General features: G+C 43.7%; 1 protein-coding gene across 2 annotated transcripts; it reads left to right on the top strand.

The window, feature by feature from the left end:
• Positions 1 to 59953: 59953 nt before the first annotated feature.
• MTF2 (metal response element binding transcription factor 2) lies at positions 59954 to 127204 on the top strand. 2 transcript variants are annotated; one of them, XM_073593129.1, is made up of 15 exons: positions 59954 to 60205; positions 79528 to 79726; positions 85394 to 85475; positions 88783 to 88878; positions 89017 to 89117; positions 91250 to 91398; positions 91957 to 92052; positions 92313 to 92381; positions 103151 to 103274; positions 106541 to 106608; positions 110505 to 110672; positions 111657 to 111759; positions 114734 to 114792; positions 114877 to 114969; positions 117445 to 127204. In XM_073593129.1, the coding sequence occupies exons 1-15, from the start codon at positions 60201 to 60203 to the stop codon at positions 117797 to 117799; spliced, it is 1767 nt and encodes a 588-aa protein (XP_073449230.1). In that variant the 5' UTR covers positions 59954 to 60200; the 3' UTR covers positions 117800 to 127204. The 2 variants fall into 2 exon arrangements, with proteins under 2 accessions (XP_073449230.1, XP_073449231.1); XM_073593130.1 differs by lacking the exon at positions 92313 to 92381.
• The last annotated feature ends 16975 nt before the right edge of the window (positions 127205 to 144179 follow it).

Raw genomic sequence — 144179 nt, 5'->3', positions numbered from 1 at the left:
AACGCTACCATACACTAGTGGAGTATTAGCGTAGGGTTCAGCACGGCACAGACTAGGCACACTAACACAGGGTCTCCCAAGATGCCATCGCATTTTGAGAGACCCAAACCTGTTACAGTTAAAAGTTAAAGTTACTAAAAAAAGTGTTAAAAAAAATAAAAAAATAAAAAAAAAATAAAAAAATAAAAATACAAAAAAAAAATAAAATAAAAAAAACAAAAATAGTTGTCGTTTTATTGTTCTCTCTCTCTATTCTCTCTCTATTGTTCTGCATTCTATACTGCAATGTTTTATTGTTATGTTTTTATCATGTTTGCTTTATAGGTATGCAATTGTTTTATACTTTGTTTTTTTATTGTTAACCACTTTGTTTTCAGTTACGCCATTCAGCTGCAGAGCGGATTTATTTATCTTGACAGCAACAGCGTTTGCTCCCACGATATATAAAGCCGTGACTCCAGCGCTGTCGGAGGTGATTTCACCACCACAGTTACATACTTCAGCATATATGCCGAAGCGTGGGGGCAGCAGTGGGTGGAGGAGCAATTTGCTCCTGCCTTTTGCGGGAGGATGCCCCCATGCTTCGGCATATATATATTTTAGGTAGGCACAGGTTGCGTTAAATGTTTTATTTTTTACTATGTTTTTTTTTGTATTTGCTTTGCAGGTATGGTAAGTATTACTGTTATACTGTAATGTTACTTTGTTTTTTTGTTAACCATCATTTGCTTAGCAGGTACGCCATTCAGTTGCAGCGCGGATTTATTTATCTTGACAGCAACAGCGTTTGCTCCCACGATATATAAAGCCGTGACTCCAGCGCTGTCGGAGGTGATTTCACCACCACAGTTACATACTTCAGCATATATGCCGAAGCGTGGGGGCAGCAGTGGGTGGAGGAGCAATTTGCTCCTGCCTTTTGCGGGAGGATGCCCCCATGCTTCGGCATATATATATTTTAGGTAGGCACAGGTTGCGTTAAATGTTTTATTTTTTACTATGTTTTTTTTTGTATTTGCTTTGCAGGTATGGTAAGTATTACTGTTATACTGTAATGTTACTTTGTTTTTTTGTTAACCATCATTTGCTTAGCAGGTACGCCATTCAGTTGCAGCGCGGATTTATTTATCTTGACAGCAACAGCGTTTGCTCCCATGATATATAAAGCCGTGACTCCAGCGCTGTCGGAGGTGATTTCACCACCACAGTTACATACTTCAGCATATATGCCGAAGCGTGGGGGCAGCAGTGGGTGGAGGAGCAATTTGCTCCTGCCTTTTGCGGGAGGATGCCCCCATGCTTCGGCATATATATATTTTAGGTAGGCACAGGTTGCGTTAAATGTTTTATTTTTTACTATGTTTTTTTTTGTATTTGCTTTGCAGGTATGGTAAGTATTACTGTTATACTGTAATGTTACTTTGTTTTTTTGTTAACCATCATTTGCTTAGCAGGTACGCCATTCAGTTGCCATTTTAGGTAGGCACAGGTTGCGTTAAATGTTTTATTTTTTACTATGTTTTTTTTTGTATTTGCTTTGCAGGTATGGTAAGTATTACTGTTATACTGTAATGTTACTTTGTTTTTTTGTTAACCATCATTTGCTTAGCAGGTACGCCATTCAGTTGCAGCGCGGATTTATTTATCTTGACAGCAACAGCGTTTGCTCCCACGATATATAAAGCCGTGACTCCAGCGCTGTCGGAGGTGATTTCACCACCACAGTTACATACTTCAGCATATATGCCGAAGCGTGGGGGCAGCAGTGGGTGGTGGAGCAATTTGCTCCTGCCTTTTGCGGGAGGATGCCCCCATGCTTCGGCATATATAAATGGTGCATGTATGCCCATCATTAGAAGTGGGCGGATGAAGGGAGGTATTCTAATGGTGGGCATACCCACCGATCAATATCTTTTTTTCGTTCAGCCCACAGGCTGCATGAAAAAAAAGTTTACAATACAAGGACCAGCAACGTACTGGTATGTTGCTGGACTTTGAGTGGTTATACCAGAATGATGCCTGCAGGTTTAGGTATCATCTTGGTATCATTCTTTTCAGCCAGCGGTCGGCTTTCATGTAAAAGCAATCCTAGCGGCTAATTAGCCTCTAGACTGCTTTTACAAACAGTGGGAGGGATTCCCCCCCCCCCACCGTCTTCCATGTTTTTCTCTGGCTCTCCTGGCCCAACAGGGAACCTGAGAATGCAGCCGGTGATTCGGCCAGCTGACCATAGAGCTGATCAGAGACCAGAATGGCTCCAATCATCTCTATGGCCTAAGAAACCGGAAGCTACGAGCATTTCATGGCTTAGATTTCGCCGGATGTAAACAGCGCCATTGGGAAATTGGGAAAGCATTTTATCACACCGATCTTGGTGTGGTCAGATGCTTTGAGGGCAGAGGAGAGATCTAGGGTCTAATAGACCCCAATTTTTTCAAAAAAGAGTACCTGTCACTACCTATTGCTATCATAGGGGATATTTACATTCCCTGAGGTAACAATAAAAATGATAAAAAAAAATAAAAATGAAAGGAACAGTTTAAAAATAAGAAAAAAAATTAAAAAATTAATAAAGAAAAAAAACAAAAAAAAAAAAAGCACCCCTGTCCCCCCCTGCTCTCGCGCAAAGGCGAACGCAAGTGTCGGTCTGGCGTCAAATGTAAACAGCAATTGCCCCATGCATGTGAGGTATCACCGCGAAGGTCAGATCAAGGGCAGTAATTTTAGCAGTAGACCTCCTCTGTAAATCTAAAGTGGTAACCTGTAAAGGCTTTTAAAGGCTTTTAAAAATGTATTTAGTTTGTCGCCACTGCACGTTTGTGCGCAATTTTAAAGCATGTCATGTTTGGTATCCATGTACTCGGCCTACGATCATCTTTTTTATTTCATCAAACATTTGGGCAATATATTTTTTTTTAGTGCATTAAAATTTTAAAAAGTGTGTTTTTTCCCCAAAAAATGCATTTGAAAAATCGCTGCGCAAATACTGTGTGAAAAAAAATTTTAATCTGTAGGGCATTTGCTTTAAAAAAATATATAATGTTTGGGGGTTCAAAGTAATTTTCTTGCAAAAAAAAATAATTTTTTCATGTAAACAAAAAGTGTCAGAAAGGGCTTTGTCTTCAAGTGGTTAGAAGAGTGGGTGATGTGTGACATAAGCTTCTAAATGTTGTGCATAAAATGCCAGGACAGTTCAAAACCCCCCCAAATGACCCCATTTTGGAAAGTAGACACCCCAAGCTATTTGCTGAGAGGCATGTCGAGTCCATGGAGTATTTTATATTGTGACACAAGTTACTGGAAAAAGACAATATTTTTTTTTTTTTTTGCACAAAGTTGTCACTAAATGATATATTGCTCAAACATGCCATGGGAATATGTGAAATTACACCCCAAAATGCATTCTGTTGCTTCTCCTGAGTACGGGGATACCACATGTGTGAGACTTTTTGGGAGCCTAGCCGCGTACGGGACCCCGAAAACCAAGCACCGCCTTCAGGCTTTCTAAGGGCGTAAATTTTTGATTTCACTCTTCACTGCCTATCACAGTTTCGGAGGCCATGGAATGCCCAGATGGCACAAACCCCCCCCCAAATGACCCCATTTTGGAAAATAGACACCTAAAGCTATTTGCTGAGAGGTATAGTGAGTATTTTGCAGACCTCACTTTTTGTCACAAACTTTTGAAATTTGAAAAAAGAAAAAAAAAATATGTTTTTCTTGTCTTTCTTCATTTTCAAAAACAAATGAGAGCTGCAAAATACTCACCATGCCTCTCAGCAAATAGCTTGGGGTGTCTACTTTCCAAAATGGGGTCATTTTGGGGGGTTTTGTGCTATCTTGGCATTTTATGGCCTTCAAAACTGTGATGGGTAGTGAGGAGTGAAATCAAAAATTAACGCTCCTAGAAATCCTGAAGGCGGTGATTGGATTTTGGGGCCCCGTATGAAGCTAGGCACCCAAAAAGTGCCACTCATGTGGTATCCCCATACTCAGGAGAAGCAGCAGAATGTATTTTGGGGTGTAATTCCACATATGCCCATGGCATGTTTGAGCAATATATCATTTAGTGACAACTTTGTGCAAAAAAAAAAAAAAAAAAAAATTGTCACTTTCCCGCAACTTGTGTCAAAAAATACAATATTCCATGGACTCAACATGCCTCTCAGCAAATAGCTTGGGGTGCCTACTTTCCAAAATGGGGTCATTTGGGGGGGTTTTGTGCCATCTGGGCATTTTATGGCCTTCAAAAATGTGATAGGTAGTGAGGAGTGAAATCACAACTTTACGCCCTTAGAAATCCTGAAGGCGGTGCTGGGTTTTCGGGGCCCCGTACGCGGCTAGGCTACCAAAAAGTCCCACACATGTGGTATCCCCGTACTCAGGAGAATCAGCAGAATGTATTTTGGGGTGTAATTCCACATATGCCCATGGCCTGTGTGAGCAATATATCATTTAGTGACAACTTTGTGCAAAAAAAAAAAAAAATTGTCACTTTCCTGCAACTTGTGTCAAAAAATAAAATATTCCATGGACTCAACATGCCTCTCAGCAAATAGCTTGGGGTGTCTACTTTCCAAAATGGGGTCATTTGGGGGGTTTTGTGCCATCTTGGCATTTTATGGCCTTCAAAACTGTGATAGGTAGTGAGGAGTGAAATAAAAAATTTATGCCCTTAGAAATCCTGAAGGCGGTGCTTGGTTTTCGGGGCCCCGTACGCGGCTAGGCTCCGAAAAAGTCCCACACATGTGGTATCCCCGTACTCAGGAGAAGCAGCAGAATGTATTTTGGGGTGTAATTCCACATATGCCCATGGCATGTTTGAGCAATATATCATTTTGTGACAACTTTGTGCAAAAAAAAAAAAAAAAAAAATTGTCACTTTCCCGCAACTTGTGTCAAAAAATACAATATTCCATGGACTCAACATGCCTCTCAGCAAATAGCTTGGGGTGCCTACTTTCCAAAATGGGGTCATTTGGGGGGGTTTTGTGCCATCTGGGCATTTTATGGCCTTCAAAAATGTGATAGGTAGTGAGGAGTGAAATCAAAAATTTATGCCCTTTGAAATCCTGAAGGCGGTGCTTGGTTTTCGGGGCCCCGTACGCGGCTAGGCTCCCAAAAAGTCCCACACATGTGGTATCCCCGTACTCAGGAGAAGCAGCTAAATGTATTTTGGGGTGCAATTCCACATATGCGCATGGCCTGTGTGAGCAATATATCATTTAGTGACAACTTTTTGTAATTTTTTTTTTTTTTTTTTTGTCATTATTCAATCACTTGGGACAAAAAAAATAAATATTCAATGGGTTCAACATGCCTCTCAGCAATTTCCTTGGGGTGTCTACTTTCCAAAATGGGGTCATTTGGGGGGGTTTTGTACTGCCCTGCCATTTTAGCACCTCATGAAATGACATAGGCAGTCATAAAATAAAAGCTGTGTAAATTCCAGAAAATGTACCCTAGTTTGTGGACGCTATAACTTTTGCGCAAACCAATAAATATACGCTTATTGACATTTTTTTTTACCAAAGACATGTGGCCGAATACATTTTGGCCTAAATGTATGACTAAAATTGAGTTTATTGGATTTTTTTTATAACAAAAAGTAGAAAATATCATTTTTTTTCAAAATTTTCGGTCTTTTTCCGTTTATAGCGCAAAAAATAAAAACGGCAGAGGTGATCAAATACCATCAAAAGAAAGCTCTATTTGTGGGAAGAAAAGGACGCAAATTTCGTTTGGGTACAGCATTGCATGACCGCGCAATTAGCAGTTAAAGCGACACAGTGCCGAATTGTAAAAAGTGCTCTGGTCAGGAAGGGGGTAAAACCTTCCGGGGCTGAAGTGGTTAATGCATCCTATGCATTAACCACTTGCCGACCGCCTCACGCATATATACGTGAGCAGAGCGGCACGGGCAGGCAAAATCACGTACCTGGTACGTGATTGCCTTCCCGCGGGCGGGGGGTCCGATCGGACCCCCCCCCGGTGCCATCGGCGGTCGGCGTTTGGCTGGGAGAGTTGAGAGACGAGGGGGAGACCATCCGATCGTGGCCCCCCCCTCGCGATCGCTCCCAGCCAATGAGAAACATCCCCTGCCTCTGTATAGTACACAGAGGCAGAGGATGTGATGTCATCTCTCCTCGGCTGGCCAGTTTCCGTTCCAGCACCGAGGAGAGAAGACATGTAAGTGCACAACACACACACACAACACAGTAGAACATGCCAGGCACACTAAACACCCCCGATCGCCCCCCGATCCCCCCCCAATCACCCCCCCCCCTGTCACAAACTGACACCAAGCAGGTTTTTTTGTTTTGTTTTGTTTTTTTCCTGATTACTGCATAGTGTCAGTTTGTGACAGTTAGCAGTGGTAGGACAGTTAGTATTACCCCCCTTTAGGTCTAGGGTACCCCCCTAACCCCCCCTAATAAAGTTTTAACCCCTTGATCACCCCCTGTCACCAGTGTCGCTAAGCGATCATTTTTCTGATCGCTGTATTAGTGTCGCTGGTGACGCTAGTTAGGAACGTAAATATTGAGGTTCGCTGTCAGCGTTTTATAGCGACAGGGACCCCCATATACTATCTAATAAATGTTTTAACCCCTTGATTGCCCCCTAGTTAACCCTTTCACCACTGATCACCGTATAACTGTTATGGGTGACGCTGGTTAGTTCGTTTATTTTTTTTAGTGTCAGGGCACCCGCCGTTTATTACCGAATAAAGGTTTAGCCCCCTGATCGCCCGGCGGTGATATGCGTCGCCCCAGGCAGCGTCAGATTAGCGCCAGTACCGCGAACACCCACGCACGCACCGTACACGCACCGTACACCTCCCTTAGTGGTATAGTATCTGAACACATCAATATCTGATCCGATCAGATCTATACTAGCGTCCCCAGCAGTTTAGGGTTCCCAAAAACGCAGTGTTAGCGGGATCAGCCCAGATACCTGCTAGCACCTGCGTTTTGCCCCTCCGCCCAGCCCACCCAAGTGCAGTATCGATCGATCACTGTCACTTACAAAACACTAAACGCATAACTGCAGCGTTCGCAGAGTCAGGCCTGATCCCTGCGATCGCTAACAGTTTTTTTGGTAGCATTTTGGTGAACTGGCAAGCACCAGCCCCAAGCAGCGTCAGATTAGCGCCAGTACCACTAACACCCACGCACGCACCGTACACCTCCCTTAGTGGTATAGTATCTGATCGGATCAATATCTGATCCGATCAGATCTATACTAGCGTCCCCAGCAGTTTAGGGTTCCCAAAAACGCAGTGTTAGTGGGATAAGCCCAGATACCTGCTAGCACCTGTGTTTTGCCCCTCCGCCCGGCCCAGCCCACCCAAATGCAGTATCGATCGATCACTGTCACTTTTTTTTGTAGCGTTTTGGTGAACTGGCAAGCGCCAGCGGCCTAGTACACCCCGGTCGTAGTCATACCAGCACTGCAGTAACACTTGGTGACGTGGCGAGTCCCATAAGTGCAGTTCAAGCTGGTGAGGTGGCAAGCACAAGTAGTGTCCCGCTGCCACCAAAAAGACAAACACAGGCCCGTCGTGCCCATAATGCCCTTCCTGCTGCATTCGCCAATCCTAATTGGGAACCCACCACTTCTGCAGCGCCCGTATTTCCCCCATTCACATCCCCAACCAAATGCAGTCGGCTGCATGAGAGGCATTTATATGTCCTCCCGAGTACCCCTACCCAACGAACCCCCCCAAAAAAGATGTGTCTGCAGCAAGCGCGTATATAGACGTGACACCCGCTATTATTGTCCCTCCTGTCCTGATAATCCTGGTCTTTGCATTGGTGAATGTTTTGAACGCTACCATTCACTAGTTGAGTATTAGCGTAGGGTACAGCATTGCACAGACTAGGCACACTTTCACAGGGTCTCCCAAGATGCCATCACATTTTGAGAGACCCGAACCTGGAACCGGTTACAGTTATAAAAGTTACAGTTACAAAAAAAAAGTGTAAAAAAAAAAAAAAAAAACACAAACAAAAATAAAAAAAAATAGTTGTCGTTTTATTGTTCTCTCTCTCTCTATTCTCTCTCTGGTGTTCTGCTCTTTTTTACTGTATTCTATTCTGCAATGTTTTATTGTTATTATGTTTTATCATGTTTGCTTTTCAGGTATGCAATTTTTTATACTTTACCGTTTACTGTGCTTTATTGTTAACCATTTTTTTGTCTTCAGGTACGCCATTCACGACTTTGAGTGGTTATACCAGAATGATGCCTGCAGGTTTAGGTATCATCTTGGTATCATTCTTTTCAGCCAGCGGTCGGCTTTCATGTAAAAGCAATCCTAGTGGCTAATTAGCCTCTAGACTGCTTTTACAAGCAGTGGGAGGGAATGCCCCCCCCCCCCCACCGTCTTCCGTGTTTTTCTCTGGCTCTCCTGTCTCAACAGGGAACCTGAGAATGCAGCCGGTGATTCAGCCAGCTGACCATAGAGCTGATCAGAGACCAGAGTGGCTCCAAACATCTCTATGGCCTAAGAAACCGGAAGCTACGAGCATTTTAGGACTTAGATTTCGCCGGATGTAAACAGCGCCATTGGGAAATTGGGAAAGCATTTTATCACGCCGATCTTGGTGTGGTCAGATGCTTTGAGGGCAGAGGAGAAATCTAGGGTCTAATAGACCCCAATTTTTTCAAAAAAGAGTACCTGTCACTACCTATTGCTATCATAGGGGATATTTACATTCCCTGAGATAACAATAAAAATGATTTAAAAAAAAATATGAAAGGAACAGTTTAAAAATAAGATAAAAAAGCAAAAAAATAATAAAGAAAAAAAAAAAAAAAAAAAAAAAAAAAAAAAAAGCACCCCTGTCCCCCCTGCTCTCGCGCTAAGGCGAACGCAAGCGTCGGTCTGGCGTCAAATGTAAACAGCAATTGCACCATGCATGTGAGGTATCACCGCGAAGGTCAGATCGAGGGCAGTAATTTTAGCAGTAGACCTCCTCTGTAAATCTAAAGTGGTAACCTGTAAAGGCTTTTAAAGGCTTTTAAAAATGTATTAATTTTGTTGCCACTGCACGTTTGTGCGCAATTGTAAAGCATGTCATGTTTGGTATCCATGTACTCGGCCTAAGATCATCTTTTTTATTTCATCAAACATTTGGGCAATATAGTGTGTTTTAGTGCATTAAAATTTAAAAAAGTGTGTTTTTTCCACAAAAAATGCGTTTGAAAAATCGCTGCGCAATTACTGTGTGAAAAAAAAAAATGAAACACCCACCATTTTAATCTGTAGGGCATTTGCTTTAAAATAATATATAATGTTTGGGGGTTCAAAGTAATTTTCTTGCAAAAAAAAATAATTTTTTCATGTAATCAAAAAGTGTCAGAAAGGGCTTTGTCTTCAAGTGGTTAGAAGAGTGGGTGATGTGTGACATAAGCTTCTAAATGTTGTGCATAAAATGCCAGGACAGTTCAAACCCCCCCAAATGACCCCATTTTGGAAAGTAGACACCCCAAGCTATTTGCTGAGAGGCATGTCGAGTCCATGGAATATTTTATATTGTGACACAAGTTGCGGGAAAGAGACAAATTTTTTTTTTTTTTTTGCACAAAGTTGTCACTAAATGTTATATTGCTCAAACATGCCATGGGGATTTGTGAAATTACACCCCAAAATAAATTCTGTTGCTTCTCCTGAGTACGGGGATACCACATGTGTGGGACTTTTTGGGAGCCTAGCCGCGTACGGGACCCCGAAAACCAAGAACCGCCTTCAGGCTTTCTAAGGCCGTAAATTTTTGATTTCACTCTTCACTGCCTATCACAGTTTCGGAGGCCATGGAAAGCCCAGGTGGCACAAACCCCCCACAAATGACCCCATTTTGGAAAGTAGACACCCCAAGCTATTTGCTGAGAGGTATAGTGAGTATTTTGCAGACCTCACTTTTTGTCACAAGGTTTTGAAAATTGAAAAAAGAAAAAAAAAAATTTTTTTTTCTGGTCTTTCTTCATTTTCAAAAACAAATGAGAGCTGCAAAATACTCACCATGCCTCTCAGCAAATAGCTTGGGGTGTCTACTTTCCAAAATGGGGTCATTTGGGGGGGGGTTGTGCCATCTTGGCATTTTATGGCCTTCAAAACTGTGATAGGTAGTGAGGAGTGAAATCAAAAATGTATGCCCTTAGAAATCCTGAAGGTGGTGCTGGGTTTTCGGGGCCCCGTACGCGGCTAGGCTCCCAAAAAGTGCCACACATGTGGTATCCCCGTACTCAGGAGAAGCAGCTGAATGTATTTTGGGGTGCAATTCCACATATGCCCATGGCCTATGTGAGCAATATATCATTTAGTGACAACTTTTTGTAAATTTTTTTTTTTTTTTTTGTCATTATTCAATCACTTGGGACAAAAAAAATAAATATTCAATGGGCTCAACATGCCTCTCAGCAATTTCCTTGGGGTGTCTACTTTCCAAAATGGGGTCATTTGGGGGGGGTTTGTACTGCCCTGCCATTTTAGCACCTCAAGAAATGACATAGGCAGTCATAAACTAAAAGCTGTGTAAATTCCAGAAAATGTACCCTAGTTTGTAGACGCTATAACTTTTGCGCAAACCAATAAATATACACTTATTGACATTTTTTTTACCAAAGACATGTGGCCGAATACATTTTGGCCTAAATGTATGACTAAAATTTAGTTTATTGGATTTTTTTTATAACAAAAAGTAGAAAATATCATTTTTTTTCAAAATTTTCAGTCTTTTTCCGTTTATAGCGCAAAAAATAAAAACGGCAGAGGTGATCAAATACCATCAAAAGAAAGCTCTATTTGTGGGAAGAAAAGGACGCAAATTTCGTTTGGGTAGAGCATTGCATGACCGCGCAATTAGCAGTTAAAGCGACGCAGTGCCGAATTGTAAAAAGTGCTCTGGTCAGGAAGGGGGTAAATCCTTCCGGGGCTGAAGTGGTTAAGGAGAAAAAAAAACCTGTCAGTGACTGGCCCTCCAGCCCCCCGTCTTACTTACCTGACCCCTCAAACTTCTTGACCCACTGGGACGCGCTATCTCTCTGCCCGGGGTTCTTGGCTGTTGATTGGGTAGATTGATAGCAGCGCAGCCATTGGCTCTCGCTGCTGTCAATCAAATCCAATGACGTGAGCGCCAGGGGGTGGGGCCGAGTCCTGCATTCGGCCTCTATGGAGGCCGAATGCTGGACTCGGGAGCGTGCCCCAAGGTAACCCCCCGGGAGAGCGCTTCTCCCAGGGGGTTATCTGATGTGGGGAGGAGCCGCGAGAGCTGCCGAGGGACCCCAGAAGAGGATATTTGGGGCCACTCTGTGCAAGACGAGCTGCACAGTGGAGGTAAGTATGATATGTTTGTTATTTAAATAAAAAAACTAACCTTTAGTGTCACTTTAAGGATTTTAATGGCTATAGAACTTCATGAAGTTGTGTTGTTTTTTTTGTCTGATATTGCTTAGTTGCTTGGTTGTGATGCTGAAAACAGAAAAATCTGAAGTCCTTATTTGCATATCTGTGACATAAAAAGTGTCAAAGCAGAAGCCTTTTGCATGACAACCAGGCAACTAGCATTTTCAGAAGTATTAGGCCCCTTTCACACTGGGGCGGTTTGCAGGCGTTATTGCGCTAAAAATAGCGCCTGCAAACCGCCCCTAAACAGCCTCCGCTGTTTTTTCAGTGTGAAAGCCCGAGGGCTTTCACACTGAAGCGGTGCGCTGGCAGGAGAAGAAAAAATCTCCTGTCAGCCGCATCTTTGGAGCAGTGAAGGAGCGGTGTATTCACCGCTCCTAAACCGCTCCTGCCCATTGAAATCAATGGGACAGCGCGGCTATACCGCGGTAATACCGCGGCTATAGCCGCGCTATACGAGGGGTTTTAACCCTTTTTCGGCTGCCAGCGGGGGGTTAAAACCGCACCGCTAGCGGCCGAATACCGCTGTAAAACAGCGCTAAAAATAGCGCTGTTTTACCGCCGACGCCCCCTACCGCCCCAGTGTGAAAGGGGCCTAAGTCCTGGTTCACACAGGTTTGCATGCTATAGTGTACGTAGGGTTGCCACCTTTTCTTCAGGTCAAACCTGAACACTTATGGACCTGGGATGCCTTTGGGTGCCCCCAAACGAGAGTAGTAATGCGGTGTGCATTGTATGTCGCAGCGAACAGTGAGTGCGGCTCTTGCTGACATCATTGCCCTGCCCCCCCCCCCCCCCCCCCCCGTGATGCCTAACCTGCCCTCAGACAGCTGCCCACAGCTCCTGGACGGCAATAGATTTGTGTGTGACTATCTTGGTTACTTGGGGAGCCACAGCCCGGTCTGAATAATATGTGCAGGTTTCAGTCCTCCTGTAACCCGAACACATGATTCAAAACCCGGACTGTCCGGGTGAATCCCGGACAGGTGGCAACCCTAAGCGTACGCCCGTGTTTGCCAGCAATGGGGATGTAGAGGTGTTCCATGCATCCCTGTGCAGGCAGTCCTGTTTATTTCAATTGACAACCATGTGGGTGTGCCACCTCAAACAAAGTGTGCCTTCAGGGATCGTGCACCACACAACTATGAAATTGTGAGCAGTGGCAATGTCCCAATTGAAAGTAGATTTAAATCATATAAGCTTTCACATGTGAATGTAAGTTCAACTTACATTCATATGTAAGCAACAAGCGTTCATACCCAACAAGTATGTTTTGTTGTCTCGATCAGGAAGCTGGTCCAGAGCAATGATCTGTAACCATCACTAGTGTGTATGTGTAGACGAGAAGTGACTGTAAAGAGGCTGGAGGAGATCACCAGCCCTGAGATGCAAACCAGATAAAGAAGGGTGAAAACAATATCTATGAAGAGAAAGTGGGGGTTAATAAAACACAGAACTTTTAGCAAAATAAATCCGGATACATTTTAGATCTACTTTTTCTCATGTCAGGTTGTAATACAAAATAAAAAAAAATAACACATTCAAAAGGCAGCAGGATCGCCTCCAGGACAACTGGCAATCCACCACGGATCGCTTTTTAGAGGGTTGTAAGCACTGCTGCCTATGTGAAAGAGCCCTTGTTGTTTTTATATTTTTTAGAACTTTTATTCTAAAAACAGAGATCATTTAAAAAAAAACAATCTAGATTATATTAGTGATTAAAAGCCAGTCAGTGACTACTGCCACCTGCTTGTGTAGTTTGTAAATACATTTGGAAATCAAGACAAAATTTGCAGTTTTCTGACTGTAATAAAGTAGTTTTAAAGGACATTCATTTGTTTTAATTGCCATAACGTTATTAATAAAAATAAATCCTCATGGAGTTTTTAATTTATAATAAGCGAAACTCTAGATATAGATGTTGCTTGCATAATTTCATTGGTCCAGCTTGAACCACCTTTGTAAAATAAATAAATGCACATATTTTTGCTCATCTTTTTTTTTACTAAGGCCGGCCATACATGGTGAAAATTTACTATTTCCTGCAACACTGACCATGCTGACAGGGGAATCCCTCCTGCTGAGCAATTGTCTGCTCCTGCTAGAAGACAGTGATTTTTTCTAGCAGCCACTAGCGATAATCGTAAGAGAATCCAGCAGACAGGTTGTACCCAAGTTGATCGATCAGGTGTATGGCTGGCCTAAATGCCTGCAAAACATTGCAACCAGGAATCCTGCGGACTGTCAGTGTCAGCCCTCTGTCTGTACATCGTACGGACAGGCAGTTACATACTGACAGGAAGAAACAATGAACTACCTAGAGCAGGGGTCTCCAAACTTTCTAAGCAAAGGGCCTGTTTACTGTTCTTCAGGCTTTAGGGGGTCACCGGACTGTGGCCACTGGGAGTAAGCAATGCATATTTGGTATTAGGGGGAGGAATAGAGTCCTGTCGTTGGTGTCTGTGAGAGAAATAGTGTCCCATCTTTGGTGTCAGTGGGAGGAATAGTACCCCATATTTGGTGTCAGTGGGAGGAATAGTGCCCCATCTTTGGTGTCAGTGGGAGGAATAGTGCCCCTTATTTGGTGTCAGTGGGAGGAATAGTGCCCGATCATTGGTGTCAGTGGGAGGAATAGTGCCCCATCATTGGTGTCAGTGGGAGGAATAGTGTGCCATCATTGGTGTCAGTGGGGGGGATTAGTGCCCCATCATTGGTGTCAGTGGGGGGGAATAGTGCCCCATCATTGGTGTCAGTGGGGGGGAATAGTGGCCCATCATTGGTATCAGTGGGTGGAATAGTACCCCATCATTGGTATCAGTGAGTGTAATAGTGCCCCATCATTGGTGTCAGTGGGAGGAATAGTGCCCCATCATTGGTGTCAGTGGGTGGAATAGTGCCCCCTCCTTGGTGTCAGTGGGTGGAATAGTGTCCCATCATTGGTGTCAGTGGGTGGAATAGTGCCCCATCATTGGTGTTAGTGGGAAGAATAGTACCCCATCATTAATGTCAGTGAGAATAGTTCCCCATAATTGGTGTCAGTGAGAAGAATAGTGCCCTAACATTGGTATCAGTGAGGGGATTAGTGCCCCATCATTGGTATCAGTTTGAGGAATAATGCCCCGTTGTTGGTGCCAATGGGAGAAATAGTGTCTCATTGCTGATGTCACCACCATCAGTGGAAAGAATAGTGTTTTGTATCAGTGGAAGGAAAAGTACTCCAAGGGCCAGATAAAGGCGAGCAAAGGGCCACATCTTGCCCCCGGGCCGCAGTTTGGAGACCACTGACCTAGAGTGCTCAACAGCACCGAGGTAGTTCATTGAGAACTACAAACTGACAGCCACAAAGGCAGTCGGTACTTGTAGTTCATTCATTCAATTGTGACAGCGAGTTCGGGGAGAAGATCTCCGGCTTGCTGTCCCTAGAGGCGGCAGGTCAGGGAACGGCTTCAGCAGCGGGAACAGGTTACATGTTACACCCTAAAAATGAGTGGAATATGTTACATGTTCCCAAAGGTGAACTTTAAGTATGCATATTCCATATCTGTGGGACGCTGTGGAAGTGGAGAATCACTTTAGTAGGCAGCAATGCAACAATGATCACTGCTGTGTTCCAGTTCCCGTACCAAGTGGCTATCCTTCTGCATAGTGGACCCAGGGGGTCCTTCCTTGTCCTGTATAATGTTGTAGCAGCATGCTCCCTATTTACCATGCTCAGTGGTGGGCGTAGGCTCTTTTAACCACTTAACAAACCGCCCTAAAGCAGATTTACTGCTACAGGGCAGCTGTTCTGAGCAAAATCATATATATATGTGATTCTGTATTTCCCAGTAGGGGGCACACGCGCCCCCGCCTCTGCTGTGATTAGTCACAGCAGAAGCCGATCAGCGGGTGTCAGACAATGGATGTCCACCAGCATGCACTGATCAGCTCTGCATATGTAAATTAGAGCTCTGTCCTGACAGAGCGTGTCCTGACCGTGTATATGCAGCATTCGTTTCGCTCAGCCAAGTACATTTCAAATACATCAGAACAAAAGGTGTGCAAAGTCTTATGCTGCGTACACACAGTCGGACTTTCCGACGGGAAACGTTCGATGTAAGCTTGTTGTCGGAATGTCCGATCGAGTGTATGCTCCATCGAACATTTGCTGTCGGAATTTCCGCCAACAAATGTTTGATAGCAGGTTCTCAAATTTTCCACCAACAAAACTTGTCGGAAAGTCCAATTGTGTGTACGCAAGTCTGTCACACAAAAGTTCATGCATGCTCTGAATCAAGCAGAAGGAGCCGCACTGGCTATTGATCTTCCTTTTTCTCGGTTTGTCATACGTGTTGTACTTCACCGCGTTCTCACATTCAGAATTTTGGGCCAACCTTTGTGTGACAACCTTTGTGTGACCGTGTGTATGCAAGACAAGTTTGAGCCAACATGCTTCGGAAATCCACGGTTTTGTTGTCGGAAAGTCCGATCGTATGTATGCGGCATAAGGCTATGTTCATACTAGTGTAGCTGTAGTGCGATTTGAGTAGTGCGACACTGCACATTGTTTTTTAGGTTTTTTTGTGGGGGAAGGAGACTGGGGCTCAGGGATGCTGGTTGTTAAAGTAGAGGTATGGGAATAAAAAACAAATAAAACCCCCAAAAAAACCAAAACATACATATATACTCATCGCTATGGCTGCAGCATTGATCTGATGCTGCAGCTGTCCCCTGCTGGATTTAAGCCCAACAACTAAGCAATCACATGACCACTGATCGGTTAGCTCTTAGAAGAGAGCAGTATGACCAAAAAACCTTTGACTCACCCCTTTATGACACCATTGACCAAACATGGACCATATATGGTCAAAGACATCACCGGGTGACCCTGTTCCTTTGTTTACTTCAGCAGCGGGGCATCTGAGATAAATGAACAAAAGTAAGACAGTGTAAAAAAAAACCTTAATTACTGGGAAAATAATAAATGAAAAATTACCATAAAATAAAAATGAAAAACAAAGAAAGAGTAAAAAAAATGAAAAATGCTAATTAGAAATAACCATAAAACTAAAAACCAATGAAAAATCTGTAAACACAAAAGTCTGTTGCAGTTCCCGGATTCCTGTATAGAAAAGAGCACTTGAGCTGGCCATACATTATACAATTTTCTTGTTCAACTGTCTTTAAATTTACCTTCAACTATGCAGTGCAAGGGCCTGCTTGATTGCATACAAATTGAAAGTGTTTAGGTTTGACCTCATATTATATGAGTTTGGTAAATCTAAAGAAAAATTGTACAAGAAAATTGTATAATGTATGGCTAGCCTGCCTTAACCACTTGACGACCGCCTCACGCCGATTTACGTCGGCAAGGTGGCACGGACAGGCAAAATCACGTATATATACGTGATTTGCCTTCCGCGGGTGGGGGGTCCGATCGGTCCCCCCCCCCCGGTGCCCGAGGCGGTCGCCATTTGTTCCCGGGCGTTGAGAGGTCAGGGGGAGGCCATCCATTGTTGGCCACCCCCTCCCGATCGCTCCCGGCGAATGAGAATGCTTCCTTTCCCTCTGTAAGGTAAACAGAGGGAAAGGAAGTGATGTCATCCCTCCTCGAGTCGGTCTTTTTGATCCGGCGCCGAGGAGAGAAGACATCAAGTAAGTCTGCACAACACTACACTAACAGTAGAACACGCCAGGCACACTTGTCACCCCCCATCACCCCCCGATCACCCCCCGATCACCCCCCTGTACCCCCTGTCACTCTGACACCAATAGCATTTTTTTTTTTTTTTGCATTGGTGTCAGTTTGTGTCAGTTACAAGTGTTAGGGCAGTTAGGTTAGCCCCCTTTAGGTCTAGGGTACCCCCCCTTAGGTCCAGGGTACCCCCCTAACCCCCCCTAATAAAAGTTAACCCCTTGATTACCCCCCGTCACCAGTGTCGCTAAGCGATCGTTTTTCTGATCGCTGTATTAGTGACACAGGTGACGCTAGTTAGGGAGGTAAGTACATAGGTTCGCTGTCAGTGTTTTATAGCGACAGGGACCCCCATATACTACCTGCTAAAGGTTTTAACCCCCTGATTGCCCCCTAGTTAACCCTTTCACCAGCGATCACCGTATAAGTGTTACGGGTGACGCTGGTTAGCTAGTTTGTTTTTTGTAGTTTATTATAGTTTATTACAGTTTATTACAGTTTATTATAGTTTTAGGGCACCCGCCGTTTATTACCCTATAAAGGTTTAACCCCCTAATTGCCCGGCGGTGATATAAATTACATTTTTAGGGTCAGCTTAGGTCTGCGTCGCCCCAGGCAGCGTCAGGTTAGCGCCAGTACCGCTAAAACCCACGCACGCAGCATACACCTCCCTTAGTGCTATAGTATCTGAGCGGATCGATATCTGATCCGATCAGATCTATACTCCCCAGCAGTTTAGGGTTCCCTGAAACGCAGTGTTAGCGGGATCAGCCCAGATACCTGCTAGCACCTGCGTTTTGCTCCTCGGCCCAGCCCTGCCCAGCCCACCCAAGTACAGTATCGATCGATAACTGACACTTACAAAACACTAAGCACACATAACTGCAGCGTTCGCAGAGTCAGGCCTGATCCCTGCGATCGCTAACAGTTTTTTGGTAGCGTTTTTATACAGTCGCTGACAGTCAGGAGCTTTTTTGCCTGTGAGTCTCACTAGTGTACCCCTAAATTTAGAGCCCAAAATGGCAAATCGAAGGTACACTAGTGAAGAGGCCTACACGTTTCTGAGTATGACAGATAGTGAAGAGGAAGTCACTCATCTGTCAAGTTCAGGCTCAGAATACGAACCTGTAGAGGACAGCGGCTCCATGACAGATAGCTCTGACGACAGAGTTGTGGTCCCTGCTAAGGTCAGGCGTACCAGACCCCAATCTTCTTCTGTCCTTGAAGTGCAAGAACCGCAGGGCTCTCGTATGGAGCAGAGAAGTACTAGCGCCGCTATTCCTTCTGGTGAACTGGCAAGCACCAGCGGCCTAGTACACCCTGGTCGTACATCCAGCACTGCAGTATCACGTGGTGACGTGGCGAGTCCCATAAGTGCAGTTCAAGCTGGCGAGGTGGCAAGCACTAGTAGTGTCCCGCTGCCACCAAGAAGACAAAGACAGGCCCGTCGTGCCCATAGTGCCCTTCCTGCTGCATTGGCCAATCCGAATTGGGAACCCTCCACTTCTGCAGCACCCGTACTTCCCCCTTTCACTGGCCAACCCGGAATTCAGGTGGAAACAGTTGACTTTACGCCACTGGATTTTTATTCACTGTTTTTCACCGAAGATCTCTATAGATCTATTGTGGACCAAAGCAATTTATACGCTGGTCAACACATCGCCGCTAATCCCCAGTCCTCCCTTGCCAGAGATTGGAGACCAATTACGGTCTCCGAATTTAAGACCTTTCTGGGCCTTTCCCTCCTCATGGGGTTGAATAAAAAGAGTAAGTTGCGGTCATATTGGTCCACTGACCCAATTTACCATTCACCCTTGTTCTCTGCTTCCATGGCCAGGGCACGATACGAGCAGATTTTGCGGTTCATGCACTTCAACGACAATGAACTCTGTCGTCCTCGTGGAGACCCTGCATACGATCGGCTCTACAAAATTCAGCCCCTCGTAAACCACTTCAACCAACGTTTTGCAGACTTGTTTACCCCCCATCAAGTTGTCTGCATTGATGAGTCCCTGATTAAATTTTCTGGCCGCTTGTCATTAAAACAGTACCTTCCCAGCAAGCGTGCCAGATACGGGGTCAAGATGTATAAGCTCTGTGACAGGGCCACAGGCTATACATATAGTTTTATGGTTTACGAGGGCAAAGATAGTCACGTAGAGCCGACAAACTGCCTTGACTACATAGGAAGCGCTGGCAAGATAGTGTGGGACTTGGTGTCACCCTTATTCGGAAAGGGGTACCACTTGTACGTGGACAATTATTATACGAGCGTGCCACTTTTTAGTCACTTGTTTGATCAGCAGATTGGAGCATGTGGCACCGTGCGACCTAATCGCCGGGGCTTTCCCCAGCGGCTTGTAGATTCCCGTCTTAGGCTGGGGGAGAGAGCCTGCTTGAAGTATAATAATTTGCTCGCTATGAAGTGGAGGGATAAGAAGAATGTTTTCGTTCTCACCTCCCTTCATGCAGACACGACGACCCAAATTCCTACGGCGACTGGTGTTGTGGAGAAACCCCTCTGTGTCCACGAATACAACCTTAATATGGGAGGGGTGGACCTCAACGACCAGTTGTTGGCGCCGTACCTAGTTGCCCGTAAGGCCAGACGCTGGTACAAAAAAGTGTCTGTTTATTTATTTCAATTGGCTTTGCTGAACGCTCATGTGCTATACAGAGCTTCAGGACAGACTGGATCCTTCCTTAAATTCCAGGAAGAGATCGTCAGAGCCCTTCTGTTTCCAGACGGTGCTCTACCTCACCTTCCCCAACCAAATGCAGTAAGCCGGCTGCATGAGCGGCATTTTCTTTATGCCATCCCGAGTACCCCTACCCAAAAAGCCCCCCAAAAAAGATGTCGTGTCTGCAGCAAGCGCGGATTTAGGCGTGACACCCGGTCTTATTGTCCCTCCTGTCCTGGCAATCCTGGTCTTTGCATGGGTGAATGCTTTGAACGCTACCATACATTAGTTGAGTATTAGCGTAGGGTTCAGCACTGCACAGACTAGGCACACTAACACAGGGTCTCCCAAGATGCCATTGCATTTTGAGAGACCCAAACCTGGAACGAGTTACAAAAGTTAAAAGTTACTAAAAAAAAGTGTAAAAAAAAAAAATTTTAAAAAAATTTAAAAAAATAAAAACACAAAAAAAAATATAAAATAAAAAAACCAAAAATAGTTGTTGTTTTATTGTTCTCTCTCTCTCTATTCTCTCTCTATTGTTCTGCTCTTTTTTACTCTATTCTATTCTGCAATGTTTTATTGTTATTATGTTTTACCATGTTTGCTTTTCAGATTTTTTATACTTTACCGTTTACTGTGTTGGTAACCATTTTATTGTTTTCAGGTACGCCATTCAGTTGCAGCGCGGATTTATTTATCTTGACAGCAACAGCGTTTGCTCCCACGATATATAAAGCCGTGACTCCAGCGCTGTCGGAGGTGATTTCACCACCACAGTTACATACTTCAGCATATATGCCGAAGCGTGGGGGCAGCAGTGGGTGGAGGAGCAATTTGCTCCTGCCTTTTGCGGGAGGATGCCCCCATGCTTCGGCATATATATATTTTAGACACAGGTGGCGTTAAATGTTTTATTTTTTACTATGTTTTTTTTTTTTGTATTTGCTTTGCAGGTATGGTAAGTCTTACTGTTATACTGTAATGTTACTTTGTTTTATTGTTAACCATCATTTGCTTAGCAGGTACGCCATTCAGTTGCAGCGCGGATTTATTTATCTTGACAGCAACAGCGTTTGCTCCCACGATATATAAAGCCGTGACTCCAGCGCTGTCGGAGGTGATTTCACCACCACAGTTACATACTTCAGCATATATGCCGAAGCGTGGGGGCAGCAGTGGGTGGAGGAGCAATTTGCTCCTGCCTTTTGCGGGAGGATGCCCCCATGCTTCGGCATATATAAATGGTGCATGTATGCCCATCATTAGAAGTGGGTGGATGAAGGGAGGTATTCTAATGGTGGGCATACCCACCGATCAATATCTTTTTTTCGTTCAGCCCACAGGCTGCATGAAAAAAAAGTTTACAATATATGCCTAACAAGGACCAGCAACGTACTGGTATGTTTATGGACTTTGAGTGGTTATACCAGAATGATGCCTGCAGGTTTAGGTATAATCTTGGTATCATTCTTTTCAGCCAGCGGTCGGCTTTCATGTAAAAGCAATCCTAGCGGCTAATTAGCCTCTAGACTGCTTTTGCAAGCAGTGGGAGGGAATGCCCCCCCCACCACCGTCTTCCATGTTTTTCTCTGGCTTTCCTGTCCCAACAGGGAACCTGAAAATGCAGCCGGTGATTCAGCCAGCTGACCATAGAGCTGATCAGAGACCAGAATGGCTCCAAACATCTCTATGGCCTAAGAAACCGGAAGCTACGAGCATTTCATGACTTAGATTTCGCCGAATGTAAACAGCGCCATTGGGAAATTGGGAAAGCATTTTATCACACCGATCTTGGTGTGGTCAGATGCTTTGAGGGCAGAGGAGAGATCTAGGGTCTAATAGAGCCCAATTTTTTAAAAAAAGAGTACCTGTCACTACCTATTGCTATCATAGGGGATATTTACATTCCCTGAGATAACAATAAAATTAATTAAAAAAAAATAAAAATGAAAGGAACAGTTTAAAAATAAGATAAAAAAGCAAAAAAAAATAAAGAAAAAAAAAAAAAAAAAAAAAGCACCCCTGTCCCCCCCTGCTCTCGTGCAAAGGCGAACGCAAGCGTCGGTCTGGCGTCAAATGTAAACAGCAATTGCACCATGCATGTGAGGTATCACCGCGAAGGACAAAACGAGGGCAGTAATTTTAGCAGTAGACCTCCTCTGTAAATCTAAAGTGGTAACCTGTAAAGGCTTTTAAAGGCTTTTAAAAATGTATTTATTTTGTCGCCGCTGCGTGTTTGTGCGCAATTTTAAAGCATGTCATGTTTGGTATCCATGTACTCGGCCTAAGATCATCTTTTTTATTTCATCAAACATTTGGGCAATATAGTGTGTTTTAGTGCATTAAAATTTAAAAAAGTGTGTTTTTTCCCCAAAAAATGCGTTTGAAAAATCGCTGCGCAAATATTGTTTGAAAAAAAAATATGAAACACCCACCATTTCAATCTGTAGGGCATTTGCTTTAAAAAAATATATAATGTTTGGGGGTTTAAAGTAATTTTCTTGCAAAAAAAAAATATTTTTTCATGTAATCAAAAAGTGTCAGAAAGGGCTTTGTCTTCAAGTGGTTAGAAGAGTGGGTGATGTGTGACATAAGCTTCTAAATGTTGTGCATAAAATGCCAGGACAGTTCAAAACCCCCCCAAATGACCCCATTTTGGAAAGTAGACACCCCAAGCTATTTGCTGAGAGGCATGTCGAGTCCATGGAATATTTTATATTGTGACACAAGTTGCGGGAAAGAGACAAATCTTTTTTTTTTTTTTTTGCACAAAGTTGTCACTAAATGATATATTGCTCAAACATGCCATGGGAATATGTGAAATTACACCCCAAAATACATTCTGTTGCTTCTCCTAAGTATGGGGATACCACATGTGTGGGACTTTTTGGGAGCCTAGCCGCACACAGGACCCCGAAAACCAAGCACCGCCTTCAGGCTTTCTAAGGGCGTAAATTTTTGATTTCACTCTTCACTGCCTAGCACAGTTTCGGAGGCCATGGAATGCCCAGATGGCACAACCCCCCCCCCAAATGACCCCATTTTGGAAAATAGACACCCCAAGCTATTTGCTGAGAGGTATAGTGAGTATTTTGCAGACCTCACTTTTTGTCACAAACTTTCGAAAATTGAAAAAAGAAAAAAAAAATACATTTTTCTTGTCTTTCTTCATTTTCAAAAACAAATGAGAGCTGCAAAATACTCACCATGCCTCTCAGCAAATAGCTTGGGGTGTCTACTTTCCAAAATGGGGTCATTTGGGGGGGTTTTGTGCCATCTGGGCTTTTTATGGCCTTCAAAACTGTGATAGGCAGTGAGGAGTGAAATCACAACTTTACGCCCTTAGAAATCCTGAAGGCGGTGCTTGGTTTTCGGGGCCCCGTATGCAGCTAGGCTCCCAAAAAGTCCCACACATGTGGTATCCCCATACTCAGGAGAAGCAGCTGAATGTATTTTGGGGTGCAATTCCACATATGCCCATGGCCTGTGTGAGAAATATATCATTTAGTGACAACTTTGTGCAAAAAAAAAAAAAATTGTCACTTTCCCGCAACTTGTGTCAAAAAATAAAATATTCCATGGACTCAACATGCCTCTCAGCAAATAGCTTGGGGTGTCTACTTTCCAAAATGGGGTCATTTGGGGGGGTTTTGTGCCATCTTGGCATTTTATGGCCTTCAAAACTGTGATAGGAAGTGAGGAGTGAAATCAAAAATTTATGCCCTTAGAAATCCTGAAGGCGGTGCTTGGTTTTCAGGGCCCCGTACGCGGCTAGGCTCCCAAAAAGTCCTAAACATGTGGTATCCCCGTACTCAGGAGAAGCAGCAGAATGTATTTTGGGGTGTAATTCCACATATGCCCATGGCATGTTTGAGCAATATATCATTTAGTGACAACTTTGTGCAAAAAAAAAAAAAAAGTGTTACTTTCCCGCAACTTGTGTCAAAATATAAAATATTCCATGGACTCAACATGCCTCTCAGTAAATAGCTTGGGGTGTCTACTTTCCAAAATGGGGTCATTTGGGGGGGTTTTGTGCCATCTTGGCATTTTATGGCCTTCAAAACTGTGATAGGTAGTGAGGAGTGAAATCACAACATTACGCCCTTAGAAATCCTGAACGCGGTGCTTGGTTTTCGGGGCCCCGTATGCGGCTAGGCTCCCAAAAAGTCCCACACATGTGGTATCCCCATACTCAGGAGAAGCAGCTAAATGTATTTTGGGGTGCAATTCCACATATGCCCATGGCCTGTGTGAGAAATATATCATTTAGTGACAACTTTGTGCAAAAAAAAAAAAAAATTGTCACTTTCCCGCAACTTGTGTCAAAAAAGAAAGTATTCCATGGACTCAACATGCCTCTCAGCAAATAGCTTGGGGTGTCTACTTTCCAAAATGGGGTCATTTGGGGGGGTTTTGTGCCATCTGGGCATTTTATGGGCTTCAAAACTGTGATAGGTAGTGAGGAGTGAAATCAAAAATTTATGCCCTTAGAAATCCTGAAGGCGGTGATTGGTTTTCGGGGCCCCGTACGTGGCTAGGCTCCCAAAAAGTCCCACACATGTGGTATCCCCATACTCAGGAGAAGCAGCTGAATGTATTTTGGGGTGCAATTCCACATAGGCCCATGGCCTGTGTGAGCAATATATCATTTAGTGACAACTTTTTGTAAATATTTTTTTTTTTTTTTTTTTTTTGTCATTATTCAATCACTTGGGACAAAAAAAATAAATATTCAATGGGTTCAACATGCCTCTCAGCAATTTCCTTGGGGTGTCTACTTTCCAAAATGGGGTCATTTGGGGGGGTTTTGTACTGCCCTGCCATTTTAGCACCTCAAGAAATGACATAGGCAGTCATAAACTAAAAGCTGTGTAAATTCCAGAAAATGTACCCTAGTTTGTAGACGCTATAACTTTTGCGCAAACCAATAAATATACGCTTATTGACATTTTTTTTACCAAAGACATGTGGCCGAATAAATTTTGGCCTAAATGTATGACTAAAATTGAGTTTATTGGATTTTTTTTATAACAAAAAGTAGAAAATATCATTTTTTTTCAAAATTTTCGGTCTTTTTCCGTTTATAGCGCAAAAAATAAAAACCGCAGAGGTGATCAAATGCCATCAAAAGAAAGCTCTATTTGTGGGAAGAAAAGGACGCAAATTTCATTTGGGTACAGCATTGCATGACCGCGCAATTAAAAGTTAAAGCGACGCAGTGCCAAATTGGAAAAAGACCTCTGGACCTTAGGCAGCATAATGGTCCGGGGCTCAAGTGGTTAAGCAGGCCCTACATGGTTCAAATCTTCCTGCTGAATTGGCCAAGATTCGAAATGTGTATGGGCAGGCCGAATGTACCGAGTTGATCGATCGATCAACTTGGGTACAACCAGCATGCCGGGTTTTACCTGCGAATATCACTAGCGACTGCCGGGAGAAGACAATGGCCCGGCAGGAAGGATTCCCACATCAACATTGTCTGCGTCGATAGGGGAATCAAGCAAATTTCTTTTCTGCAACCTGTGATTGTAGAAAATAAATTTGCTCCTTTGTATGGCCAGCCTTAGTCACTAGAAGTCACTAAAAGCCCATCACAGAAGCCCTTTACCATGTGATCACTATGTCCAATCACAGCAGATCACAAAATGTAAACACTGGCCGGTACTTGCTGTTACCGGTTCTCCTTCCTCACACACAGCCCACGTGTGAGAGGTAGGAGAGAGTTCTGTACCGAAATCTGTGAGTTAAACAATTCCCCTGTGATCTTTACTGTGACAACACGCTGCTACACACACAGAGAAACCTGTCAGTGCCCTGATTACAGCCATTGTAACTGTCACAACAGAGCAGCCATCATCAGTACCCTGATTGCACCCAGTGTACCTGTCACACCAGTGCAGCTGCCATAAGTGACCTAATCAGACTACACCAGTGCAGTCGTCATCAGGGCCCTGATCAGCTATACTAGTACAGCCATCATCAGTGCCCTGATTAGCCACACCAGTGCAGTCATTATCGATGCCCTCTTGAATCAGTGTACCTGTCACACCAGTGCAGCCATCATCAATGCCCTGATCAGCCAGTGTACCTGTCATATCAGTGCAGCCACCATAAGTGCCCTGATTAACTACACCAGTACCGCTATCATCAGTTCCCTATTTAGCCAGACCAGTGCAGCCATCATCAGTGCCCAATCAGTCACACCAATGCAGCCATCATCAGTGCCCTGATCAGCCAGTGTACCTGCTACACCAGTGCAGTCTTCCTGTGCAGCCTTCATCAGTGCCATGATCAGACGCACCAGTGCAGCATCTGTCAGTGCCCTGATTCACCCACAATACTGCAGCCATCCATTTTGTCCCTGATTGCAGCCACATCTGTCCCAGTGTCACCAGAGCCAGCATATGACATGTCCAAAAAAAATGTACACCAACGAGGAGGCCTTCCAGATTCTGACAATGACAGATGAGAGCAGCGAGGAGCTCTCACTGTCAGATTCGGATTTTGAGCATGAACCCATGGAGAGCAGTGAATCAGTAACCGAATCAGAGGAGGAAAGGATGCCAACAAAAAGGATGAGGTGTTCTCAAGAGCAGGCAACCACCGGCAGTGCTGTACATCATCCTGGTGAAGTGGTGAGCACAAGCAGCACTGTAAATCATCCTGATGAAGTGGCGACCACCAGCAATGCAGTACTTCTGGATAAATGGCCCAATACTAAGTAGTAGGGTGTCAAGTCAGCCACCAAAAATTAGGGCCCAAAGTCTACCAGAGGCACTAATTATTAGCCAGTTATGGCTTCCCCCTAACTCAACATCAATTAGTATCTCCCCTTTTACTGCAAATCCAGGCCAACACCAAAAAGTTTACACCAACTGAATGTTTAATTTATTTTTCACCGATGATTTGTTCTATTTAATTGTGGACCAGAGCAATCTTTTTGCTTAGCAATACATCACAAATCACCCAAATTCATACGATGCCTATCCATTTGAATAGAGATCTGTCACAGTGGAACAATTCAAAATATTTTTGGGCCTCACATTTAACATAAAACTTACACAAAAAAAATTAAGTATATGGTTAGCGGTCCACAAACCCTATTCATCAAATGTCACTGTATTAATTTGTTATGTCAAAGACACCCTATGATATGATCATGCACTTCCTCCAGCAACAATACACTAAGCCCTCCTCAAAATCACCCTGGATTTGATAAGCTTTACAGAATATGCCCACTTATTTTTTCCCAGAAATTAGCTCAGTATACTCCTTAGAAGCATATTTGCAATGATGAGTCCATCCATTTTACCGGCAGGCTTGGTATCACACAGTAAATTCCCAGCAAAAGGGTCAGCTATGGGATGAAACTATACAGACTCTGTGAGGGGGCAACAGGGTAAATGTATTCCTTACACATTTATGAAGGGAAAGATAGCCAGCTGGAGCCCCCTGACTGCCCAGACTATATCGGGTGCAGTGTGAAATTTGTGTGGGACCTTGCATTGCCACTATTCCAAAAGGGGTACCATCTCTGGTGGACAACTTTTCTGCCACTGTTACCTCCATAAAACTTTATCCTGCAGTACAGCGCAAACAAATTAGAAGGGCTTCCCACAAAGGCTGGTGACCACAAAGCTACAATGGGGGGAGTCCGTGAGTTTGTGGAATTAGTACGTTTTGGCCCTGAAATGGAGGGATATAAGGGATAAGCGAGATGCATATCCTGTACTCCATTCACAATGACACTTCAGTGGAAATCCATGAAAGGCACGGTTCAGTCCAAAGGCCTGAATGCATGCACTATTACAATTAGTTCATGGGGGGTATGGATTATAATGACCACATTTTACAGCCCTATCTAGCAACCAGAAGGTCCCACCATGGGTACAAAAAAAGTTTATTTTTACCTCTTCCAATTTGCAATTTATAATTCCTATGTCTTCTATCACAAGTCCAGAGAAAGACCCGCTTCCTTTCTCAAATTTCAAGAGGATACAACCATTAACTACCAGGAAGGCCCTCCACCTGAAAACGTTTGCTCTAAAGCAGTGAGCAGGCTGCATGAGAGACATTTCCCAGATAATACACTACCCACAGAAACAGGCTGAGAATGCCAAAAAGAATGTCAGGTATGGAGTAATGCTGTGTACACACGACCGGACTTTAGATGGACTGAATCGCGTCAGACTTTTCGACGGACTTTGACGGACTTCCGTCGAATCGGACTTGTCTACACACAATCACACCAAAGCCCGACGGATTGGACTGTGATGACGTAAGACCGGACTAGAATAAGGAAGTTCATAGCCAGTAGCCAAAAGCTGCCCTAGCGTCGGACTAGCATACAGACGAACGGATTTTTCGTCTGGACTCGAGTCCGTCGGAAAGATTTGAAACATGTTCTAAATCTAAAGTCCGTCACATTTTCGACAGAAAAGGTCCGCTGCAGGTCCGTTGAAGCCCACACACGGTCGAATTGTCCAATGGATTTGTTCCGTCGGACAAGTTTGGTCGAAAAGTCCGGTCGTGTGTACACAGCATAAGGCATGACACCCGTTTTCTTTTTTTTTAATAAATTCTTTATTTAAGAAGGATGAGCATGTGAAAATACAGAGACAACCACAAGGGTATGCATAAAAGTAACAATGAACACTCCCAAAACATAATCAATAATACAGACTTCACAATATAATAAAAGATGGTCTCCTATCTGTATGGAGTAGCCCCTATCCTCAGGGGACTAAGAAGGCTCTGTATCCCACACAACCAATTTTTCCACAGTAAAGACTATTTTTGTGTATTAAAAGAAAGAACCAAACTGAACTGACCCTTAGGTCCTAGCAACCTTAGAGATGTAATAAAAGAATAGCAAGGGAAAGAGAAAAAAGGAAGAGGAGAGAGGGGAAGAAGGGGAGGGGGGGAGGAAAGAGATATACCACCGACCTGTCACATCAACTCCGTCCGGGGAGCCTCCAGGTTCATCACACCTCGGGGGAACTAAGCCACCAGCCCTCCATATTCCTCAGAGTAGGTGAATTTGTGCCAATAAAACCATTTTTTGGAGAATTGCTCGCTGAGGCCTTTCTCTGTGGCCATCAAGTCCTCCATTGCGTTGATCTCTGCTACTTTTTTCAGACAGACAGCCACCGACTGGGGCTGTGTCTGCTTCCAGAGTAAGGGGTTGCAGAAATATGGATTTCCTATAGACCTTACTAGGAATTCCGTGGGAATGCAGAAGGAAGAACCCGATTAGTGAACTTTTGAACTATGCTATACACCTCTGTCCAAAAGGGCTGAAAGATGCGACAAGACCAGAAGATGTGAAGGAGCATTCCAACCGCCTCCCCACATCTCCAGAGAAGGTCCGTACTCTAAGTGTAGTACCACCAGGACAGTACTTTAAATCCCACCTCCTGGTGTCTGGCACAGATAGAAGTTTTGTGAGAAAAAAGGAGGAGCCGATCTATTTGTTTCTCTCTACATTGCACTCCCAGCTCACGCTCCCATTTGCCAATATAGGAAGGTCTAAAGTCCGGGGGTTGAGCTATCAGTAGTTGATAGGTCAGGGAAATAGCGTGTCTCAATGGAGACTGCTCCAGGCTTAACAATTCAAAGGAGGTTAGCTGTCTGCTGAAAGCCGTCAGGGAGGGCAAAGAGCCAATAAAATTAAATTGTTGTATTTTTTGCCAAAAAGAGAGCCCTGCTAGGGCCGGGTCGTCCATAATTTGTTGCCTATTCTTCCACTGACCATTAATGAGAAAGTGACGGGCCTGAGACCTTTCAACCATTTTCAACTCTAGAAATCTAGGTTCTTTGAGTCCCGGACTGAAAGCCGGATTGCCAACAATGGGAATGAGCAGAGAAGGGAGTGATGCAAGCAGAAGGCCTTCTGGGTAGTTTGCCATGTTTCCCCCACCGTGGGATGATTCAATATCCGATTTGGCAAGGGCTTCTAACACCAGGGCAGCGACACCAAGGGAACCCCTGTTAGGGTTTGCTCTACTTGTACCCATTATTTCAGAGCTGCGTGCCGACACCAGTCCAAAACACGGGTTAGGTGGCACGCCATATGATAAAGGTTGGCATCCAGCAGGGATGCCGCCCCCCAAATTAGGAAGTCGAAGGACGGTTTGCGCCAACCGGGGGAGTTTCTGGGCCAAGACAAAGTTGACAAACGTTCTATTCACCACCCTGAGGAAAGAGGCAGGGACCCGTATAGGGAGTTACTGAAAATGATACAGCAGCAGAGGCATGATGTTCATTTTCACTATGCCACAGCGCCCAAACCAGGAGGAGAACAGACCATGCTGCCAATCCTGAAGGTCTTTCTTTATGGCTGTAAAGAGGGGGGAGAAGTTGAGGGGAAAAATCTCCTCCACCCTACTGGGCAAAAGGATGCTAAATACTTAATGTAGGACGAGGCCCATTTAAAGGGTAAGTCCACCCGGAGCAGTGCAGCTAAGGAGGGCGGCAGGGCGGCCTCCAGTGCCTCTGATTTCTGATAATTGATAGGGAAAAACGACAACTCCTCATATGTCTTCTGTTCTGCGAGCAGATTAGGGATAGACACCAGGGGGTTGGTCAAAAAAAATAGTAAGTCGTCTGCGAACGCCGCAATTTTCGCAGGCCCGAGATGTTCGGGTTATCCCCAATGAGTCTCAGAAAGGGTTCAGGGGTCAGGATAAATATCAGAGGTGACAAGGGGCACCCCTGTCTCGTCCCATTCTTTATCTGAAATGATGATGAAAGGTGGCCGTTGACTTTGACCTGTGCCGATGGGCAGGAATAGATGGCTTGGACCCAATTCATCATTCGTTCCCTCAGACCCATGCACCTAAGGGTCTCAAAGAGAAAGGGCCAACTCACCCTGCCGAACACCTTTTCGGCATCGGTTGGAAGGAGCAACATTGGGGTCTTCCGTGTCCACAGCTCGTGAATCAGATTGATTGCCTTGGTTGTGTTGTCGCGCTCCTCCCTCGTGGGGACAAACCTCACTTGATCGGAGTGGATCAGTTGTGGAATCAGTTACATGGATATGGAAAGAATTTTGGTGAATATTTTTAGATCCACATTTAAAAGGAAAATCGGCCAGTAGTTTTGGCAATATAGGGGATCCTTACCCACCTTTGGAACCACTGCAATGTACGTACGCAGTGCATCTCCTGGGAGGGCCACCCCCTCCACCGCAGCATTGTATGCAAAAAGTGTGGGGTCAGAAGCTCCCCAAAGGTCCTGTAGTATAGAAGGGAATAGCCATCCGGGCCTGGGGCCTTTCCCAGTTGCATTTGTGCCATCGCCAGGACCACCTCGTCTGCAGGATGGGCTTTTCTAGATCGGTTAATTCCTTATCTGAGAGAGGAGGGAGTCCCGATCTTTGTAAGTAATCCTGTATGGTTCTTTGTTCAGAGGATTTCTCCGATTCGGATGTTGGGCGCGGAAGATTATATGAAGAAGTATAATATGTCCGAAACAGGTCAGCTATGTCCTCTGTAGCATGGACCTTATTATGGGTATCATTGAGATCGGGGATAACCATTTGAGATTGCTGGGCTCTCAGAGCCTGCGCCAGCAGTTTTCCACATTTGTTGCTATGCTCATAGAACGTTCATCTACACTTAGCAGTCACAGCTTTAGCCCTGAACATGGCCAGGGATCGCAGTTGGTTCCGCAAGGCTATCAAATCTGCAAGAGCCCGGGCAGCTAGTGATTTTTTATGAACAGCCTCTAGGGATCTGATTTTATCCAACAGACTGACAATCTGTTGCTCTCTAACTTTCTTGAGTCGGGATCCTATCTTAATCAAGAGACCCTTGATGTATCCATTATACGCCTCCCAAAACATTGTTGGGGCGACCTCTGGGTTTACGGTATTAGAAAAAAATGGACTCCCTTGACACCTCCTCGGTGACCTCAGGCATTTGGATCAAGGAATCATTGATCTTCAACATCCACTGTTTGGGAGTGGGTTGCAACACGTCAATGTCTACAAAAACCAGGGAGTGGTCTGAAAACGTGATTGAACCAATCGAGGACGAGGTAACCCTGGACAGAAGTGACTGAAGCATCATAAAAAGATCAATTCTGGTGTAGGAATCATGTGGATGTGAGTAAAACGTGTAGTCTCTATGGCTCGGGTAAAGGACCTGCCACAAGGTGGAAAGCATAAAAGTTTTGCTTTAGGCATTTCAACGCTACGTAAGAGAGCTGAGGGGCATTCCTGGAGGAATCCAGGGCCAGATCCATGAAGAAGTTCATGTCGCCCCCCAGGATCACCGCACCTTCAGCAAACTCTCCCAATTTGGTCAAAATCGGATCCAAGAAAGCGATCTGATTTGAATTGGGGAGGTATAGGTTCACCAGAGTGACCAAGGAGCCTCCCAGCGTTCCCTTTACAAAGAGAGCTCTGCCCTCCGTATTACTCCATTGATCCTTCTTCAACCACTGGGTTGTACCACGGACCAAGATACTCACCCTTTTTGACTTAGAATAAGAAGAGCACCAGTGGTATGCCGTCGGAGTCTTGGTATTTTATCAGCACGAAAATGCGTCTCCTGGAGAAAACAGACGTGAGCTTTCATATGTTTCAAGTTAACCAGCACCATGGATCATTTCTCCGGGGTGTTTAGTCTCTTCACATTAATAGAGACAAGTCAAACAGGCTCTGTTTTACCTGTGGTTATGGCATGAGCTGGTGGAGGCATAAGATAAAAAAAAAAGGGGGGGGGGAGGAAAGAGCAGAAAATAGAGGTGAGGTGAGAAAGAGACTAATGCTACGTACACACGGTCGGACTTTCCGGCGGACTTGGTCCGGCACACTTTCTGATGGACTTTGTCCGCCAGGTGCGCCGGACTTTAAAACGGACGGACTTGCCCACACACGACCGGACTTTTCCGGCGGGCTAAGTCCGCCCGTCTTTCCGACGGACTTTCGCCGGAGGTACGGCGGACTTTCAGAATGAACGGACTTGCCCACACACGGACAAGTCCGTTCATTTTGAACGTGACTCATGTGCGACGGGACTAGAAAAGGAAATCAATCTTGCCGCTTTTATCGGCAAGATTGACACCTTGCGAGCCCCGTCGCGGGGCATACCAGGCCCTTAGGTCTGGTATAGATTATAAAGGGGAACCCCCTACGCCGGAAAAAACGGCGTGGGGTTCCCCCAAAGATCCATACCAGACCCCGATCCGAGCATGCAGCCCGGCCGGTCAGGAAAGGGGGTGGGGACGAGCGAGTGCCCCCCCCCCTCCTAAACCGTACCAGGCCGCATGCCCTCAACATGGGGGGGTGCTTTGAGGGAGGGGGGCACCCTGCGGGGCCCCCCACCCCAAAGCACCTTGTCCCCATGTTGATGAGGACAAGGGCCTCTTCCCGACAACCCTGGCCGTTGGTTGTCGGGGTCTGCGGGCGGGGGGCTTATCGGAATCCGGGAGCCCCCTTTAATAAGAGGGCCCCCAGATCCCGCCCCCCCACCCTATGTGAATGAGTATGGGGTACATGGTACCCCTACCCATTCACCTAGGGAAAAAGTGTCAATAATAAAACACACTACAGGTTTTTAAAATAATTTATTAAACAGCTCCGGGGGGGTCTTCCTCCGGCTTCGGGGGTTCCTCAGGTTCCTCTTCTCCCGGCGTCTGGTTGGTTCTTCTCCGCTCTCTTCTCCCGGTGTTCCAGTTCTTCGGCCGGCTCCTCTGCTGTCTTCAGGTAGCTCTCTTGCCAGCAGAGGTCCGGGCTTCTGGGCTTCTTGGCTTCTTCCCTCTTCTTTTCTCCAGATGTTGACACGACGCTCTCTCCGGCTGGACTGCTCTCTGAGGGCTCCGTTGTGACTTATATAGGCGGAGACCCCGCCCCCTAATGATGTCACAGTCCCTGGGCATGCTGGGACTGTGACGTTTTAGGGGGCGTGGTCAATATCACCGGTGACCACGCCCCCTAAAACGTCACAGTCCCAGCATGCACAGGGACTGTGACATCATTAGGGGGCGGGGTCTCCGCCTATATAAGTCACAACGGAGCCCTCAGAGAGCAGTCCAGCCGGAGAGAGCGTCGTGTCAACATCTGGAGAAGAGAAGAGGGAAGAAGCCCAGAAGCCCAGAAGCCCAGAAGCCCGGACCTCTGCTGGCAAGAGAGCTACCTGAAGACAGCAGAGGAGCCGGCCGAAGAACCGGAACACCGGGAGAAGAGAGCAGAGAAGAACCAACCGGACGCCGGGAGAAGAGGAACCCTCGAAGCCGGAGGAAGACCCCCCCCCGGAGCTGTTTAATAAATTATTTTAAAAACCTGTGTAGTGTGTTTTATTATTGACACTTTTTCCCTAGGTGAATGGGTAGGGGTACCATGTACCCCATACTCATTCACATAGGGTGGGGGGGCGGGATCTGGGGGCCCTCTTATTAAAGGGGGCTCCCGAATTCCGATAAGCCCCCCACCCGCAGACCCCGACAACCAACGGCCAGGGTTGTCGGGAAGAGGCCCTTGTCCTCATCAACATGGGGACAAGGTGCTTTGGGGTGGGGGGCCCCCGCAGGGCGCCCCCCTCCCCCAAAGCATCCCCCCATGTTGAGGGCATGCGGCCTGGTACGGTTTAGGAGGGGGGGCGCTCGCTCGTCCCCACCCCCTTTCCTGACCGGCCGGGCTGCGTGCTCGGATTGGGATCTGGTATGGATTTTAGGGGGGACCCCACGCCGTTTTTTCGGCGTAGGGGGTTCCCCTTTATAATCCATACCAGACCTAAGGGCCTGGTATGCCCCGCGCTCACCGCAATAGGAAAATCTGTTTTTCCTATTGCAGCGAGCGCGAGATGCAATACCCTGCCCTCGCGTCGTATCTGGTCCGTCGGACCAGCATACACATGAGCGGACTTTCCGTCGGACCAGCACACAGATGAGCGGACTTTCCGCCCGAAACTGAGTCTGGCGGATAAATTTAAAACAGGTTTCAAATCTTGGTCCGGCGGACTTTGGGGAAAAAGTCTGCCGGAAAAGTCCGCTGGCGCCTACACACGGGCGGATTGTCCGGCACACTCTGGTCCGCCGGACCAAGTCCGCCGGAAAGTCCGACCGTGTGTACGCGGCATAAGAAGAAACAGAAAGAAGGAGGAAACGAAGACAAATAATACTCCATAGGCGTTAGAGAGACCTAGTCTCAGTGCACCCCAGTTACCCCAACTACGGAGCTGCTGAGCGGGTGCAACCCTATGTGGGGGAAGCGGTTGTTCACAGCAGGGGTCAGAAGCTCCCTATTCCCAGCCACACTGTCCATATAAAGAAAAGAAAGATACTTGAGTATCTGAAATGCCAAGAGATGTCAATACCGATGCCCTTCTCGTAGATGTCTAGGCACCCATGTCCCGCAAGCTAAATCCTGATGAGCAGGAAGAGGCAGCAGGAGACAATTTTACATAGTATTTTCACACATAAATACCAGTGTAACAATTAAATAACAGTAAAATAAGCAAGAAAACACAAAAAAAAAAAGGGGGGGGGGGCATGATGCAATGCGAAACTGCCGAACATGGTCCTGGGAGGAAGGCCCCAGGGAAGAGGGGGAGGGAAGAGAAAAGGGGGAAAGAAGGGTAGGTTGAATAGGGGTGGTGGGGGGGTGGGGGAGGGAGGGGAAGGAGGGGGGGAATGGGGGGGAGGTAAGGAGAAGGAGGATGGAAGGAGGGGAACAGAAGGGAGGGGGAGGCAATAAGGACAGAAAGGAGGGGATTCAGGAGAACCTAGTGGGAGGGAGGGGCTAGGGAGGAACCATGGTAACAGCATAGGCAGACCCGGTTCCCTGCACAAGATGAATAAGTCCACGCTGGCATTCGTCTCCCAGAGAGCAGTAAAAGTAGTGCACGGAGAGTCCCGTATCAACCATACCCACTGATTAGGCTCATAAAGTATCCAAAGCAGGGCAAAACCCCATGGGTCATCCCACAAACCCACCCCTCTCCCCCCGCCATGAGCAGAATATCCCAGCCGGAACTTAAACAACACCCCACACCTGGAATGGGATATGGCCAGTACTGGAGAGGCTTGCGGATAGTTCAAGGCACTACCTCTTGTTCTGTGCTGGGACAAATGGACTTTTGAGTCTCTCCAGGGGACCATGGAGTCCAGGGAGGGGGGATGGGAGTGATCACACAATGGGAGGGGGTGGATCAAAGGTTCACTGAATGCAAGGCCAACAGACCTCTCCCTGCAGCACAGTCAACCATGGAGAAGCCCAGGTAGGGATAGAAGCACCTGAGCTGCGGGCCAGGCAGGCCGTGTGCAGCCCAAAACAGACATCACTTACGGTTGTAGCTCCCTGGACTTACATTTCGGGCTCATGCACCCGCGCTGGCATCTGGTCTCCTCTCCTTCATCTGGTAGAGCGGCGGGGTACACCCGGTCTAGGGGCCTGCGGTGCAGATTGAGAGTCCCTGGTAAGCAGTGGGCTCAGCCTGTCTGGAAGGGGTATTGGCTCCATGTCCATGAATGCGAACAGGTCCGGGAGATCCGAGTGGCGTCGCAGGGTGAAATAAGAATTATCCTTACGGGCGGTCAGTTGGAGTGGGAATCCCCAGCGCTAAGGCAGTGCAGCTCGTCGTAGTGGCTCCAGCAGGGATTTCAACATAGCTCGCCTTTGCAGGGTGGTCCTAGAAACGTCCGGGAAGATGGATATTTGAGTGCCATCTAAATCAATCTGGCCCTTAGACCATGCAGCACGGAGGATTAGGTCCTTCTGGGTGTAGAGATGGAGATGACAGATCACGTCCCAGGGACGGTCGTGTTCCGACAGCTTAGGTCCCAGCGCCCGGTGCACCCGATCGAACTCCAGGCTGGCGGGGGGGTCTGTGTCCAAGACCCTATGATGGATTGCCAGAACAGTGGCTTGTAAGTTCTCAGGGCCAGTCGTCTCTGGTAACCCCCGGGTACTTAAATTGTTGCGGCGGCTCCGGTTGTCCAAATCCTCTGCATGGAGATGCTGCGAGGCAGCAATGGATGGGGAAGATGATTATGCGAATCCCCTCCCGCCACGTGTCACCTCCAGGGAGGCCATAGAGCGGGCTGTACCCTGGAAAAACCGACTGCTTATCGACCGCTGGGATAGCTTTTGATGATCCCCTGGTATTCCTGCGCTTGCGGTATGTCATGGCAGGATGTAAGGGAGTGTTAGGTGGGCATTTCAGCCATTTTTGGTGGGTTGGGAGCTCTAGCAGTGAGCCTCTTCACTCCGCCATGACCAAGCCATGCCCCCGTGACACCCATTTTCATTGCCCCCAATGTCCCTCCCAACCGAGCCTATGCTTAGAAGACTGCTTCCAATGTTACCACACTTCACTAAGATATTAGTGAAGGTACGGTGAAGGTATGGTGAAGATATTTCTGACTGACTGCCATTTCCCTGTATGTAATGTCCTCTGTGTTAACTATTTCTTGCTGCCTGGACTGACCATTTGCCTTCATACTGACCATGCCTCTGCCTGCTGCCTGAACTGACCTTGATCTGTTTATAGACCACATTTCTGTCTTGCCTGAACTGACCCGGGCCTTGTAATTGACCATGCATCTGCTTGTCGCCTGAACTGACCCTGGACTGTTTATAGACTACATTTCTGCCTTCTGCCTGAACTGACCTTGGCCTGTTAATCGACCATGTTAGTTTTGCCTGCTGCATGGACGGATCTTTTGCCTGCTGTCACAGTGTGAGGCCCTGGCATTATAGTAATGGGATTGAAGAAAACACAGGAGTCTCAAATATGCAGAGTGAGGGGCTTCGGAGTAGTGTTTTGTCATTCCCAGATCAGGGTCTAGAATCTGGAGTCTTCAAAGAGCTTTGGGTGGGAAGAAGCCTCTACCCCTGTGTCAAGATCTTACCTGACCGAGGCCCTAAGCCTGATATTTCTGCCTGCTGCCTGGACCGATCCTTTGGCTCTTACCTCACCATGTCCCTGCCTAAACTGACCCTGGCCTGTTTATTTATTTACCATGTTTCTGCCTGCTGCCTGGACCAATCCTTTGGCTGTGCTGCGCATGCCTCTGCCTGCTTGCTGGACCAATCCTTCGGCTGTTGCTGACCACATCTCTACCTGCTGCCTGGACCAATCCTTTGAGTGTTTGATGACCATGTCTCTGCCTGACACCAATGCTGACCCATTTGCACCTCCCACTGGCTACGTTTTTGCGAGGCCCATCCTCTGCGGACAACTGCGCTACTAGAAACACAGGTAATCTTTTGTTTACCCTTTGCTCAGCCTTCTGTACATCCAAGCCGGTGAAACTAGCATTGTGCTATAAGGGCATCCATGCACCTGTAGGTTAGGCCTGCTTGTTTTTTGGGAACAGGGACTGCTGTAGGTGAAGCTACACTATCCTATATTCACTGACCACTCATACAGGGGTGACCATTACTGTACTTCGTTTTCCATACAGTATTAGTTTATTTTTGTGATACAGATGTTGCAATGTCGGGTACATAATTAGGCCAGACATTGAAAAGGTCTCACACATGTGGTATTGGCATACTCGGGAAAAGTAGCAGAATGTATTTTGGGGTGTAATTCTAAATATGTCCATGCTGTGTGTCAGAAATATCGTATAAATTGACAACTTTGTAAAGAAAAAAAAAATACATTTTCATTTTCATGAAACAATAAAAGTGTAATATTCCTTTAAATGTTGTACCTGGGGGGGTGTCTATAGTATGCCTGTAAAGGGGTGCATGTTTCCCGTGTTTAGAACAGTCTGACAGCAAAATGACATTCCAGAGGAAATAAAGTCATTTAAAACTACTCACGGCTATTAATGAATTGTCGGTCCGACAATACACATAAAAGTTCATTGTTAAAAAAACGGCATGGTAATTCCCCACAGGGAAACCCCAAACCCAAATTTTTTTTAAAAAATGGCGTGGGGGTCCCCCTCAAAATCTATGCCAAACTCTTCAGGTCTGGTATGGATTTTAAGAGCAACCCCGCGCCAAAATTTAAAAAAAAATGGCGTGGGGTCCCCCAAAAATCCATACCAGACCCTTATCCGAGCACGCAACCTGGCAGGCCGCAGGAAAAGAGGGGGGACGAGCGAGCGCCCCCCCCTCCTGAACCGCACCAGGCCACATGCCCTCAACATTGGGAGGGTGCTTTGGGGTAGCCCCTCAAATATCAATGGAAGGTTTGGGACTTTGAGTGAGGCACGGGGTAGTGCCTCGATCCCAGGTTCAGAGAAACAAGAAGGGGCGGTGGGACTTTGAATGAGACAGTTGACAGATTGGGGTTTGAGATGAAAATTTTATTTTATTGCATATGAATCGTACTAGTATGTGTTACATGTGGAAGGTAGCCTGTGCATGTGCACCAAGCATGTCCTATGTAAATACATGCATATAAACAAACAATACAAAATCTCGGCAATAAGTGGATAACACACATGTCCTATGAAGATTGTACATATAAAGCTGGGAAAACACAAGACACCATGATGTAAAAAATGAGTCTAAAAATTGATGCGTGAATAATTCATAAAAGTAGGATCCTATAGAACGCACAGTGGCTGCATCCATGATGCCCGATGCGTTTCTGTGAAATACACTTCTTCAGGGGCGGATGCTATAGGATTTCTGAAATAACAAGGTGAAATAACATCAGGAGGTAGACTAAATGGCAGCCAGAAAAGACCATAAGTCGGTTTCTGGATACTTACATACGTGGCCTAGCTATGGTGAGGTACAGGTACTGGGTCAAAAAGCATTGCCCTTCCCCGGAGCTGAGGCGACAAGGGATACAACACATAACAGGCGCAAAACAGGCATCATCAGCTCAGTGCATACCAACTCCTCCATAAGGTGACCAATGATTCCAATTGATGGGGAGCATATCTGAAATGGATAAGTGAATCCACTAAGATATACCAAAATTGTTGAACTAAAGAGTAAAAAAAAGGTATAAAAACTTCGGGAAAATGGTCAAGCAATGTATTACCTTGGAGTGCTAAGGACAGGAGCTTCCCAAAAATGCTGGGAATGCTGGAAATGCAGGTAGCCCCCCAAAGCACCTTGTCCCCATGTTGATGGGGACAAGGGCCTCCTCCCTACAACCCTTGCCCGGTGGTTGTGGGGGTCTGCGGGCGGAGGGCTTATCGGAATCTGGAAGCCCCCTTTAACAAGGGGAGCCCCAGATCCCGCCCCCCGTGTGAAATGGTAAGGGGGTACAACAGTACCCCTACCATTTCACAAAAAAACTGTCAAGAATGTTAAAAATGACAAGAGACAGTTTTTGACAATTCCTTTATTTAAAGTCTTCTTTTTTCCATCTTCTTCTTCTATCTTCTTTCTTCTATCTTCCTTCGGTTTCTTCCTCCATCTTCTTCTTCTTCTGGTTCTTCTGGTTCTTCCTCCGGTGTTCTCATCCGGCATCTTCCTCCGCGGCGTCTTCTTCCCTTCTTCTTCTCGGGCCGCTCCGCATTCATGATGGGAGGCTCCCGCTGTGTGACACTTCTCGTCTTCTGACGGTTCTTAAATAACGGAGGGCGGGGCCAGCCGGTGACCCCGCCCCTCTCTGACGCACGGGGACTTGACAGGGACTTCCCTGTGGCATTCCACGTGACGTCAGAGGGGGTGGGGTCAACGGGTGACCCCGCCCCCTCTGACATCATGGGGAATGCCACAGGGAAGTCCCCGTGCATCAGAGGGGGGCGGGGTCACCGGGTGGCCCCGCCCTCCGTTATTTAAGAACCGTCAGAAGACGAGAAGCGTCACACAACGGGAGCCTCCCATCATGGATGCGGAATGGCCCGAGAAGAAGAAGGGAAGAAGACGCCACGGAGGAAGATGCCGGACGAGAACACCGGAGGAAGAACCAGAAGAAGAAGAAGATGGAGGAAGAAACCGAAGGAAGATAGAAGAAAGAAGATAGAAGAAAGAAGATGGAAAAAAGAAGACTTTAAATAAAGGAATTGTCAAAAACTGTATCTTGTCATTTTTAATGTTTTTGACAGTTTTTTTGTGAAATGGTAGGGGTACTTTTGTACTCCCTTACCATTTCACACGGGGGGGGGCGGGATCTGGGGGTCCCCTTGTTAAAGTGGGCTTCCAGATTCCGATAAGCCCCCTGCCCGCAGACCCCCACAACCACCGGCAAGGGTTGTGGGGATGAAGCCCTTGTCCCCATCAACATGGGGACAAGGTGCTTCGGGGGGCTACCCCAAAGCACCCTCCCAATGTTGAGGGCATGTGGCCTGGTACAGTTCAGAAGGGGGGGGCGCTCTCTTGTCCCCCCCTCTTTTCCTGCGGCCTGCCAGGTTGCGTGCTCGGATAAGGGTCTGGTATGGATTTTGAGGGGGACCCCCACGCCATTTTTTGTTTACATTTTGGCTGGGGTTTCCCCCTAATATCCATACCAGACCTGAAGGGCCTGGTATGAAATTTAGGGGGAGCCCCCATGCCATTTTTTTTTAAATGTTGGTTCGGGGTTCCCCTGTGGGGAATTCCCATGCCGTTTTTATCAATTAACTGTTATGTGTATTGTCGGACCGACAATTCATTAGAAATGTCCTTTTGCTGTCAGACTTTTCTAAACACAGGAAACATGCGCCCCTTTACAGGCATACTATAGGCACCCCCCAGGTACGAAATTTAAAGGAATATTACACTTTTACTGTTTCACTTTAAGCATTATTAAAATCACTGCTCCCGAAAAAACAGCCGTTTTTAAAACTTTTCTTTGCATTGATCCATGTCCCCTGGGGCAGGACCCAGGTCCCCAAACATTTTTTATGACAATAACTTGCATATAAGCCTTTAAAATTAGCACTTTTGATTATTCATGTTCGAGTCCCATAGACTTTAACGGTGTTCGCGTGTTCGAACAAATTTTTTGCCTGTTCGCATGTTCTGGTGCGAACCGAACAGGGGGGTGTTCGGCTCATCCCTAGTCCTGGTGCTCTAGGGCTTTCAAAATGTAATAGGTAGACATCTGGCACACATGTGGTATCCCTTTACTCGGGAGGAGTGGCAGAATGTGTTTTGGGGTGAAGTATGCCTATGCCACATGTGAGAAATAACTTGTTTCCAAAAAATTATGGGAAAAAATACAACTTCAAAAAATTCACCATGCAACTTACTAAATCCCTAGGGGTGTCTACTTTCCAAAAAGAGGTCATTTGAGGGGTATTTGTACTGTACAGGCATTTTAGGGCCCCAAGAAATGAGATAGGCAGTCAATACATTAGGATTGATCAATTTTCAATTACTGTATATGTACCATAGCTTTTAGAGTCTATAACTTTCACACAGACTAATATACAGTGGGGACGGAAAGTATTCAGACCCCCTTAAATTTTTCACTCTTTGTTATATTGCAGCCATTTGCTAAAATAATTTTTTTTTTTTTTTGCCACCTCAGCGAAATTTTCCGAGAGACTCATTTCAACTTAACAGTTCATTCTCGCCCCTACTCGTCTTCACATCATTGTGGTATTTTATAGAGGCTTTTTCCAAGTTTTTTTCTAAATCATTCATATAGTATCAAATAGACCCCACTACAATAAGTATCTACCATTGAAACACATATAAAAATTGTAACCTCATACACTCCCCACGCTCCCCCCCAGCCCCCCCCCCCCCCCGAAGCACTCCTCTCTCCCTCTCGCATCATTACCCGACTCCTTCTCGCCTTGACTCCTACCGTATCTAGTCTCCACTTTTCTCCCCTTCTTGAACGCTGTCAGACAGTCTAACTACTTTGGGGCCTCATCTTGTTTTTAATCTATATACCCATCACCTCGGCACACCTCATTGAGCACTTATACTCTGCCCAATCCCTCCATTTCTCTTCAAAGTCTTCCATTCCCATCCCCTCACTGAACCTTAAGTATTCTAGGCTTTGGATTTTGTTTATTTTATTAAACCAGTTCCGTAACGTGGGTCTCCCTTTTTCTTGCCAATATCTAGGTATAAGGCTTTTAGCCGCATTTAATGAGCTGTGGTATTAACGTTCTTAAATATTTCTTCGTGGGCATTCTAATCCCATGGAATAAACACCCCCACGGGTCCTCTGGAATTTCAATTTAGTTATCTTGCTGGTAATTTGCCTAATCTCCCCCCAGTATTTTTTAATTTCCAGGCACTGCCACCATATATGCGTCATCGTCCTGATCTCTTTACATCCCCACCAACAAAGTTGCGATGTTTCACTCAGATATTTATGTGCTCTGTCAGGAGTAATATACCATCTCGCCAAGCACTTGTAGTTTAACTAGAGCATCTTGCAATTGACCGACGTGGCGTTAACCCTTCTCAATATTTGCCAAATCTCTGGCTCTTTAAGCTGTATATCTAATTCCTTCTCCCACATCTTAATAAATGGTGGGATCTCCGACCCTTTCATTTCTATTAACACTCTATAGATCTTAGAGATCCCCCTCCTCCCTGTTTTCTCCATAGAAATTTTCTCCAAGGGCCGTAAGTTTTTGGCTGATCTAATGGGCTGCGGGAGTGTATTAATAAAGTGGTTCAATTGGCTATACCGCCATGGATCTATAACCAGCAATTCGCCTTTATTTTTTAATTCCTGATATGTGCATATTTTACCCTGTTCCATGACGTCCTTTAGTTGTGCATCCTCCTCTAATATCCACTTCCCAAACAAGTCCTCTATTCCCAGTGTAAAGTAATCTGTATCCTTTAGTGGGATTAAGGGTGAATTAAATTCCCAATGCTCCTTTTTGTGCAAATTACCCCAAGTATTTAGTGCATGTCTGGTGATATCCTGTGTGTCCATGCTAAGTTTTCTAAGTTGTGGTGGGATCCATATTATCTTACCCATTGTGACTTTACAAATTGTGCTTTCCATTTTAACCCATCGCTTTTCCTTATTATTTTTAGCCCATTCTATTATTCATGATAAAATAATTGCCTCGTAATAATTTCTAATATCAGGTGCCCCCCACCCCCCCTTTGCCTTATCTTTACTTAACTGTGTAAAACTTATACAAGGTTTTTTCCCTCTCCAAATGAACCTTAAGAACATAGTGTGCAATGTTTTAAGGTAGACTTGTGGAAGTGGAATTGGGAGCATTTGCATGTAATTTTGGGTATACCATGTATATGTATTTGGGTATACCATGTATATGTTGATTCTTCCACCCCACGATAACTGTCCTCTTGTTATTCTGTTCAACTCTTTTTTGATTTCGTTAAGAAGTGGAACAAAATTAGCCTGATATGTCTTCCTCAATGTCGTTATTTTGACTGATAGATAATTACGTTCTTTTTTCCCCCATATGAATGGAAAGTCCTTTTGGTAAGCGTATTCCCCTATTTTACCTTTATTAATATCTAATGTTTCCGATTTAGCTGGGTTTATCTTAAAATTAGATAGCTCCCCATATTCTTTTAGGACTGTGATTAGATTTGGTAGGGTAGTGGGGCGGGTAACATAGAATAAAATGTCGTCCGCAAAGGCAGCCAGTTTATGGACTTCTTTCCCGATTTTTATATCTCTGATGTTCGGGTTTTGCCTTATATTTATTAGGAGGGGTTCAAGCGCCAACACAAAAACAGTAAGGGGGAGAGTGGGCACCCCTGTCTTGTGCCATTGAACATTTCGAATGGCTCCGAAGGTATTCCATTTACCTTCACCCTCGCTGTGGGTCGGGCTTATAATGCCTTTATCCATCTGGTCATATTTTCCCCAAGTCCTATCTCCCTAATCGTGCACTGCATAAAGCCCCAGTCCACCCTGTCAAAAGCTTTTTCAGCATCTATTGACAGGAGTAGTCCTGGGGCTCCACTGTCTTTAATTTTCTGCACTGCCAAGAGCGTTCTAATACCATTATCCCTCCCCTCTCTTCCTGGTATGAACCCAACCTGGTCTGGGTGTACTATCGTGTTCATTATGTTTTTCATCCTTTCGGCTAATACTTTTGTGAATAGTTTTGTATCTGTATTTAGGAGTGATATGGGCATGTAGCTAGAACAAAGTGTGCTATCTTTGCCTTCTTTCAAAATAATAGTAATATTGGCTTCCAACGCCTCCTTCCTCATCTCCCATTTATCCCCAATCCCATTCATATAGGAGCACATTAATTGATCCTGAATTTTTTTGTAATATAATATTGTCAGGCCATCGGTTCCAGGGCTTTTACCGGCTGTTGTTTCTTGTAACTTTTTTTATCTCTTCTTCTGTTATGGGGGCCTCTAGAGCGCTCCGTTTATTTTCGGCAATTTTATTTAATCCTATATTTTTTAAGAAAGCTTTTATTTTCTCTTGTTTTTTTCTGACCTCTTCTTGTATCTTTCTTATTAATTGCGTATAGCCCCCCATAATAGTCTTGGAAAGTCTTGGCAATGTCTCCGGTTATATATCTCATATCCCCTGTCGTTGTCTTAATTTTTTCTATGTAGTTGGCTGTTTTCTTTTTTTTTAATACCTTTGCCAAGAATTTCCCCGGTTTATTCCCACCTAGGTATCTTTCTTTTTTAATTAAATTGTATGCCGTACGTGTTCCTTGTTCTACTAGATCCCGCATGGCCTCCCTTTTACAATAAAGTTTTAATAACACCTCCCCGTCTCCAGTTAGCTTGTGTTGCTGTTCTAAGTCAAAAATTTCTTTTGTTAAGGCTATTTTATCTCGCTAAGTTCTTTTTTTTTTCTCCGACCCAGCCATAATTAGAATACCCCTGATATAGGCTTTGTGAGCCTCCCAGACTGTGGCTTCTGAAATATCCCCTCTTCGTTTGTTTTAAAATACAATTCTAGTTCTTCCTTTAATCACTTTACTATTTCTTTATCATGTAGTAGATCTTCATTTAACAACCATATATTACTCTTTTTTTGGCTCTCCCCAGTTTTTAGTTGTAAACTCACAGGCGCGTGGTCTGAGAAGGTCATTATTCCAATATTTGTGCTGGTCACAGCCTCCAGCAGCCTATGCTCAACCAGAAAAAAGTCTAGTCTAGAATATGTCCCATGCACGGGGGAGTAGAATGTGTAATCCCTTGCATTATTATGTTGCATCCTCCATGCATCTACAAGTTGATACTGATGCATTTTCTTTTTCAGTTTATTCATCCATACCATACCTGTCTCCCATGCATGTGACGTATTGTCCTTTCCTGGTTCAAAACAAAAGTTAAAGTCCTCTGCCATTATGCCCCCCCCCCCCCTTTCTTAAATTCCATAAACTCAGCTGAAACCCCCAGCAGGTATCTATTTGGATTTTTATTAGGGCCGTATATGTTTGCCAGTGAACAGTCAAAAATTTCTTTTGTTAAGGCTATTTTATCTCGCTTAGTTCTTTTTTTTTTTCTCCGACCCAGCCATAATTAGAATACCCCTGATATAGGCTTTGTGAGCCTCCCAGACTGTGGCTTCTGAAATATCCACTGCTTCGTTTGTTTTAAAATACAATTCTAGTTCTTCCTTTAATCACTTTACTATTTCTTTATCATGTAGTAGATCTTCATTTAACAACCATATATTACTCTTTTTTTGGCTCTCCCCAGTTTTTAGTTGTAAACTCACAGGCGCGTGGTCTGAGAAGGACATTATTCCAATATTTGTGCTGGTCACAGCCTCCAGCAGCCTATGCTCAACCAGAAAAAAGTCTAGTCTAGAATATGTCCCATGCACGGGGGAGTAGAATGTGTAATCCCTTGCATTATTATGTTGCATCCTCCATGCATCTACAAGTTGATACTGATGCATTTTCTTTTTCAATTTATTCATCCATACCATACCTGTCTCCCGTGCATGTGACATATTGTCCTTTCCTGGTTCAAAACAAAAGTTAAAGTCCTCTGCCATTATGCCCCCCCCCTTTCTTAAATTCCATAAACTCAGCTGAAACCCCCAGCAGGTATCTATTTGGATTTTTATTAGGGCCGTATATGTTTGCCAGTGAACAGTCAAAAATTTCTTTTGTTAAGGCTATTTTATCTCGCTTAGTTCTTTTTTTTTTTCTCCGACCCAGCCATAATTAGAATACCCCTGATATAGGCTTTGTGAGCCTCCCAGACTGTGGCTTCTGAAATATCCACTGCTTCGTTTGTTTTAAAATACAATTCTAGTTCTTCCTTTAATCACTTTACTATTTCTTTATCATGTAGTAGATCTTCATTTAACAACCATATATTACTCTTTTTTTGGCTCTCCCCAGTTTTTAGTTGTAAACTCACAGGCGCGTGGTCTGAGAAGGACATTATTCCAATATTTGTGCTGGTCACAGCCTCCAGCAGCCTATGCTCAACCAGAAAAAAGTCTAGTCTAGAATATGTCCCATGCACGGGGGAGTAGAATGTGTAATCCCTTGCATTATTATGTTGCATCCTCCATGCATCTACAAGTTGATACTGATGCATTTTCTTTTTCAATTTATTCATCCATACCATACCTGTCTCCCGTGCATGTGACGTATTGTCCTTTCCTGGTTCAAAACAAAAGTTAAAGTCCTCTGCCATTATGCCCCCCCCCCCCTTTCTTAAATTCCATAAACTCAGCTGAAACCCCCAGCAGGTATCTATTTGGATTTTTATTAGGGCCGTATATGTTTGCCAGTGAACATTCAAATCAGTTTAATTTGCCTCTCATAAAAAATACTGCTCTTCAGGGTCAGTCATTCTCTCCTCTAAATGGAACCTTACTCCCCTGGCAAACCCTATAGCGACTCCTTTTGCTCGACTAACAGGAGAGTCACCGTAGTACCAAACTGGAAATTCTTTTGAAAAAATTTTGTGGCTCTTACCCAAAAAAAAATCTCCTGCAGCAATACCACCTCTGCTTTAAGATGTTTTAGTTCACCCATTATATTAGCACACTTAATGGGAGAATTCAAGACATGTACATTATATGAAATCATATTTAGGCTAGACATCATTTCTCAAAAATATGGATTTTCTGTACCGAAACCAGCCAAAGGAGTAGGGATCTATGTAGTGGATGCCCTCACTAGCTCTCCCCTGCATGCAGACTGTTTTTCATATGCAGGCGAGTCTCTGCATTCCTTTATGTGCCCATTAGCCCTTTCTCTGTTTTTTCACTTTTCACCGCTCGGCTTATTTCCACATCAGTTTGTGGCAATTATAACCAATAAGTAATCTATGTGCGTTCTTAGCAATTGATGTGGCAGTATCAATCTATAAACATGTCCCCCTACAATAGCAGTGCTCTTTGGATAGTTTGTTTCATTTATTTCATCAATCATCAATCCCCATATGGTATAGACTGTTAAACAGTTTACTTGCCGTCTCTGAGGATCTGATGTGCAGGGGGGTCGCTGTGTGAAGCCTGTCACTGTGGATACGTTGGCTTGCTGTTTGTTATCTGTTCTCCGTCTCGAGCGGTGCTCTCCCTCTATGTCACTGTGTTTAAGCGGGCTCCCGGCAACGAATACCGTATCCCAACGATTGGGACAGTGACTCGGCTCGGCTCTTTCTGTGAGCTCTCCAGGTGCACTGGTTGCCAGGGACACGCCCAACACTCTAGGTGGACAGGGATCCTCCGCTCGTCTCTACTGCAGCAGCAGCAATGGCGCCCATCCTCAGCGGGAAAAGGCACCTGAGGGGGAGGTTTGAGCAGGGTCGGGAGACGGCCTCTCCTTAGACCAGCATCTCAGGAGGGAGTTTCGCAGGCTTCACGGGCTCAGCATCGGCTCCAGCTCAGCGCTCACATCCGGCCCCTCCCTTCGCCATTTGCTAAAATCATTTAATTTTTTTCCCTCATTAATGTACATACAGCACCCCATATTGACAGAAAAAACACAGAATTGTTGACATTTTTGCAGATTTATTAAAAAAGAAAAACTGAAATATCACATGGCCTTAAGTATTCAGACCCTTTGCTCAGTATTTAGTAGAAACACCCTTTTGATCTAATACAGCCATGAGTCTTTTTGGGAAAGATGCAACAAGTTTTTCACACCTCGATTTGGGGATCCTCTGCCATTCCGCCTTGCAGATCCTCTCCAGTTCTGTCAGGTTGGATGGTAAACGTTGGTGGACAGCCATTTTTAGGTCTCTCCAGAGATGCTCAATTGGGTTTAAGTCAGGGCTCAGGCTGGGCCATTCAAGAACAGTCACGGAGTTGTTGTGAAGCCACTCCTTCTTTATTTTAGCTGTGTGCTTAGGGTCATTGTCTTGTTGGAAGGTAAACCTTCGGCCCAGTCGGAGGTCCTGAGCACTCTGGAGAAGGTTTTCGTCCAAGATATCCCTGTACTTGGCCGCATTCATCTTTCCCTCGATTGCAACCAGTCATCCTGTCCCTGCAGCTGAAAAACACCCCCACAGCATGATGCTGCCTCCACCATGCTTCACTGTTGGGACTGTATTGAACAGGTGATGAGCAGTGCCTGGTTTTCTCCACCCATACCGCTTACAATTAAGGCCAAAATGTTCAGTCTTGATCTCATCAGACCAAAGAATCTTATTTCTCACCATCTTGGAGTCTTTCAGGTGTTTTTTAGCAAACTCCATGCAGGCTTTCATGTGTCCTGCACTGAGGAGAGGCTTCCATCGGGCCACTCTGCCATAAAGCCCCGACTGATGGAGGGCTGCAGTGATGGTTGACTTTCTACAACTTTCTCCCATATCCTGCCTGCATATCTGGAGCTCAGCCACAGTGATCTTTGGGTTCTTCTTTACCTCTCCAAGGCTCTTCTGCTCCGATAGCTCAGTTTGGCCGGATGGCCAGCTCTAGGAAGGGTTCTTGTCGTCCCAAACATCTTCCATTTAAGGATTATGGAGGCCATTGTGCTCTTAGGAACTGTAAGTGCAGCAGAAATTATTTTGTAACCTTGGCCAGATCTGTGCCTTGCCACAATTCTGTCTCTGAGCTCTTCAGGCAGTTCCTTTGACCTCATGATTCTCATTTGCTCTGACATGCACTGTGAGCTGTAAGGTCTTATATAGACAGGTGTGTGGCTTTCCTAATCAAGCCCAATCAGTATAATCAAACACAGCTGGACTCAAATGAAGGTGTAGAACCATCTCAAGGATGATCAGAAGAAATGGACAGCACCTGAGTGTCACAGCAAAAGGTCTGAATACTTAGGATCATGTGATATTTCAGTTTTTCTTTTTTAATAAATCTGCAAAAATGTCAACAATTCTGTGTTTTTCTGTCAATATGGGGTGCTGTGTGTACATTAATGAGGGAAAAAAATTAACTTAAATGATTTTAGCAAATGGCTGCAATATAACAAAGAGTGAAAAATTGAAGGGGGTCTGAATACTTTCCATCCCCACTGTACACTGATTTAGGTTATTTTTACCAAAGAAATGTAGCAGAATACATTTTCACCTATATTTTTGAAGAAAGATGACTTATTTGCCAATTTTTTTAACAGACAAAGAAAAATGCATTGTTATTCAAAATGTTCTGTTTTTTTTTTTTCATTTGAATAGCAAACAATAAAAAGAAAAACAGTACCACTTAAAGGCCAGCCTCGTTTTGGAATTTAGGTGTTTACATGTTTAACCACTTCCCGACCGGCGCACGCCGATGTACGTCGGCAGAATGGCACAGACAGGCAAATGGGCGTACAGGTACGCCCCTTTAAATTTGCCGCTGTGCCATCGCGTGCACGCTGCTTCCGGCGCGTGCCAGCCGGGACCTCCATGAGTCATATTGCGGGTCCCACAGACTTGATCGCCACGGGGATACCCGCGATCGTCTCACGGGGAGGAAGAACGGGGAGATGCTAATGTAAACAAGCATCTCCCCGTTCTGCCTAGTGACAGTGTCACTGATCTCTGCTCCCTGTGATCGGAGCAGAGATCAGTGACGTGTCACACACAGCCCCGCCCGCCACAGTTAGAAACACGTCCCCAGGACACACTTAGCCCCTACACTGCCACCTAGTGGTTAACCCCTTCACTGCCAGTGTCATTTACAGGAATCAGTGCATTTGTATAGCACTGATTGCTGTATAAATGACAATGGTCCCAAAAATGTGGCAAAATTGTCCGATGTGTCCACCATAATGTCGCAGTCATGATAAAAATTGCTGATCGCCGCCATTACTAAAAAAAAAAAATTATTAATAAAAATGCCATAAAACTATCCCCTATTTTGTAAACGCTATAACTTTTGCGCAAACCAATCAATAATCGCTTATTGCGGTTTTTTTTAACAAAAATATGTAGAAGAATACATATCGGCCTAAACTGAGGAAAAAAATGTTTTTTTATACCTTTTTGAGGGATATTTATTATAGCAAAAAGTAAAAAATAATGCGTTTTTTTTTTAAATTGTCACTCTATTTTTGTATATAGCGCAAAAAATAAAAACCGCAGGGATGATCAAATACCACCAAAAGAAAGCTCTATTTGTGGGAAAAAAGGACGTCAATTTTGTTTGGGAGCCACGTCACATGACCACGCAATTGTCAGTTAAAGCGACGCAGTGCAGAATCGCTAAAAGTGCTCTGGTCTTTGGCCAGCAAAATGGTCCGGGGGCTTAAGTGAATAAAACAATTTTTTTTGCTAGAAAATTACTTAGAACCCCCAAACATTATATATTTTTTTTCTAACACCCTAGAGAATAAAATGGCACTCATTGCAATACTTTTTTTCACACCGTATTTGCGCAGCGGTCTTACAAGCGTGCTTTTTTTTTTAATTCCCGCTTGTGGAATGGTGTCAAACTTTTACACTCAAAAATCTCCATAGGCGACATTTAAAAAAATTCTACAGGTTGCATGTTTTGCGTTACAGAGGAGGTCTAGCACTAGAATTATTGCTCTTGCTCTAACGATCACGGCGATACCTCACATGTGTGGTTTGACCACCGTTTTCATATGCGGGCGCTACTCACATATGTGTTCGCTTCTGCGCGCGAGCTCATCGGGACGGGGTGTTTAAAAAAAAACATTGTTTTAATTTTTCTTATTTATTTTACTTGATTTTATTTATTTTTACATTGTTTAATAAAAAAAAAATGGTGTCACTTTTATTCCTATTACAAGGAATGTAAACATCCCTTGTAATAGAAAAAAGCATGACAGGTCCTCTTAAATATGAGATCTGGGGTCAAAAAGACCTCAGATCTCATATTTACACTAATATGCAATAAAAAAAAAAAAAAGTCATTTAAAAAAATGACAGAAAAAATGTGCCTTTAAGACGTATGGGCAGAAGTGACGTTTTGACGTCGCTTCCGCCCTGCAGTGTCATGGAGACGGGTGGGGGCCATCTTCCCCTCACTCGTCTCCATGCACATCTATGGAAAGTACGCGATCACCTCCGCCGCTGCCGACGGCTCCGGTAAGCGGCGGAGGGCACCGGATCGCGGCGGGAGGGGGGGCCCTCTCCCGCTACCGATAAAAGTGATCTCTCTTTATCTTGTAGCCAACCACCAGCCGAAAAAGGGGATACCAGGCTTATGGCAGCTAGCTGCTGCCATAACAACGATATCCGCCGCCAAAGTTAGGACATATATGTACATGCGGCGGTCGGCAAGTGGTTAAATAACACCAAAGGCAATCTCCATCTGTCTCAAAAAAATGATAAGGGTTGAAAATGTCCAGTACTGAGGTGGTTAAAAAGAAAGCAAACTGTCATACTTTGCACACCTATTGTTTTGATGCACCTGGAAAGTATTTTGATGATTTAAAATAGAAAGTTAACCCACCAATTTAACGATTTCCCAAAAACATTACGTTACATCAAGGCATGGATGTGCAGCACCATGGCAACTGCTGATCAAACAGAAGCTATGATAGTAGCTAAAGCGGAACTTCAGTCATTTTTTTATCTTTCCATCTATTAAATCTTGCGCCCTTGTTGTTTTAACTTTGATAGTAAAACATTTTTTTCTGCCAGCAAATACCTTATACACTTCCTGTTTCTTGTCTGGTAAAAAGCCTAGGCTTATGACATCATGCACAGCTCTCTCTCTCTCTCACTCTCCTGAGAGTTTTCCAGGAAGGGAGGTGAGGATGAGTCATAAGAAGGCCAATCAGAGCTGCAGAGCTGGAGGTGTGCCTCTGTGTGTCTCTGTGTAAATACAGGAAGTGAACAGGCAGGAGCTTCAGCTGCCCATAGTTAAAATGATTGCAGCCAGACTTGGAGGGAGAAATCAGCAGGATATTTGGCAAGTACAGATTCACAGTTAGGGTTGCCACCTTTTCTTCAAGTCAAACCCGAACACTTTAGTGGTGCAGGGCAATTTTTTTTATAGTATAAACTATACATATATGTTGCTATTAAATAACATTTCTAATCATATGAAGTTAATAACAAGAGTCCCTTTTTACATCTGAACTCACAGAGTTCCTTTACACTGTAAGGGGGGACTCTGCAGACTCTGATATAAGGGAGAAATCTGGGGACTCTGACATAAGGGATGCTCTGGAAACCCTGATGTAAGGGGGAACACTGACATACCTCTCAACATTTTGAGATGGGAATGAGGGACACCTACTAGCAAATGTATGTAGGCATAGGACACACACCCTGCCACACCCTCTTAAAGGAGAATTAACCCCCCAAAAAAGGTTAATGAAATCCAATAGTGCTTTTTTTACCACTACTATTCCTTTATATTGGCTTTTAAAATGTACAAATGCAGCAATTTAGAAATTTGATGAAAGGTTTAGCACTGGGAAACACTTTGTAAAGGTAAAAAAGTGCGTTTTATATACAACTATATGGATCAGACCAAAATGAGGGACAAATGAGGAGGAATGAGGGACAGAGGGACATTGCTCCAAATGAGGGACTATCCCTCAAAATCAGGGAAGTTGGGAGGTATGCACTGAGAACTCTGATGTACGGAGAAGACTTTGATGTAAGGGGAACACTGTGGCCTCCGGTGTAAAGGGGAACTGTGATAAGGGGTGCTCTGAGAACCCTGATTTACCTTAGTGCACTTACTCAGATGCGGAAGAGAGAAGGGGGAGACTTCAGTCACAGACAGGGATGGATGGTGAGCTCACTCACCCCTTGGCAGTCAGCACCTCTCATCCAGATGTATCTGAGGCTGCTGGACTTCAAATTTCCAGCCCCAAGTTTCCTTTTCTGAGGCACAGCGCCGGGGATTGGAATATGGGCAGACACAGAGGGGTAGGGGTGGGGGGAAGAGGTGCAGATTGAGCCCTCTCTCCTCTCCCGTCTGTGTGTGTTTGTTGGGGGGGGGGGGGGATTGTTAGTGCTGGATTTGGGCAGTGTGAAAGAGTGTAACAGACACTCTCAGCTTAGACAACTGCAGCCAGCAACCCTGCTTGGAAGCCATAGTCCAGTCTAAATAAAGTGTCCGGGTTTCAGGCAGTCTGAAACCCGGACACGTGATTCCAAACCGTCAGGGTGAATCCTGGACAGGTGGCAACCCTATTCACAGTATATATAAAATAGTATGCAAAGTGGTTGGAGGGAAGCTTCCAAATGGCAAAGATGTTTTTATTAAAAATTATGTGAGCAGGCTGCAGTTCCTCTTTAAGGGTCCATGCACACTGGGCCTAAAAAACGCTGCTTCTACAGTATTGCGTTTTGTCTGTAGAAGCAGCTCAATGTTATCCTTTGTGTCCATGCACGTTAGGATGTTTTAGAGGCATATTTTAATTTCAGCGCTTAGAGGCAGAAAAAGACCCTTCTAGTTAGCTTTTTTGGAGAGGGGTCTTCTGTTAGAAAAATAAAGAAATAAATGCACGCATCTTACACATGGGTGGTTGATGGGGTGCACACGATGCTGTGACGTCATCACCCTGTGTCTGCCGGGTGGCGATCGTGGGGGCATATAAATGCTCCTCTATCTGTCTTCTGGGGGGTAAGTAGATCATGGAAGTGAGGGAAGATTTTTCTTTGGGAACTTGTTCCTAATATACTGTAGATTCCTTTCTCTATAGTTTTATCTTGCAAACTAAGTGCCCTAGAGAAGGCTTTTCAGAAGCTTTGCATAAGTCAATTTTTTTCTGAGGGAAGGAACTTTGATTAGCCTATGTGGCAGTACAAGACACATATAAGGTGATGTGGTCTATTAATTTATGGCTTATATACATATGTTAGGTATGATACAATACATATACTATATTACAGGCCCTTTTCATGAGAAGCCATCTCTGATATACGTGACTTGCTTTGCTATGGCCCCCTAGAGTGTTGGAATACTCTCCTAAATATCTCACAAACAAAAAGCCTACAGGTATACCATGTTTGCCATGTATCCGACTTCTATGATGGTAAAAAATGGTCTTAATGGTCTCTTTCTCCTTTATAAAGGATTTTTTTATGTTATTGATGCATGTGTCTCTGCCATGACATTGTGAGTTTGAAAATATATTAAGAGAAATTTTTGGAGAGACTGTGTATGTATAACATTGTATTGATGCAAATTGTTGTTATATTTAGCAGCATATGATACTCCATAAACTGGTTATGAGAAAGCTATGCAATTTAGCGAAATGCGTCAACCAGCAGACTTAATACACACACCTCCAGTCCTGGAGACATATAGGCAAGTACATAGGAGATGTATGTATAGTGGTCCTGAATGGGACTGATGTATCATATTAAAATATATATTTGTTTTTAATGGATTTTGAATGGAATATGCATGTTTTTTTATGAACTTTGTATAATAAAATTTTGATATTTTTACAAATTGGATTGATTCTGTCTTGCGTATTGTATTCATACTAGATATAAAGGATGTGACATGGGTCTTTCATTTTTTTGTATAAACACGTGCATCAAAAGGCTCAATATGGTCGCTTTTTTTCTTCCAAGGAAACTAACGTTTTTATGAGCCCAGTGTACGTGGGCTCTAAAGGATAGAAGGGTTTAGTTCCACTTTAACACATTTTGATGGCTATTTACAGTACATTAAAATGAAATGAGTTACAGAGATTAAACAAAGATACCAGTCCATCCAGTTTCCATCCAGTTTAACCTATGGGTGAGTGTGTGCTCATGTCAAAAATCATATCCCATATCCCTGTATACTGTGTTCACTAAGATGCCCATCCAAGAGTTTCTTTAAATTATCAATAGTTCTGCTAACACCACCGATTGTGGAAGTGAGTTCCTTATCCTTACTGCCCTGACAGTGAAAAATTCCCTACGCAGTTTGACTACTTAAAGACCGCCCACCGCAGATATACTGCAGCAGAGCGGCTCTATTGCACTGAACCATAGACAGTGGGGGAGCCCCGCCACGCCGGAACCCACCGATCGTTCCCCAAAGAGGCAGAATGCCGATCTTCTTATGTAAACAAGGCAGATCGCCGTTCTGACACTGAAGAACACAGTGATCTTGTGTTCCTGCTATCCCCCACACAGTTAGGAAGAACCTCCTAGGGACACACTTAACCGTTTGATCGCCCCTGGTGTTAACCACTTCCCTGCCAGTGTCATTAGTACAGTAACAGTGCATATTTTTAGCATTGATCACTGTAATAATGTTACTGGTTCCCAAAAAAGTGTCAAAAGTGTCAGTTAGCTGTCCGATTTGCCCACCGCAATGTCGCAGCCCCGCTAAAAATCGCTGATCGCCGCAATTACTAGTAATAAAAATAAATAAAAATGCCATAAAAATATCTCATAGTTTGTAGACGCAATAGCTTTTGCGCAAACCAATCAATACACCCTTATTGAGATTTGTTTTTACCAAAAATAGGTAGCACAATACATATTGGCCTAAATTGATAAAGAAATTAGATGTTTTAAATTTTTTTTATTGGATATGTTTTATAGCTTAAAGTAAAAAATATTTTTTTTTCCAAAATTGTCACTCTTTTTTTGTTTATAACGCAAAAAATAAAAACTGCAGAGGTGATCAAATACCACCAAAAGAAATCTCTATATGTGATAAAAAAAGGACATCAATTTTATTTGGGTACAGTGTCTCATGACCGTGCAATTGTCAGTTAAATTAATGCAGTGCCGTATTGCAAAAAATGGCCTGGTCATGAAGGGGCTAAAACCTCCCGGGGCTGAAGTAGGTAAGGTTAAACCGCTTCTCCTCCAATTTCATTGAGTGGCCCTTTTTCTTCCTATATTGCCTGAGTTTGAATAGTTTATTCCCTATGCTAGAATCATCATTACCGCTTTCTGACCAGCCGCCACAGTTTTACTGCGGCAGGTTGGCTCGTCTGGGCAAATCGGCGTTACCTTACGTCGCTTTTCCTTTTGGGCACTAGGGGCACGAGCGATGCAAGTGCCCGGCGGTCATCGCGACCGCCGTGCTCTCACGATCGCTCGTGACAGAGTGAGAACCGGGATCTGTGTGTGTAAACACACAGATCCTGGTTCTTTCAGGGGAGAGCAGACAGATTGTGTGTTCATACTATGTATGAACACCGATCTCTCTCTCCTCCTAGACAGTCCCATCCCCCCACAGTTAGAAACACACAGAGGGAACACAGTTAACCCCTTGATCGCCCCCTAGTGTTAACCCCTTCCCTGCCAGTGACATTTACACAGTAATCAATGCATTTTTATAGCACTGATCGCTGTATAATTGTCAATGGTTTCAAAAATGTGTCAAAAGTGTCTGATGTGTCCGCAGTCCCAATAAAAATCGCAGCCATTACTAGTAAAAAAAAAAAAATAATAATAAAAATGCCATAAATCTATCCCCTATTTTGTAGACGCTATAACTTTTGTGCAAACCAATCAATATACACTTATTGCGATTTTTTTTTTTTACCAAAAATATGTTGAAGAATACATATTGGTCTAAACTGAGCAACGTATTTGTTTTTTTGATAAAAAATGTGGGATATTTATTATAGCAAAAAGTAAAAGATATTGTGTTTTTTTCAAAATTGTCGCTCTTCTTTTGTTTATAGCGCAAGAAATAAAAAACGCAGAGGAGGTCAAATACCACCAAAAGAAGGCTTTATTTGTGGGAAAAAAGGACGTCAATTTTGTTTGAGTGCAGCATAGCACGACCGGGCAACTGTCAGTTAAAGCGACACAGTGCCAAACCACAAAAAATGGCCTGGTCATTGAGCAGCCAAATCTTCCGGGGCTGAAGTGGTTATGATATTTGTATATCGTTATCATATCTCCTCTCAAGCATTGCATCTCTGGGGAAAATAAGTTTAATGTTTGTAGTCGTTCTTTGTAACTTAGGTCCTCTAGTCCCCTTATTAGCTTTGTTGCCCTTCTCTGGACTCTCTCCAGTTCCAGCACATCCTTTCTGAGGACTGGTGACCAAAACTGGACAGCATACTTCAGATGTGGCTGAACCAGAGTTTTGGCTGGATTAGAGCTTTATCTTTTTTAATAAATGCCCTTTTTAATGCATGCTAATATTCTGTTGGCTTTGCTTGCTGCTGTTTGGCATTGCATGCTATTGCAGAGCTTGTCATCTGCTAGGACCCCCAGATCTTTTTCCATCCCAGATTCCCCCAGAGGTTCTCCCCCTAGTGAGTAACTTTCATTTATATTTTTACCCCCCAAGTGCATTACTTTACATTTTTCAACATTAAACCTCATTTGCCATTTGTTTTCCCGCCCTATAATTTTATTGAGGTCTTTTTGTAAAGTTCTTTTTGCGATTCCCTTTCAAAAAAACTGTGTATGTATATATACATTATATATATATATATATATATATATATATATATATATATATATATATAAAATATTTATCAATATCTTGGTCCCAGTCTACACTGTCAACCCTGACCCCAGCTCAAACTTAATGCACCCAGTTTATGTGCAGTTCTGTCCAGATCATGCTCACTTTCTGGACATTCCTAACCAGATCACACCAATTCATGAACCCTCCACTTAGGCATGATTTCCTCAGGTAATGGCCTTTTTTGAGTTACTCAAGATGCTCTGTAACTCCTATAAGGGTGATGTGATTTTGGGACGCATCACACACACACACACATGTGGGTCGGTGGCAGGGGCGGACTGATAACTCATGGGGCCCCCGGGCAATAGGAGATTATGGGGCCCCCAGGCAATCAGAGATTATGGGGCCACACAGTATACACACACACACACACAGTATACAATCACACAGTATACACATACATGTACACAAAGTATACACAGACAGATGTAAAAAAAACACAGATTTATACATACTGTCCCTGGTTTTACTCAGGCTGGCAACCCTGATGGGGCCCCCTAGTGGCCCAGGGCCCTTGGGCATTGCCCGAGTGGCTCAATGATCAGTCCGCCCCTGGTCGGTGGGATATATTAGGCAGCAAATGAACATGGTGTTCCTGAAGTTGAATTGCTGAAAGCTGCAAAAATGGGCAAGTGCAAGCAATTTTGACAAGGGTCAGAATGTAATGGCTAGAAGACTGGATCGGAACAACTCTAAAACTGCAGCTCTTGTGGGATGGGTGGCCAAGGCTCACTAACACTCATTAGGAGCAAAGGCTGGCCTTTGTAGTCCGATCCAATAGATACTACAATACTGTAGCTCTAACTGCTGCAAAAAGGTCATTCTGGCTCCAATCGATGCTGACCCGTGTCCACAGCCAAATGTGCCTACGATGGAGACGTAAACATCAGAACCGGACTACAGAGCAATGTAAGAAGGTAGCCAGTCCGATGAATCAAGTTTTCTTTTACATCATGTGCGTGGCCGGGTGTGTGGGGAAGAGATGGCACCAGCATGCAGTATGGGCGTACCACCTACATAAAACATTGCTGGTGACCAAGTACACCCCTTCATGGAAATGGTATTCCCTGATGGCAGGAGGATAATAAACCCTGCCACGCTGCAAAAATGGAAAAACAAATCTGATCCATGGAGGGCCCACCTCGCAAATTACAGGATTTAAAAGATCTGTTGCTGACAGCTTGGTACCTGTTACTTCATCAGACCTTCAGGGGTCTAGTGGCATCCAGGCTGAGATAGGTCAGGGCTCTTTTTTTGTCTTTGGCAGTAAAGGGGGAACCTACCCAATATCAGATGGGTGGTACTTATTGTTATAGCCGTTTGGTGTATTTTTCAAGCCAACAGAAGCAAAGAAAAATCTGCAGACATCAGTAAGGTCATATGTGATGATTTTCCAATACACTATTGTACCCTCCTGATAAGTGTCTTTCATCTAATTGGATTACAACAGGGATAATAAATGCCCTAATAAAAGAGCAATGACAGAAATCCTCATGTACAATGACAACTCAAGGCCAGGCCATCCTCTCTTTGTCTGGCACATCTATCCTTTCCTTCTGCAGACTGGCAGGTTGCCCTCACCAAAGATGGCCTCCCCGCCGCCTCCTCCTCGTCATGTGACCGGCGCTCGCAGCCCCCTGTACGGATGCGCACGGAGGGTTGGTGAAGACTGTTTTGTATTTGCTCCCACAATGCATTGTGCGCTCCGCGGGAAACCAAAATGGCGAAGGTGTGTAACCGAACCGGGCCGTTAGCTGGGTCTGTGTAGAGCGGAGCCATTGCCCCTTCCGCCTCGCCGAGGTCCTGTGACTGAGCCGCTGGAAGCGCTGACTCGTGTTTTAGCTGTGGGGGGCGCTCTGCACCACTGAAGTGACCGAATGAGGTGAGTGTGGCCCGGAGAGGGCCTCCTTGTATGCTGAGCGGCCTTCTCCCCGCCGGGGCAATGAGGCGCAGCAGGCCGGACCCCTCCATTGTCAGCCTGTCACCCGGGACTGTGCAGCCCATTGTTCCTTAGAAATGAATGAATCTCCTCTTCTATCAGGAACATGGGGCTATGCTGGGCAGACACCTCCACAGACCCTTCTACAGCAGTCCTGTCTATCATGGAGGAACCTTTATAATGAAGCCCTCCCTGATAATAGAGACTAAAGCTACAGCTCTGGGTACAATGGAGTGAGTGGTAAGACCTCAGTCAGACATAGGGTTTTCACATGTTCGGGATTCACCCGGACAGTTCGGGTTTGGAACTATGCGTCCGGGTTTCAGACTAAGACCCGGACACATTATTCAGACTGGACTTCTCTCTCCTGCCTCCAAGTGAGTACACTAAGGTAAATTGGGGTTCTCAGAGCACTCATTACATCAGAGCTCCCCCTTACATCAGAGTCCTCTTTGTACACCAGAGCATCCCTTATGTTGGAGTCCCCATGGTTCTCCCTTTATATCAGAGTCTGCAGAGTCCCCCCTTGCAGTGAAAGGGAACTCTGCGAGTTCAGATGTAAAAGGGAAACTCTGGTCTCTGATGTTAAAGGGAACTCTGTGGACTCTGATGTAAAGGGGGTCACTTGTGATTAACTTAATATGATTAGAAATTTTATTTAAAGGGGTTGTAAAGGTTCGTGTTTTCTCACCTTAATGCATCCTAGACCATTGTTGATTCCCCTGTAAACACTGTGTTGATGGGGGAATCGTGCACATTTCTTAACTGCAACCCATGGTTACAGGAAAGAGATTTGCACCGTGTATGGCAGGCCTTACCTTTTGTATTGGAGTCAAGAGATTTTTTACAGAGTTTAAGGGTTTAAGCCCCGGGTCACACTATGCGGTGCAGGGAACTGCATGTGATTTTGAACAGGAGTCGCACAGCATTCCTGGTTTTTATCAGTGAAGGGCTTTCGTCTTTAATAGAAGGTCCTCTTTACCACACGCAAAGGTGTGAATGAACTCTAAGAATTGTATAACCTTTAATGTAGTTTTAAAAGTAATTGTCAAAATCTTTAAATCAGCAGCCTTCATTAAAATGTGTGGAAATCTCAGTGAAGATTCTTGTCCAAGCAGAAAACCATCTTCAGCGGGTCTTCCTTCTGGGTTTTGCGAGCTCCGGTCATTTGAATGGCCAGGCCGCGATGAGGTCGTGCAGCTTCCTCAATGTACAGCATGTTGTCTGTTGGGAGCACAGTGCGCATGCGCTGGTGATTTCAGCGGCTGCTACACATGTAAATATCTCCAAAATAGTGCACATTTAGGAGATGTTCACTGTACCTACAGGTAAATCATCTCCTTATAGGCTTACCTGTAGTTACAAGATTAAAAGCAGAGTTTACTACCGCTGTAATGAGGCTCTTCTGTACTATATTTAATACAGTAATGATATTTGTGGGAATGCAAAATCATAAAGGGAGTCGTGTTAAAAACGAAATAAAAAAAAAAAATTTTTCCTATTAATAGTATGTTAAATATCGTTAACCTTAATATTATTCATTTTATGGTTAGGTGATTGTTTGGCTTAGTCTTATCTAAGCCAGACAATCAGCTACTTGCTGTTCTTCACCGACAACACTATCTCCCTTTTATCTGAATTTGCTACGCTGTCTTTCACTTCCTGGAAAGGTTGTCGGTCGTTATTATACAGGCATGCCTAGACCTGCCCCGCCCCCATCCCTCCTATTCTTCACAGAACATGATCCCCCCCCTGTCTTCATAGCCTTGTTTTGGCCAGCAGCATCTCCTGAGAGAGAGGGCAGGCTTTGCAAGTACGTTATGTTTGTTAGAAACTGTAATATAGATTACAATGCAACATGCTGCAGATTTTCTACAGTGTACAGCCACGTGGTTGTTTCTGCATGGCACTGTGTGCATGGTGTGGCACACGCCCAGCTACTGTGAACTGCAGAGGGAGCTGGGGAAGAAACAAGGTACAAAGGAAGGATAAAGATTGATTTCTATTGCACATTACATGTGAGTAATGAGTTTAAGGCTCAGTTTCCTCTAGTGCAACTTGTCATGTGACTTTGGAAACTTAGTCTCATGACAAGTCACAGCTAATTGATTTCAATGGCAAACGTTCCCATCTATGAGACTTTGAAAATCAGCAACTTTGAAGAGGTGCCTGCACCACTTTGCTGCAACTTTTGATGCCAGTTTAAACCAGAGTATAAAGTTGGATCAAAGCTGCACTCAGTCGCACCCTAAATCGCACAGCTTTGGAGTCACACTAGTGGAAACAGCCTAAGGCTAGCATGCGACTGAGTGCAGCTTTGATCCAACTTTACACTCTGGATCAGTCGCATCAAAAGTTGCATCAGAGTAGTGCAGGCACCTTTTCAAAGTCGCTTAGATGGGAACGGGTGCCATTGAAATCAATGGGCTGTGACTTGTGTAACTTTGTGTCCAAAGTCGCTTGACAAGGCATACTGTTGGAAACGGAGCCTTAGTGTGTTTGCCTATACTGTTTCTTGATCTTTGTGGACTAAGCTGAGACCTCAGAGCACTTCCAGCTACACTGGACAGTATCCAGTTCTTGTGTCCAGCTCCCATCTCCTGTGATAGTCTTCACTCAAAGCCCAGCACAGCTGTATATGTGCACTGCCCCCCCTGAGAGAGAACACTGAGCAGGAACCTATGTACAGCTCCTCCCATCCTGCATTGGCTACACAGGAACATTGTCCCTCCCTGGAAGTGATGTCACTAGCTTTCAGTAACCACACCAACTGGCTGCTTTTAGACTCAAAAGGAAGTAGAATTGAAGTCATGCGATGGCACTGGATACTGCAAAATAATGGGATTTTTTTTTTATTTTGAGGCATAAGGCTGAACTTGGCTCACATTAATGATTACAGGGGTGAATTTAAGTGTTAGGGTGGACTTCCACTTTAATATATGCGCTCATTGATAATATGCTATACCTTCACTTTAGGAAAATATTTGCATTTCCTGTGAGTTTTTTTCCAAATTCACTGCAAAGTTTTTTTTTTTAGCTATTATTATTATTTTTTTTAAGTTCAACCTTGCAGGATAAATAAGAGAAATCTAAAGATTTCCTCCCATTCTGCTAAAGAGTATGGATGGAGGAATCTCCCCTGCCAGCTATTGTAATTGGTCTGCACCCACAACTGTTAGAATACCGGAACAGTGGCTGGATATTACATTTTGTAAATAAGTAATTTTTCTGTGGCACTGACGGGCATTACTGGTGGGCACTGTTGGGGCTGCACTGATCAAGACAGACGTTGGGAGAGGAATGTCGATAACCGTGTGATTGGACACAGCTAAACACCCTACATCATAGGCTCTTTACCGTGACCAATAATGCCCTGTGGGACATGGCACACACCTGATCACTGTGGGCACGCATGCGCAACGAGAATGGGAGGACGTCATATGAACAAAAGTGCTCCCACCCACCTGTCATTTTACTATACGGCGGTCGGGAAGCAGGAACCTCCTCTTTTGGGAGTTCGCTGGTGCTCTCCGCTCCTTCTCCCCCTTCTGTCTCCCCCCCTCTAGGTGCTTGCTAGGGGGGCACATGTGTGGGCTTGATCCCACTCATGCTGTGTGTCTATTGACACACACAGCGTGGTTTGCCAAAGCTTCCTGCTCCCTCCTCACAGAAATTGATGGCAGCAGAAGCCAATGGCTCCCACTGCTGCCTCCATGCCCAGTATAGAGCAGTGCCACTGCTCCCAGGAACAGTGCTTATCGATATCTTAAAATGTTACTAAAACCAGGACCCTGCATTCAAGAAATCTGGTCTCCCACAGTACACAGAACAAGGAAACGCAATAGTTTTAGTAAATATAAACTGCTAAATACTTTTTCTCATCAGCAATACATAGCAGTCTTGTGACCTCTATCAGTGCCTGGTTAAAGCTTGTTGGAGATTTCATTTTCTGCTGACTGTCCTATGAGGCTGCAGGACCCCTGAACCTCTGTCATAACAGTGCTGATTGGCTCTGTGCTGATCATATGCACCCTCCCAAGAAAAAAGTGCCTCCAAGGCTCTGTTTTAACAGGAGATGGATTGGGGACAGTAGAAGGGGAGGATCAGAGAAGACAGGATCAGACAACCTTTATACACAATGTGCAGGATTAACCCCTTAGGTTCCACAATGAGTATAACGAGCATGCTTTATTGCATATACAGACTGATTTTACTGTTGTGGGTTTATTAACACTTTAAAGGAGTTGTAAAGGCAGAAGGGTTTTTATCTTAATGCATTAAGATACAAAACCTTCTGTGTGTAGCAGCCTTCTCAGCACCCCCCAATTACCTACCTGAGCTGCTCCTCTCTCCAGCGATGTCCATAATCCCCTCAGCCATCCAGTATACTCCTCCTGATTGGCTGAGGCAGAGGAGCGGCACTGTTGGCTTCCGCAGCTGTCAGTCACCCAATCGGGGGGGGAGAGGGGCGGGGCCAGGTCAGGTCTCCATGTCTGAATAAATACACTGAGCTCTGACTCAGCTTGGGTGACCCCTGTAGCAAGCTGCTGGCTCAGGGGCACTCAAAGGAGGGAGGGGCAGCAAAGAGGGACCCGAGAAGAGGAGGAACCAGGCTGCTCTGTGCAAAACCAACTGCACAGAGGTAAGTATAACATGTTTATTTAAAAAAAAAAAAAAAAACAAGCCTTTACAAGCCCTTACAGCCTCGCCTATTAGACTATTAAGTTTGCAACTGTACAATTTCACAGTTTGTAGAATGCTTTGTTGGCCTGAATGGTTTGTTTAACCTGTCGGGCTGAATGATGTCTGATCTAATCCACATGGGCAGGGTGAAATCTACTTTATGTAAAATATTACAGGTAGAGGTTTTATATCTGTATTCCAACTAATTTTGCGCACACCGTTCATTTTTTTTTTTTTTTTTTTGTCTGCTAACAGCTAAATGGTTAATTGGGTCAGGCAGGGTAAATGTCCATGCGGATGTGGCTATGGCAGCACCTCTTTGTGTCTTCCTGTGAGCCAGGTTCCTACCAGGCTTTGTTCTGCCTTTGTCAATGGCAAGTTCTCCTTTTATTCATACAGATGTAACCTCTAATGGTGCAGGTGCTTTTCCTGACAGCAGTATAGCAGATAACAGTTGCTTATAGTTTGTGATGATTTGTAAACACAGGAAATGAATACAATATAATAATATACAAATGCATAACTTGCACATTTGTTGACTCTCCACATAATTTGAAATGCAAATAGCACAGACCAATTTAGGCCCCTTTCACACACGTACGACTTGTCCTACTACTTGGGACTGCAAAGTCGCATGACAAGTCGTTCCCTATGATTTCCAATGACAACCATTCATATTAGTACAACTTCAAGTAGTGCCGACTTCAAAGTAGTCCCTGTACTACTTTGGTCTGACTTTGATCCTACTTCAGCCCATTGAATATCACTGAAGTCAGATCGCCCTCTTAACTGATCCGACTTTGGCATGCAACTTGTGCTCTGATGATCTTGAAGGGGAACTCCACAGCAATTTAAAAAAAAAACATGGCATGGGTTCCCTCTCCAAGAGCATACCAGGCCCTTCGGTCTGGTATGGATTTTAAGGGGAACCCTCACGCCAACAGCGTGGGGGTTCCCCCTAAAATCCATACCAGACCCTTATCTGAGCACACAGCCCGGCAGCTCAGGAAAGCGGGTGGGGGAAAGCAAAAAGCGTGCCCCCCCCCCCACCCCAAAGCACCTTGTCCCTATGTTGATGAGGATAAGGGCCACTTCCCGACAACCCTGGCCGTTGGTTGTTGGGGTCTGCGGGCGGGGGGCTTATCGGAATCTGGAAGCCCCTTTAACAAGGGGGCCCCCAGATCCTGGCCCCCCACCCTGTGTGAATGAATATCGGGCACATTGTACCCCTACCCATTAACCCCTACACTGCCCCCTAGTGGTTAACTCCTTCACTGCCAGTGTCATTTACACAGGAATCAGTGCATTTGTATAGCACTGATTGCTGTATAAATGACAGTGGTCCTAAAAATGTGTAAAAAATGTCCGATGTGTCCGCCATAATGTCGCAGTCACGATAAAAATCGATGATCGCTGCCATTACTAGTAAAAAAAAAAAAAAAAAAATAATAAAAATGCCTTAAAACGATCCCCTATTTTGTAAACGCTATAACTTTTGCACAAACCGATCAATAAACCCTTTTTGCGATTTTTATTTATTTATTTTTACCAAAAATATGTAGATTACGTATCGGCCTAAACTGAGGGGAAAAAATGTTTTTTTTTTTTTTTTTATATTTTTTGGAGATATTTATTATAGCAAAAAGTAAAAAATAATGCGTTTTTTTTTTTTTTTTCAAAATTGTCGCTATTTTTTTGTTTATAGCACAAAAAATAAAAACCACAAAGGTGATCAAATACCACCAAAAGAAAGCTCTATTTGTGGGAAAAAAAGGATGTCAATTTTGTTTGGGAGCTAGTCGCACGACCGCGCAATTTGTCTGTTAAAGCGACGCAGTGCCGAATCGCAAAAAGTGCTCTGGTCAGGAAGGGGGTAAATTCTTCCGGGGCTGAAGTGGTTAAAGTAATTTATTAAGGCAGCTCCGCCATCTCTTCTGATCTCTTCTCCTCTTCTGGCTGCCTAGCTGACGTCTTCTGCCGGTTCTTCTCCTGTCTCCAGGCCTAATCCGCTGATGTCTTCTAGCCCTTTTCGGTTCTCCTTCTGTCTACTGTCTTCTGCCTCTGGGTTTTCTCCGCTATCTTCTCGCTCTTTTGCTGGGTCTTCTCCCTATGTTCTTCCGATGTTGACTCAACGCTCTCTCCTGCTCCAATGCTGGGTGCGCGGTGTGTAGGGTGTTTCATTTTCTAATGGGAAAAAAGATAAACTGTAAAATTTTTGAATACTTTGCTTACCCCCCCCCCAAGTTTGAGTGATGTAAAAGATATATATGCTAAATTTCAAGAAGATTGGATAATATTTAGAGGTTGCACACTTTGATCTGTTTTGTAAAAGTAGGCAAAAAATAAGATTTTTCAATGTTAATTACTTTTATTGGGAAAACTAGAAATCACAAACTTAAAATACTATTAAAATTATACACTAAGATTAATAGGTAATATGATGGGCAAAACATGTGTTATATTAATCAACTTTGAACAATGCAATCTCTTGTTTTGTTCGCTTGGTGACGACTTTTCTGTGATGCTCGACTACTCTCAACAAGAATTGTTTTTGTTGTTCATCCCTGACCGATTCGTTATACTTTTTTTTTATCAGAGCAATTCCTCAAAACCCTAACCTTAATCCCAGTCCCTATAGAAGAAATTACACTTTGCTACAGTGTAAAGTAGTGAGTGTACAGCTTGTATAACAGTGTAAATTTTCTGTCCCCTCAAAATAACTCACACAGCCATTAGACCCCTTTCACACGATCGGACTGTTCAGGTCCGCCTGTCAGTTTTGATGGCGGACCTGAACGGGTGCTCCATGTTAGCCTATGGAGCGACCGATATCGGCGGAGACATGTCCGCTGACATCCGACCCGGTCCGATCTGCTGAAAGCAGATGGATGGCCCTATGTCCAGATCCGTCGCTATTGGATCGGGTGAGATCTGATGAAAACGGAGAGATCTCCCGCTGAGCTGGCGGACCAAGGTGGGCTCCGTGGAAACGGAGTCCTCCTCGTGTGAATGAGGCCTAAATGTCTAAACCGCTGGCAACAAAAGTGAGTACACCCCTAAGTGAAAATGTCCAAATTGGACCCAATTAGCTGTTTTTCCTCCCCGGTGTCATGTGACTTGTTAGTGTAAGGTCTCAGGTGTGAATGGGGAGCAGGTTTGTTAAATTCGGTGTTCTCGCTCTCATACTGGTCACTGGAAGTTCAACATGGCACCTAATGGCAAATAACTATGAGGATGAGCTGCAGCACAGTGGCCAAGACCATACAGCGATTTAACAGGACAGGTTCCACTCAGAACAGGTCTCTCCATGGTCGACCAAAGAAGTTGAGTGCAGGCGCTCACCTTTTATATCCAGAGGCTGTCTTTGGGAAATAGACATATGAGTGCTGCCAGCATTACTGTAGAGCAGTGGTTCTCAACTCCAGTCCTCAGGGCCCCCCAACAGGCCAGGTTTGCAAGATAGCTGAAATACATCACAGGTGATATCACTTGCTGCTCAGTGATTGCAGTATTCTAGTCTGCAACTCCCCAAGGTAATACTTAAAATCTGGCCTGTTGGTGGGTCCCGAGGACTGGAGTTGAGAACCACTGCTGTAGAGGATGAAGGGGTGGGGGGGGTCAACGTGTCAGTGCTCAGACCATACACTGCATAAAATTGATCTGCATGGCTGTCGTCCCAGAAGGAAGCCTCTTCTAAAGATTATGCACAAGAGAGCCTGCAGTTTGCTGAAGACAAGCAAACTGAGGACAAGGATTACTGGAACCATGTCTTGTGATCTGATGAGACCAAGATAAACGTATTTGGTTCAGATGTTGTCAAGTGTGTGTGTGGTGGCAACCAGGGGAGGAGTACAAAGACAAGTGTGTCTTGCCTACAGTCAACCATGGTGGTGGGGATGCATTAGTGCTGCCGGCACTGGGAGTTACGGTTCATTGAGGGAACCATGAATGCCAACATGTACTCTGACATACTGAAGCAGAGTATGATTCCCTCCCTTCTGAGACTGGGCCGCAGAGCAGTATTCCAACATAACGAGCCCAAACACACCTCCAAGACGACCACTGCCTTGCTAAAGAAGCTGTGGGTAAAGGTGATGGACTGGCCAAGCATGTCTCCAGACCTAAACCCTATTGAACATTTGTGGGGCATCCTCCAACAGGTGGTGGAGAAGCGCAAGGTCTCTAACATCCACCAGCTCCGTGATGTCATCATGGAGGAGTGGCAGAGGACTCCAGTGGCAACCTGTGAAGCTCTGGTCAACTCCATGCCCAAGAGGGTTAAGGCAGTGCTGGAATATAATGCTGGCCACACAAAATATTGACACTTTGCGCCCTATTTGGACATTTTCACTTGGGTGTACTCACTTTTGTTGACAGCGGTTTAGACATTAATGGCTGTGTGAGTTATTTTGAGGGCAAATTTACACTGTTATACAAGCTGTACACACTACTTTACATTGTAGCAAAGTGTAATTTCTTCAGTATTGTCACATAAAAAGATATATAATACAATTTTTACAAAAATGTGAGGGGTGTACTCAGTTTTGTGAGATACTGTATGCATATCTCCCTTTGTGCTGGGAGTGCGCAGAGTCTCACCAAGAGCCCCGGGCCCTGTCACTGATCAGTCACTGAAGCCCGCCCCTGTGTTTCTCTCTGTGAATGGAGAGAAAAGATGCAATGCATCTTTGTCTCATTGCGAAGAGTAATGGGCGTGTAATAAAATAAAAAATACCTAGGTCAGTGCCAGGGTTAGTGTTTGGGTCAATTAGGGGTCAACGGTCAGTCATTTTATTTTGGGCGGGATTTTTATTTCATTTTTTTTAAACTAGTGTCAGTGCCAGTGTATTTTTAGGTAGGACAAAAAAAAGAAGCACAATGTGCATTATTGTTTCTGGGCTGTACTATGTGTACAAATAACACACAATAAATGCACATATTTGGTATCGCTGCAGTCGTCATGAGGACTTATTTTGGGTTGTACTTTGGGATTAGGTTATGGTAGTAACAAGACATATACAGCTAAATTTAAAAAAAAAAAGTGATTTTTACTAATTTGGGCCAGTTTTTTCTTTGATATGTCAAATAAAAAAAATCGGAAGATATCCATAACCATTTACTACCAAATGAAAGCCCAATTTGTCCTGAAAAAAACAAGGTATAATCCACCTGGATGCACAAAGTAGTTGTGGTAATATTTACAGTTTTATGAACACAAGTTGTAATATTGTGCTTGGGCATTAAGATTTGTTTTACCCTTATGGAACAAAAGAAGACGATCGGTTGCACTCCCACACAATGAAATGTCGTCTTTATTGTGTCAAAAGTAATAAAATCATACAAGCATAGGCAGAGAAGACAAAAAACACACGGAGATTGTGCTTTGTGAAAACCGCATGGAAACTAGCTTATATAGATCTATCTATGTGTATATCTCTATCTATCTGTGTGTGTGTGTGTGTATCTCTATCTATCTGTGTGTGTGTGTGTGTATCTCTATCTATCTGTCTGTGTGTGTGTGTGTATCTCTATCTATGTGTGTGTGTGTATCTCTATCTATGTGTGTGTGTGTGTGTGTGTATCTGTGTGTGTGTGTGTGTGTGTATCTATCTATCTATCTATCTGTGTGTGTGTATCTCTATCCATCTGTGTGTGTATCTATTTCTATATACTAGGGATGCACCGAAATTTCGGCCACCGAAACATATCGGCCGAAAATGGCCCTTTCGGCAAAAAGCCGTAAGAGAATTCTTGCCCATACTGGCGCCGAAAATCGCGCATGCGCAGTAGAGGCGGCAGAACCAGTGGGTGACGTCACGCGTGTGGGCAGCGTGCACATTCCTCGCGGTGAAGACGCTGTCATGCCGCACTCATAAGCACGTTCCCTGCTGAGACGCTGGCACCTTCCCTGCGGATGCTCCTCGTGCTTGAGAGACGCTGCTGGGAAGCGAGAGACGGCTTCATAGAGGGCTGCACATAGCATGCTCAAGTACAAGAGTGGGCATTGTCACTCCTGGATGGCTACCATTACTATTCACTGGTGAGCATTGCTGTTTTTACCTTCTTAAACTGACCGAAACAAACTAGTATTTTTATTTCTTGATTATTTTATTATAGTACTAGTACTGACTATTTAAAATGACTGTGTGTCTGCACTGCAGTACATCTGATCTGACTTGTAGCAAAAAAAATTATATAATCAAACTGACTGAGTGATTAAATATTTGAAATGGAATGTAATGGATTTGCAAATTGCAAGTTTTTTTTTTTTTTTTTTTTTTTTTTTTTTTTAGCTATTCTGTAGTATTCAGTATAAAATGCATGCGCTTGCTATTGAATGTGTCACTTTGACAGCGTAGTATAAGTTATACAGTACTGACATGACAGCAAGCGCATTAATTTTTTAAACATGACAGTATGCAATAAATATATTATATTTCATATATAATAATAATTATATTTATTGCGTACTGCTATGTTTAAAAAAATGAATGCGCTTGCTGTCATGTCAGTGTCGTATAACTGTATAACTTATAATACTACACTGAGACAAAGTGACAAATTTTATTCAACGACAACAAGGCGCATGAAGTATACTACAGAATAGCTCAAAAAAGTAAAATAGATTGCAATTTGCAAGCAATCCATTCCAAATCAAATTTATTCAGTTCAATTATATTTTTTTGGTACAAGTCAGATGTACTGCAGTGCAGACATAACTACCTTGCATGCCAAGAGCAGCACCATAAACCATAAAAAAAAAATTAAAAAAAAGGATGGTTAGTTTTTTATTTTATTTTTTGAAGCTGCCTCCTGGGGTTTAGCTTTTAAATTGATTTTGTCCTTTTTTTAATCTCCCCCCCCCCCTCAAATTTCACTCCCACTATAAATCATTCCTATGTCCTATGGAGGACCGTGAACTTCAAAGCATACCGTGCATGGCACACACGCTACAATTGGCTGTGAATGAAGGATTGTTGAGTCTGCGTACCATATCTGATATTATATCAAAAGGAAGAAAAATTGTGGGTCACTTTAAGCATTCTCCGCTTGCTTATCACAGATTACAAGCTTTGCAGATGCAGTTTGGAATGGCACCGAAGCGACTGCAGCAAGATGTAGCCACTCGTTGGAACAGCACCTACTATATGCTACAAAGTCTTTTTGAACAAAAGCGTGTTTTAGCTGCATACATTGCAGATTACGAGCTGCCAGTAACACTGAGTGCACATCATTGGATGTTAGTTGAAAAGAGTTTCTCTTCTGTCTCCATTTGAACAGTTAACCAAAGAAATAAGCTCAGCTAATGCTTCCATTGCTGAAGTTATCCCCTTGATTGCTGCACTGAAGCGTCTGCTTGGAAAAGAGGTAGAAACAGACCATGGCGTAAAAACGGCTAAAACCACTCTACTGGAGGCTGTTACCAACCGGTTTCGAGACACCGAGTCCAACCCTCTGTACTGCATTGCAACAGTTCTAGATCCTCGATTTAAAGAGCATTGCTTTAAATTGGAGAAAAAGCAGCGTGCACAGGAAATGATACTGGCACAAATGGAGGTGGTGGAAGCATCTAATGAAGAAGTTTTGAGGTGTCGCACAGAGGAAAGTGAGAAACGGTCGCATACAAGTGAAGAGGAACACACTCCCTCCATATCTGATATGTTTGAAGAAATTTTACATGAATGCACCCCAATCCATAGCGGTGCCACAACAAGTACAGCTACCCAACAGCTGGACATTTATTTAGCTGAACAGCCTACTGCCAGAAGCGACAATCCCCTTGAGTACTGGCGCATCAACAAAGAACGTTTCCCTTGCTTGCACAGATTGCACGCAGATATTTATCTGCCCCAAGCACCAGTACAGAGAGTGAGAGACTATTCAGTCTAGCAGCTCATATGCTTGATGAGAAGAGAAACAATCTCTCCTGTGAGAAAGCTGAACAGCTTTTATTCTTAAAGCGAAATCTGCCACTTTTACTGAAATAGATTTAAAAATCCGTAGCATAGACCAATTCATTTACTGTGTTGAACATAGTAAATTAATTGGTATTGGACTGTGCTATTGGACAATTGGAACATACAACATAGTATGACTGACTTCCCCCCATGGTGCCTATACCTGGGCAATCCAGAATTTGTACCAGTTCTCCAATACCCCCTTTTTCAGCGACTAGCTTCCAATGGCCGCCTTCATTTATGTGATTATCTGGGGCCAGACGGAAAACTATGCCCCTCTTCCTGTGCGACGGCTGCGGACCCCCTTTGGATTTCTGGAGCTGCGCAATTTCCTCAAGTGCCTACACACATCAGGCATTTCTCACCAGCTCACGGAAATAGAGCACATCTGCCATAGGCAGGAGCCGACCTGTCACTGTCTCGCTGATTTACGCCTTCCTGATCCAACCGGAGACTGGGCATATTCCCGGGTTCCTTTCTAAATGGGAAGTGGATCTTGAAACCCAATTCACGGATGCGCAGAGGGAGAAGATTCTTCACTTTGCCCAGACGTCGTCATAGGCCACTAATATCCAAGAGACCGGCTACAAAATTGAACCCGATGGTACAGGGTCCCCTCTACTCTGCACCGCTTTTTTCCCCATGTCCCTAGTTCATGTTGGCAGTGTGGCACTGCAGAGGGAACAATGCTCCATATCTTTTGGGATTGTCCCAAACTTGGGCCCTTTTGGCAGGGGGTGATGGAGACTGTCAAACACCTGACCAATGTTGACCTGGAGGGGAACCCTGCGGCCTGGCTGTTGCATCTCTCAAACCGTCCTGTTAAGAAATATAAGGCTTCCTTCACTACTATTCAGCTGCCAATGGTTTCATCCCCCTACGCTGGAGATCTGAGAATCCGCTGTCAAAATGCTTGTGGTTTTCCAAAGTGAATAAGCTTAGGGATGTGGAGGACCTCACAGCTACTTTGTACAACCGTGTACACGGATGCTTATCTGCAAGAGGTCTCGCGACCTAGCGGACCTCCTGGACTTAGTCCTCTTCCCTGGGTGAGAGGCTATATTTTTCTCTTCTTAAAACCTGTTCTCCTATACAAAGGATGTTTTGATTCAGTAATTGTACCCTTCATGACTAACTCTCCTTCTCCCTCCTCCCCCTTCCTCTCCACTTCCCACCCCATTTACCTGACTCTGTTCAAGGCGCTATTTTTTTCTACAGATTTGTGAATATCAGATATGCATTAGCTCAATCTCTCTGCCCTCATTCCGGGTCCAATTGGCCACCGGGAGGCATCCTTCCGGTACAAAACTATAATTTTGGTTAAATATAGTTGCATAGCTTCAAGCACATGAGTCTTTTACTGGTTTCTCTTACTAATACTCTACCTGCCAAACAGGCTGTGTACATTGCGTCAATTTCCATATACAATTTGCCTTATCTGACCGTTTATACTATGTTATGTTTTGCCGGTCGGCATGTGTTATTCACAGAGTTTGCATTGTTATCTGGCTGTGCTTCGTTTCTTCATTTCTCATTTGTTTGACTGTGAATTGCAACTTATGGAAAATAAAAGAACTACAAGAAAAAAAAAAAAAAAAAAAAAAAGCACAGCAATAGATAACTGTGGAAATTTCCATCATACAAACACTATGTAGATGAATGTATATGTGAGCCTGAAGATGTATATTACTTTCTTATATAATGGTTCTTAGCAAAAAACATGAATAAATCCTACATGAGTCCATATCAAAACTACAAAAAATGAATGTGTAAATGCGTGTCCGTTCATGTGTTAGCCTCAGTAGCACCGCAAAATATATTCAATAACTTTAACAGAAAATATATATATTAAAAAATGGGCTACACAACACAGTTGGGACACAAAGATACACATCCATAAAAGGAAGAGAAATAGACAGACAACAATGAGACTGCATCACATAAAATCTTATCGTAGTAGCAGGAAAAAGATGCATAGACATGTCCACATGTATCCCCACCCATGAAGATGCATGGGCGCAACCACACAACACATGGATGACTACACCCCCCACTATACCAACTGCTCTCTAAATAGTACCCGATCTATATCCTTGTGAAGAGAATCTCTTATCCATTAAAATTTTCTCCTTCTCCTAATTAGAATCCTCACTTCATATCCTCTTAACCTGATGAACTGCCCCAAAGGTATGCCCCGTATGACATGTTTGGGGTGTCCAGAACTAGCATGAAGCAATGGGTTTCTAGAGAGGGGTTTCTATATAGACTAGAGACTATACAGTCATCCTTATTAGAGAGCAGCACATGCTGCTTAGGTAGGGAAGGGGTTAAACTGAGAAAATGTACCATTCTAAGAAAAAAATAAGGTATTTTAAAATTGATTGCAGCAACACTTCTCAAAAATGTTATAACAGGCCCATGTTTACCATGGTCCCAACTTTTTTGGACTTGGAGTTGTACATCTTACTGCTATAATGCTCGCCATATACATAAATGATGCATGAACTTTTGATCTGTCGTAGATTTGATAGTTCCAAACTATCTTTTCATTTAAGCATGTGCTTGACAAAATGTATTATCTGCCAAAGGGTCCATGCACATTAGCTTTAAAAAAGTTCTGCTTCTAGAGGAGTTTAGCGTTTTGCCTGTAGAAGCAGCTCAATGCTATCCTATGTGTCCATGCACGTTAGGATGTTTAGAGGCATATTTGAAGCTCCACATTCAGAGGCAGTAAAAAACGTATGTCTTGCATGTTTTTGATAGCACTTTTCTGGCTGGGAAAAAAAACACCTAAACGCTCCTAAACCCCCTCTATGGGTGGGGTGTGTTTTTTTTTTTTTTTTTTTTTTTTTTTTTTTTTTTTTTTTTTTTAGCCCAGTGTGCATGGATATTGAATCATCATTCCTTTACCATTTTCGATGAAACAAACCCTTTATGTACTTGATTTCTGAAAAGATAAAACTTTCTTTGAAACATTTTATGTTGCTGCATGATCTCATTCTGTGTATGTCAGGCTTTACTGTGTTAAAGCCACTAAGAGCTTTACTGTTTTGTAGCTATCGAGAACTAAAGTATGATTTTTTTTTTTTTTTTGCTCTGACCCTTAAATTTCAGTAGAAACTAATATTTTTTTATTTACTTTTTTTGAGCAGTTTTAAGACTATAAGGCCTCCTGCACACGGGATGTTAAAATAACGTTATGAAAACGCCAGTAGCTTTGCAGTGATTTTTTTTTTTTTTTTTTTTTTAACTTTTCAGCTTTTTCAACGTTTTTGCAATAGCGTTTTTCCGCGTTAACGGTTTTTGGCGTTTTTTAGTTTTTTTTTTTCAATGGATCAAAAACGTTAAACGTTAGTGAGCAACGTTTTTGAGCGTTTATCAGCGTTAGAGCGTTTTTACAGCTGAAAAAGTCTCTCAGAACCCACTGCTCCTGGGTTTTTTTTACAGCTTAAAAACGCCTATGCCATTTGCAGCTCAAAAACGCCTAGGTGGGCATGAAGCCATAGACTAACATAGGTGTTTTTAAGCTGCAAAAAAAGCTCAAAAAAAGTGGCTATAAAAACGTCCATGTGCATGAGGCCTAACAAGTGCTATATTAAAGTTAAATATTGATCTGTGGAGTCGGATACCTTAGCAGACTCTTACATATTTTAGACTTGTGTAAAATTTTCATCCAAACACTAGCTAAAGGCACTTCTATTACAGCTGCACATAAGAGTTAGAGGTGGTCCTTCTCTCCCCCTCCCCCCTGAAAGGTGCCAAATGTGGCAGTGGAGGGGGAGGAGGAGACGGATAAACGGAAGTTCCACTTTTGAGTGACACGAATATCCAAAACGGGAAGTGAGTGGAAATCCCTCCAAAGTGGGGGAATCCCTGATTGTTACCAGAGTCACCAGAACTAGTGTTCCATTTGGAAGATTTCCCCTTTATTCCTGTTTTGGGGGACCAGGGTGGATTAAAAGAAAGAAAAAGATTTTTTTTTTTCCAAAAAGTCTTAATTTTATGTTTTTATTTTTATTTTTTGACAGCTTCAGCCCCGGTAGAATTTACCCCCTTCCTGACCAGGCCATATTTTGAGATACGGCACTGCGTCGCTTTAACTGACATTTGCGCAGTCGTGCAAATAAAATTTGAGTCTTTTTTTTTTCCCCCCCACAAATAGAGCTTTCTTTTGGTGGTATTTGATCACCTCTATAAACAGAGAGACAATTTTGAAAAAAAACACAATATTTACTCTTTTGCTATAATATCCCAAAAATTAAAAAAAAAAACACATTTCTTCATTGGTTTAGGCCGATATATTTTACATAATTTTGGTTAAAAAAAATCGCAATAAGCGTATATTGATTGGTTTGCACAAAAGTTATAGCATCTACAAAATGGGGGATAGATTTATGGCATTTTTCTTATTTTTTTACTAGTAATGGCGATGATTTTTTATTTATTTTTTATTTTTTTTAATCGGGACTGCAATATTGCATCGGACACCCTTTTTTTGGGACCAGTGACATTTATACAGCGATCAGAGCTAAAAATAACTACTGATTACTGTAAAAATGTCACTGGCAGGGACGTGGGTTAACACAAGGGTGCAATCAAGGGGTTAGATGTGTTCTAACTCTGGGGGGAATGTGGCTGACTAGAGGAGGAGAGAGATCGTTGTTCCTACTCAGTAGGAACAACAATCTCTCCTTTCCGCTGACAGAACCGGGATTTGTGTGTTTACACAGATCCTGGTTCTCGCTCTGTCACGAACGATCGCGGGTGCCCGGCTGTCATCGCGCCTGCCGGGCACGCACATTGGCTCCGGGGACACACTGCGTGCGCGCCTTCTACAGCGTCTTAAAGAGCCAATGTATAGCTACGACGGCTCGCACAGGGGAGCCAACCTGCTGCAGTATAACTGAGGTGGCTGGTCAGGAAGGGGTTAGATTTTTTGCTTTTTATCAAATTTATTTTATTAAAATGCTTTTGGAGTAAAAATCTATCTAAAGATAGTTTTCTATTTAAGATACATTAATAATTTAGTATATTCAGCATGAAATGGAGCTTAGTTATGTAGCATGAGGCAGTACATTCTGCAATATTTAAATTTTTGGTAAAATCATTCAATGCATCCAAGCTCTGCAAGCTGAGATTACATGCACTTTTGATGCATTCACACAATTTCACAGTAACCATGAGATAAAACAAAGTTCAGGAATATTCATTTATCCCATTGTTTTTGCAAATCTATGTACACTACAAACTGACTGAATCTGTTCTGATATCGCTGTTTTACTAACCTGACTAAATGGGAAACCTTAATTTTCTTTGCAAATATTAAAGATTCTAACTACCAGCAAGAATAAGTCCTTACATTTAAAAAGCACCTGTCATTTCAGATCCATCATGACAGTGCCTATTAGCGGACATCCACTTACCTGCTGCCACCATGTCCCTCACCTTGTGTTACTGCCGCATCACCAGCCGCCCCATTAAAGTGAATGGGACTGTCAGTGAGTCAATAGTGGGTCAAAGAAGGAGCTGCTGCGGGACAGAGATGACAGTTGCTCTTTAAAGTGGTGTTCCGGACGAAATTATACTTTTTAAATAAAAATACCCCTATAATACACAAGCTTAATGTATTCTAGTAAAGTTAGTCTGTAAACTAAGGTCTGTTTTGTTAGTTTATAGCAGTAGTTTGTTATTTTATAAACTTACAGCAGGCCATGGCCATCTTAAGTGTGGGCATCTGAAGCCAGACTGTATTTCTTCCTGGATCTCATCCTTGCAGATCTCGCACATGCTCAGTGCAGCACAAGCAGTGTAATAGGTTTCAGGTCAGGTTTCCATAGCAACAGCAGTTTCAGAGGAAGTTGCCGCCCCTTCCCAGAAGGCATTGCAAACAGGAAATGATGCGATGGGCCACGACCAGGGAGGAGGAAGTGAAAAATGCATACAGCAGATATACAGTAGGTGCTGAGAAAAAAAAATTTAAAAAATATCCAATTCGTTTACAGTGCACAGTTTAGTGAGGGATGCTGAAGAGTTGTAAAAGTGGGTGGAACTCCACTTTAAAAATATGATTTAAATCGAATTGGTTTAAATCAAATCCACCCTGCTGGCGACAAACCAAAGTTGTATTTTTATTTTTTTTTCACTTTTGGTGAAAATGGTAACTAGGACAAACACAGAGGATGAATCTCCATAACGGGTTTACAGATAGCAATAAAAACCTGACAGGTGTTTTTATCCCTCTCCACTCTATCCAAAATTAGAAAAAAATGTCTTCAGTTATACTTTAAGTGGTACTTTTGGGGAAGAGTGCACCAAGACTATATATATATATATATATATATATATATATATATATATATATATATATATATATATAAAATACATCCCAACATGATGGCCAGCAATGCTGGGACTAGCATGTGATTGTTTCCAAGCCCCTTCATTTGCAGAATGTCCCATTTTTATTATAAAGATTCACCTTTCCTAAATGTTCAATTTTACTTGCAACTTAGCTTGTTAGATTTTTATATTCCAACTTGAAGTTGTGTACTTTTAACTGTATTTGGCATGGTCTTGGTAATATGTTTTTTTTCTCCCCCCCCCCCCCTTTTTTTTTTTTTAAAGAGACGCAACTGCTGCAGGCAAGTCACTGGTCCTTAAAAGATCCCCTTTCCGGCAGAGTAAGAAGGCCTCAAAGTCCTTGACAAAATCATCTATTCGGCATGGACAGAAACCCAAGAGACAAGTTTGTAAATTTGAAGAAGATCAAGATGTCCTAGCAAGATGGTCAGATGGATTGTTTTATCTTGGAACTATCAAAACGGTAATGACTGATGCAATGTATATCCTGTGTCAAAAAAAAAAAATCATATACAGTATGACATAACTTAAAGCTATTTAGCCAGCAATATTTGAGCAAAAACTAGTGGCACATCCAGTATTGAAGGAAAAGAAAAGGGGATCGCCTTGTGGTGGACTTTTAAGGCACAATATACCCGTATTTACCAGCGTATAACATGCACCCCAGGTTTAGGAGGGAATTTTAAGGAAAAAAACTTGCATTTAAATGCACATCAATGCAGCCTTATCAGTGGCCATCTGCAGCCTTGCCCATCTGCAGCCTTGCCCATCTGCAGCCTTGCCCGTGTCATTGCAGCCTGTGTCTTTTAAAATTGGCGCCGATTGGAGGAGAGGAACGAGCGCCGCCGACATACACAAAGCCGAGTGTACTTCGGCTAGACTCGGCTCTGCTCACAGTCAGGGGTGGGACTGCGAGAGGAGCCGAGTCCAGCCAAAGTACACTCGGCTTTGTGTATGTTGGCGGCGCTCGCTTCTCTCCTCTCGCAATCAGTGGAGATGGGCGGGGCTGTGAAAGGAGCCAAGTCCAGCTGAAGTACACTCGGCTTTGTGTATGTCGGCTCCGCTCGCTCCTCTCCTCACAATCAGCATGGAACGGCGTATAACACGCACCCGTGACTTTCCCCTGATTTTAAGTTGTTATACGCCGATAAATACGGTATTTGAGAAAAATGTGTAATTTTTAAAGTTTTAAAATTGTATTATTTATTTAGAAAAATATAGAAAACAGATAAAAGACAAGTAATGCTAAAACATATGTAAAACGTATTCATCGTCATTAGATACAAAATACAATCTATACTTGTTGCACCTGATGCGTTACAGAGTTGTCTCCTTCTTTAGAGGTGTATATTAACAAGAAGAAGTTGTGTTCTAAAATAGAGTAATAAATGAATACATAACATTTGCATTAATGTCTAAAGATACACATAATTGGAAAAAATTCTCGAAATTAACTGTCATACATTATGACGGTATGATTGGCATTCCAGAGATTGTTTCTTTAAAAACATGCAAGAGCACAATGTATTTTCAAATTCTCAACTAAGCAATCCTCAGTAGTAGTATATTGGTAAAATGGCTGTCCATGTCAGGCCCAAAAAGGGGGGCATGTGGCTCACCGTTGTCTCAACCCCGCCCCCCCCTCCAAAAAAAAAAAAAATGAAGGACAGAGGGGCAAAAAAGAGCCTAAAGATCCACTGGGGCCAGAGAGAAAAAAGCTCTAAGTGTGTGTAGAACAAATTGCGTAAACAAAATACATTTTATAATATTTTAAACATGTATGAAATGCTAAATGCCTGTTGATGGTACCTATGATCACCAAAATATATGGAGGATTATGTTGTGGGAGGATGTTAGCCACAGCTACAATAAAAATAAAGATAAAATAATATAAGATATTATTTCCTATTTGTGGTTGGGGTGATATAAATAATTATTTTGTGGGCATTATTAGGATTATGCCATACTAATATTATATATATATATATATATATATATATATATATATATATATATATATATGTATATTTATATTTATATTTTCTCATATCATAATGTTATAAGTTGTAATATTATAATTGTATATTTTCATTTTACAAAGATGCCCATATACAGACAATGAATGAATGGAAAGAATGAACATTCTTCTATTCATAGTAAACAGGGAATGGGATTGATAGCATGATAAAACATGTGTCCAGCCTGAGATAGTTAAAGTGGATATAAACCCTATAATTCTTTTTTTTTTTTTTTTTTTTTTTATATATCCTACTGTAGAGTATAAGATTTGCTATCATTTCAGCCCAGTCTTGCCACAAAGAGTTAATCCATCTCTGAGCAATCCTCTTTTATTGTTCAGTGAGATAAATCTTGACAAACTGAGAAAAACTTTGTCAAATACTCCCCCTTGCTGTGAGTGACAGGTGATTTACATATCTCGTGCACTAGCCTAAGAGACGTGCAGTATTTTTTAATTCTCTACCACTCCTTTCTTCAGCAGCTCTGCAAGGATTGGCTGTTCCACACCTCAGCATGATTTGGCATGCTGAAGTCATGTGGTTACTTTCCTGTCTTTTCACTGGATGTTAGAGATCATAGCAGAAGTTCAGTGTAAGAAATACACAGGAGAAATGCATATTGACAAGGGGAGTGTAGAGGTGGGCGGAGAGTCTACTGACATCACGACTCCACCCACCGAGCTCCAGACAACAGACCCACCCACAGATCATGCAGTTTTTCGGGTCTAATAACAGACAGAGGGGAGACATTTGACAGGTGAAGATACATGCAGAAGGCATGTATATCCTTATAGATAACCCCTATGGCAGTAGTTTAGAAAGGATGACATTGGGTTTACATCCACTTTGAATTCCAGGCTGTCAGAGGTTTCAGTGAGATGGATGTGAGAGCGAGTGGACACACAGGTTTATATTTCCCTCCCTTCCCAATCAGCTGTTAGAAGCTATAAGGAGAGAAAGAGAAAAAGATCATTTAGCATGGAAAGAAAACAGCCATTACAATACACATAAAATGCAATTGGGAAATACTTTAAAGTGGAGTTCCACCCCCCCAAAAAAAAAAAATAATTAATGTGCTTAAAAATTGAAATAAAAATTTGGTGAAAAATTTTTATTTTTTTTTTACTCCCCTCTAAATGCCTGTTGCTAGGGGGTCCCTCGTAGTCTGCCTCCTTCGGTGCCTGGGCCCCTGATGTCACTTCCCTTGGCGCAGGAAGGGAGATCGCCTCTCCCCCTCCCTCTTGTCAATCATCTGGGACACGTGACAGGTCCCAGATGATTGCGTGGCCAGTCACGGCGCGGCTCTTGCATGCACAGGGGTGCCCGGCCGTGAAGCCACAGCCGGGCGCCCACAGTAAAAATGCCAGCGCCGCCGAGTGGAGGGGGAGACGAGCGGGGCTTCGATCCCCCGCATCGCTGGACCCTGGGACAGTTAAGTATTCGATTATTAAAAGTCAGCAGCTGCAGTATTTGTAGCTGCTGACTTTTAATTATTTTTTTTTTTAAGTGGAATACCACTTTAAGTACAGAAACTTGCACATATGAATACAGATACAGTAAATAGCGCAAGCAACAGGATAGTGACAAAAAATGATGTAACTTATAGTAATTAGTGTTGGCAGCTGTGTTGACATAACGTGAAGCCACTGCCTTTGTGATCATTGTAAATTAAGGTGCATTTTCGGGTCTAGGCTGTTTAGAAATGTTGATAGCATAGGTTTGCCTTCTGCATGACATATGTAGGAAAATATGGCGCTTCTCAATGGGAGAAAGTGTGCCATGTTTCCTGGTCTTCACTCTCCCACCTGCAAGCTTGGGATCCACATAGTTGGTGTCTCCAGGTAAGAGGGAGGTTAACCAGTGAACGTCCGTTTGATCTCCCCAGCTAGTAAGAACCTGGAAGCCATGACAATTTTGTCACTTCTGGTTTCTGCTGTTGCTTTCCCTGGCCGTAGTGGCTGAGGAACAAGCCGTTGGAGAGTATCTAATTAGATCCCTGATGTCTTAATAGAACCTGGCAAAGTAAACATGCTATCACATAGGGAGGGGCTATTGGTCCTCTATGTGATGGCAATAAAGGTAAGTGGGGGGGGGGGGGGGGGGGGGGGACAGTTTCAAAAATATAAAAGTACATAAAAACACAGGTACACACAATTCTAAGGCTTGACATGTTGGGTGTCTGTTTACTCAGTGCCACCTAATCTTTTATATTTTACAAAAAAAATTGGGTAATAGTTTGTGTACAGTAAAACTAATGTTAAAGCGGAGTTCCACCCAAAAATGGAACTTCCGCTTTAAGGACAGGTGGGTCCCTGACATGCCAAATTTGGCGTTTCATTTTTGGTGGGGGGAGTGGATACCCTCCTTTTTAGAGGGTGCCAGCTCCCACTTCCTCCCGGCGCACCGCGGCACCGGAAGGGAGATCACCTCCCCCCCCCCCTCCCTCTCGGCAATCATCTGGGTCACAGGTCCCAGATGATTGCCCTGCCAGTCAAGGCGCGCCATGCGGCTCGCGCATGCTCAGTGCGTGCCTGGCTGTGAAACCACAGCCGGGCGCCCAGTGACTATGCTAGCACCTCATAGAAGAGGGGGAGACAAGCGGGACTTTGTTTCCCCGTATCGCTGGACCCTGGGACAGGTAAGTGTCCGATTTTATTAAGTCAGCAGCTGCAGTATTTGTAGCTGTTGACTTTTAATTTTTTCTTTTTAAGCGGAACTCCGCTTTAATGTATTTTTTACTAAAAATGTGCATTCTAAGGCTAGGTTAACATGTATTCTAATTGGATGCGTTTGTAACCGCATCCAATTCGCATGACATGTGAAAGAACATTGCTTTCTATTGTGCCTGTTTACATATATCTGGTGCAGCTGGAGTGCGGATTCAGTGCGAATTAAAAAGAGAGTCCTGTCTGTTTTTCTGACCAGTGCGGTCCAGCTCAGGTGCGAATTCAGGCCCATTGACTTCTATGGGAACGCTTCTAAATTGCACATGTCATTCGGTTGTGAACAGGATAAAATCCTGACCTAATCCTGATCAAAAACTGACCTGAAACACTGAACTACTTTGTCAATTAGCTGTAAAAACAGCTCTGTCAGTACTTTCATCAAACCTACCTGCTGTTGCTGCTATTCCAGTGTACCTTAGCGACCTCCAAAACATGTTATTCAATTTTCTAATCTTGATACCTGCATAGGCTAGGAGCTCTGGATCCCAACACTGCAATTGCATGCCTTATCACAGATATCTGAAGCTTGCTCTTGCACTGGGAGAGATGCTGAAAAGTTGTGGGTGGGGCTGCAGGCTGGTATTTGCAGGCGGAACACTCTGGGTGTCTGAGCTCCCAGTACATTTTGGAAAACTAATGTTAGTGTTCCATGACCATCACGCTGTCAGTACTTTTGAGTCGTAGACCAGGCACAGATGCAGATCAATAGTTCTGGCTTTACTTGCTGCGTGCCTCTTCTGGGTCAGTAAATCAGAAACTGTCAGACAGTTGGTCAACTAAAATGTTCAGGAGAAGGTCAGTAATGGCAGCCTTCATATTGCTACTATAGTTCCCATAGGCTTGGCACATTTGTTTTTTGCCTCTGTGTTGCATTGAAATCCATCAAAAGGCATGAGCATGAGGCATTGACATGGATTATGATGCGTGTTGATATGAAATGTAAAGATTGCAACACATAATAAAATGCTTGGTAATGCATATGATGCATTACCATTGATTTCAATTGAAATTGTGCAGGAAATGCACAAAAATACAAGTGTGTTGGAGATCCAACTGTCTGATCAGACTCAATTTGGCAGTGTTGAAAATAACTGCCCAACCATTGTTAAAATGACGGGGACCTTGCAGTAATCACTTCAGCTTTATAAAGGAAAGAATTTTTGCATTTTTACAATTAGTCAAAATCTAAACCCATTTAAACGGTACTGGCTTGAAACAAATTATTTCAAATGATTGATTCCTACAGAATGCAGCCTTGATTGCAACACCCCCATAGAGGTGTGGTGTGTTGTGTGTTTTTTTTTTTTTTTTTTTTTGTTTTTTTATTTTGTGCTTGTAAGTTAATTTTAGTTCTTCTATAAAAATAATGCTTTATTTCTATTACAGATAGATAACATTCAGCAGAGCTGTTTTATATTATTTGAAGACAGCTCTAAGTCGTGGGTACTTTGGAAGGACATACAAACGGGTACGGATTATCCTTGACTTCTATAATTTTACTGTTATCTGCAATATAGCTACTGCTGCCAAATTTCCCTTGTCTAGAATTAACCCTATTTCTTTAACCTGATAATGAAAGATGCCGTGTCCCCGTCAAATCATTTTTTTTCAATAAACTTTATTACAAAATACTAATACTGAATTAGAAACCATGCTGTCCACCAGTACCTCCTCTGACACATTTCTGCCTGGGAGGGGCTTATTAGTGATTACCTACTTGAACTCTCTCTCTTCTTTCTTGTCCATGGAGCAGAGCAATTTTTACATTTCTGCTATGGGTTGAATGATTTGGCAATAACTTTGTCATTACTTTTAGACAACGTAACCTGTGTGTGTGTGTGTGTGTGTGTTTTTTGTTTTTTGTTTTTTTTTTTTTTTTTGAAGTACTAACAAGATCGTCGTTTGATACTATCTTGCAAAACTGATTGTCTTTGCTTTATTTCTTATGGAATCCATTGCCAAAAAAAGTAACTAAAATGCTTTTCCCCACGTTAATCAGTTTTAATAAAAATTGTGCTACTTTATGTACTAAGTTATTTGTCTCATTTAAAATTACACTAAAACTATGATTCTGGCACAAAGCATAGACAAGTTATTTATAAATGAAATAAGCAAGGAAAGAAACTTAGCGCTCGTGTGGGGAAGGGACCCTGGGAGTATATATAGACCCAGGAGGTGGGTTGGGAGACTATAAAAAATAAAGCGTCTCTCTGTAAGAGGGACAATATCCATTGATAAGTATTTAAAAAGCAAGAGAGTCTTGTTCCAGCACTGAGGGAAGCCAGTGTAAAGGATATAGAAGCAGTCTCTAATGTACGAAAGAAAGAAAGCACAGCACCTATAAGTGCAGTAATTAAGGACCATTTATTGACGATAAAGATAAAACAGGCTACTCACAAAGGGAATACAGGTAAACGCATTATGATCAGAAATGCTCCTGCAGTGTCATCCAGAGGAGGTCTCTGTGCATGTCCCTGAGGTCCAGCTGGCAGCTCGCACAGGTGGTTTCTGGCACTCACAGCCTATTCAGGGCAATGAAGGAAGCTGGGGACTCGAGCGCGACGTCACCTCTGGGTGCAGGGCAAAGGAGACGGCTTTGCGTTCACATTCCTCAGGCCACAGAAAGGAGCACACATGCTCCCAACGCAAAGCCGTCTCCCTTGCCCTGCACCCCCGAAAGTGACGTCGCGCTCACTCTTGTTTTGTTTGTTTTGTGCAAAGTTGAAGAAAAAAAATACAGAACAAAACTAATAATCAAAACTAGTTTAAGTATTAATGGTTGGAGAAATTAGAAATTAAAAAAAAAAATATCATGGAGGAGTTATTTGGGGCTGATGAAGATGAACTAAGCATTAAAATGGCTTTAAAGTGGATGTAAACCCTCATACCCAGAGAAGTGAACAGCCTCAGATGATACACAGATGAAACAATTCTCCCTATATAAGTTTTACTTGTATATCTTCTGTCTTCCAGCCTTCTAGACTGTTTAGAAAGTGCACATCCTCTTTTTCTCTTCCTGTTCCACTACTGGGTGTGGATTCTTGGCATACACTGTGTGACAGCTGATTGGAGGAAAGGCACCTCCCCCCACGTGTGCAGAGCTGTGCTGTGAATAGACCAGCTGTCTGCTAATCTATTTATAGTAACCTCCCCAAATTTCAGGCTGGTTTTTCCTTTGTTGTTGGAGAACTTGTCAGAAGTTATGCTGATAACAGAAGAACCAAGTAGCAGAAAAACACAGGACTTAGGCCCCTTTCACGCGGGGGCGGCATCGGCGGTAAAGCGGCGCTTTATTTAGCGGCGGTATTTGGCCGCTAGCGGGGCGGTTTTAACCCCCGCTAGCGACCGAAAAAGGGTTAAAACCACACGCAAAACTCTGTTGCAGCAGCGCTTTGCCAGCAGTATAGCCGCACTGCCCCATTGATTTCAATGGGCAGGAGTGGTTTAGGAGAGGTGTATACACCGCTCCAAAGATGCTGCTAGCAGGACTTTTTTTGGCGTCCTGCCAGCACACCGCTCCAGTGTGAAAGCCCTCGGGGCTTTTACATTGGAGAGACAACAGCGACTGTTTCAGGGTGATTTGCAGGCGCTATTTTTAGCGCTGTAGCACCTGCAAAGCGCCCCAATGTGAAAGGGTCTTTAGGGCTTTTGAGAAAGCACTACAGATGTGCCCAGATAAAATTTCACGAATGGGGTTTACATCCACTTTAAATAGGAACTAATTTTTTTTTTTTAATTTATTTTAGGACCCCTATTACATGGGCATTGTTGGGACAGCAAAACCAAGCAGGGTTGAGGTGTGTTTTTTTACATTTCACCTTGGCCACCTGGCAATGGCTGCATGACAGCCCATACGCCTTGTTACAGCTTTGAGGCTTTGCATTGCGGCAAGAAAGTGCTGCATGTCGTGTTAACCAGGCGATACCACCTGCAAACATGAAGTGGCTGGGGCGGTGCTGCAACTGCATCTTATGAACATGGTTGCGGTATGGTGAAGTGATTTTGGTGTGAAATCCCTCTTCAAACAAGTGCAGGAGACAGAACATAGTCTCCTAATAGACTGATGCTGACAAAACCATCCACTGATGTCTTGAAAGGGAGCTCATCCCTTTGTTCTTCAGATGGAAAGAAACAGTAGATACAAAATAACAATGTTGCTTTGTATTTCCTTATCCCGCGCCTGTACAGTGTTCATAAACCATGTCAGTCTGTTTTTGACAGCAACAGCCATTACAGATGCTAGCAATTCCTAGCTGTCAACATGACAGTCAGGGAGTTGGCATGAAGCCTGGAGTGGGGGGGGGGGTGGGGGGGGGCAGAAGGACAGGGTCAGGGACACATGTCCTGTGTGTGGGGTTGTTTTTTCTTTTTTTTTTTCTACGTGATTGTCCATAGGTTTCATCCCAGGAGAGGCATATCAAAGGACAAGCAGAGTTTGCTGGAATGTGTTGCTTGACATGCAGAGTTCGGAAGGCGATGTGCCTTTTGGTTTGTAATTTTGGGACTAGGATGGGTCCACTGCAGCCACGGCACCTACAGCTAGCTTGGACCAAACATTGGCATGCCAGAATGGTCTGACTGCTGCTTAGGCTGTTGTATAGTGTGGTAGCTGTGTATCGGCAACAGTACCAGTGACTTCTTATACTGTTGGATATAGAGTTGCTTGTACCACATCGCTGCCATTTAGGAGAAGCGAGTGGATGGCGTCATCTCTTCTTTTAAATTATATTTTAAATTCAAGTTTTAAAAGCCCTTGTTTTTGCCTTAAATTTCAGGAGCCTCTGAAAGTGGTGAAATGGTTTGTTCAATATGTCAGGAGGAGTATTCTGAAGCCCCAAATGAGATAGTTATTTGTGACAAGTGTGGCCAAGGTTGGTATATTCTTAAATGTTTTATTCTTTTTGTTTTGGTCACTGAAGTTCCCAAATTTGTATGTCTGTCATTTTATGAAAGCTAGATAAGAAAGGTAAATATGAATTGAAGCTTTTTGTTTTTTTTTGTGGTTGTAGGATATCACCAACTGTGCCACACACCAAAGATTGACTCCACTGTGATTGATAGTGATGAGAAATGGTTATGCCGGCAGTGTGTATTTGCCACTACTACGAAGGTAATCTTTAACCATAGATTTTTACAAATTATCTTCTATAATAAGCTAATAACTTTTACTCGCTTGGTTTGTATTTAGTAAACAGTTGAATCATCACCATATGTGAACATACAAACCTGTATTGTAAGTTAAAGATCAAATCCAGGCACATATAAAAACCATTCAGCATACAGTTTAAAAAAAAAAACATAAAATGTAATATAACTTAGAACCTGAAATTAACTTGTTATCGGCCTCTAGTTTTCTCTGTACCATAATACTCTAACTAGGAGTAGGTGGAGCAAAACTAGGCGCTAGTGCACTGTGCTGCATGTTCCTTAACCCCTAGGTGCTGACAGTACGCAAATATGTGGTCTCTAGGCGGGTGGGCCTTGGTGCTGAGCGGCCTTATGTTTACTTATCAGCAGACACAGCTGTGCTGAGAGCTCTCCCCCAGCACAGTTACCGGCTGCTAACTGAAGGCTTCCGATCGCTTCTTGCAATTGGGAGCTTTCCGATCATGCATGTGACAGACAATTACGTTGGTTAGATCAAATACCCGCCTCCCAGTATCTGAAAACTCTTAAAGGGTTGGGAGGCACCGGCACAAAGGGGTTAAGGTATAACTAAAGGCAAAACGTTTTTTTTTTTTGTTGATTTTTAGATAGAAGTGAAAGAGATTAGAACGTCTGTCAGGTTAAAGGCTCTGTTCTCCGCATTTCGAATTGTGAGCGGAATCTCCGTGATTTGAAATAGCGGCAAATCGCCGGACGCCCGTGCTTTGCCAGTTGATTTTAATAGCACCCTGAACGCGGCGCAGTATTTCCCGTGATTCACTGGGCGACACTTACAATTGGCTATAGGAAAGGAAGTGAAGGGAAATCTCCCCAATAGGACACAGATGGCAAAAAAATAAACTGACAAGGGTTATAACCTTTTCTTACTCTATCCAAAATGAGGGGGAAAAAGTTTTGCCTATAGTTCTGCATTAACTGACATGGAAGGGTAAAACAAGGCCACTATGTTGCTAAGCAGACCATAAGAAGATCACTTACTTTTTTTTTTTTTTTTTATTATTATATATCCACCTAAAACCGGGTGGCTGAGCCGTGGGTTTATGAGCCATCCACCAGAATTCTAACATTACAGCCTGAGAGGGCTTTACATATGTTGCGATGCTTCGCTTTGTGGCTTTGCCAATTTTAACTTGAGCTGCAAAGTTTGGCAGACGGCAGCACCTCCCAGTCCAAACTTGCCCATTGAGGTCAGTGGGGCCACACGGTGAGCCAAACGCTTGACTTGCAGTTATGGCGTGTCATGCAATGTAAAATTGTCATTCAGCAATTAAAAATAAGACAGGCATCAGGAATCAGAAGTGCAGTGCCTTCTGAACACCTGCCAGCTGCTCCTATGCCGCTTTCTAAAATACCGTCCACCACAGATCATGCTTCAGAAGACGATAAGCAGAGCATTAGAAAGAAAATTACTAATGTTGTGCTATTTCTCTAGAAAGCCCATAGAGCTCTGTAGACTCCTTGTCATGGGTGTTCTTTGCATTACATGTTTATTTGTAAAACAAGATTTCCTTCTGTTTACCATCTTCATAGACTGCACTGCAGCAAAGAAAAGTGATAGAAACCTACTGTCAGAAAATTGCATGCTGAATGTGTGTTGGCTTTCAGTATTTGAAGTTTCTGACATATGGTTGTCAGTAATTTAAATATCCTCTTTAGTGCAGTTACTGGAGAAGGCTGTAAAAGTTCCACTTTCTGTGTACAATAGTGTGTAGCTTGTTTAGTAGTTCTTGAATATTTGTTTTTTTCCTCATCTTTGTGTGGAAAATAATTTGCATGTAAACCTAGAAGTTTTTCACTTTTACAGAGAAAGTAGAATACCTCTCATGTCATCAGCTGCTTTTGTATATTTTCCCATTCAGAATTCTGACAATCAGCTGGTTTTACAACTCTGCCAGACTAAGTAATGCCAAAGATGGCTGAACAGCTGTTTAGGTGATAGATGCTCAGCTCAAGGCTCCTACTGTGAAGACCTCCTGTCAGTCAGCTGAAGGTGTTAATATGGACAGGTGTTTCATTGTTTTTCTGAAAGTGCTAAACTGCAACACTGATACTTTGTCACTTTTTTTCTTTTTTAAGAGGGGAGGAGCGTTGAAAAAAGGACCCAATGCTAAAGCCCTGCAGGTCATGAAGCAATCTCTGCCGTACAAGTTGGACGAGTTAGAATGGGATGTAGGCCACAAGACCAATGTACAGCAATGTTACTGCTACTGTGGCGGCCCAGGAGAGTGAGTAAAACATAGTTGCTTTTTCTAACAGACTATAAGGTTGATTTACTAAAACTGGAGAGTGCAAGCTGTGCTCCTATGGAGATTTTTACGTATTGTAGTTTGTTGCTATTGCACAATTGTGTGTGCAATTTTAAAGCGTTAACATGTTCAGTATCTATTTACTCAGAGTAACATCTTTCATATTGTACAAAAAAAATTGAGGTATATGTTTTGTTTTTTATCATTCACTAAAGTGTATTTTTTCCACAAAAAATTGGGTTTTAAAAATCTGCTGTGTAAATCCTGTGTGACCTAAAATATTGCAACGGTTGCCATTTCCTTTCCTAGAGTCTCTGCTAAAAATTCATAATGTTTTGGAGTTCTAAGTAATTAGCAAAAAATACTGATTTAAGCTTGTAAACAAGTGCCAGAAAAGGCTGGTCTTCAAGTGGTTAAATCTGTTTTTAAAATTGCAATCTTGGGGGAAGTCGGTGAGCATTTTTGAGCAACTGCAAAACTTTTGTACAAGGTTGGTTTCTGTATTCTGTTCATATTTGATTTTTTTTTAAATTCTAGATGGTACTTAAAGATGCTTCAGTGCTGCAAATGCAAGCAGTGGTTTCATGAGGCCTGTGTGCAATGCTTGCAGAAACCTATGCTTTTTGGTGACAGGTGAGGACTGTGAGTACATCGCACTGATGTGTGCATATTCTGTAACTAGAATAACAGACCTGTGTAATGGAAAAAATGTTTGTTGCACTGTTCCAGTGTCTTCAATTTAAATCTGACAAGTAAAATTTTAAGGTTCACTCTGCTTTAAAAGAAAAAATTCACAAGCTATGGTTTTTCATTTTGTTAAATGACCTGTAGACATAATTTTCAGTATTAAGGATACAGACTGAGCTCTGTCTGTTACTGAATTCTCCTTCCAGATTTTATACATTTATTTGTTCTGTCTGCAATTCTGGACCGGAATACCTCAAACGTCTATCTTTGCGCTGGTAAGTGATAAAAGCACAAGTCGATGCTGTTATAGTTAATGGACTAGCAGGATTAACATATTTTATGTATCTTTATAGTGTTCCATCCTGTTTGAAAATTAAATGAACTGTGGCTTTAAACAAGTTTTTTTTTTTTCACAGGCTTCATTTTGTTTTTTGTTTTTTGTTTTTTTTTTTAGCAAACAAGTTTGTACACAGAGCAAAGCTGTGGAAGGGACCCAGCGTGCCCACCCACTACAGGCTTCCTTTAGAAAACTAGAGTAGGGGGTGGATACAGACCAGTCGCCCCCCTCCTCTAGTTTTCTAAAGAGCAGCAGTGGGCTGGTCTTAAGACTCCTTTCACACTGGAGCGTTTTGCAGGCGCTATAGTGTTAAAAATAGCGCCTGCAAACCGCCCTAAAACAGCTGCTTCATGCACTCCAGTGTGATAGCCCCGAGGGCTTTCACACTGGAGTGGTGCGCTGGCAGGGCATCAGAAAAGGTCCTGCCAGCAGCTTCTCTGGAGCGTTGAAGGAACGATGAACTTACTGCTCTTCCACCTCTGCTCCCCATTGAAATCAATGGGGCAGCACTCCGGCGGCGTTTTGTGGGCGGATTTAATAGTGCCGCTAAAACGACGGTAAAGTGGCGCTAAAAATAGCGCCACTTTAACTCTGGCGCCTGGGGCGGCTCGTTGTGAAAGGGGTCTAATACAGGAAGTATCTGCACAGAGGCAAAGTTTGAAACTGGATTGTCACTCAAATTTAGAAGAAATGCACAAGGGACACAAAGATTCAAGTAAGAATATGCATGCCTCTTGTATATGGATAATATTTACTTATCCCAGAGTTCAACTTTTATAGGCAAGAAAAGTTACTGCAGCCCAGAGTGTGGCGATAAATTTTCTTTTCTAAATAGAATTTTCAGATGGTGGTCAGCAACGGCAATCAACGTTTAGTGCAGATTTTCCTTAAAAAGGCCTCTCAAAGCTCATGAAATTCAGAATTTATTCCTCTTTAAACCAGTGTTTACAGTCTTGAATTAAATGAGTGTGTGTAGGGCTAAATTATAATGTATGAGCACATGGGTAAATATTTTTTTTTATTTCAAAACAAATATCATGAGCCTGTCTACCAATGGTCTGCCTTTGCTGAAGCTTTTTGGGCAGAATATCACGACTGATAGTTGCCTCTTTTGAACTGTCCACCATTTCCATTGGTTATTTACCCTGTGGTATTTTCTACCCAACTTTTGTTGGCTGTTGCTGCCAAGTTATTCATTTGTACTGTCTACATTACAACATCAGACAACCATGTGATGTGTGACCTTTACCCCACATACTATACACTCCTGAAGGTTAACCTATGCAAAAGTCAAAAGAAAGGCTTGCTTTTACCTCATGGTTTTTAGCATAGATACAGTAATACCACGTACGCACGAGCAGACTTCTCGTCGGACTGAACTCCGAAGGACTTTTCAACGGAGTTCCGACGAAACAGACTTGCCTACACACGATACCAACAAAGTACGATCGTTACGAACGTGATGACGTACGACCGGACTAGAAAAGGAAGTTCAATAGCTAGTAGCAAATAGCTGCCCTTGCGTTGTTTTCGTTCCGTCGGACTAGCGCACAGACGAACTTATTTTTTTTTTTTTTTTTTTTTTTTTTTCGACTGGAATCTAGTCCGTCGGAAAGATTTGAAACATGTTCTATTTCTAAGGTCCGTCAAATTTTTCGACAGAAAAGGTCCATTGAAGCCCACACACAATCGGAATGTCCGACGGATTTGTTCCGTCGGACCTTTTCTGCCGGAAAGTCCGCTCGTGTGTACGCGGCATAAGTCTGGGCAGTGGTACAAATAATACAATATTGTGATGTAGATGTCCTTTGTCTTCTAAAACCATGACAATTGATTTCTATTTCAGTGCAGTGTAATACAAAATAAATTTTAGGCTGAATTATTAAGTGATGCATAGGAGCAATAACAATTTAGCTGGAGTAATTGCAGTTAAAAGTAAATTTTGAATATAACCAGCTTAACATAGAACCCTAAAAACTACTTTTGCTCAGTAATTGTTATAAGGACAGGTTTTGCACACCCCTTTGGTCTTTTATTGATGTCTGCAACTCAAGTAGAGAGATCTCACATCTTCAGTGCTCCTTGTATGCATTAAAATCACTGGTTTCCAATTTGGTTTCTTCTGTGTTGCTGTACCCGTCTGCCTGTATGTGTCATATCATAGCTCCATTACTCCAATGAAATATATCTTTTTCTTCCTCCTGTATTTTCTGAAAATCTTTAAATTAAGAGTGCCTAAAATATACCTTATTTCCTTATTTAAAGAGTGGTCTCAATATTCTATTCTTAGTGACCCTTCATGGGCAAGCTGACAGCATCTGAATAGCCCCCAAAGACGGAGAGGTCAGGAATGGCTAATTTTAAAACTCTTATCTTAATCGTACAGGACTCAGTAATTTGTTCTTAGTCTGGCTATACATTTATACAATTTTTTTTCTTTTACAATTTTTCTTTTAGATTTACCAAAACCATATAATTTGCGGTCAAATCTAAACGTTTTTTTAATTTGTATGCAATCAGAAAGGCCCTTGCACTCCTATAGTTGAAGGTAAATCTTAAGGAAATTGAACAAGAAAATTGTATAATGTATGGCCAGCTTTAGACCATGGATTATATCCTGCTACATACAGGTAATTCGGCACTGGCAAAAGCTTTGCTGGGGGCCACTCCTCTGTGTACTCCTATAACTGTGCCTACTCCATGAGTCTCCCATTTTTTTAATTGTCTTTGGGTGATGCAATCTTTTTTCTTAAAGGGTGTTTTGTTTGTTTTTTTTTTTCCTTTTTTTTTCATCACTTTTCTTCGACTTGCACTTTTAACAAAATCCAGCTGCTTATTGCCTTATGGTTCGGTAGCAGTTTAAAATTGGTTATCTTCAATGTTTTTAGGGGTTAAAACAGGCTGTGAGGAGGCAACATAATACCCTCTGAGTGATCCATTGCAGATTGCTCTTCAAAGGGCACCACAAGTGTAAGAGTCCCATGCGAATTTGTCCTATTATCTTGCTTACTCTGCCTTGTTGGTACCCTTCTAAAGATTATTTAAATTTGGAGCGATTTTCTTCCAGCTCACTAAAGTTTCCTCGTTGGCTGGTGATGTAGTGCTCATAAGACTCCGATTGCACACTTCCAGCTGCCATTTCTGCAAAAGATGCAAGCTGATCATTTGCTGCCTCACCTTTTGCCTGTTACTGCAGACTTGCAGCCACAGACGCTCTGTTAGCGCTATTCCTTCATACCGGACATGCTGAATCCCCCTCAGTCTGCATACATTCCATGAGTACCCTGCAGGGGAAGATCCTCACTTGACAATGGAGGATTTCCAGCACACAGGAGTGGAAGCACATAAGAGATTACGCTGCAGGCCCTGAGGAGATTCCATGTACCTCTCAGGTTGATGGCAGTTCCTTGTTCCAGAGTAAGGTTGTCCACTGACTAAAGCGGAATTCTCTCCCAGAATGTCTGACCTTTTCCAAATGTTCTCACCGCTTTTAGAGTAAGCGGATACTAACACCTGTAAATGCTCTTCTGCCTCTTACCCTTGAACACACTTGAGCCATAACTGCCTAGTTCACTTTAATTTGCAGAATGTAAAGCGGGGGGGGGTAGTAGACTCTAGCACATCTAGTCATTCTTGTGCTAAATCAGTCTGTTTCCATTAATGGTATTCTCTCCTTTTAGGATTCGATTGATAGGCGCCTGGAGACTTATGAAGTCCTACTTTGCTTTGGCATGCCCAGCCCTGCAGTTGGCTATTACCAACTTGTTAGGATGAGAGACGGGAGAGTGGGAGAGAGAGGTCTCATTGGTCATTGCTCCCCATTAGAGCAAAAGCGTCCAACTTTTTATTTACTCTACGTCAGAGGTACAGTCTCTATTGCTGTCTTCTCTCTGTTGCATTTTGTGCTACATGTTCTTGCTGCTTGACAAGCCTCATTTTTTTTCTGCACAGCTTATAATCACAAGGGGTATTCCTCTCCTTCCCTCCTTGGTCTCCTATAGACTTGTTGTGAAGTCTACCGCAGCAGCATAGCTTCTGCCTGGTCCTCTATAGACCTACCATTCTATCTCTGACCATAGGCTAAAGCAGGGGGTCTTCAAACGCTCTAAACAAGGGGCCATTTTGAAGGCTATTAAGGGCGCACTGTGGCCAATGTGGTCAATTTTCCTGGCATCAGTGGGAGTAAACCTTACCACATTTGGTAATAAGGGGAGGAATAGTGCCCCATCGTTGGTATCATTGGGAGGATTAGTGCCCCGTTGGTGGTATCATTGGGAGGAATTGTGCCCCATTGTTGGTGTCAGTTGGCAGAATAGTGTCTCGTATCAGTGGGAGGAACGGTGCCCCAAGGGTCGGATAAAGGCAAGCAAAGGGCTGCAGTTTGAAGATCACTGGGGTTAAAGCATGGATGCTATGACTTCATCTATGGTTGATGCCACACCTTTCTGGGGCTCCTTCCCCAAACATTGTACTGCTTGGGATGTCTTGGTTTAATTCTCATCCATTATAACTACATTCACGTCAGAATGACACTTTGTCTATCTGTGGTTACAGTGACTTCAGTTGCATCTTCATAAGAATATCCCTCCATATTCTACTGGCCATCTCCTTCAGAACAGCCAATGAACTGTAAATTGTTTCTCCAGTTTGTTGCTGGATCCCTAGTCCACACTACATTCGGAGGTTAGTTCTATTACATGGCTTTCTGTTTGCACCACACAGGTCTTTCTGCCTACAACTCCCAGACTCTGCCCTGAGTTTTGAGTTGCAATCCCCACCTGTTTCAAGGCCAAAAATCACCAGGCTACCCATTTTTATGAGCTGAGAAGTCTGCTCTAATCTCCACAAAAGACCTGGCCTTGGCACCAGTCATCTTTTGTTGACCTAGTACTGGAAAAGGTTGCTTAGTCTCTGTTCTCTTATTTACTTGTTTTTCTCCACCTCTGGTTTGCAAGTACGTTGGCACTTCCCTGCCCATCTCCTCAAACGTCTTCAATTATTGTGAATACTGTACAGACCCTTATCTGGAAATCTCCCAGCATCTTTAATTCCCTAATATTCAACAGTTGGTGCACCTTTTTCTTGGAGCCATGCATATTGCTTCCCCCATGCTTTGTAATTTGTCATGCGAGGTTGTTTTGACTGATCTGACGATGGGGAAACCCACCCTGGAAGTTGGAATGAATATCTAGCCCTTGGTACTCGGTATGTTAGGCCTTTTATATTCTCCTCCTAACACCATGGCAATTCCTTTTGCAAGAAGTTCCTTGATTTTGCCATTTTTAGTACCCCTCTGGGGCCTTTCCCATTGCCTATTCAGAGTCCTCCCTTTGTGTTTAAAGGGTTTATTCCCTTATAAGGTCCTCTGTTAAAAAGGAACCTCCTGTTCTCATGTTTCAAGGGGATGAAATATCCTGGAAGCCAGTGCTTCTTGCTTCTCTGGGGCTCTTTATATCATGTCCTGGGGTAAATTAACACTTCCTTCATGTCCTGCGGCTGCCTTGAAGGCAGGTCAATCACTAAAACCCCTTTGACACTGAGGCGATTTTACAGGCGTTTTTGTGCTAAAAATAACGTCTGCAAACTGCCTTTTCTGCGGCCCCAGTGTGAAGCCCCCCCTGCCCATTGAAATGAAGGGGCACCGCTTTCAAAGTGCCTTTAAAAGTGCTTTGAAAGCTGCGCTAAGCGGGCACTTTTAATCCCTTCTGGTTGGTTGAAAGTGCCCTGCTAGCGGCTCCAAAGCGCCTGCTATTACAGCGGTAAAGCGCCACTAAAACTAGCACTTACCGCTAACGCCTGCACCGCCCCAGTGTTAAAGGGGTCTAAAGCTGCTTTCACACTGACCTGTTGCAGTAAAAAAAAGCATGCGGTTTTACTACGTACTTGTCGCATTTTTGGCGTGTTTTGCACCTGTAAAAAAAAAAAAAAGTACATGTGACTCAAAAACCAAAAATGTACCTGCCGGTGCGTTTTTGATTAATATTTGCCACGTTTTTAGTGGGATTTCCATTCATTTCAATGGGGAGGTGTGTGTTTTGGTGCATTTTTTTAAAGCAGCCTTAGGATTCAATCGCCTTATGGGTGGGGTAAGGAATGTCATTTATGGCTGTCTGCTATGCATTCTCTTGCCAACTGGCCCCCTCCTCCATTCCTCACAGGTGGTTCCTCTTCCCCCTATCTGGGTGGTTATTTTGCCTTTCTTTCCAGAGATCCTGCCCTTGGGAAACAAATCCCTCTCTTCCTACTTGAACTAATTCTCCCAAAGAGGTTGGGGTTCTTTACAGCATGTAGCGGTCGCCGAGCCACCATATGTTTTTTTGTTAATGTTTTCTAAACCATTTTTTGACAGGTAGCTGTTTGAGCCTCTGCTGATTCTGCTTCATCTGTTCACATCTGTTGACCCCTCTTGTTCTTTCTTTCTTCCTTTTATTGCATGGGGACTTCCAAGAATAATGGTCCAAGAATAAATTCATGTGCTCTGGGCTGCATGATTTCAGATTATAGGAATTTTGAAGTACCTGTAAATGCCACTTTAAGTACATAAAACGAGTCCCTCGCATTTTCCTCTGATCTGCTTATTGCTTTCTAAAAAAAAAACAACAAAACTAAAGCATCATGGAGTGGGTGAGGTTATATGGGTGCATTTGAGAGGGGGGCAGTTCCAAGCAAAGCTTTTGACAGTGTCCAATTATCTGAAGGTAGTGGTATATAACCCAAGATATGGAATTTACAGGTATGTCAAAATTCCTATATTTCTTTTCATGCTTTAATATCTTTATAGCTATAGTCTGTCTACAGTTGCACGTTGAAAGAATATCAAAATGCTGATATTTTAAACCATTAACTTTTTTGTTTATATGCATATGTAGGAGCAACTAAATTTGCTCAGTATGTATGCTTCCCGATACAGTGGTAGAGCACAATGCGGAGGATTGTAATACTTTTGCAGATTAAAAAATTCAAATTACATAGTGTATTTTTTTTCCCCAAAATGCATGTGCTTGATGCCTAATTCACTTTATTTTATTTTTACATTCCAAGGTCTGGAATGTTCATTTAACTGCATGGTTTTTGTTCTGTTTTCATGACATTTTAACTAGTTTGCTCAGCTTTTAGCACAAGAAAAGTAAGGCACATTTTATACCTGCCTTCTACTTTCATTAAACCCAGACAGGAAAATGTAAAATAGCACTCAAGATTGTCAGACCACCCTAGAAGCCCACAGTCTTTTCTCAAATGAAGTGTATTTGTGTTGCTTGCTATTACTTCTCAGCTGTAGTTCATGCAGATTGTCTGACACATGCACAGGTATGCCATCTAGTGTCTACAATCTGTATCTGAAATATTATTTAAATTAGACGGCATGAACGGTATTTATAGGGGGAAAAAAATTACCAAGGTAACGCACATTAGAAAAGTTCCTGGAAAAATCTGCTTACTTTTTATTTGTATGACTGTGCTGCGATGTTTGGAGTGCATCTGTTTTGTACATATTGGTTTTATTTCTATTACTATGTTTTATCCTACATTCACACCTATGCATTTATTGGTGCCTTTTGCAGCGCTGCATTTTTTGAAAAGGGTCAACTTTTTTTTCCCGCAACAGATTGCGTTTTGCGTGTAATAGACTTTAATGGAGTCGCACCAAAAACACAAGTGTTGCGTTTTTGATGTGTTTTGCATTTTTTTTTTCTCTTTAAACACACTGTGTATAGCTGATTGCTAAGGAGCAGGCTGGAAAGCCAGCCTCCACGTCCTTAACCGATGAGTCATCAACTGACCACTGAATGTAAAAAAAAAAAAAAAAATTGGGGAAAAAAAAAACATGACCCTTATCTGATCACGCAGCCTGGCAGGTCAGGAAAGGTATGCGCGAGCGCCCCATCCTGAACCATACTTGGCCGCGTGCCCTCAACATGGGGGGGTGTTCATGTTGATGGGGACAAGGGCCTCTTCCCAAAACTCTGGGCGGTGATTGTGAAGGTCTGTGGGTGGGGGCTTATCGCAATCTGGAAGCCCCCATTAGCAAGGGCGCCCCCCCATGTAAATAAATGTAAGAAAGGGGGAAAACTTTTTTTTTTTTTTTTTTGACAAATCTGTTATTTACAAATCTGTAGATCCATCGTCAATCGCTTTGCCCGCCGGACCCGAAGAAGACGCAAAAAAAGAAGCTCCGCATTCGAAGAAGGCTGACTGCCCGCACATCTGTCTGATACTTACTAAATAGGTAAGGGGTGGGGCCACCTGGTGACCATGCTCCCTTATGACGTCACCGACCAGTGCATGCTGGGCCAGTGACGTCACAAGGGGGTGGGTTCACCAGGTGCCTCCAGCCCTTATCTATTTAAGAACTGTCAGAATGCGGAGCTTCCCCAACCCCCCCCTTCCCCCTTGGGTGCAGTGTGTTTGACGATGGATCTATTTTGGGGGCTTTTTTTTTTTTTTTTTTTTTTTTTATGCGTACTCAGCTTTCCGGGGGTTATACCGGGATGCAGGCATCATCCCGGTACCGTTGTTTCGAGCGGGCGATCGGCTATCCAGATATAACAACCGATGCGGCTAAAAGCCGCTTGGCTGTTATACCGGAGGAGCGGGAGGGGACATCCCCCCCCCCCTCCCGCCGCTCTTACCGGGACTCCCGTGCGATCGGGAGGCCGGTGTCCAATCGGGTGCCTCCGGCGGCTGTGGGCGGGCTGGAACGAAGCTGTGGGCGGCTTCGTTCCAGCCTTCTCAATGTAAATGCGGAAGCGACGTCATGACGTCACTTCCCGTTTACTCGGCTGCCAATGGCGCCGAATTTTAAAAAATACACAGTATTCAGAATCGCCGTTTTTGGCGATCTGAATACTTTGAAGTGTAAAGGAGGGATGGGGGGTCTTTTAGACCCTCCATAAAGAGTACCTGTCACCACCTATTACTGTCACAAGGGATGTTTACATTCCTTGTGACAGCAATGAAAGTAAAAAAAAAAAACTTTTTTTTTTTAAACACAATTTAAAAGGATAAAAATAAATAAAAAAAATTTAAAAAATGTTTTAAAGCGCCCCGTTCCCGCGAGCTCGCGCAGCGAAGAAAACGCATACGGAAGTCGCGCACGCATATGTAAACGGTGTTCAAATCACACATGTGAGGTATTGCCGCGATCGTCAGAGCGAGAGCAATAATTCTAGCCCTAGACCTCCTCTGTAACTCTAACCTGGTAACTGTAAAAAAAATTTAAAGCGTCGCCTATGGAAATTCATAGCTACCATAGTTTGTCGCCATTCCACGAGTGCGTGCAATTATAAAGCGTGACATGTTTGATATCTATTTACTCGGCGTAACATCATCTTTCACATTATACAAAAAAATTGGGGTAACTTTACTGTTTGGATTTTTTAAAATTCATAGAAGTATCCCTTTTCCAAAAATTTGCGTTTAAAACACCGCTGGACAAATACCGTGTGATATAAAATATTGCAACAATCTCCATTTTATTCTCTAGATTCTCTGCTAAAAAAATATATATAATATTTGGGGGTTCTAAGTAATTTTCTAGCAAAAAATATGGATTTTAACTTGTAAACACCAAATTTCAAAAATAGGCTTAGTCATGAAAGGGTTAAGGGAACTTCCAGATTACGATAAGGCCCCAGGACCACCTCTGAGGGTTGTGGGGAAGAGGCCCTTGTCCCCATCAACATGGGGCCCCCTCCCCAAAGCACCTCCCCCATATTGAGGGCATGTGGCCGGGCATGGTTCAGGAGAAGGATGGGGGGGGGGGGGGGGTGTGCTCACTTGTCCCCACCTTTTCCTGGCCTGCCAGGCTGCATTCTCAAATAAGGGTCTGGTATGTATTTGGGGGGGCCACACTTTTTTTTTTTTTTTTTTCCTCTTCTTGGCGTGGGGCCTGGTGTGGATATGGGGGACCCCACGCCATATTTTTCATGATTTTATATATTCTTTGTTTCAGCTGTCAGCAGGGAACCTGACAGCCGTTGTCTCATCGGTTTGTTAAGGACGCAGGGAGCTGGCTTCCCTGCTCCTTAGCAACCAGCTATATACTGTGTGTTTAAAGCGATAACAAAAAGCATGAAAACTGCATGCAAAAACACGGGTTTAAAAACACACAAAGCACCACAAAACGGACCTGAAAACCGCATAGATGTGAGCCTAGACTTTGGTATAATGCTTTATTCATATTTGTTTTTGCTAATACCATTGCAAATCTGAGTCTATGTGTTCATGCATTAAAGCGTATGTCAAGCCAAAAGTTTTTCTAATTTTGGATAGCGAGGGGATAGATTAGAAGTCATGTTGGATTTTTTTACTGCTATCTGGGGCTCCCTTGGAGAGATTTACCATAACTTCCTGTTTTGCTGACAAGTTTCACCAGACCGTAAGAAAAAATCTGCAACAGGGGCAGACATCAAAAAAATGTAAAAGGTATTTTAGCCCTTCTCTTGACTCTGTAGTAAATCAGAAGTTAGAGTTCTGCCTGGTAAAATGGCATCAGGACAGGGAGTGAGGGGATAGCATGAAGACTCTTGACGGTAGTTCTAAAACTTCCCCCTTCCATCCAAAACTAAGAGGGTTATGGCTGGACATACTTTGTGCGTTCTATTGTTGCATCATATAAAGTTTGTCTCTGAAAGTTTGTTCCTGCTATAGGTTTGACCACACCAGAAAAGTACACATGGTGTTTTTATTTTGTTCTTTGACTTCTAGGGTAGACATAGCACACCTCTGCCTATACAATCTAAGTGTTATTCATAAAAAGAAGTACTTTGATTCAGAACTTGAACTCATCACTTATATAAATGACAACTGGGATCTGTTGCATCCTGGTGAGGTAAGTACATTAAGTCAGTTATTTCCATAGAAAGTTCTAAATACAATTGTAGTCCTTTCCAAACATGCAGAAGATATTAAATGGCCCGATATTACTAATCTTTTAAAACTTTGAATTAGGTTAGTTAGTACTTTCTGTGTTTGCAGGCGAAATCCCCACCGTATGTTGTGTCTCCATTTACACAGCATACCTAAGAAAAAAACACAAAACCCCTGCTTTTTTTTTTTTCTTAAATGTGTCTTAGAACCAACTGAGATTCGATCCATCTGTCGGCAGATTGATCCATTGATCGACTTCGGTAGAACCACCCTGTCAGTTTTTACATACGATTACTGCTGGCAGCTATAGCCGTTAGCAATAATCATTGTGCCGGCCAACAAGGCTTCCCGCACCCAACCCCCAACTGACTGGGTTGATGGGGGAATCTGGTGATTATCGAATCGTCTATGGGCTGCCTAATCATTTGTTAGGGCAGACACTGTTGTAATCTAATTCACAGCTGATAATGAGATTTGACAGGACAGTAAAGACAATTATGACACAACACAGCTCCTCAGCCCCCCTCATAAACAAGGAGTATCAAGTCAAATTTTCAGTGCTGAAGTTTTCAGAGAAGAGCATCTTAACTGGTAAGCAGTTTTTTTTTTTTTTTAATTTGTTACATTTTTTTTTAAGTTATGCTGCTTGAATGGGAACATGTTACAAATAGTTTGTGTGTGTGTACATTTTAAAAAGAAAAATTGCTTTGATTCCGGAGTGGTTAATCAAACTGTGCCTGAATGAGTTAAATCACTAAAGAGCCCTCCAGCAGGCGGTAGATTCCTGTTACAGTATGTGAAGCAGATTTCTGGAATCCCACTTTTTCAGTAGTGATGGCTTGTTAGAAGCATTAGAATTGTGTCCAGTGTGGGTCTGTTGTCCATACAGATACACAGCTCTCCTAAAGTGCTTGGAGGCAGATGCTACCTGACTCACTTGATCTTGGACACTGTCCCTTCAGACCTTCCCTTGATGTCATCAGGGATATCACTATAAGCCAGAGCATACACCTGCCTGAGCATAAGAAGGCCTAGAAAATTACCAAGAATTTCTACAGTAGATGCATCCAGGCCCTCTGATTCTGAGGCAGGCTGCAAAACTGGAAGCAAGAAGCCTTCAGCATGAAGTTGCACTCCCACTTTCCCAAGTGGGGGGCTTGTGTATTAATCCTTGCGGGTCCTTGAGTAGTTTGCTGTTTAGCAATTCAGGTACAGAGTGCCATTTTAGGTCCTCAGGATATCTCCTTACCTCCAGCACTCTCTTCTCTTCTACATATCTTTTTTTTTTCTTTCCAATGCCACCACACAGATCTTGCCCTTCTTGGAGTCTCCTCAATCTACAGGCTTTGATTCTTATTCCTGTGCTTTAACCTGTGTCTTATCCTGCCCACCAGCCTCTCACTCTGAAGAATTCTCTTTTCTTGTGGCGTGTAAGGTCATCCGTGGTACCTGATACCCCTCAGCGTCATCCCTTTACTTTTCTAGAGGTACCCCAGAGCTTGCCCGGTCAACTGTCCTCTGCCCTAACAGGATTCTGAATCCTCATTGTTGCCCCTAATGCCTTGCTGTGAGTCTAGTTCCTGGCCAGATCTGTATGTCAAGTTATGGCCATGGACCATACCATACCATGGGTCTTGGTCATACTCGGGCTGATCCCCTTGGAGTGGTTGTAAATTCTCGAGGTTTTTCACCTTGATGCATTCTATGCATTAGAGTGAAAAACCTTCTGTGCTGCAGCTCCCCCCTAGCGCCCCGCCGCTGTCAATCAAATCCTGTGATATGGGGCCAAGTTTCTGTCAATGGACACAGAAGCAGGACTCGGTAGTGAGCCTGCACAGGTGCTCCCATTGAAAGCGGCTTTCTGTGGGGGCACCCGATAAAGGGGAGGAGCCAGGAGCGCCTGTGGCACACCCCAGCAGAGGAGGATCAGGGCTGGTCTGTGCAAAAACCTTGCGCAGAGCAGGTAAGTATAAGCATGTTGGCTTTATTTTTTTTAAAAAAAGCTTTACAATCACTTTAAGGTCTATTCCCTGGAAACCAATTCTTAATCGTTAGTTTCTGGACGTGGACGGGAGGTTCACACACCAAGGTTCATTGCGGACCCTGCATTGCAGCTGAAGGATGTTGGAGAAGGACCCTGTGTCTCCTTGGGCTGTCTGCAGGCAGAACAAACTAGTCTCCTGCTGCAGATAATCCTCCTTAAGGACTCTGGGATCTGTCCACCTAGGTTTAGACCCCTCTTTCTTAGCTGATAAACAAATTTGTAAAGAAGGCCGTTCTGACACTGTTCCTACTTCTGGTTGTGTTGGCAGGTGCCCCTACCAGGCAAAGCAAATTGGATCATCTATCCACTGATCAGGCAGGAAGCACATGATGTTACAAAGTTATCTAAAAATTGTGATGTCACCCACAGATTGTGTGTGTGCTTGTTTGTGTTTGTGACAAAACTGGTTTAACAAAATATTTTCACACAAAGCAGATTTTACTCTAGACACTCCTATTTTTGCATTGTCACCGATTGATGTTTAGACCAGGAACTTTTTTTTTTTTTTTTTTTTTTTGTGTGTCTGGGTTCACTTATATGCGAATTGGAAGTGGGTTTCCCTGCATCAAAATCGCATGATAGGCAAGTGTGACCGGCTCTCAATAGGACCGATTCACACAGGTCTGGGGCGGCTGTGGAGTGCATTGCAAAAGGGTCTTGTGCATCTTTGGGTCCGGTTCAGGCAAAAATTTTGGACCTGAATCGCACCTGAACTGGTGAACAGACCTGCATCGGACCCCAGGTGTGAACCCGACCTTAATGATCAGCCAAGAGGACTAATTTGGGGGGGGGGGGGGGGGGGGTGGAGAACGGATTCATGCACATGCAGGTTGGATGGAAGAATACTCCCTGCTGTTCCATTGTAGACCTCCAAATCTTCTTCCTTCTCCTCTAACCTCTAACGCCTTATACACACTGGGGGGAAGTTACTGTTCTTGTGGCTATAACCTGTTCTCTCTAGTCAAAAAAGGTTTTATTTTTTATTCTTTTTAGATATCAGTCTCTAAAAGGTACAGTTAGAGGTGTCGGTTGCCATTTCCACAATCTATTGTGGTAACAGAACTATTTTGTTGCTACCTCTTTAGTGCCTATTTTTTCTGTATTTATGTAATAAAACCTATTGCTTTCATAGGAAATTATTTGTTATGCCACAAATTTTTTTTTTTTTTTTTTTTCCTTTTCAGCTGGCAGACACGCCCAAAGCAGAACGATATGAACGGATCTTGGATGCATTAAATGAAAATAAGACCATGTAAGCTGGATTTGTTTGTTTCCAGCCTCTTCTCTTTTGAACCGAAGAAGCCTTTTTTGTGTGTGTTGTAGCAGTGTGTAAATGAATATACAGTTAGTCTGGGTTCACACTGGGACGACTTGTCAGGCAACCTAGTCGCCTGACAAGTAGCGTCCCGTTCTGTGCAATGGAACCGTTCTTGCGTCTCTCCGACTTAGAAAAAGGTTCCTGTACTACTTTGGGGGCGACTTGCATTGACTTCTATACAGAAGTCGTTTTGCAAGTCGCCGCTGAGTCGTGTCCTGGGTCGCCTGAGGCAGTCGCGCTGCAAGTCGTGCTGCCTCAGTGTGAACGGACCCTCAGGGATTAAATTGGTGAGAATGGGGTTGTAGAATTTTTTTTTTTTTTTTTTGTCTATTTTTACATAGTTAACGTTTTGGAGTTCCTAGCAGTAGTGTAAACAAGTGTGCTTTTACTACTGACAGGGGTGCTTACAATGATTGGCTTTTATTTATGTAAAGCCTTTATTCCAAAAGAAAAAAAAAACTGTTCCTGTAACTGAGTGTGAGCTGGAGTTTGGCTTCAATGTATCAGTGTATCTAAATCTGCTAGTTTGTTTAATAATATTCACCCCACAGACAATGTTGCTGTCCAAAGGTGTCTCTTTTGCTCTTACATTCAGAGTGTAGGCACTCTAATATTGATCACGAGGGAATAGCAGAGAGTAAAAACCTTAAAAAAAAACAAATGCAGCCACCACATGGTAACATGCACTATATAAAATGTTTGGTTCTGGATTTAAGGTGATTGTAAAGTGGTGTGGTTTTTTGTTTTTTCAGGCCAAGGACGTTATGACCTGCCGGCATCATTCAGATATCCTCTTTTAGAGCTGGTGATTCTGTGCACCGTAAGAACAATCAGAGCGGCAGTTCAGCCGCTTGATCATTCTTACAGGTGGCGGGGGGGGTACATCTTCCTGTCGCCGACCTCCGGTGCTTCTCCGGGCTCACCTGTGTGATCGGCGATCCGGAGAAAGAATACGCCGTACGATGATCATAGAGATTTCCGGTGACCAAATGATTCCCAGTCATCTCTATGACCGTCTGAGGACCGGGTGCAATGTTATTACGTCACGTCCGGCCGATGGAAGTAAACAAAGCCAACCTCTCGGCTGGAAAGAAAGAGGTCGGTCCCTTTTTTTTTTTTTTTTTTTTTTTTTTTTTTACATCTCATTCTTTCCAGCCTGGAGCCCACATCTCTTCATAAAGGGGACCTGTCACGCCCCATTCCTATTACAAGGGATGTTTACGTTCCTTGTAATAAAAGTGATCACAAAAAAAAAGTTTAAATGAAAGTGTAAAAATTAAAAAATAAAAAAGGTAAAATAAACAAAAAAAATTAAAGCCCCCCCCTATCCCCATGTGCTCGCGTACAGAAGCGAACGCACACTTAAGTTGCGCCCGCAATTGTAAACGCCATTCAAGTCACACGCGAGGTATCGCCACGTACGTTAGAGCGAGAGCAACAATTTTAGCACTAGACCTCCTCTGTAACTCTCAACTGGTAACCTGTAAAAAATTTTAAAGCGGCGCCTATTGAGATTTTTAAGTACTAAAGTTTGGTGCCATTCCACAAGTGTACGCAATTTTAAAGCGTGAAATGCTGGGTATCTTTTTACTCCGCATTTCATTGTACAAAAAATTGGTCTAACTTTACTTTACTAACTTTGTTTTTTAATTCATGAAACTCCCAAAAAAAGCTTTTGAAAAATTGTTGCGCAAATACTGTGTGACGTAAAAAGTTGCAACAACCGCCATTTTATTCCCTAGGGTGTCGCCTAATAAAACATATATATTGTTTGGGGCTCTGAGGAATTTTCTAGCAAAAAAAAAAATTTTTACATGTAGGAGAGGAGTGTCAGAATAGGCCCGTTATGGAAGTGGTTAAATAACAAACATGTTATACTTGCCTCCTCTGTACAGTTGGTTTTGCACAAAGCAGCCCGGATCCTCCTCTTCTTGGGTCCCTCTTTGCTGCTCCATAATTGGAAGAAAGTTGAGAGGATTAAACTAGGGGTGGGCCGACATCCCAATGTGTGGATAGAAAGAAGTAGGGTACCCCTGACCTGGCCCCATCCCCTCTCTCCCCTTATTGGCTGATTGACTTTGACAGCTGCAGGAGCCAAGGGCTCTGCTGCTGTGTCTCAGCTAATCAGGAGGAGTGTCCCAGATGGCTTAGACATTTGTGGACATCGCTGGAGAGAGATGGGGCTCAGGTAAAATCCTGGGGGGGGGGGGGGCTGCTTCACACCAAAAACTTTTTTATAAAATACTTCTGCCTTTACAACTCCTTTTAATATCGCTTTAAAGTGTATGCAAACCTAAGAACAATCGACAGGAGCGGGGTCGAGCAGCACTGTTTGTGTTTATGGACACAGACAGCCTGGCTCAGGATTGAGCCTGGAGGTGTGCCACAATAGAAAGCGGTTTCCTGTGGTGGCATGCTGAAAAGAGAAGGGGCCAGGAACGTCAGCAGGGGACCCGAGAAAAGGATTTGGGCAGGTAAGTATAACTAACCTCTTTATTAAAATAAGTAAAGTAAATATACCTGAGGCCAAGCAGCTTCCCGATCGCATGACCACTGTGATTGGCGCTCTGTGGTCACATGATCTGAAGCCTGTCCCACTGGCTCCTTATCAGAAGTCGTGATTCAGAGCTGTCAAAGATGGCTCTATCAGTGTTCTAGAATCACTCTTCCAGCACACAATCTCTGACCGCCCTGGGCTCATATGTGTGGTGCCAGGACATTAACCACTTGCTGACCACTTGCCGACCGCTGCACGCTGATATACGTTGGTACAATGGCAGTGGTGGGCAAATGGGCGTACCTGTACGTCCCCTATAAAAGGTGGGGATAGCAGGCACGCGTACAGCGTGACCGTACCCGCGGGAGGTTTCCCGGCGATCGCGTCACGGAGCCTCAGAACGGGGAAGTGCCTATATAAACAAGGCAATTCCCCATTCTGGCTTGTGTCATGACAGATCACCGCTCCCTGTCATTGGGAGCGGTGATCGCTGTCATGTGACTTGAAGCGCTCCCTAGGACACACTTAATCCCTTAATCGCCCCTAGTGGTTAACCCCTTCACTGCCAGTGTCATTTACACAGTAATCAATGCATTTTTATAGCACTGATCACTGTATAAATGACAATGGTCCCAAAATGGTGTCAAAATTGTCCCATGTGTCCGCCATAATGTTGCTGTCCTGATAAAAATCGCAGATCGCCACCATTACTAATAAAAATTAAATAAAAATGCCATAAAACTATCCCCTATTTTGTAGACGCTATAACTTTTGCGCAAACCAATATACGCCTATTGTGATTTTTTTTTTTTTTTTTTTCTTTTTTCTTCTTCACCAAAAATATGTAGAAGGATACGTATTGGCCTAAACTGAGGGAAAAAGTGTGTGTGTATATATATAAAAATGTATTTTTTGGGGGGGGGATATTTATTATAGCAAAAAGTAAAAAATAATGCGTTTTTCTTCAAAATTTGACGATTTTTTGTTTATAGCGCAAAAAATAAAAACCGCAGAAGTGATCAAATACCACCAAAAGAAAGCTCTATTTGTGGGGAAAAAAGGACGTCAATTTTGTTTGGGCGCCACGTCGCACGACCGCGCAATTGTCAGTTAAAACGACGCAGTGCCGAATCACAAAAAGTGCTCTGGTCAGGAAGGGGGTAAAATCTTCCGGGGCTGAAGCAGTTAAATCCCACTTTTCCTGCCAATGTATACAGTTATATGTGTTACATGGTTGGGAATTGGTTCAAAGTATTGTCATGTATTCTATATCCCCATCGGATAAATTTCCTATCACTTCTGCAGATTCAGTTTAAATATATTTTCTGCACAGGTTTATGTCTGGGAAAGAAATCAAGAAAAAGAAACATTTGTTTGGTCTCAGAATTCGGGTCCCTCCTGTTCCTCCAAATGCTGCTGTGAAACTGGAGAAAGAAGAGAGCACATCCCATGAATTCAAGATTAAAGGCAGGAAGTCCTCAAAGCTTCATCCGGTTACAAAGCAAGTAGTAGCAAAAGCCTTGAGCATTCATCTGTTTTCTGGTTATACAAACTGACATCCCCTCTCCCAGTTCTCTAAGTAGAGATGGAGTGAGCTGTTCATGCAAACTGAAAGATGTAGAAACTGTCCTGGGACTACTTGTTACAGTTCAGCATTCATTGTGCACTTTGAAGTATGGAAGTACAATGAGAATGTTATACCCATAATTATATAAAGTAATGTGTAAACTTCAATACGTAAAACATTTTTAATTTTATGAATTATACAATACTACTATGTCTGCTTCCAGGCAGTGCTCTACTTGGATAACCAAAGGCTGTGGGGCCAGACATTTAGGCAGGCCATAGATACGAATTTCAATTCCCCGCCCATCAACACAGCCAGCGTTGATAAGGGAATCCCTCCCACAGTGCCATTGTGTTCTGCCGTCACAGGGAGCCTTCCTGACCAGGAAAACACATTGATTACTGCTAGCCGCTATAGCCATTGGCAGTAACTGAATGCAAAAAATCCGACCGGATGGTAGTACTGAATTCATTCGATGGATTGACTTCAGTGCAACCAGCTTGCCCATACATGGATCGATTCTCAGCCAGTCCCTGCTGAACAGGCTGAAATTCGATCCATCTAGAGTTGGCTTTAGTCTCTTTAATGCATTTTTGTCTTTAAAGTCCCACTCTTCTCACAATGTCTTGGCACAAATGAGACATTACACACACAATACCTATAGGGAAAGTGCAGGACCTAAGCCTACCTTCCATTAGTAGGAATACAAATCATACAACTGCCCAAATTTGTGTATCTCTATTTATTTTATGACCTGAGATGCAGGCATAGCTTTGCATGATGATGGCAGCAAACTGCACCAAGTATGGTAAATGTAAACCTGGACCTGTGGGTAGCAAATGCTGGATAACAAACAACCTCTGAACTAGAAGTTGTATACAACATTTTGGCTTATGTCATTTCTCTTGTCCATTCTAGAGAGGAAAATAATGGAGAAGTCAAGAAGAGGAAGCCAGTAGGTCGCCCACCAGGTTCACATAGAAGAAAGATCTTACAAAATGACTCTCTTGATTCTTCATCGGTAATCATGAATCTATGTTGTACAGTTTTTTTTGTTGGTTACAGAGCAAAGATACTTATATGTTGTTACTCAGGTTTAAAGCCTACCACATATATTTCTTGTAACGCAACCTGTACTTCATATTTATAAGTGTGCTAGTTTTTCAGCTTTTCCTTATTGGATTTGCAGAAGTAATAGTCAAAAATACGGCCAATTTCTGAAAGTAAAAGTCAAGATTTTTACTGTCCACACGTCAGGTCAAATGCCTATAATTAGTGTATATTCAATATGAAAGTATAATTTATGTATCATTTTAATTGAGGTTTTCAACCAGCAGGAGATACTATACGATTTTTCAAATATTTACAAGGTTAAAGTGGGTTACAAAGCCTAAACCTTTTTTTACCTAAAGTAGTTGTAACCTTAAATGGCTCACACAGACACATGAGCTGACAGGCAGAGGGGGGAGAGAGAGAGGAGAGAAGCTGATGGAGGCCTGTAAACTGACCATGGTAATCTGGGCTCAGCAGCTATGATTACCGTGGTCAGCACACAGAGGGGGACACAGAAATTGGCAGGATCAACCAGGTTTTTTAGAGTGACAGGCTAAGACAGCACAAGCCTTTTTTCTTTTTTTCTTTTTTTTACAGCCACTTTAATGCATTCCCTACATTAAAGGGTAAGTTCACCTTTACAGAAAAATCTGTATGGTGAACTTGCACATGACCCCCTCCTCGCCCCTGCTGACCTGCATGGCAGCGATCACCCATTCTTAGCCCCGGGATAGCCGCCTTAGAAATCCCCGTAGCTTAATCTCCTAAACGTACCCCGTCAGGAATGATGTTTAGAAGCATTCTAATTGGTCGGCGCCGTCACATAGGTGGCGCCGACCAATCAGAACCCAAGGAAGCCATCCTCTTTGGGTAGAAGAAGAGAGAAAGCTGAGAGGATTTCTAAGAGCCGGAGCTGTGAGGTGGCTAAACAGGGGTTCAGAAGGGGCGATCGCCGCCATGCAGGACAGGGGATGGCGAGGAGGGGGTCCTGTGTAAGGTCACCTTACAGTTTTTTCTGTAAAGGTGAACTTACACTTTTAAGGTAAAAAAATGTTTGGGTAGTACTATCACCACCCTGCCCCCTCCATATACTCACCTGAGCCCTTGCTCGATCCAGCGCTCTGCCTGTATGTAGTGGCTCTCCTTGCTTCCACAGGCTTTACTGACGCCATGGGAGCCATTGGCTCCTGCCAATGTCAGTCAAATCCTGTGACGAATGAACCGGGGAATGAGCAGCACTGTCTGTGTCTATGGACGTAGACAGTGTGGCTCGGGATTGTGCCGGGAGGTGTGCCACAATAGGAAGTGGCTTTCTGTGGTGGTGCACCAATAAGAGGCAGGAGCATCTGCAGAGGACCCAAGAAGAGGTTGTTTGGGGCCATCTGTGCAGTACCATTGCAGCGCAGGTGAGTATGACATGTTTGTCACAGTATATAGCCTTTACAACCACTCTAAACTGGTTTTCAGTGCAATAGAATTACACAGAGCAGCAAGTATAACATGTTTGTAAGGTTTATCACTTTTATCCTAGTTGCTTTTTTTTTTTTTCCTCTCCCCCTGAGTTTAGTGGCTCAAGCTCAAATATAGGTAAATGAGTTGGAAAATTCTGTATGGGTATTGACCGTGCGACCGTTTCAGCTATGCTTTTTTAGTGAACCAATAATGCTCTGTAAATTTTGTTTCATGGGTTAACTAACGTGTATTAAATACTTATTAGTAGAATAAAGAAGCTGTATAAATAGTGACGAATTAGACCTGTGTTGGTTAAAATGTATACATTTTAAAATTGACCCAAAAGCCATTAGTCTCTTTTTAAATTAAAAGTAGAACTAAAAGGATTTGTTTTCCTTTTTGGATAGAGTTAAGGCGGTTTATAAACCCAGAATTTGAGACTTTCATATTTGGCGATGATGAACATGACGGGCATAGAGGCCCTCTCCTCTTTCTTATCGTACATCACGGGACACAGAGCCATAGTAGTTACTGTGTGGTTATAGGCCACCTTCAGGTGATGGACACTGGCACACCCTAAAACAGGAAGTCCACTCCCTATATAACCCCTCCCACTACTGGGAGTACCTCAGTTTTTTCGCCAGTGTCTAAGGTGTAGTTCACGAGTAAAGATGTGCTGTGCTGAGCTCCACTGGAGCAATCCTTGCTGGGGCTAGCTATGCAGCGGGTCCATTCAAAGTGTCTTTTAGGCTGAATTGAATGGTACCCGGGACTCGTGTCCGAAGAAACAAGGTTTTACCTGTAACACTTCTCTTTTTAGAGAGCTGGACCCCGGGATCCAGTGCTTTGGTATTTTAGAGCCATAAAGTTTTAATGGCGGGGTGCTATTACAGGGCCAGGAGTGTGGGGTCCCCGGTTCCTGAAGGTTTGTTAACGGAACCCACTGTGAAGGGTGAAGATTGGGTCTGTTGGTTTTTACCACAGAAAATCCTGCGGCGGGAAAGGTAAGTGGAGTTTTTCTAAGAAATTTTTAAAATTTTCTTATGAAATGTCTCATTTAAAAAGTAAAATGCTGTCATGCCTAAGTGTCACCACTGGGGGCTGTATGGAGCACGTACCTTCTCATGCTTTGCTCAGAGATCACGCTGTGTCACAGAAGCAGCAGGCTTTTTTCCTCCAGCTAGCAGGCAGACCTCCGGTAAGTTCGGGGGGGATTTTGCTTCACCAGACACCCCCCACCTGGGCTGAACTCTCCCCCTCTTCACGAGGCTGAACATTAGGAGAGAGCTAAGAACGATCGGCGATGCCGTTTTTTTTCTACTACTATGGCTCTGTGTCCCGTAATGTACTTCAAAGAAAAGGATTTTACAGGTATGCTGTTATAAAAATCCTATTATTCAAAACTAAAAAAGTTTTGCCTTTTAGTTACACTTCAGTTCTGTCACTTGAAATGTGAGTAACATTTTAATACTTCATCCTTTTGTTGTTAGAAAATGGAAACTGATTCAGTGTTGGAGAAGAACTCCACATTGGAGTCATCTGATATAAAGTAAGAACCATTTTTGTTTCCTTTTTATTTGTACTTGCCAAGAATGTTCTTACATTCTTAGTTTTATTTTATTCTGTATTGCAGAAAAGCAGAGGTCACCACTATCCCTGGTAATACTGATGTGGAGTCCAATGGGGCTGCAAGTTCAAAGGAAACTACCTCAACCACCCTTTCCAGGTATGTGGAAATCCATTAATACTGATTTTCATAAGTACTCTCCTGTATGAAACCGGTTTTGTTGCCCTAGCTATGAGTCCAAATTATTGTGAGTTTGATCATTGAGTGGTGTCTAAAAAAGAGCAACACTTTTTAGGTCCTGTTTACACCAGTGCCATTTAGGTGTGATACAAAAAAAATCCTGCTTGTTGTATAGTGATGCACTTTAATGAACGCACATAGGCTTTATTTGTAATGTAAATAAAATACAGTGCACATAAAAGGCACCATACCGAAACTGCAAAGACGTGAACCAGTCTTAGAGTTCTTCATATGATCCCAATAACAATCCTTTTGTACACACATGATATATTGGACTTGGATATATTGGTGAAATTGTCAAATTTAATTTAAAGTAAATTTTTAGTTTTATTAGTTCCTGCATTATTGAATTGTTTACAGTGAGCTGTATTTAAAGAAATCGTGTGTAAGGCACAATGTTCAAGCTGTAATTATCTGTGCTAATAGCAAGTAAGATAACCACTTCAATACCGCACGCCGTCATATGACGTCCTTGACTTTGTGCAGGGATATCTGAATGATGCCTGCAGCTACAGGCATCATTCAGATATCATTATTTGCAGGCGGCGATTCTGTGCACGATAAGAACTATTATAGTTTTGCCGCTTGATCGTTCTTATAGGCGACGGGAGGGGACGCTCCCTCCCGCCGCCATCTGGTGCTTCTCCAGGCTCTCCCGTGCCATCGGGGGCCTGGAGAAAGAATCAGACGCCGCCAGATGGCCATAGAGATGACTGGTGACCAGATGGTCACCAGTCATCTCTATGACTGTCGGAGGCGTCGCGCCCGGACCCCGCATGTAAACAAAGCTGCGATCACCGATCTCGTGCTGACAGCGGCGAATTTTATTTTCCGATCTCATGCATTACAGCCTGGAGGAGAGATGTGGGGTCTTGTTGACCCCGCATCTCTCCATAAAGAGGACCTGTCAGGATAGATTCCTTTTACAAGGGATGTTTACATTCCTTGTAATAGGAATAAAAGTGATCAAAAAATTAAATCTAAAAATAAAGTAAAATAAAAAAAAGATTTTTAAAACGGCCCTGTCCCCCGGTAGCTCGTGCTCAGAAGTAAACACACACGCAAGTCCCGCCCACATATGTAAACGCCGTTCAATTTAGTGCTAGGCCTCCTCTGTAACTCTAAACTGGTAACCTGTAAAAAAAAATTTAAAGCGTCGCCTATGAAGATTTTTAACCACTTCCAAACCGGGCCTATTCTGGCACTCCTCTCCTACTTGTAAAAATCATCATTTTTTTGCTAGAAAATTACTCAGAACCCCCAAACATATATATTTTTTTAGCAGACACCCTAGGGAATAAAATGGCGGTTGTTGCAACTTTTTGTCTTGCACAATATCTGCGCAACAATTTAAATTAAAAAAATTAATTGTTAAAAAACAAAACAGGCCCGGTATTGAAGTGGTTAATGGATAAGTTCACCTTTTGTAACATGTGACATGTGGATGCAATGCTTTGCAGGCTGCAGTGTAAAAAAAAATAAAAATAAATAAGAGCACATTTTTAACCTGCCAATTCACGCGCAGTTTTATTTATTCATATTATCTATTTATTTTGTCTTTTTACAAAAGATGAACTTGGCCCTTTAAAAGGACTTAAATTAAAAAAAAAAATAATGCCTGGCCTTTTCAGTAACTTTCAATCCTCCCTCATAAATACTGCTTACTCCTGCTTTTCCCGCAGTTCCTATTGGCCAGTAACGGCTATACACTGTTGTGATGAGCCAATGGGAATTTATGATTGGGGAAAGGAGGGGGGATTTGGCATGCATGCGTCGACGCCACCAAATTTTTTCAAAGCTCTTCACCATAAGAACAAACTGACATTTTGCCAAAGTGAAGGCTTCTGCAGTTATCACTGTACAGTCTTCACTGCAGGATTGCACCATCCTTTCTTTCTCTGAACTTCTGGTAGGCAGGGAGGTAATAGATTTTGGTCTCCAGGATGAATTTAGTAGAAAAAGCTCTCTACAGGGACACACCCCCCTGCCCTCCTCTCCCTTGTAAAAAAAAGTTATTTTATTGCTTTCACTGCTTGTAACATGATAGTGAATGGGAAGAGAATTGTGTGACTTATCAGGCATAACCACACCCAAACCCCCCCTGCAGTTGAGGGGGGGGGGTCCTTGAGTACATCTTTCTATTGAATTCAGCCTGAAGACCCAAAGCTGTTAACCCCCTGCAATCAGAGACTGGAAGAGGACATGGCATTTCTGCAGTGAAGATTTCTACTGGATCCTGCAGCCTACAAGATGTGGGATATACATCATTGCAGGTCAATCACTAAATCTGTAAAGCTAAAAATGATTTTTAACTTTAAATTCAGCTTTTAAGTTTTGTTGCTGGCATATCATCTTTGTGTGCATACTGTATTGTGTGCTTTTTTTTTTGTTTAGTCCTCAGTCAGACTTGAGAAGAGTGACGCGCACAGGGAGGTCGTGGGCTACCATACCGCCGCCCAGGAAAAGGGGTCGCCATCCACGGAAAGCTCTCCAGGTTCACAATTCAGAGATAGGAAGAAACGATGAAAGCAAGGAGGATTCTCAGCTTGCTGCTGTCAACACAGATATAGTTAAAAATGTCACAGACCATGACTTACAGCTCCACCATTTGAAGAATTCCATTACCAACTACTTTGGTGCTGCTGGGAGGATAGCATGCGGGGAAAAGTACCGCATATTGGCTCGTCGAGTCACACTTGATGGAAAGGTTCAATATCTTGTGGAGTGGGATGGAGCCACAGCCTCTTGACCACTGTGCTGGACAGCTACTTGTTCTTCATATTCAGGTTCCTTGAAGTGAAAATAAGTTATTTTTGTTCACCCTGTTCACTGCCAAAGTGCCTGCAATACTTATGGTAGCAAATAGGTGCTGGAATAGAGAAAATAAGGGTTTATTTTTCATACAATACAAGCTTTTCCCAGTGATCATAAAAGACATTGCTTTAACCAAATATCTGCAGTAGTGCACATTTCTGACAATGGTATGACCTAACAGTATTTGTAACCAAGCATTAACGTTTTAGCGCAATATGTTTTTTTTTTGTTTATCCCCTTTGCTGCCAGGAAACTCGGCACTGTCAAGTTGCTGCTCTTCACAGAAAAATAAAATCTAAATAGGAAGTGGACCCTAAGCTTTAGACACGTCTGTATAGTAAAATTAAGTCTGCATGTCCCTGCTCTGTAGCACTGTTATCCTTGCGTGTTTACATTATGTTTGTGGATTTGGTCCGGATAAGGAATACCAATCTAGCAGACTGCATGAGATGCTGTACTGCATAAATATTTGGCAATGCTGGTCTTGGTCAGTGTGGAATGAAGGGGGTGCTTTACGGAGGAGGTCTCAAGCAGGGGTTCACTTCTGGAAGAAACAAAACAAACCTCTAAATACTTCATTATCCCCAGACCCCTGTTAAGTAATTGTAAAGATTGAACTGATTACCTACTGAAAAGCATGTGCTTGGCTATTGTCTTTTGTGGAAGCAGATGGTTTAATAATGGCTGTTATGTCAACAAAGTGCATGCAGCTTTAATTCTAACTGGATGAATTTGAGGAGATGAGCTTGAATATATTGAAATGTAGCTCCTGATTTTCCAGTAGTTTGGAAAAACAGTCTTTTGTCTAATTTTAACCAGTATCTATGCATGGGTGGCAAACATTGCTGACAGCCTGGTAATACTCAAGGTATTTTCTACTGCCAAAAAAGTCAGTAATCCAGCATTCCAGTATTCTTTCCTATTGAATAGGCTTCTCTTATTTGTGACATTCTGGTATACAAGCTCTTACCTCCATCTGAAGGATGAAAGCCTTCCTTGTATTGTTTTGTACTGTACTGCCTGTCAGCAGCATAGGGTGTAAATGGCATAAAAATTGAAGCAAAAGTGGACCTTTGTCCTACTGTACCAATCCGTTTATTTTGAGAAACTAGAATTCATATTCACTTTTCAAAAATAACTTGCATTTGTACTTATTTCAGCTGAGTTCTATTCAACAGCTGCTTAAAGGGAGCCTGGAACGTAATGCAAAAGGACATGCCATAATGCTCTGTTCTCAGCACTTGTCAGTAACAGTGTACCTCTGCTCAGCGCTCTTTTTACCCCTTGTGTATTCTTACTGGCATTTTCTATGTAAATGTTCCTTTTGCATAGATCGTGTTGGCTATACTCTGTTCAGTCTTTAGGAATGAAACTTTACTTAATAAAAATAGTGTAGCAAATGGAGTGCTCGTGTAAAAGAGCCTAAAAAAACCCTGCAGGGTGCAAAGAAACTTTAGGCCTATTGCAGAATTACTTTTCGTTAAACTGGTAGCCAGTGAGTTATGTCTCACATAATTTTGTGAGCAATTTTGTTTTTTCTTTGTATTAAAGTGATTGTAAAGGCTCGTTTTTTTTTTTTTTTTTCTTTCTTTAATAACAGACATGTCATACTTGCCTCCACTGTGCAGTTCGTTTTGCACAGTGTGGCCCCGATCATCCTCTTCTGGGTTCCCACAGCGGCACTCCCTGCATCGTATAACCCCCTAGGAGAAGCGCTGTCCTAGGGGGGTTACCTTGCAGGCGTGCTCCCGAGTCAAACATTTGCGTCCATAGATGCAGAATGCAGGACTCTGCCCTGCTGCCCGCGTCATTGGATTTGATTGACAGCAACAGGAGCCAATGTCTGCGCTGCTATAAATCTATTAAATCAAGAGCCGAGAACCCCGGGCAGAGAGGTACAGCGTGTCTCTGCCGTGGGATCGGGGGGGGGAGTCACTGTCAGAAGTTTTTTGCATCCTATGCAAAAAATAAAACGAGGGTTTACAACCCCTTTAATGCAAACATGACATCTGCCAAGCTCGATTTTATCTTGAAAGTAGTAATAAAGCCCAAATCCAAATTTTGAATAAACACATTTAGCATCCCATGCCTGTAGCAGTCATATGCATGTGGTGAAATTAAAAAAAAACAGGATCTGTGTGGAGCTTGTCTTTCACCTCATCATGTTATGGAGAGCAGTGAAGAGTATGGACAGTCGCAGCATGGTCTTATTTGAATCCCAGTGATCAAAAACAAGGTGAAAACATCTCATATAATTTAGGTTTTCTGGTTTATTTTATTAGTAATATATCCAGGTTCCAAAAACCGAAAGCAAATCATTGTCATATTTAGTCCTCTAAATGGCTCTACCGTTACATTATGGGAGAAAATATTTATATCAGATTTCTTTAAAGTGTCACTGGTGCTGTACCTCACTATACCCTCATGTACTCTACTTTGGCCAACACTATTGCCTTTCAGCAGTGTATTTAAGAAGTCTATCTTTTGTAAATGTGCCTGTGTAGGTAGATAGCCTTGTGGTGTTGTGTGTGTTTTGTTTTTTTCCATTTCTTTACAAATATGATCTATGCAATAATTTTACTTTTTAATATATGAGGGCAGTTGAATTACAGTTATGAAAATGTGTCAGAATATTTCTAGTAGTTAACCACTTGCCGACCGGCTCATGCTGATACACGCCGGCAAAGTGGTACGGGTGCGCATAATCATGCATGGGTACATCAGCCCTTTAAGAGCCGCCAGAGGGCATGCACACCCACTGCACGGTGGGGGACCCGATCCCACGCATGCTCGAGCCCCAGCACGGGGATGTGTGTGTGTAAACACGCAAGTCCTTGTGCGGTGAGGCGAGAGGAGACGTGTCGTTTGTTCCTAATGAAAAGGAACAAATATATGTCTCCTCTCTTGCTCAGTCCTATCTCCATACAGTTAGAACACACATTGAGGGAACACATTTAACCCCTTGATCGCCCCCTAGTGTTAACCCCTTTTCTACCAGTGACATTTACACAGTAATCGGTACATTTTTATATCACTGATTGCTGTATAAATGTCAATGGTCCCAAAAATGTGTCAGATCTGTCTGCCGCAATGTTGCTATCCTGATAAAAATCGCAGATTACCGCCATTACTAGTAAAAAAAAAATAAAATGACAAAAATGACAAATCTTTCTCATAGTTTGCAGACGCTATAACTTATGCGCAAACCACTATATGCTTATTGTGATTTTTTTTTTTTTTTTTTTTTAATAAACAAGAATATGTAGAAGAATATATATTGGCCTAAACTGATGAAGATTTTTTTTTTTTTTAAACAATTTGGGGATATTTATTATAGCAAAAACTAAAAAAAAAAAAATTCTCAAAATTGTCGCTGTTTTTTGTTTATAGCGCAAAAAATAAAAACTGCAGAAGTGATCAAATGCCACCAAAAGAAAGCTCTATTTGTGGGAGAAAAAGAAGGCAAATTTAGTTTGAGTACAGCATTGCATGACTGCGCAATTACCAGTTAAAGTGACGCAGTGCCGAATTGTTAAAAGTTCTCTGGTCAGGAAGTAGGTAAAATCTTCCCGGGGCTGAAGTGGTTAACACAAGCTTTTTTCCCACCCTTGCCTTTCAGCCTGTTGATCAGGCCCAAGTCATATTTGCAGGGCTGTAAGGACTCTTGTATACAGGCAGCTGATCCCATTCAACATAAATGGAGTTGTTTTTCCACCTCCTAGGAAACCCAGGTGTGGTGCACAGCCTCTCATAAACATGAATGACGGTGTCCTCCTGTACTCTGCTATACACCAGTGCGATTGTAAACAAAAGTATAGGTTGTGGGTATATGCAAAAAATATATATCTTTTTTTTTTTTTTTTTTTTGTTTACGTAAAATAGAATTTCTTATTTTGCATGCTCCTGGACACTATACTCATGTTTACTATAGTACCAGTGTATAATTGATTACAGAAGCACACAGCCATTCATGTCTTTGGAGGACGGCACTTGGGCTTCCCAGGTGGGAAAAAGCACCCACGCTTACCTTGAACAGGTTCAACTGCCCCTGTGCAAGAAGCCGTGGCCGCCCTTTTCCTCCTCCCACCCTTAGAAATTCATGGTGCTGATTTAAAAAAAAAAAAAAAATGCACCCTCCACAACTGAACAAAGGTGGGTTTTGGCTGGCGTGAGTGACATCAGTATCGTTTTCTTTTATTTCAGTACTGGCATTAGCACCCTACAGTGTGGGGGTTTTTTTTTTTTTTGTTTTTTTTTTGGCCTCGAGGAAATGCTTGTTGGCTGACTTTAAAGCAAATCACTCAAAAACATAAATGTAATATATTGTAGCTGATCACTTTTTAGGTGTGGTGGCTGCAGTATAGTCATCTTGGGCTGCTGTCCTCATTTGGATTACGAACATTCTCCTTTTTCTCCATTACATAGGGAGGGTGGTGGCACAGCATATACTGTGGAAGCTGTTAACATGGTTTTAGATAACTTTGAAGTGCACATGAAGTTTCAGGGACACCAGAATTCTGGCAAGCTCAACAGATATTTATGTATTTGTAGAAAATATGCATATCCTGAAAAAGAAATGAATGCAGCCGCTACATCTAAGGACTGAATTCTGGGTATGACTTTTATAGCATAGTTATATCCAGCTCCAGCCAGTGTAAGTATGCATATTCCATACGTGTGTGTGTGTGTGTGTGTATAACTGTAGTAGTTTACTACAGTGAAAGTAGGGTAAAGCATGATTCAGAGCTAAAAATATACTTACCACTCACCTAAACAAATGCAACATTTTGCATTAATTTGTTAGGGGTAGGGAGTTTTTTTTTTTATTTAGCGCTGCACCATTCTTTACTCGTTCTTTTTTCACTGTATTTTTTTACTGGGTGTGAGCGACTAAGAATTAGGAAACTTTCATACTCAGAAGTCTGTCTGTTACGATCAGCACAATGTTCTTGGTCTCATGATGGGTGCCATTCACAGAACGCCATTAATTTTTCAATGAATGCAAGGCATTCTCTGATTGCACTAAGATCATGATGTCACTGTCCTGCTTTCTCCATCTCGTTCAAACAGAATGCCTTGCATTTAATGATGATTCAAGCTGGACCATTGTAACTATACTATAAAGTCCATTCCTGTCATTCCGCTTTAAAGCGTATTTCCACGTTTGCAGTCAAAGTTTAAAAACCCCTGTACATGTTTTGTTCCCATTCACACAGCATACCTAAAAATAAAAAATATCTTCCTTTTTTTTTTTTTTTCCTAAAGGGAAGGTGGCTAATTCTAACCATTTCTGGAGAGACTCCGCAGACAGCAGTTTCTAAATTTGCTATGTTTATACTTGTTGCATGCTCTCATTAAAGTATGTTATCCCAATTTGACTGCAAAAGTGGAAATACACTTTTAAGGGCTCATACTTACCTATGCTTTGTGAAGCACGTGTTCCACAGTGTAGGTTGTTGTGGTGTAACCCTGCGCGCTATGCAGTAGAGCCAATGCACATGCAACGATGTGTTAAAAATAACATTATATCCATTTCTCAGCTTAGGTTCACATGTGTGGGCCGGAACGTGTGCAAAATCGTATGTATTCTTAATCCCTCCAGAAACACGCTGTTCTTTAGCAGACATACAGGGGTGCCTTTAAGTCTTAATGGCACCACCACACATTGGTACCATGCAGTTCAGTGCGACATGTTTCAAATAAAGGGTGGAGGACTTTTCCCCATGTTTCTTGTGGGTACAGCAGCCAATTCAAATAAAGGGGCTGCTGTACCTGTGTCGTGCACACGTGAACTTAGGCTTAGTCCATTCCTGTGCATTACCAACTCATTCATAATGAATAGCCTGCATTAAAGTGACCCTGTCAACAAATGGTCACTTTATAAGTAGACCAGCCCTGTAAAAGAAGCCCATCTATACTTTTCCAGTGGCCTCTGCCTTGAAATGCTACTACAGGACTTTGCTCCTGCCAGGTGTGTGAATACCTGCTCCTTCTGCCGCATTCTGTGGTTATTCCCACCGACTCCTATGTTTCATATTTTTTATTAGATTTGCAGGCACAATATGACATAGTGACAAAAGGCAATAACATGCCCGTAAGGCCTCATTCCCACGAGGCGGATCCGCTCAGCTCTGTCCGCCAGCTCAGCAGGAGATCTCTCCGTTGATCTCCGCTAAGCCTACGGATGACAGTTCCGTCTCTGCTCACTGAGCGGGGAGTGGCCTTTCAGAAAGCCGCCGATTTCCTATGGAGGGTTTGGGTGCAAACGGACAGCATGTCCGTTTTCATCAGATCTCATCCGATCTGCCAGGACGGATGCAAACTTATCGCCATACGTCTGATTTTAGCGGATTGGATGTCAGCGGACATGGTAACGGCTGACATCTGTTGCTCCATAGACCTGCATGGAGCGTCTGTTCACCTGAACGGTCCGTTCGTGTGAAAGGGGCATAAAGTACAAACAGGTCAAAGGGGGCCTGAACATGTCAGTGCCAGCATATGTGGGTAATGCATAGAAGATCGACTCCTAGGTTTATGATGTATGAGACAGGAATAAAAACTGCAGAGAAGGAACAGGTACTTGACCAACCTGGAGGGGTCAAATACAGTATTTGCAACAGCGGAGGAGCAGTGACGTGGCTGTGTTTCAAGAAAGTTTAGTACAGATGGGCTTCTTTTATTATTGACCCCTATCGTGGCAGGGTCACATTATTGCAAACCATGTTAATAGATTGCAAGTTTGAATCCAGCCAAATACTTTGAGTGACTGATAAGTATGCAGTAAGTGAAGTTGGAACTTCTGATCTGGTACTTTTCCCAGGCTAAAGAATAAGTTACATTTTTCAGCATCTGTAGCCTCTCAACCCTCCCCTGACAGGGATCCTCTCCCTGCACTCGCTTTCACAATTTGAAAACAGGGTCGCTGTTGTAGCTTTCTGTGAATGAATGCCTATAAGTACTGTTAACCAATGCATCTGATGGCTTGTACTTGTAAATAAACTACGAGGGCGCTAGTGAGCTCTCTTAGTCCATTGATCTTCCTGCTCTCAGGTGACTACCTGCCTATATGAGGCATAAGCAGACAGCTATGCTGAGATTGCACCTGCAGGCTCCTTGGAAAAAAAATAAAAAACAAATGCAAATTTTTTTTTACCTGGGGAAAAATGTGCATTTATTACACGTTAATTTTTTTAATGGTGAACTTATCCTTTAACTCAAAGTACTGAAGCCATTGCATCCATATGATGGCTAGACACCATTTTCAGGCTTTGGTCAGCAATGGCAACCTACATATTTTAGTACAGGTTTCCTTTAAATCGAGGGTAACGTTGATAAACTTTGCATCTAAAACCTTTGAGAAAACACGTGTCTCAGACAACGAATCGTAGCAATTTTTTTTTTACGAACTATATATTTTCAAATGCAATTTTGATTCAAATGCTAAAGCTTGGCCATATGTTACAGCCTGCTTCCACATTCTCCTTTTGTGTTTACCAACAGAGGGTCTATGTGACTGCATATAAGTTACATGGTAAAGGGAGACCCTCACACTTTGTTGCTGGTAAAGCTGTAGAAAACCTTTGTGAGATTGTATAGTATGGCTGTGCTCCAATTAGCTTCAATGTGACCTGAAAGGTGGTGCTTTTTGAGCTACTTTAAAGGATAAGTGCACTTCTCCTTTTTGCCCTGACCTAGGCTGGCCATACATTATACAATTTCTTGTTTAATTTACTTTAGATTTACCTTCGACTATGTAATGCAAGGGCCTGCCTGATTGCATGCAAATTGAAAGTGTTTAGGTTTAACCTCATTTTATTGTTTTGGTAAATCTAAGGAAAAATTATACAAGAAAATTGTATAATGTATGGCCAGTCTAAAACTCGCCTACCCTTCCCCTGCATACTTACCTTGAGCCAATGGCCTTGGCCTCCAGAGAATGATTGATTTTATTTTGGCCTTGCCTGACCATTGCAGTCTTATAGACTGTCCCTGGCCTCAAGATACAGCCCCATAGAAGTCTATGGGGCTATAATACACATATACAGGCAGTAGAGTGTTTGTCAAGCACTGCAAGACTCAATCACAGAAGGCCTTGGCTATCCCATCGAGTAAAGTATGCATCTGTTGGCTGGAGAAGGGGGTGCAGGGTCTGTCTGTTTTAAGTCTGGACAAAATAGAGAAGTGCACTTACCCTTTAAATCTACCAGAAGCACAGTCACTGTGTACTTTATTACTATGTCCATCAAGTGGATTTGTAGCAACTTGTTGCTAGAGAAAACAGATTTGCACTCAATGAAATGAAGCTCAGTTACCGAATGATTTAATGTTGAAGCTAGGTAGAAAATTCCAGTATCTCTTGTCCAATGCAGCTTTTGCTGATCATGGCACACCAGCAGATTGTGGCTGGCCAACTTCAGTAGCTGCAGTCAGCTTGAGATCTCAAAGCAAATCAGATTTGTACTTGGTGCGGATCTACTGCTAAGTTGCTATTGTAAAGCAACCACCACAGGTTTGTAAGATTCTTTCAACTGTGCTCAGTAAAACAGCTAAGTGCAATGTGTTCCTGGGATCAATGCTTGGGGGGACGCTCATTGATCCCTGAGGCCCTGTTCACACTTGAGTGACGTTACGACGTCACTTTTTTTGCGCTTTTTTGAAGTGGTACCATTCATTTTGAATGGGTCTCCCTCCGCTCCAAAAATGTGCCAAAGATCTCATGTACCAAATTTTCACACCGAGCCAGGCAGTTTTTGTAGTTGCTTGTTTTGCTTTGATTTTCTTGTGTTTTGTCATGACAATCGCAGAAAAATTGCTCCGCATTTCGGGTGCCATTAAGAAATAATGGCACTGCAAGAGCTTTGCACTTTTTGTTGCAATTCTGCTTGAGGTTCCAATACATTCAGGTATGAACAAGCCTAAAAACAGTCAGGAGGGAGGCGCAAACTCAGCTATGCTTAAAATGCATTGAGCACCGCCGATAAAGTTGAGCTGGGGCCGGGCGATAATATTCCACAATATATCTGTGATAGCTCATCTCTCAAGTAGCTTTACAAGTATAGTCCATTTTAATAACTTTTGAGTAACTTGCAGGTTTAAACTGACAGGACAAAGAAATATTAGATGTAAAAATACTTTAGTAAACCTTTGTAAATTGTTGTACAGAATACGGTTAAATTTTTTTGTAGCAAAATACAATTTTTAGAATGACAGAAATGCCACTGATTTTCTATCATGTATCATTGCATTTTATTTAAGTTTTAGGTAAAATGCTACCTTCAGTAATACAGCTTTATTTTCCTCCTAATTGAAACCTCATCATTAAAGTGCATTACAGTAGAAATTTGTTTTGTACATTCATTACTTATGTATGTAAAGGGAAACTCCAGTTAAAAAATTATATATATCTCGTATATATCGCAAGCCATAGAAAGAGATTTTCTATTTGAATATGGGTTTATCAAAATCATCAGCTTTTCTCATGTATTTGGCTCAATACCATTTTTATTTCTTATTTAAATTACATGGCAAGCTTGAGATCATATTAGACATCACCTGTAGTGGTCTGCACTAAAAATTTTTTTTTTTTTTGTTTACAAACTTTTATTAGGTACAAAAAATGGTACTGAGCGATTTGACAAATATCAAGAGAAATGCATAGAAAAATAGATAGTCTTACAAGAATTATATTTATGTTTACAGTGGTGGTACATAAAATTTTCAACTTTATGTATGAAACTTTTTTTATATTCGATATTAATAATTTCATTAGCGCAACACATTTTTTTTTTTATTATTGATCTTTTATGTATGAAACTTCTGCCTGTCTAACCCTACAGTGAGCTATACCGTGTATGTATACATGGTTAGCAATGATACGTGGGTAGGCCGTGGCATATAAACGATGCTCAATTGGTACTAAGGGGCCCAAAGTGTGCCAAGAAAATATCCCCCACACCATTACACCACCAGCAGCCTGAAGCGTTAATACAAAGCAGGAGAGATCCATGCTTGCACCAAATTCTGAACTCACCAGCTCAATGTCTCAGCTAAAATCAAGACTCATCAGACCAGGCAACATTTTTCCAATTGAGCCTGTGTGAAATTGGATTCTCCGTTTCCTGTTCTTAGCTGACAGGAGTGGCACACTGTGTGGTCTTCCGCTGCTGTAGCCCATCTGCTTCAAGGTTTGATGTGTTGTGCATTTAGAGATGGTATTATGCATACCTTGGTTATTTGCAAACGAGTGGTTATTTGAGTTACTGTTGCCTTTCTATCCTCTTGAACCAGTCTGCCCATTCTCCTCTGACTTCAGAAAGGCATTTTCCTCCACACAACTGTCGCTCACTGGACATTTTCTTTTTCAGATCATTCTCTGTAAACTCTAGAGATGGTGGTTTGTAAATATCCCATAGATCAGCAGTTTTTGAAATGCCAGCCCGTTTGGCACCAACAACCATTCCACTCTGTTACTTTCCCTTTCTGATGCTCGCTTTAAACTTTAGCAAGTCATTTTCACTGTGTCTAAATGCCTAAATTCAGTAAGTTGGTGCCATGTGATTTGGCTGATTAGCAATTTGTGTTACCAAGCAATTGAACAAGTGTACCTGAAAATGGGCAGATGTGTGTGTGTGTGTGTGTATATATATATGTGTGTGTGTGTATATATATATATATATATATATATATATATATATATATATATATATATATATATATATATATATATATATATATATATATATTACACACACACACACACACACACACACACACACACACACACACACACACACACACACACACACCCCCCAGATCAGCCTTAACATCTCCATTTAGTTAAAATGAATAACATTCCTGTTAAATGGCATCTGAACATGGGTGGAATATATTGGGCAGCAAGTGAACATGATGATCCTGATGTTGATGTATTGAAAACAGAAAAAAAAAATGGGCAAACGTAAGGATTTGAGCGACTTTTGACAAGGGCCAAATTGTAATGGCTAAATGACTGGGTCAGAGCATCTCCAAAACTCCAAAAAGAGTTGTCTAAAAAAGAAAAACCATCGCCAGGGTCATGGGCTGCCAAGGCTCACTGATGCATGTTGAGAGAGAAGGCTGGCCTTTGTAGTCCAGTCTATTAGAAGAGCTACTGTAGCTCAAATTCTGAAAAAGTTAATGCTGTTTTGACAGGTGTGAGAACATATAGTACATAGCAGTTTGTGCATGGGGCTGCATAGCCATAGAACGATCAGAGTGCCCATGCTGACCCATGTCCAAAGCCAAACAATGGGCACATTTGCATCAGAACTGAACCATGGAACAATGAAAGAAGGGGGCCTGGTCTTATGAATGTTTTTTTTATATCATGTGGGTGAGCTTACTGGGGGAAGAAATGACACCAGGATGCACTATGGGAATAAGGCAAGCCAGTGGGGAGACCTAAAGGATCTGACATCTTGGTTCCAGATACCACAGCATACCTTCAGAGGTCTAGCAGGGTCCAGGCTTTGATGGGTCAGGGACATTTTGGTGGAAAAGGAGGGACCTACTCAATATTGGTGTACATATTCTACAGAACACAAGGCGCTAAATATCTAACATGATTAGCTAAATGCGTATTGCTCAGCTATTGAGGGACATGTGTTATTTACTTGTGGGTTATACTGCAGCCTACAGGAGGATTGGGTATGGCAAAAATTGAGGGACATGTGTTATTTACTTGTGGGTTATACTGCAGCTTACAGGAGGATTGGGTATGGCAAAAAAATAAAATTTGTAGTCCAGCTCAGAAAAGCCCTTCATCTACCCAGTATTCACCCTTTTCTCTAGGCATCTTCCAGGACGGCACACCTGAGAGATGACTGGTCCACCTGACAGGAAACGCAAGCAACACATGAAGTTAAAAGGCCCCTCCCTTTCCCCTGCACCTCCAGTTCTTGATTGTGTTACCCTTTCGTTCATTGACGGACACAGCACTTCCATTCTTGACCGTAGGGTTATATCACCACCTTCGGGAGTAGGACTAGGCAGAAAGAAAGAACAAGCACAGCACCGCCTAGGGGCGATCCTTACTGGTAGTAACCCCCCACTCTGCTACAGGCAGCTCATTTTTTTTTTCTGCCTAGTCTAGAAGGACCTGGCTCCCTGCTGGGACCTGTGGTTCCTTTATTTAATTTTTTTATTATTTTGTTCTTATTGGTTTTGATCTGCATCTGCAAACTGCTGGGCTGGGTGACAGGCTGAATATCATAGATCCTGGTAGTCTCCCCAGCCTGGCCACCCAGCGTGCGCAGACCTGAGCTCTGTCCTTGGTCAACCACGACAAGCCCATCCTGGGACGGCCAGCGGGCTAGACGCCTTGCAGAGACACAGGCAACTGATGTCTGGGTCACTGTGGCCAATAGTCACTCTGTTTTAGGCGGGAGGTGGATCTGTCTGGGGAGTGTGAACCGCCAGGGCCGATCATAGCCAGTGTGCTTTGCACCCGGGCGCCTGCAGAGGTGAGGGCGCCGAAGTGCCAGAGTTCTCCCCTCCCCTCCTTGTGAGTGTCCATCTAGAACACCAGTGTGAGCATAGGGCAGCCCGGCAGTGCTGGGGGGGGGAGGGGCGATCCTCTTCCTGACACAAGGGTTCTAGTCAGTGGCTGCTGAGTGCTGATGTGCAGGAATGAATTCCTCACACTGGGACCCTGCACTGTCTCTACCAACTCCAGTTGGAATGCCTCCCCCTCCCATCTCTATCTCGGGCTGCAAGGAGAGAGAACCAAGGTGAGTCGGTGTTCAGTGTGATGAGGATGGCATCCCCAGCACACCTTTACATGTGCTCTGGGCTGCCCCTGCTAGGAAATGTTTTATGGCATGATAGATTACATAGGATACACAGCCCCTGTCCCTTCCTGCACCTCAGTAGTCCATCTACAGATGTGACGTATAATGAGATGTACTAAGAGCCCTTTCACACTGACAGTGTGGGGGCATCGCCAGTAATGCGCCGCTACTTTTAGTGGCGCTTTAGCTGTACATTTAACCCCCACTAAAGGGTTCAAAGGCGCTTTAGGAATGGTGTATACACTGCTCTTAAAGCGCTTCAAAGAAGCTACTTCCAGGAATTTTTTTGGATGTCGTGCCAGCGCACTGCTCCAGTGTGAAAGCATTCGGGCTCTCACACTAGGATTGCCGAAAAGGCTTTTTTCAGGCGCTATTTTTAACGCTAAAACGCCTACAGTGTGAAAGGGGTCTAATGGACCATCCCCTGTACTATGTCTGCAGTCTCTGATCATCTCCTCTACTATGTCTGCAGTCTCTGATCATCTCCTCTACTATGTCTGCAGTCTCTGATCATCTCCTCTACTATGTCTGCAGCCTCTGATCATCTCCTCTACTATGTCTGCAGCCTCTGATCATCTCCTCTACTATGTCTGCAGCCTCCGATCATCTCCTCTACTATGTCTGCAGCCTCCGATCATCTCCTCTACTATGTCTGCAGCCTCCGATCATCTCCTCTACTATGTCTGCAGCCTCCGATCATCTCCTCTACTATGTCTGCAGCCTCCGATCATCTCCTCTACTATGTCTGCAGCCTCCGATCATCTCCTCTACTATGTCTGCAGCCTCTGATCACCTATATAATGTCTGCAGTCTCTGCTCATCTCCTGTATCGTGTCTGCAGTCTCTGCTCATCTCCTGTATCGTGTCTGCAGTCTCTGCTCATCTCCTGTATCGTGTCTGCAGTCTCTGACCAACTCCTATATCGTGTCTGCAGTCTCTGACCAACTCCTATATCGTGTCTGCAGTCTCTGACCAACTCCTATATCGTGTCTGCAGTCTCTGACCGTCTCCTATATCGTGTCTGCAGTCTCTGACCGTCTCCCGTGCTATGTCTGCAGTCTCTGACCGTCTCCCGTGCTATGTCTGCAGTCTCTGACCGTCTCCCGTGCTATGTCTGCAGTCTCTGACCGTCTCCCGTGCTATGTCTGCAGTCTCTGACCGTCTCCCGTGCTATGTCTGCAGTCTCTGACCGTCTCCCGTGCTATGTCTGCAGTCTCTGACCGTCTCCCATGCTATGTCTGCAGTCTCTGACCGTCTCCCGTGCTATGTCTGCAGTCTCTGACCGTCTCCCGTGCTATGTCTGCAGTCTCTGACCGTCTCCCGTGCTATGTCTGCAGTCTCTGACCGTCTCCCATATCATGTCTGCAGTCTCTGACCGTATCATGTCTGCAGTCTCTGACCGTCTCCCGTATCATGTCTGCAGTCTCTGACCGTCTCCTGTATCATGTCTGTGGTATTTCTGGGAGCTCTTTCTAACAGACTCTGTAACAGAAGTGCCCTCTATTTCCATCAGAGAGGCCCCCCTCCAGGTCCCAATAAAGTACACTTGCTTCTTTCTGTATTTTGTTTATTGTTAAGAGATCATGTAAGGATCCCAGGGTAATGGACTTTGTGGGGGAGCATCTCTGTGGTTTGAGTCGTTGCCATAGAAATATTTGTAAAGGCGAGGAGTTATGTGGGGGCACCAGAAATATTTCTGCACCCAGGTGCCTGTGAACCGAGGATCGGCCCTGTGAACCGCAATCCCTGCTGGATGAGTAAGCAAGTACATGCTCCACCAGCCCGGTCCGGGCATGGTTTGGAGCAGCTGGGTACTCCCTGGGGTGGTCGGTTCTGGGGAACTTCCTCTTTCTGTCCCCCTATTATGCTGCCTGGTAGCCTTAGCAGTCGGTTGCTGGGTGCCACTAGGTGGACGTTTTGGCCCCTACCTGACCTTTGTGGGGTCCCCTCCGGACAGTCGGTGCTCTCCAGGTGCAGGTGTGTGGCTGGCGTCAGCCTCCACGTGTAGCAGCCATTTGTTTGGGGCTGGGCGCTGCGGCCATTTTCCCATAGCAGCAGTGGCCATTTTTGCCTTAGTCTTTGGGCAATCCTGGCTTCGGGCTCTGTCTGCAGAAGTGCGGCCGGTGGCCATTTTCATGTAGCCTCGTGGGGAGACTTCTGCTGGTCCTCTAGCACTTGGAGCCTGGCACGAGTGCAGATCTCCTTGTGGCTTATCCCATCTGTCGGAGGACGGACAGCACTGCTCTTTCTGAGGTTTAGGTCGAGGTGGTGAGTCCTTCTGGGGTTCCCCCAGTCTGCGGCAGCTGGGGGGTAGTTTCCTTGTGGGCGTTCGGTCCCTGGTGGTGTCCGGTCGAGCATGGGAATTCCATGGCGTCTGAAGCAGATGCCCCTCCCCCAGACACCCCCGTGACAGCAGCTGGTCTCTCTGGGTCTGCTGTTCCCCTGGATGCTTTTTCGGCGGTCCTGGATTCCTTCATCTCCCGGGTTGAAGTGGTGTGTGGGTGTAAGGCGGTTAAAGAACGTCCCCTACCCCCTCCGTCTTCTAGGGAGGACTCTGATCCAGAGTTGGGCTCCGGCGTGGAGGATGGCCCCTGATCCTTCGGACAGTGAGGCGGAATCCTCTGCGTCCGTCCACTGCGCATGAGAAAGCGCTGGTGTGCGCACTTTGTGACGGTGTGTGATACCTTGAAAATTGAGGATCCGGTGGGGGCGTCTGAAAGTGTTGGTGCCCTTTGGGTCTCATAAGCCGGTCCGCACCGCTAAGGTGTTTCCTTACCTGTTTATTTACAAGGATTGGGATAGCTCGCAGAGGTCCCTTTCAGTTCTGAGGCGTTTTTCAGTGTTACCCCTTTGATTACGGTCTGCTGAAGAAATGATCTTCCCCCCTGTCGTTAATCCACCAGTATCTAGGTTGAACAAGGCAACCATGATTCCGGTGGAGGAGTCCCCTTCTTTCAAGGACCCTGCCGACAAAGGCCGAGGCGGTCCCTCGGTCTGTTTATGATGGCAGGTTCGGCCCTTCGTCCGGTGTTAGCCACGGCTCTGGTGTCGCAGACGCTTACTGAGTGGGCTAAGCTGTTACATTGCGAGTTGGGTAATGAGCAAGTTTCTTCAGTCTGGGTGGAACTGACAGACGAGTTAGTGCAAGGGCTCAAGTATATTTGTGATGCGGCCTTGGACACGGCCCCGTTACTTTCTAAAATCTCTGTGTCGGCTGTGGTTCTTTGGCTTAAGTGCTGGTTGGCGGACCAAACGTCTAAGAAGGCGCTGGCGGATTTGCCTTTCCAGGGTGGGCAGCTATTTGGAGCCACTCTGGATGACATTACCATCATTGGTGCATACCTTTGTTCAAGGGATTTGGCACATGGCTCCCCTGGTATGCTCGCCACTGTCTCCATAGGATCTAAACCTGGTGCTCTTGGTACTTCAGGATCCACTGTTTGAGAACATTAGGGAGATCCCCTTACTCAGGCTCTTTCAGAAGGTTGTCTTTCCTATTGGCTTTTACCTCTGCTCAGTGAGTTTGGGCTGGCGGACTTGTCGTGTAAGTCTCCCTATTTGGTTATCTACATAGTTAAGACGGTGCTGCATCCACATCCCTAGTTTCTCCCTAAGGTGGTATCTGCCTTTCATCTAAACGAGGACACTGTCCATCCTTCCTTGTGACCTCGAATGTCTCACCCAAAGGCGGTCACCTTCCACTCTTTGGATGTGGTTCGGGCTCTCCGTCTGTATCTGTCTGATACAGCTCCTTTTCGGAAGTCGGATTTGCTGTTTGTAAATGTGGATGGCCCAAAGAAGGGCCTGGCGGCCTCTTCGGCCACTATGTCTAGCTGGTTCAGACAGACTATTGTCCAGGTTTATGCCATTAGGGGGCGGGTGACCCCCTTTCCCGTCACAGCGCATACTACCAGGGCGATTAGTGCTTCCTGGGACTTCCGACATCAAGCCTCTGTTTCTCAACAGTGTAAGGTGGCTACCTGGTCATCCGTGCACGCTTTCACCAAGTTTTACAGGGTGGATGTTTGGGCATCTTCGGATGTATGTTTCGGCCACAAAGTTTAGCAGGCGGCCGTCTGAGGTTTTGGCACCCCTTATACAGGGGCTTCTGTTTGGGTGGAGATTATTTTTCCTTTTTTTTTTTTTGTTTTTATTTCCACCTCTCGTGGCACTGCTTTGGGACTTCCCAAGGTCAAGAATGGCAGTGCTGTGTCAGTCAGTCAACGAACGAAAGAGAAATCCCTTTCTCTGAGTTCATTGACGGACAGCACCCACCCCTCTCCTGTTTGTGTTTGTACTGCTTTGTAACAAACTGAGCTGCTTGCAGCAGAGTGGGGGGTTACTACCAGTAAGGACCGCCCCTAGGTGATGCTGTGCTTGTTTGTTTTTTTTCTGCCTAGTCCTACTCCCCGTCAATGAACTCAGAGAAAGGGATTTTACGGGGAGTAGAAAAATCCAGTTTTCCCAGCAGCAAAACGTTTATTTTTTGTTGGACTTGAAGTCGATATTAGCTGGTCCCCAACAACCCCTCCCCTCTCCTTTCAGGTGCTGGACGCCAAAGCCGGGGAGGGCTGCGGGTCCAGCCAGGATTTATCCCTACTCAGTGGGCTTCCTACAGTCGGGGGTTTTCCCGGCGAGGAGCTTCCTGGGCACAGGGGTGCCTTCCACCCAGGTACTGTTTGGGGGCTGAAGGATTTGGAGGGTCAACTGGAGTCCAGGTCGGTCGGGAGCTTCACCCGCTGGCACAGGTCCCCAGAAGATTGGTGGAATGCTCCTAGGAGAGTAGAGTGTTCTGGCCGGGTGGAGCAAGATGGCGCCATTTCCCCTTCCAGGCATCAATTCTGGCGCCAGACTATGCCAAAATGGTGGAGCTGCTGTTTCTACCATCTGCCCCGTGGTGACCTGAGGCCTCGCACTAGAGGCCAAATTCACTTCTGGCGGCGGGTCTCCAGCAAAATGGCACCAGGCAGCGGTGGCCAGACCCATAAATATCCGAAGAAGCCAGGCGGAGGTCCCACAAGCCCTTCTCATCTTCCCACCCACAGCAAGTCTGTTGTGACCAGGAATGGAGAGAGAGGAGGATACAGCTGTGGCTGCAGCCCAGGAGGAGGCCCCGGGTAATGAGTCTTCCTCTGTTTGGCAAGTGGTTGGGTAAGGGTGGTCTTATCCACACCCCTTGTAGGTAGATGTACAGCCTGTTGAGATTTATGGAATACGGTCCTATCTTTTATCTCCTTGGAACCCAGTGAATCTGCTCAAGGGGCCCAGAGGGCTAAGCCCAAAAACCTCCCTAGAGAAAAAAGGTGCGGGGGTATTGTAATGAAAAGCTCCCACAGGATCATGTGAAACCTTTTTGCTATAGATGCATTCACAAACTGTCAGGCAAGGAAACCTCAGCAGGGATGAGGGACTTCCTCTCAGTACAGTCAGAGGTGCTTGCTACGCTTCAATCTCTGAAAACAGTGATAGCATCAAAAGAAGGGCCTAGCACTAGTGGCTTGGAGGATCCTGGTTTGCTGAGGAAGTTTTTCCAACTTTATGCTTGGTGGTCACTCTGTGGCCAGATACATCTGGTGAGCAGATTTATTTGTCACTTCGGGTGCAGCTTTTAATAACAAGAAATTAGCATACTGCACTTTATGAAGGCACGGTGTTGGAGATTTTACTCACACAGAAGAAATACACCCAATTATGTTTGTCTCACAGATATAAACATATTTATTTCACATTCTTTCATATTGGACTGGTTTATATAATATATGATACATGTGTTGATTATTATGTCACATCTATGTGGGTCTGGTTGATATTCACATGCTTATATGGTTTTGCGCCCAATTTTTCACTTTTCTTTTTTTTCGGGGTAATCCGGAAGCCTCCAACTCAGATGTCACCGCGGGATGAGATGTACAGGGGACTGGGAAAACCTCAGCCAAAGGCCTTCCCGGTCCACCAGACCCTCAAAGAGGTTATTTTGAGAGAGTGGAAGGAACCAGAGAGAAAAGTCCTTTAAACTCAAAACATCGAAAAGGTTTCCATTTGGGGAAGAGGAGGAGAAATTATTCAAGAACCCCCAAGTGGATGCAGCCCTTTCACAGATATCGAAGAAATCAGATTTGTCCTTTGAGGACTCAGGTTACATAAAGAAACAAATGGACAGAAGTGCCTAAATGCGTCAGCCATGGCTCCTGCCTTGGCATCAGCCTGCATGGCAAGGAACGTAGATGCCTGGCCGCACAGACTCTCCAGCCATGTCACGGGGGAAATAATTCTAAGGAAGTCACATACTCTCTAGAGATAGTGAGTAAAGTGGTGGCATACTTAGCTGATGTGGCATTAGAAACTGTCAGGACCACAGTTAAGTCAGCGGCGCCCTCCTCAATTCTGCAAGGAGGACTGTCTGGGTCAAGTCATTGGAAGGGGATCATATGTCCAGGTCACGGCTCTGCGTGTTACCTTTTGAGGGTTCCCAGCTCTTTGGGCCTTGCTTGTATCAGGTCCTGTTGTGATATGCGGAAAAGGGGAAAAAGTTCCCGATGAGAACTAGGAGGGAGAAAGGCAGAATTTTTTTTGTGGCAGGCCCCCTAACCAGAGCAAATTCAAGGCCAAGAAGGACTCAAACAGAAGGTGGGAGAAGGGAAAGAACAGACAGAAGGGTGGTCCACTCTTTTCTGGACCCAATACATCAGAAATTACCCCCAAAGGATTAGAGGGACTTTAGCGGCAACTCATATTAGAATTTTAAAATTTATTTTATTCAGTAGAAAAAGTATATATATATATATATATCATAAAAAACATAAAGAATATGTGACAAAAAAAGACAAATACAATATCATACAATCAATAAAAAGCTGTACAAAGATATACTGTTATGCAGGATTAAAGACTATGTTCAATGGTCTTGCCATGAAATCTTACGCGTTTCGGGACTTAGGCAGAATGTCCCTTCATCAGAGACAGATCGTGGATCATAATCCTATTATGCAATGAAATATGAACAAAATAAGTACAAAAGACAGTCGCATACAAATAATATTTACAAGTATCACATATTTTTCATTTAGGTTATTCTGAACATGAAAAAGGGGAACACAACCTACCCATACATATCAGTGTTGGAGCATCTGTGCCAAAATCGCAGCAGTGACGGCGTCAAGTACCCCAGGTCTGAAAGATGTAACAAAGACCTGGATGTACTGGCTGGCCCCACTCTATCCACACTGATCCAACCCACAGACACAAGGGGGCGTCCCACAGCTCCACCACAGACTGAAACCAAATCGCAGGCACTATAACACGCTGTGTTATCTGCGAAATAGAAATATGTGCTGTATAATTAAACATTGCCAAAAACTAATAATGCGATTCAACAAATCAAGAGGCAAAAAGAGAGTTAATAAAAGGACTGTATTCATACCGCAGGCCAGACACTCTGCATCAACATAGGAGAAAAGAATATATCACCATGTGGAGGCAACAACGGCCAAACCAGGGGATTAGCCCGTGTGGTAATCAGGTCTGTGGACAAACGGGATGATATTATGACAGCAGCCCTAACAGTGTCAAGCTTAAAAACGAAAGGTATATATTGACCACAGCCGTCCAAGGCAGTACTTACATCTGGTTGTAAAGCTGGTTCCTAATGGGGCACAGGCTGTCCTATAGAACGTCCGGGCAGGTCACCGCCAAGCCCGTTCCGATACAGCACTGAGTTATAAGGAGCCTGGGGGGGCGGGGTCTGGTGTGACGTGCGCCTAATCAATGCAGCGTCATCACGTCAGTCACACAATAGAAATATGCAGAGAGGGGGCGGCCACGCTCCAGCGCCACGCCCACTGCACAGCCCCTACCCAGGACAAGAAACAGCGTGCAGCTGACAGGGAGCCCCGCCCGCCACAACAGAACAAAACGAAACAAACGGAGCAGCGAGGCAATGTTAGTGGTTGCTAAGTGACCATTGTACCACAAGGATTTAAACAAGCTACTCAGACATAAAAGGGCAGATCTTCTGAAACAAAGTTTTGGTAAAACAATGGAGTATATTTACAGACACTGTATGGCTTATGCATCCAAACCTGTGTTAACCCATTCAAGCAGTGGGGCATATCATACTCAGTGTGTGGTTTACGTAGCCACACTGATTTAACCCATTGAGGCATGAAGCCTCCGATTTATACCGCAAAGTAAACATAAAAATAGGAGGAGGAAAAATAAGACAAAGGGTATTCATCTGTGTATAACTGGCAGAACCGCAGGGCCCCCCCCCCATCCCACCCCAAGTTGGGGGAGGAAAATGGGCAGGGGAAGGGCCCCGAGCCGCCACTGCACGGCCCACCCCACAGGGAATCCTGAGAGGGAGGTCATGCAATAGCAGCCCACTGACACAGAGAAGGCCAACGGGCGGGCCACACACCACAAGATAGCGGCTGAAGTGCCCGCCAGAAGGCCAAGAATAGAGGCCCCCCACAGGCAAGCCAAAAGGAGCCTCGGGGGGGCCCCCCTGCGCCGGGTGGGACAGGGCGGGGTCGGCCAAATCAGAGACAACCGCACACCCACCGGCCGATCCGGCAGAGAATGCTCCGACATCAACAGGGTACAGAAACAATTTACAACACACCATGCATATGGATTGGGCATCATAGACAGACAACAGGGCAGTTATACTTTTTGGAAAAAGAGAATAGGGAACAGCCATAGAATAGTGGTGTACACTTGTGGTTGGAGATAGATGGACAATAAGTAAACAGGGGGCCTATAAAGAGAGACTATAGGTCCTTCTCACAGAGACCAGATGTAAAGCCTTCTAAAAACGGTCTGTAGCTGAACTGCTCATTAAGGCCTGGAGGTGAGGTGGCAGCAAGGTCCATAATCCAGCGGGCTTCTCGCTGTAGAAGGGCCTTATTCCAGTCTCCGCCCCTCGGGTTGGGATGAATTCTGTCCAAGATCAAAAATTGGATTTTTGGGAAGACCCCGTGATGTTCATTAAGAACATGCCTTCCCAAAGGGAAATCAGGGTCTGCTTTTTTCATTGAGGCAATATGTCTGGATGCCCGTGCAGAGAATTTCAATTTGGTCTTGCCAACGTAGAATCGCTGGCATTGGCATGTGAGGAGGTACACTACCCCCTCCGTTTTGCAGTTAAAGTAGTGATGAGGAGTGTATCGTCGGCCATTGGGGAGAATATAGTTAGGGTTTGTGTTGATGTATCTACATATCGAGCATCCCCCACACGTAAATGTCCCGAATCTTTTGCATGGGTCATTGCGAAAGTCGCCAACAAATTCACTATGAACTAGTTGGTCTTTTAAGGAGCTCGCGCGTCGATAAGTGATGGAGGGTCTTGCCGAGATGTATGGACGTAGTTGTGGGTCGGTGTATAGGATGTGCCAAAATCTGTCAAAGATAGATCTGACAGACTTGTGTTGATCACTAAACTTCATGATCATCCTCACCGGAGCGCAATTGTCTGGCTTTCTTTGATGACTGAAAAGTATTTTATGTCTATTCTGTCCGTTGGCTCTTTTAAATGCTTTTTTCAAGATCGAGTGTGAGTATCCTCTGAGGAGGAGTCTCTCTCTCAGGGCAGATGCTTCACGAAGGAAGGATTCTTGGTCCGAACAGTTCCGCTTAAGCCTGAGATATTGGCTATAGGGGATTGATCGGAGGAGAGGTTGGGGGTGGGCACTGGAGGCGTGCAGTATAGTATTGCCCGCTGTAGGTTTGCGAAAAAGGCCGCTGGATAGACTACCATCGGCATTCTTGGTAATGGTCGTATCAAGAAAAGTAACACTAGTTTCGCTGTAAGTGAAGGTAAATTTCAAGTTTAAGGAGTTCTGTTGCATGCAGTTAATATATTCCTCCAGCTCCCTCTCCGAGCCTTCCCACAACATCAGAATGTCATCGATGTATCGGAACCAGGCCGCTACATGTGGTGTGTAAGTCTGTGAGGACTCATCGGACAAGAAAGACTTCTCCCACTCCCCCAGGTACAGATTGGCATAGGATGGGGCACAAGAGGTCCTCATAGCTACACCCTGTACCTGGAGGAAGTGGGAGCCGTCAAATGAAAAGACATTGTGATGGAGGATAAACTCCAATGCCATAATGATGAACTCACATAATTTTTTGTCATCTTTGTGTGTTTGTGCAATGATCCGTCTGATTACGGCCAAGCCTAATTGATGGGGGATAGAACTATACAGAGCCTCTACGTCGATGGCCACCAATAAAGCCCGACGTGAGACATGAAGGCCCTCTAAACTTTGCAGCAGGTGGATGGTATCGCGTACAAAAGAGGGCAAGTTCTCAACAAAGGGCTTAAGGTGGGCATCGACGTAGATGCTCAGATGTTCAGTAAGGGCGCCATTGCCCGATACAATTGGTCTTCCTGGGGGAGTAGATGCATTTTTGTGTACCTTGGGAAGGCAATAGAAAGTTGGAGTCCTTGAAAACTTAATGCATAGGAATTCCCAGGTGTCTTGGTCTATAATGCCTTGGGAAAAGGCTCCATCTACAAGAGCGTAGAATTGAGTTTCAAACCTCGCAATACTTGATCTGGGGATGGGTTTATACCAATCCCGGTTGGCCAACACTTTTTTACACATCGCCTTATATTGATCGTTGGACATGATGACGATGTTGCCCCCCATATCGGAGGGCTTAATCGTCAAATTATGGCATTTCTTTAAGTTTTCAAGTGCCAAGCGTTCAGAGGGAGATAGATTGTCATTCTTTTTTCGTATTTTTAATTTCCTAATCTCGGCTGTTACAGACGAGACAAAAGTCATTAGACTCGAGTTGGAGCCGAGAGAGGGAAACTTATCTGAACTCGAGTCTAATGACTTTTGTCTCGTCTGACAGCCGAGATTAGGAACTTGGCACTTGAAAACTTAAAGAAATGCCATGATTTGACGATTAAGCCCTCCGATAAGGGGGGGCAACATCGTCATCATGTCCAACGATCAATATAAGGCGATGTGTAAAAAAGTGTTGGCCAACCGGGATTGGTATAAACCCATCCCCAGATCAAGTATTGCGAGGTTTGAAACTCAATTCTACGCTCTTGTAGATGGAGCCTTTTCCCAAGGCATTATAGACCAAGACACCTGGGAATTCCTACACATTAAGTTTCCAAGGACTCCAACTTTCTATTGCCTTCCCAAGGTACACAAAAATGCATCTACTCCCCCAGGAAGACCAATTGTATCGGGCAATGGCGCCCTTACTGAACATCTGAGCCTCTACGTCGATGCCCACCTTAAGCCCTTCGTTGAGAACTTGCCCTCTTTTGTACGCGATACCATCCACCTGCTGCAAAGTTTAGAGGGCCTTCATGTCTCACGTCGGGCTTTATTGGTGGCCATCGACATAGAGGCTCTGTATAGTTCTATCCCCCATCAATTAGGCTTGGCCGTAATCAGACGGGTCATTGCACAAACACACAAAGATGACAAAAAATTATGTGAGTTCATCATTATGGCATTGGAGTTTATCCTCCATCACAATGTCTTTTCATTTGACGGCTCCCACTTCCTCCAGGTACAGGGTGTAGCTATGGGGACCTCTTGTGCCCCATCCTATGCCAATCTGTACCTGGGGGAGTGGGAGAAGTCTTTCTTGTCCGATGAGTCCTCACAGACTTACACACCACATGTAGCGGCCTGGTTCCGATACATCGATGACATTCTGATGTTGTGGGAAGGCTCGGAGAGGGAGCTGGAGGAATGTATTAACTGCATGCAACAGAACTCCTTAAACTTGAAATTTACCTTCACTTACAGCGAAACTAGTGTTACTTTTCTTGATACGACCATTACCAAGAATGCCGATGGTAGTCTATCCAGCGGCCTTTTTCGCAAACCTACAACGGGCAATACTATACTGCACGCCTCCAGTGCCCACCCCCAACCTCTCCTCCGATCAATCCCCTATAGCCAATATCTCAGGCTTAAGCTGAACTGTTCGGACCAAGAATCCTTCCTTCATGAAGCATCTGCCCTGAGAGAGAGACTCCTCCTCAGAGGATACTCACACTCGATCTTGAAAAAAGCATTTAAAAGAGCCAACGGACAGAATAGACATAAAATACTTTTCAGTCATCAAAGAAAGCCAGACAATTGCGCTCCGGTGAGGATGATCATGAAGTTTAGTGATCAACACAAGTCTGCAGATCTATCTTTGACGGATTTTGGCACATCCTATACACCGACCCACAACTACGTCCATACATCTCGGCAAGACCCTCCATCACTTATCGACGCGTGAGCTCCTTAAAAGACCAACTAGTTGATAGTGAATTTGTTGGCGACTTTCGCAATGACCCATGCAAAAGATTCGGGACATTTACGTGTGGGGAATGCTTGATATGTAGATACATCAACACAAACCCTAACTATATTCTCCCCAATGGCCGACGATACACTCCTCATCACTACTTTAACTGCAAAACGGAGGGGGTAGTGTACCTCCTCACATGCCAATGCCAGCGATTCTACGTTGGCAAGACCAAATTGAAATTCTCTGCACGGGCATCCAGACATATTGCATCAATGAAAAAAGCAGACCCTGATTTCCCTTTCGGAAGGCATGTTCTTAATGAACATCACGGGGTCTTCCCAAAAATCCAATTTTTGATCTTGGACAGAATTCATCCCAACCCGAGGGGCGGAGACTGGAATAAGGCCCTTCTACAGCGAGAGGCCCGCTGGATTATGGACCTTGCTGCCACCTCACCTCCGGGCCTTAATGAGCAGTTCAGCTACAGACCATTTTTAGAAGGCTTTATATCTGGTCTCTGTGAGAAGGACCTATAGTCTCTCTTTATAGGCCCCCTGTTTACTTATTGTCCATCTATCTCCAACCACAAGTGTACACCACTATTCTATGGCTGTTCCCTATTCTCTCTTTTTCCAAAAAGTATAACTGCCCTGTTGTCTGTCTATGATGCCCAATCCATATGCATGGTGTGTTGTAAATTGTTTCTGTACCCTGTTGATGTCGGAGCATTCTCTGCCGGATCGGCCGGTGGGTGTGCGGTTGTCTCTGATTTGGCCGACCCCGCCCTGTCCCACCCGGCGCAGGGGGGCCCCCCGAGGCTCCTTTTGGCTTGCCTGTGGGGGGCCTCTATTCTTGGCCTTCTGGCGGGCACTTCAGCCGCTATCTTGTGGTGTGTGGCCCGCCCGTTGGCCTTCTCTGTGTCAGTGGGCTGCTATTGCATGACCTCCCTCTCAGGATTCCCTGTGGGGTGGGCCGTGCAGTGGCGGCTCGGGGTCCTTCCTCTGCCTATTTTCCTCCCCCAACTTGGGGTGGGATGGGGGGGCCCCTGCGGTTCTGCCAGTTATACACAGATGAATACCCTTTGTCTTATTTTTCCTCCTCCTATTTTTATGTTTACTTTGCGGTATAAATCGGAGGCTTCATGCCTCAATGGGTTAAATCAGTGTGGCTACGTAAACCACACACGGAGTATGATATGCCCCACTGCTT

This window comes from Aquarana catesbeiana, linkage group LG07 (assembly GCF_042186555.1).
Source record: "Aquarana catesbeiana isolate 2022-GZ linkage group LG07, ASM4218655v1, whole genome shotgun sequence".
NCBI lineage: Eukaryota > Metazoa > Chordata > Amphibia > Anura > Ranidae > Aquarana > Aquarana catesbeiana.
The sequence above is the reverse complement of the archived record's forward strand: the minus strand, read 5'-3'. Positions and strand labels throughout refer to the sequence as shown.

Excerpts from the sequence above, each read along its gene's own strand:
- MTF2 (XM_073593129.1), top strand. Across the intron at positions 85,476-88,782 it reads TTGGAAGGACATACAAACGG|GAGCCTCTGAAAGTGGTGAA; the intron begins GTACGGATTATC and ends CTTAAATTTCAG. Across the intron at positions 106,609-110,504 it reads TTAAATGAAAATAAGACCAT|GTTTATGTCTGGGAAAGAAA; the intron begins GTAAGCTGGATT and ends TTTTCTGCACAG.